Source organism: Corylus avellana, chromosome 10 (assembly GCF_965113065.1).
Source record: "Corylus avellana chromosome 10, dhCorAvel1.hap1.2, whole genome shotgun sequence".
NCBI lineage: Eukaryota > Viridiplantae > Streptophyta > Magnoliopsida > Fagales > Betulaceae > Corylus > Corylus avellana.
The window spans coordinates 8,792,258-8,936,436 of NC_142499.1; the positions used below are offsets into that span (position 1 = coordinate 8,792,258).

The 144,179-nt window shown below is 36.9% G+C and overlaps 8 protein-coding genes and 1 pseudogene across 11 annotated transcripts in view; 4 read left to right on the plus strand and 5 right to left on the minus strand.

The window, feature by feature from the left end:
* The window catches only part of CIP111 (Cam interacting protein 111), a 13,962-nt gene extending 1,094 nt beyond the window's left edge, over nucleotides 1–12,868 (plus strand). Inside the window, exons 2-11 of one of the 3 annotated variants that reach the window (XM_059607182.2) lie at nucleotides 361–519; nucleotides 1,461–2,353; nucleotides 3,994–4,198; nucleotides 8,055–8,262; nucleotides 8,548–9,044; nucleotides 9,820–10,246; nucleotides 10,462–10,542; nucleotides 10,705–10,895; nucleotides 10,975–11,162; nucleotides 12,298–12,868. In XM_059607182.2, the coding sequence (XP_059463165.2) occupies nucleotides 361–519; nucleotides 1,461–2,353; nucleotides 3,994–4,198; nucleotides 8,055–8,262; nucleotides 8,548–9,044; nucleotides 9,820–10,246; nucleotides 10,462–10,542; nucleotides 10,705–10,895; nucleotides 10,975–11,162; nucleotides 12,298–12,379 (2,931 nt within the window). In that variant the 3' untranslated portion in view covers nucleotides 12,380–12,868. Of the gene's footprint in view, nucleotides 1–360; nucleotides 528–1,460; nucleotides 2,354–3,993; nucleotides 4,199–8,054; nucleotides 8,263–8,547; nucleotides 9,045–9,819; nucleotides 10,247–10,461; nucleotides 10,543–10,704; nucleotides 10,896–10,974; nucleotides 11,163–12,297 lie in introns of those variants that run through there. The other 2 variants (XM_059607183.2, XM_088511259.1) reach the window with 2 other exon arrangements.
* A 4,512-nt stretch (nucleotides 12,869–17,380) lies between these two features.
* LOC132161952 (transcription factor MYBC1) lies at nucleotides 17,381–19,676 on the plus strand. The gene has a single exon (XM_059572181.2). It carries the CDS (start codon nucleotides 17,817–17,819, stop codon nucleotides 18,759–18,761), a length of 945 nt encoding a protein of 314 aa, XP_059428164.1. The 5' UTR covers nucleotides 17,381–17,816; the 3' UTR covers nucleotides 18,762–19,676.
* A 3,190-nt stretch (nucleotides 19,677–22,866) lies between these two features.
* LOC132192269 (uncharacterized) lies at nucleotides 22,867–34,100 on the minus strand. The gene is made up of 4 exons (XM_059607546.2): nucleotides 33,757–34,100; nucleotides 24,904–25,528; nucleotides 24,033–24,309; nucleotides 22,867–23,185 (listed from the first exon to the last, which is right to left on the minus strand). Exons 1-4 carry the CDS (start codon nucleotides 33,863–33,865, stop codon nucleotides 23,135–23,137), a joined length of 1,062 nt encoding a protein of 353 aa, XP_059463529.1. The 5' UTR covers nucleotides 33,866–34,100; the 3' UTR covers nucleotides 22,867–23,134.
* A 10,191-nt stretch (nucleotides 34,101–44,291) lies between these two features.
* On the minus strand, nucleotides 44,292–47,894 carry BZIP17 (Basic-leucine zipper (bZIP) transcription factor family protein). The gene is made up of 2 exons (XM_059606614.2): nucleotides 45,942–47,894; nucleotides 44,292–45,056 (listed from the first exon to the last, which is right to left on the minus strand). The coding sequence occupies exons 1-2, from the start codon at nucleotides 47,824–47,826 to the stop codon at nucleotides 44,608–44,610; spliced, it is 2,334 nt and encodes a 777-aa protein (XP_059462597.1). The 5' UTR covers nucleotides 47,827–47,894; the 3' UTR covers nucleotides 44,292–44,607.
* A 12,133-nt stretch (nucleotides 47,895–60,027) lies between these two features.
* SEC15A (exocyst complex component sec15A) lies at nucleotides 60,028–63,359 on the plus strand. The gene is made up of 2 exons (XM_059572278.2): nucleotides 60,028–60,239; nucleotides 60,816–63,359. The coding sequence occupies exon 2, from the start codon at nucleotides 60,820–60,822 to the stop codon at nucleotides 63,187–63,189; it is 2,370 nt and encodes a 789-aa protein (XP_059428261.1). The 5' UTR covers nucleotides 60,028–60,239; nucleotides 60,816–60,819; the 3' UTR covers nucleotides 63,190–63,359.
* A 33,421-nt stretch (nucleotides 63,360–96,780) lies between these two features.
* UBP5 (ubiquitin-specific protease 5) lies at nucleotides 96,781–115,069 on the plus strand. 2 transcript variants are annotated; one of them, XM_059572213.2, is made up of 15 exons: nucleotides 96,781–97,128; nucleotides 98,101–98,355; nucleotides 104,833–104,977; nucleotides 105,095–105,154; nucleotides 105,263–105,358; nucleotides 107,486–107,516; nucleotides 107,625–107,905; nucleotides 109,440–109,580; nucleotides 109,665–109,835; nucleotides 111,411–111,668; nucleotides 111,762–111,910; nucleotides 112,429–112,998; nucleotides 113,660–113,945; nucleotides 114,230–114,450; nucleotides 114,796–115,069. In XM_059572213.2, exons 1-14 carry the CDS (start codon nucleotides 96,989–96,991, stop codon nucleotides 114,410–114,412), a joined length of 2,766 nt encoding a protein of 921 aa, XP_059428196.1. In that variant the 5' UTR covers nucleotides 96,781–96,988; the 3' UTR covers nucleotides 114,413–114,450; nucleotides 114,796–115,069. The 2 variants fall into 2 exon arrangements, with proteins under 2 accessions (XP_059428196.1, XP_059428194.1); XM_059572211.2 differs by having other exon boundaries at nucleotides 107,486–107,905.
* A 4,251-nt stretch (nucleotides 115,070–119,320) lies between these two features.
* On the minus strand, nucleotides 119,321–121,723 carry LOC132161981 (cytochrome P450 CYP94D108). Its single transcript, XM_059572214.2, has 2 exons — nucleotides 120,978–121,723; nucleotides 119,321–120,249 (listed from the first exon to the last, which is right to left on the minus strand). The coding sequence occupies exons 1-2, from the start codon at nucleotides 121,688–121,690 to the stop codon at nucleotides 119,433–119,435; spliced, it is 1,530 nt and encodes a 509-aa protein (XP_059428197.2). The 5' UTR covers nucleotides 121,691–121,723; the 3' UTR covers nucleotides 119,321–119,432.
* Nucleotides 121,724–125,402: 3,679 nt separating this feature from the next.
* Nucleotides 125,403–128,929, minus strand: LOC148583314 (uncharacterized; annotated as a pseudogene).
* A 6,738-nt stretch (nucleotides 128,930–135,667) lies between these two features.
* LOC132191964 (cytochrome P450 CYP94D108-like) lies at nucleotides 135,668–138,027 on the minus strand. Its single transcript, XM_059607116.2, has 2 exons — nucleotides 137,296–138,027; nucleotides 135,668–136,589 (listed from the first exon to the last, which is right to left on the minus strand). Exons 1-2 carry the CDS (start codon nucleotides 138,006–138,008, stop codon nucleotides 135,773–135,775), a joined length of 1,530 nt encoding a protein of 509 aa, XP_059463099.2. The 5' UTR covers nucleotides 138,009–138,027; the 3' UTR covers nucleotides 135,668–135,772.
* Between the last annotated feature and the right edge of the window lie 6,152 nt (nucleotides 138,028–144,179).

Below are 144,179 nucleotides of genomic sequence, written 5' to 3' on the forward strand. Positions count from 1 at the left end.
GTTGCCCTTTTCTTTTGTGATGTCCAGTTCTCAAGAAGTTGCTTCTTCATTGTTTAGCTTTACTTATAACAAGTACATCAGTTTGACACCCTTCATGGATATTGTTTGCTTGAATGCTTTTAATTGTCACTTTTTTTTCTTTTTTTTTTTTCACATTCCGTTTCTTTTTCTCTTGTTACCATAATAACATTTCAGTTGTTGTAGAAACTTATAAGCCTCTATAAATCAAACAAGTTAAGTTGTATGTTTCGTTGGATTTGTCATATTATAATCCTAAAGTAACTTGTAATAGAGAGTCCCACAAAAGGGCATGTGTGATTGCATACTTATCCTCTTTTTTATCTTAATCCTGTTTGTCAGGTGTCACTTGCTTCTTCAACAAAGAACTTTTCATCAAGCTTTCCACTTAGCTCATTAGCAGATGAATGTGCTGCATCTTTTGGGATTGATACAGTAGAGAAAACGGCTAATGAAGTGGGGAGCTACTTTGCTCTTGCGACAGTTTATCCTTCTAGTAAGGTTTGATGGTAATTTAGTTGTTTTGATTTTGTCACCATTTTTTATATGAAAACCAGAAAAATAGTTCAAGAGAAAAAGGGAAGTAAATGGATTGATAAATAGGATACATTTGGGAACATTTGGTATTTGTGTTCCTAAACACTCTCCTTGCACAAACTCTGTATTCTGCAGAATAGCTGTGTGAGATTGATTTTTTTTTTTCACTTCCGTCATGCCATTGTTAAATGCTTCAAGTCTTCGATTGTTGTACTGGTTGAAACCTTCAATAGCATTCTTGCAATTGGGATTTGCACAATCTAACCCATCACGTTTGGCATTAATAATTTACTGTAGCATCGAATTGGTAAGTTGAAAGCAGGTTGGCAGCCTTTGGGAGGTTGGAATTTTAGGTTTCAGATGCAAAAACATCCATCAAGGATAAATGCAGCTGATATTCTTAGCAATAGGATTCACTGTTGCTACATCCAGAAGATTTAAAGTTGTTTTTAATTTGAGGAAATTTGTTAAATAAGGAGTGCATTGCCTCAAAAGCTTGGGTTGCTGTTTTTTCTTGGGCTGTTTCTTTAAAAGGTTAGGGAAGGGCTTTTGGCTTAATGATGTTATAATTTAAGAAAATTCCATTAGACATTGTACGTTTGATATGCCCCATGAGGGTTGGCATGCCTTCTAGAAATAGAATGGACCATTTGAATCTGGTCCAAAGCAGCTGTTAGAACATAAAGAGATGCAATGTATGTGTTTTAAAAAATGTTTTTTCATTCTCCCCATGTCATCAATTCATGTTTTTGTTTGTCTTGGTTTATTGGTAAATTTTAGAGTTGCTGGTGTACCTGATTTTGCATCTAGTATGTCATTGGATCTTGATACATCATATTAAACAGAGATTGGGGTCTATCTTATTACTAAGACTTCTTTTTTCTTCATTTTTTAAACTTTTCCAGGTTTTGAAGAATGAAGTGCGATTGTCTTCCAACCTTTCCTACACCATGGGTTGTCCTACTTTAGGCAGTGTTGTGTTTGTTTACCCTATAGAAAGCCAATTTCCATCCAGTCCTGTAAATGGACATGACACACCAAATGGCACCAGAGTTGGCTCTTTTGCTCTATACAACTGTAAGGAATTGCATCTAGAGCTGGTTCCTTCGAAGAATGAGTCAACATTGCCAAGTAATATGTTGTCTTCCATGAACTTCCCTGCAGAAAAACCTCATGATCCATTTGAAATTGGAATGGTTTCATCCCCTAAAACTCCATTGCATCAGTCAAAACTTAGCTCTTCTAGTACTAGTCACACAACATCACCAATACGCGGAAATTCAGTATCATGTTTACCAAATCCAAGCAGTTCATCTATGGATTCATTTGATATTAAGGAGGTAATAGGGTATAAAAGTGCTAAGAAAGCTCTGCATGCATATTTTCGTTTGTGGTTGTTTTCTCGTAATCTGTTCTGTGGAAATTTTGTCACCATCCCGATGTTTCCCGAGCTTTCTATTTTTCGCGTGATAGGTGCTAAACAATTGTCAGCAAAGAGTAGCAGCCATAATTATACGAATGAGAAAAGTCAACATTTGCTCTTTGAAGATCCTGAGCTGGTGGACCATGTGAACCATGCTTTTGTTGTAAACCAAGATACAGAAGTCTGTCTGCATTTTCCATCCAATGTGGTGTCTGAAACTTCTCAAAAAGGAGGTTTCTCAGGTGTTGAACTTGAATATAAGGATGTTAAAGCTAATGTGGTGGACAATACTTTGAAGTTGGGTGGTCTTTCTAAAGAATATGCAATTTTGAAAGATATAATAGTCTCCTCATCAGTGAAGGACACTTTGTCGAGGTATGCCATATAAAATATTTTCTCTTGTTTATTTTGTTCAGTTATTTTGCATTGATCAACTTAAATAAAATGTTCTCTAGAGATGGATACATGGGGACATATCAGATTGCATAGATAGTGCTGTATAAAAGGTCAAATTACAAAATATACTATTTTGTAGTTATTAAAAGAGTTGTAAGCACTTATGTCCAAAACAATTATACATGCATATAGGTCTAGTAATATGCTTTTCCTCCCTTTTAAGTTTTTAACAAAGATATGTGCCTCGACTTGGTTAGTTAGTCAATTCCAGTTCAACCTGGATACCACTGCAGGAAATATCAAGAATTTGTTAACAATATACCAGCATCTCCAAGTATCTTCAGATGGATATACCAATGAGTGACCTCAAAAGTTTGTCTGTGTGCCTGTGACACATACCAATTATTACACAGGTGTATTATCAAGCCTTACTACCTAGCCAAAAAAGTCTGCCCCCCCCCCCCATAAGTTAGTTAATAAACTGTTTGATTAACAGTTGACATGAATTTGAAACATTAGTCTAAGGGAACATCTGTGAGAGGAAAGCTAATAAAAGAGTGTAGTGAGACAGAAGAACATCATGATGGCCTATATTTTTTTCAATGAGTGGCCTTAGATATGGCTGAATGGCAAATTGGTCATTATCCTCTACTACAAGGCTTGGTTAAGAAAATATTTTTTTTATCGCCCATATATTTTATAAATTTATTTCCTTAAGTGGCAACTAAATTTAATACGAGAAGGCAGGTATACCATTTAAGGATTTCTAGAGCCTTTTTGTTCTAAGTGGCAGCTAAATTTAATATGAGAAGTCGGGCTTACAGTTGGATAGTCCATAGAAGTTTCACTGTCTCATGAAGCGTCTTCTTAAGTTGCAGATAGAAGTCCATCTCCACTATTTTGATCATTCCCTTGCCCATGATAATCTTCCAGCGATCATATTATTGAATTTGTTAATATTGTAACCTTGTCTTTTATAATTAATTGAGTTAATGACCTAAATCTCAAATGGCATAGATTGCTTGTACTTTCTACATCCAAGCTTGTTGTTAACCTTTGTACAGATTCTAATATGGAGTACATATTTCATAATACCAATGTACATCGTTTAGCTGAACTATGGGCAATCTTAGGTATAGTCGGATATGTAATTGCTTTTTTCTAGTAAATATGGAGATCAACACATTGTTGCCTTTTGTGTTGTCTTTAGAAGGAAATGAATAATAGAAGTTCTGAGGACCGTGAGAGGACTTTGGAAAAAATTAAGTCTTTATTTTTCAATACCTTGTATCTTTGGACAGCTGCTTTTGTTTTTCTTTGGTGATTAGTTTTCATGATTTTCTTGTTCTTTTTGTTCTTCCTAGTTAGGTGGCTTCTCCTATATACTCTGTTTACCTGGGGGCACCTTATGCTTTTAATGATATTTCGATTACGTGTAAAACAAAATGGAGATCAACACATTGCCCATAATTGTTGCCGATGGTCTCTTCCTATGTCTATGAACTATTCAATTCTATGTTTTGAAGTTCTTGTCATCCTTTAGTTGCATACTTAATGCAGCTGTTTTAATGGTCCACATATTCGGTGTTAAATGCTGATCACTGATGTTACTGTTTTAGTTTTGGTTTACGAACTACAAAGGGAGTGCTTCTGCATGGCCCTCCTGGCACGGGAAAGACTTCTTTAGCTCGGCTGTGTGCCCGTGATGCTGGTGTCAGACTTTTCTCTGTGAATGGACCTGAAATTGTGAGTAAATTTTATGGAGAAAGTGAGAAAGCTTTGCTTGAAGTTTTTGAGTCAGCAAGCCAAGCAGCACCTGCCATGGTTAGAATTCTTCACCCCAAAATGTTAAATTTCTCTTTCAGATCTATGCCTTATTTTTTGAGGGATTATTGCTGTTCTGTGGTTGAAGTACTGATGGATACAGTGTTGAACTTAGTTATTTAAACCACAAAAACAATTAAGTGTAGAGCGTAGCAATTTAATACAGTTTCAAGTTATTTATGTGTGAAGTGTAACCACAAGCATTTTATTTCCAGTGAAATCTAATCAGATGGATCATAGAACTATAGCTTAAGAGCTGTTTTATGTCAAGACAATAATTTAAGTGTCGACCGTAAACAACCTCCTCATCCTTTGTGAGTTTACTAGCGACATCTGGCGCTTGTTTCTCATCTTATTTGGAGTCTTGTAGGTCATGCCTAGCAATATCCTAGAGATGCCTCACTGTTGGAAGACTCTAGAACAGGGACATTCAAAAGAGGCCATCTGAAAATTTATCTCTACTTTACTAATGTGGAGCATTTGGAGAGAGAAATTGGCGCCTTCTTTAGGATTGCAAGTCTAATGTGCTACAATTAAAATCCTCCTTCTTGAGATCTCTTTTAGATTAGGTTGTAACTTATGTTCCTAATTTTTCTTCCTCTAATCTTGTTGATCTTGCTAACTTCTTAGATTTTTTACTCTAATAGGTTGGTTGCTTCTCTTGTATACCTTTCATGTGCGAGAGCTTTGCTTATTATTCATTAAAAAAAAAAAAAAGTATCGACTATAAGTTATGACTCATCCTTTATTAACACGCCTTTTTGGTTGAGAGTCAGAGACTATGCTTTTTTTCTATGAGTTGATTTAGAGAAAAATTTACGGTTAAGTTGAAAAAAGAAGAAAAATGAAAAACGTATTACATTATCTTGATTGTATATTTTGAAGGTGTTAAAAGATTTAGTGTAAAATGAACCTACAACATCTATGGTTTTGGTTGATTCATTTTTTGATAATTAATCGTAATATCATTAAAAGCGTAAGGCACTTCATGTACATAAGGAGTATATAAGAGAAGCCACCTAGGTAATAAGGGTAAAAAGAACAAGAAAACCATGATAACTAATCACTAAATGAGAAACTTAAGCAGCTGTCTAAAAATACGAAGTGTTTGAAGAAAAAAGAATTCAACTACTCTAAAGTCTTCTCACAGTCTTCAAAACACCTATCATTCTTTTCTCTCCAAAGACACCACAACAGGCACAAAGGCACCATCTTTCTAACAACAGCACTTTGAGAGACAAGTCGACTACTTGTCTAGGCATAACACAACACAACCCGAATTGATTGAAGGAATCATTTCAAATGGTGCAAGCAACTTCACAATGAAGAAGATGGTGGTCTATAGACTTCCCATTCTCTTTGCACAAAACACACCAATCAACCACAATATTTGCCGCTTTTGAAGATTGTCTTTGGTAAGAATCTTCCCTAGGCTGCTGACCACACAAAAAAGGCCACCTGCAGAGGAACCTTAGTCATCCAAATACTTTTCCAAGGGAAGCGGAAACCATCAATTCATGACACTTAGACGAATTTAACACCAAACAACTCTCTTTTGGAAGGGAGGCACCAGGACCTGTCTTCCCCTTCCTTTCTCATTCTTACTAAATACATCAAGCTGTAGAACGAGGCAAAGACTTTCACCTCCCAATCCTAAGCCACTCTAGCAAAGGTCATGATCCACTAAATGGCACCTCCAAAAACTTCTATGTGAGCCTCAACAAGAGCATCCTTTGTATGAGCAAATACCAAATAAAACTGGAAAAAAGCATCTTTAAGGGCCATATCCCCACACCAAAGGTCATGCCAAAACCAAACCTTGGAACTTTTTGGCTAATTCTAATAACACCTCCTTGGCTTTGTTTTTTTTCTAGTCATGCTCTCTCTATTTTTCCAATTGCTCTAATCCAATAATCCCATCTCTCTGTTAAATTTAGTAAAGGGATTGTTAATTGGGTTCAAGCCACTTACCAAACAAGTGTGTGCCCATTCAGCTGTCAGTTCCTGCCGAAGACTTGTGGAGACTCCCATGCCAACTAAAGGTGTCTCTTATGTCCAAGTCACAAATCCCTCTTTGTTCATAGAAGTCCAAGCCCAAACCAAATGCCCAATCCAACCAACTAATTCCCCCACCTAGATTCTCTAGGTCGAGGAGCTCCTCCACAACATTGAGGACGGCCAAGCCCTCTTGTTCCGCCTCTCCGAGTTGCTTGCTCCCGCCTCTCTTTCGCCTATGTCTTGCAATCTTGGAGCGTGGTGCTCAGCAAGTTCACTCAATGGACTTTAGCTAGGACTTGTGCAATTTCACACATATTTCACCAATCGTAGTAACCATGGTTGTGGCTAGTTCCTACCAAGTCACAACTGCTCGTCACTATCCATTGTCATACATCACTATTCTGTCATTGCTCTTGTCACAACTTTGCCACATCATATTTGTTGCCTTGAATTCATGCGGACCTTGCCATACAACTAGCTACAAGGAGTGGGATTAGAAAAATTGAAAACTGAGAGGATGTCATTAAATTCAACTCAAACCACATGGGTGGGAGGTGCATTTTACCTAAAGATTTATTCTTTAGAGTATGGTACAAATAGATAACTATCATTGACAGTTTTCCTTCGTCACCTCTTTTGGATTTTCTTGATTTGTTAAACGTTAAGAGGTAAGCTTTTGGTGGTCCTCTTCTATACTTGATGCGTACTTGAGATTGCCTTTTCATCAATAAAAGTAATCATTACTTATAAAAAAGCAAGATCATGATCATAGAGATTTTCCTTGGTACTTTCTTAAGACTATTTCACATGAGAACTATAATGACGGACTCATTGATGTTTTGGAAGTGACCAAACTGTTTAAACCATATTAAAGTGGGGATATATGTGAGTGACTTTAAACAGCTAAAAATCTTTTCCAATAAATTATTATTCATTAAAAAAAACAAATAAAAATCTTCAGCACATTACAGAAATTGGTGAAACTGATTCAGACTCTTCCCCCCCCTCCCCCCTATTCAACCACAACAGGTTGCTAAGGCTGTAAATGAACAGAGTTGCTCGCGAACAGATTTGGGCTCGACTTGGGATTGGTTCATTTATTAAACGAACAGAGCTTGGACAAATATTAAAGCTTGTTTAATACTCGTATAAACTCGTCTGGACTCGTGTAAGCTTGTGTAACTTCATTTTTATTATTTTTATAGGCATCTTAGTATTGAAGAGACTCCTAAGTAGGTTTTGCCTAGCAACCTTACTAATAAAGGAGTAAGGTTAAATGCTCATTATCTCTTTGTGGTGTAAGGACTTTATTTTTGCTCATCTCAGTTTCAATTTGTATCGTAGATGGTACTTTGCTTATGGCTAAAAACGGAGATGGTATTTGCGTCCAAAATCCGCCCATAAAATTGATGGAAGTCCACGTCCACGTCAACCCAATAAGAAACTAACACGTGGCCATGTCATATTAAAAATTAAAAAGAACTATATAAAAAACTAAAAATATAAAAAAATAATTAAAAAACATTTTAAAAAAATAGAAGGCCTTTGGGAAAAATGGGGGGGCCATTTTGGCCAAGAGCCACCCCCAAGGCCCTTGAGGGTGGCTCGGCCACCCCCATTTGGCTAGAAGTGGTTTTGGCCAACCCCCTTTGGCCCATTTGGTGGTGGTCGAAACCACCTCCAAGGCTCGGTTACCCCCAAAAAGCAAAATGGTTTAGCCACCCCTATAGGCCTTGGGGTGGCTCGGCCAAGTGTATCAAGTTGATTGCATTCAATCAAAGTTATCAAGATTTTGCCTTATAGAGTGATATTGTTGACTTTGTGTTTCAAATGGCTAACTGGGATTTTCTTATTATAGGTATTCATCGATGAGTTGGATGCCATTGCCCCTGCTCGGAAAGATGGAGGTGAAGAGCTATCTCAAAGAATGGTTGCTACGTTGTTAAATTTGATGGATGGGATTAACAGAACTGATGGATTGATTGTAATTGCTGCAACCAATAGGCCTGATAGTATTGAGCCTGCACTGAGACGACCTGGAAGACTAGACAGGGAAATTGAAATAGGTATTATGAATTATTTGTGATTATGATATGTTTAGCTTGATTTGTCCGTGATCAGTCAAAATGTGCAGGTTATGCACAACGGCGGACACTGAATAGAAATTACTCAGGGAATAGGAATCAATATCAAGTATTTAGTGACTTAGTGGATGAACTTGGAATAGGAGTTCAAACAAAGATTTTTCTGTTGTCCATTTTACTGGTTCAAATGCTTGATGGATTCATAGAGTTTATCACCTTTTGCTGGATATGTTATTAATTTTGTTTCTCTTGAAAATTCGTATGTAGGTGTGCCATCTCCAAAGCAGCGGTTAGATATATTGCTTACTCTTCTTGGTGAAATGGAACACTCTCTTTTAGACATGCAAGTTGAACATCTTGCTATGGTCACACATGGATATGTGGGTGCTGATCTAGCTTCCCTATGCAATGAGGCAGCATTGGTTTGTCTCAGGCGTTATGTTAAATTTAAATATTCTTGTCATGATTTGGTCTCCAGTTCAGCATCTGTTGCATGTGAAGGTTGTTCCGATGTTATAACCGATGGATCTGATTGCTTAGAAGTTACAAGAGATATTTCAAGGGATTATGCAGATTCAGCAACTTCTTCTGTTTCAAATTTGTCTGTTTCCTCAGAGATTCGACCACCCTTTCCCTTGAAGGGCTCTGTTCCAGAACATGTAGATCACATCATAGATGGCTTTGAAGAAGAGTGTATGTTAAGAGTAGCTTTTGAAGATTTTGAAAAGGCCAGGATCAAAGTGAGGCCCAGTGCCATGCGGGAGGTATTGTTTATGTGTTCACATTGCTTAGAGAATCATTTTTGTTTAAAATATATTTGAGGAAGTGAGGTCTGCCATCTAGAATGACACTTTATGTGAGTCCTATAGTCTCATTATTCTTTTATATAAGCCAATCATATGATGGCAATTATTAGACCCATAACCATCACCTATTATATCTTGGGTCCAACTTAAATACTTTCATTCTGAAACTCAATTCACGTGCTTAGCAAATTATATTCTCTCCCCCCATGGAAGAATATTTCCTGGGTTCTATTTTTCTGAGTTGAATATGTGAATTTCTCTGATATAAGGAAGTCAAAAGAGGGAGAACAAGTAAAAAACAAATGGGAAAGAAAGAATTCTAATATGAGTATTTCACTAGTTCCGAAATGATGAGCAAGTATATAAGTATCATGGAACTAGATAAAATTAGGGGACTATGGAACTGTATGTAGATTTTTCCTACATTTGCATCTTTTACCCTTGCTGCCATCATTCATACTATGCTGGAAAAATAGAAGTGTAATCACTTATGCTTTAAGTTGCCAGATCTTAAGCACAATTGATCAAGCTAACTAAGTGGTTGCTTCAGTTGGAGTCCAATTCCCATAATTGTTCATATTTTAACCTTTTATTGCAGCCTTCAATGCCTCACATTTAGCCAAAATGTGAAAACCTTATAAATTTTAATTTTGGGAGAAATTTTTTGACAACTAGCATAGAATATGCTACTTGATCTAATTTACCAACTCTCATCTTATATATTCATTTCTAGGTAATACTTGAGGTTCCAAAGGTCAATTGGGAAGATGTTGGCGGCCAAAGTGAGGTTAAAACTCAATTAATGGAAGCTGTGGAGTGGCCTCAAAAACACCAGGATGCATTCAAGCGAATTGGAACTCGTCCCCCAACAGGGATCTTGATGTTTGGTCCTCCTGGTTGCAGCAAAACCCTCATGGCACGTGCAGTAGCCTCTGAAGCAGGATTGAATTTCCTTTCCGTGAAGGGTCCAGAACTTTTCAGTAAATGGGTTGGTGAATCTGAGAAGGCTGTAAGATCACTATTCGCAAAAGCAAGGGCGAATGCCCCATCAATTATCTTTTTTGACGAAATTGATGGTCTTGCTGTCATCCGTGGCAAGGAAAGTGATGGGGTTTCAGTTTCTGATAGGGTTATGAGTCAGCTTCTTGTTGAACTGGATGGTTAGTGATGAATTTGGAGTATTACACTCTACCAATAGAAGTTTTCTTTTCATATGGCTTATGTTTTAGACATGGTACTTTATTTCTTAAGATGAAAGTAACTAAAAGTTTGGGAAATTTAATCTTGAATATATTTTAGATGTTAACATTTATTGTTTTCTAAAACTAAACCAAGCTCTCTCTCTCTCTTAAAACAAATATTTTGTTGAATTCAGGTTTGCATCAAAGAGTTGATGTTACTGTTATTGCTGCTACAAACCGACCAGACAAGATTGATCCTGCCCTTTTAAGACCAGGTTCTCCCCCACTCTCTCTCTCTCTCTCTCTCACACGTCCACACCTGACACCTCCCCAACCCACACCCATACACCTGGTAGTTGAGTTGTTTCCAATCTCTTACCACTCCCTCTCCTAGAAACTTGGTAACGTTCCTAACAATTCACAAGAGACTTGTACAGGACGCTTTGACCGGCTGCTATATGTGGGGCCTCCAAATAACGCTGACCGAGAAGAGATATTCCACATCCATTTACGCAAAATTTCATGTAGTTCTGACATCAGCATAATGGAGCTGGCTAGTCTCACAGAAGGCTTCACTGGGGCTGATATATCATTGATCTGCCGGGAGGCAGCTGTTGCAGCTATTGAGGTTTCTTGAGTTCATTTCATGATTAGATGGCTTTGTCTTTTGAAATTGTTGATTGATTGATAATTTTTTTCCCAACCAGGAGTGCCTTGATGCTTCAGAAGTAACAATGCAACATTTAAAGACTGCAATTAGACAAGTACAGCCATCAGAAATTCACTCTTGTGAAGAGCTATCTGCAAAATTTCAAAGGCTTGTTTGTTCTACTGCAACAGAACATGAATTAGTATTTCAGCAGTATTCTAGTAAATCAAACTGGCTTCCCATCTGGTAAAGTATTTCTTCTCATGCTACTTTATTTTTCTCAATTAATATTGCTATTTTGAGCTAAAGTCTCTCTCTCTCTCTCTCCCTACATGTTTTAAGACTTGGTGCTGGGGCCTAACAGCCCAAGGGAACAAGTCTGTTGTAGCCAACAATAGTTCAGCAATATGTTCTTATGTTCCAAAACTATCTTTTACGATAGGTGTACTAGTCCAGATATTATCAAATGTTTCTAAAGATGGCTTTATCATGAGAACCGTGTGATCATTTTGCCAAATCTAGCTGGTTTGGTTACATGGGAATAAAAAATGCCAATTATCAATCTGGTCTCCAAGGCTATAGTCATTTGATAAATGTTTGAATAACTAAAGTCCTTACCCGTATGAATCAGTGCGTTGGTCACATATTTGACTGATTTGTCAAAATCGTTCAGATAAGTTGGATTGAGGAAATGATAGTCCAATAAAAATGGTATGCCTTTGTTGCTGAGGTCAGTGGATAAGCAGTTCTTCATGGTTTATTGTTTTGCATCAGTAAAATATTTGAATTTGGTGGAATTAGGATTTTGTGATTCTTTTAATAAAACCTAGGGTTATGAAATATTATATGTATGCAAGACATGAATGAGAATTTTCAATTACTGGAAGCATGATTCACTTGATAGCTTATGAAATATAAGTATGCTAGAGTCTAGACATGATCAAGAGTTTCAATTACTAGAAAACCCTGTTATCATTATTGACAAGTGGCAGACAGACACCTAATCAAATTAGATTTTAGGATTATTATTTAGAATAGGTTAGGACCATATGCCTAAAAAGTACATATTTCTTTATTGTTCTCTCATAATCTTCCCAGATCTTCCATGTATTATTGCCTTTCCTGTTGTTCAATGTCTTGTAATGTGTCAATGCTACATAGGCAGACTTCACCTTGCGTTTGAAGCTCATCTGTTTTGCATGTATACTTTATTTCTCTTAAACCTTTTCGTTTAATTTTTCCTTTCAGGTATTTTGTTACATGATGTGATTATTGTCCTCTCTCTCTCTCAAAGACATGTCCTTCCCTGAATAAATATTTGCATTTTCATACTAATTGATCATTCTTTTCTTTCTTTTTTCTTTTAACTTTGATGAAGCAGGAACCTTATAAAATCTGTTGCACTCTTCCTTTATCAATTCCCAGCAGCCCTTCTACTCTCAAAGTCTGCTTCAAGTGTTTAGCCCAACTTTTCTGCAGCTCAGTCATCTGAAAGCACAAAGGAAGAGAAGACTACACATTGTCCGATTTCAATCCATAGGGTTTTTGAGGTGGTTAAGGCTAGGGATTGTTTGGGGCTTCAAAAGGAAAAATGACTAATACAATTACAACGTACGCATCATTTTGATGAGGCTGGGAAGCTCCAATTGCAGTCCGACTCAGCTTTCTGATGGACCCCAGATATCCCCTTATGATAATTTTGCAATTGAGGGGGGGTTGTGGATTACACGTGTCGTTAGAGCATGAGGGGGCACCCCGTTGACCGGCTGTGGAAACCATGACGGCAGAAAAGCACTTGGCAGAGGCATATCCTCAGACTTGAATCTCCATCGCCAGAATTTCCAAATTATGACCTATGTACATATATAATAGGAAATTTTTTGTGCATGAAATTGACCTTCAACAGGATGGAAAAATGGGTTGGATAAATGAAGTCTCCTCATATTCTCCTAGACTTCCATTTTTGTCATTATTTTGTTTGATGCAGCATTAATGCATTATGATTGGATCTTGAAACCAAGTGTTGGGTGAAGTAAAGTGGTCAAAAATAACTGCGGCTCTCATATCAAATCTGAATGAATTGAGTACTCGTAGAATTCATCCGTTGGTTGGTGCCAGATCAGCGTGATTAACGTCCACCAACAGTTTTGCTCTTTCTACATTTTATGAGATTTTAATTTCAACTATGAGGTTCTTAGGTTTTTCTTTGTTTTCAAACAAGTTATTGCCAACCTATCGTGCTATTATTAGTTAACGGTATATTACATCAGACTAATTAATTAATGTCTTGTAACTCTTGTTTCTTATGTTATGTATCAACTGCACTTGTTATGAGTTATAATTATTTTAAATTATAAATATATCTTAAATTAAAAAAAAATAAAAAATAAATTCAAACTGTTGGGGAGGGCTATAGCTCCCTTCCTGCTTAAGAAAATACTATAAATTCGATTAAATAAAATAATAAATATAAAATGTATTGTGGTGTAAATAGATAGAGCATGGTGAGGCTTGGAGGCATTTCATCAAAAGAATATTTAAATTTTAGATTTTAAGTTTTTATTTTTTCAATCGAGAGAAGTGCATTTGGGTGTGTAAGAATGGTGTGGCAGTGTAATGTTGAGTTGGGAGGATAAAGTGTGGTGAAAATTAAGGTTTTCATGATGTCTTTGGGTTTTGGTAAGTTGAAATCAGGACTTGATGGATCGAAAGTATCACAAAATGCCTCAATCAAAGCTCAATCAATCGTGCATATCCCAAGAAGCCTTTATCGAACTCTTGATTGAAGCCCATTCGAATGCAACTAGGTAAATGAGCCTCGATCAAACCCTCGGTCGAAGTTTGTTCATCTGAGATTTCCCAAAGACAAAAAATAAGGGTTTTCCTAAGGAGAAAAAAGTGTGCAGGGTCATATATGTTGTTTTAGGAAAATTTAGAGACGATTAAATGTAAAGTAAAACCTAAGAATTCATCATTTAAACCACAACTAAAGTCACAGTATGTTATGAGTCTAATAGTAGAGGTATTATTTTAGGATTAAAATACCTTGGGGATAATAAGTTATCTTTATTGACACCTTTATAATTAGGTTTAGAATTTAAATATTAGAGATAATACTTATCATGAGAGATAACATGTTATTATTAAGAAGTAGTTTATTTATGTTAGTATTAAGTCTTTATTTAAAGAGGCCAATTTAATTAATGAAATTAAGCAAAGATTAATAGTATTCAGCCTTAAGTTGATTTGGGAAGTATTAGGGCTCCTCAAACTACCCTTAATCTATCTATTACGTGCTTGAGCAATTAAGCCTATAACACGGTATAAATTGCAGTAGATGATTGTGCCAAAGTGACATAAAGAGCAAATCAGCTTTGTAGACTCCTAGGAATGATTATGCAAGGACTAAGTATAGGAGTGAATCTATACCAAAGCATAGGTTATGATGAATTTAGGGAAAGGAAGAGTTCAATAGGAGAGTCATGTAATAGGATGTAGGTCTTGAGTGAGCATTTGAGAAACTCATTAGGTTGGAAGCTAATAGCTACTTTTGTACTACTTTTGTAGCACCCAGAAAATAAAAAATATAAGCTAAAAGAAATTTTTTTTTTTTTTTTAGAAAAAAAAAAAAAAAAAAAAAGAGAGAAAATATAACAAGTTCATAGAACTAGGGATGTTCTGACAAAATAGGGGATAATGAGTAAGGACTTAGAAGAAGTAGAGAAGAAATAACCATGAATAGGGGAATAAGTATTCCCAGAAAATGGCAGAGGATAACTTGAAATGGTGTAAGCCTAAACTACATCTTTATTGCTATGAGCTGTTTTAAGCCATGAAGATATTAAGATTGTTTATGAGAGTATGTTTATGAAGAACATTTTTTAATCAAGATACTTAATGTGATTAATTATGGTTCTTTGTACGAGGATTATGTTTCCCTATATTAGGGTTGCAACACAAGCTCATAGTTACCCATTCATAGGATATTATATGGTTCCAAATAGTTCTAGTACGAATTATGGTTACCTTATGATAGGATATGAAATAAACGAAAGTTGTTTTGTTTTAACTAGGGCTCACTACATACATTTTCTCATGAATTATGTTTACTTAATGAGTCGTGAACTCATAGTCTCACCTGTAAAAAGAGATGGATTTAGGGGGAATCGGCAGTGGCCCTGGCACTCCCCCCCCCCCCCCCCCCCCCCCCCAAAAAAATGACAAGAAAAAAATAATAAGGTAAAAAAAAAAAAAATTTAAGCTATTTTTTTTTGCCAATTGGTCCCTCCCCAAAAAACTTTTGGCCCTAGGTGCCCTCCAAATTTAAAACTGGCTCCGTCCCTGCGCTGTAAAACACTGTTTTACAAAAATCGAGCATGTGGATGCAGAGGACAAGCAACTAAAGTAGTCAATAAGAGAGAGCTTCAATGGTGTTTGATTAACTAGAGGTATAACCTAAGATATAGACATAAGTTAACCAATCCAGTTATTAGATGGGTTATGGTGTTTAATTAAAGTTGTAAATGGAACACTTGATATAATTATGTGATTTTGAATGTATGTAGTATGTTTATGCTTACTACTATGGTAAAATATTGTCTATGTGATCTTATGTTTGCAAAAAAAAAAAAAAAAAAAAAGAAATTTATTTGCCGCCAATTATTATTGAAGAATAGTAGTAGTGCCTCAAAATTATTACATAAATTGCATAATTATTGAGAGGCATGGTTGAGGCCGCCCCTCATTTGGTGAGAGGGTCGCTCCGTACCGATGGGGGATGGTGGCACCCCTGTCTCATAGAGGGGTGGTCTCATCCCTCTCTTAATGGTAACACGACAAAGGTTTACCACTCTTTTCTACTTTTCCTCACTAAAGTGTGGTCATCTCTGTCTAAGGTGCAACCTACTCTCATAGAGGGTTGGAAGGCCATTCCTCTCTATGAGTAGTCATCCTTCTTTTTGAGGGGTAGCCTCTTCTTGCCCCTTACTAGTTAGGGGTGGTCGTCCACCTCTTTTTCTCTAGTTTTTGTTTTGTTTTTTATTTGTATTTATGGTATATTTGTAATTTAAAGTAAATGTTATCACATGACATGTATAGTTGGTATAAGATGTATCAAACGAAAGTAACGTGATATAAATTGATTGGTCTAATATGACATTTAATTTATTGGACGATAGGATGACAAATATATCTATCGTTTTAAATTGGAAGAAAATCTACAAATCTAAATCTCAAAATTTAAAACCGATACGCTAAATTAAAATGGCACGAAAACCTAGTAACTAAATTTGACATTTCTCATACAATTAATGCCTCTCATAAGCTTGATATTCAGCAACAAAAAGTGGTGTGACTTACTCGGAGGAATATCCAAAAGTAGAATAGAAGACAAGAATGAACATCCAAGAGCCAAAAATGGTGGGGTTCAACTCAAAAGAGCCACATGGTGATCACGTGATCCATCAACTCTTTTCAAAGTTGATTGATTTTTATCGGTATCTCTCCCTCTGTGGGATGGAAGAGGCATGCCAATTCCATGGCTAAATATAGAAGAAACACACTCATCCCCTCATTAAATGCCTTATCTTCCCATTAAATTTATTGGGTACATCTCTTTTGGACCCAACAAGCAAACAAATGCCAAACGGTCGTGTTCGTTCTATCTATGTTCATGTTTCATTTCAACCTGTGGAAGAGGAATTAAGATACAAACTTTTGTCCCCTTTTCACTTTGGAATTTTTTATTTGTCAACTTGTCTGCTCATCATACCACAAAAACATTTCAAAATCAGATTTACATTACATATAAAAGTTGGTAATCCCTAATTTGGGGTCAACCCCAAATTATTATTATTTTTTTTTAAAAAAAAAAAACCCAATTAAATATTGTAGAATTGTGATAAGATTTTATTGGCACAAAACACATTATTATTCGTCCATGGCAAGAGAGAGGGACTACCACCAAAAGCAAAAAAAAAAAAAAAACTTATCTTCACAACCAAACACCAACTCAAACAACAATTGATGATTCCCCCCATCAGCAACCTAAAACAAAATCTCCCACAAAGTCACCAAACTTTGCATCCCTATCATCTCTCTCTCTCTCTCTTTCTTTTTCCTAATCCCAACCCATTCCCCATTCCCCATTCCCGTACAAACCAATCTTTTGCTGTAATAATGAACGAGCCGTATCCACTCTCTCTCCGACGAGCGTGATGTGCACGCGCCAGCGACTTCAATTGCAAAAGTACGATTGCTGTCCTGGTTTAGTAAGCAGTGGCAGAGCTATTAATAGACACGCACGCGCGCAGAGAGTACGCACTTCTACTGCCACAATATCTGGCTCAGTGAGCACATACACACGCGCTGCCAAAACCAAAAACAAATTAAAAAGGAAAAAAAAAAAAAAAAAAAAAAGGGAAAATCTTCGGATCTTGTAACACTCACTCTCAAGTATAAGACCCCCAAATCCCGGAAAAATGTAAAGCCCATAAAAATCATAAGAAAAGCATCAGCAAACAGTACTCATTAATAAAAGCTGAAAAGAAGAAAACAAGATCCACCTCGAACCTCTCTCCACTCTCCTCCTCCTCCTCCTCTACCTCCTCCGCCCACCACTCTTCTCCCTCTCCTATCTCTCTTGGGTTGGAGCCAATTCTGGAGAGGGAAGGGGGGAAAGCAAAGATCTCATCAAACAGACCAAACCCATCTTAGATTCTTAGTATTTGCATGTGTGTGTGTGAGGAGGGGGTTGTCTTTCCCTTTTGTTTCTTCAACTGTTGTTGTTGTTGTTGTTGTCTCTTGTCGTATAATTTTTCTCCCAAAAAGCCTTGAATCCTTCCCAGGAATAGGAATTAGCTCAGGACAAAAGAAGAGAGGAGAAACAGTTGAGAAAGTAATATGAGGGAAGAGGACTCCAATTGGTTCTCCAGATGGGAAGAAGAGCTGCCGTCCCCTGAAGAGTTGATGCCCCTCTCCCAAACCCTAATCACCCCTGATCTTGCTTTGGCCTTTGACATCCCAAACCCCACCAACAACACCCACAACCACAACAATAATACCCCAACACAGCAACAAGCGCCGCCGCCGACCCCGCCTCCTCCTTCCAATCCTTTGCCCACTTCCGCCGCCACTCCTCCCCACCCCAACTCTGCCGAGTTCGGTGCCGATTCGGCGGACTTGGGTTCTGGGGCCGCCGGCGAGGAGCCCGCGCGGACCCTCAAGCGGCCGCGCCTCGTTTGGACGCCGCAGCTCCACAAGCGGTTTGTGGACGCCGTGGCGCACTTGGGGATCAAGAATGCGGTCCCCAAGACCATAATGCAGCTGATGAGTGTGGATGGGCTTACTAGGGAGAACGTGGCCAGTCATTTGCAGAAGTACCGCCTCTATCTCAAGCGAATGCAGGGGCTTTCTGGCGGCAGCGGGGGCGCCGGTGGCGGTGGTGGCGCCGGTGGATTGACTGCAGCCCCTGATCCTGCCACTGACCATTTGTTCGCGAGCTCGCCAGTGCCGCCACATTTCCTGCATCCGGGTCGATCCAATTCGGAGCATTTCTTGCCGTTCGTGCCGGTGGCTGCTCTGCAGCAGCAGCAGCAGATGGCGGCGGTAGCAGCAGCGGCCGCGCATCCACAGCTGCAGACTCAGTATCACAGGCAGGTGGGGCATTTTGGGTCGCCGCCGAATGGGCAGTTTGAGCATCCATTTCTGAGTAGGCAGTCGCAGACAGTGCATAGGATGGGGGCGCCAGTGCACAATCCGGTACCAGGGTATGTGGAGGACTTGGAATCGGCTAATGGGAGAGGAGGGAGGAAGGTTCTTACACTTTTTCCAACTGGGGATGATTGAATTTGGGTAATTGTTAATGCCTCTTTAAACGTCTTAGTTTTTCTTATTATTCGGTTTCTGGGTATTTGTGATATTTGGTGTCTGGTGGTACTTGTCAGATTTTGGTTCTGCTTAGACATTTTATTACTTATTTGTTGTATTAGTTGTTCTTAGTAAACTTGGTGATACTTAGTGGTCTTGGCCTTCCGTTGAAATCCAAACATCTCTGGGTCCAATAATTTCGGTTCATTAAGCTTCAGCTGCCAATTGGGTTGTCTTTGACCATCCTTTATGAAGTTAGCATTGGTGGGTAGTGTCAGTTCTGGTGTCCTTCAGTTCTGTGGACTTCTACATGTATAATTCACATTGTTTCTGGTGGTCTCTGTGAGCTTCTGGTGACGGATATTGATCATGATGTCACTTTGGGCGGCAATTACATTTCTGAGCTCGTCAGTGGCTGCAACTATTATGGTGTCATGGTAATGAGTCAATCTGGATGTCTTAGAGGTTGATATATCCCATAGAAGTGTGGGAATCGGTTGGTTTTCTACATTTCAGAGTCTTCTCACTGGTGAAGGGTTCTTATAGGCATTAATGGCGGGCATGGCTGAAGCATCAAATGGACTAAACATTGAGCTTGCGGGTGAGGATAAATAATGCTGGCAAGTTGTATTATGTTTCTCTTGAAATCCAAAAATGGGGTTGGTAACCGTAGTTGGCACATCTGGAACTGAGTTTATAGGAAATATCCAGGAATATCTTATGTGTAAGAATTGTCTGATGTTTCGTAGTCTAATTTTATGTAGAGGTGAGTTCTACTTGTTGTACATTATGTGACTCTATAGAAGACTTAAAACCCCTGATGCCAAGGGGGCCCTGATTTTTATTACATCTTTGGACTTATTTTAATGTTCCAAGAACGTGAAATTAGCTTAATTTTCTTGAAATGTCTTCGTTACCCATTAATAACACATGTATCTTGCATCAAATTGCTACTGTTTTCACTCATGTAGCATAGAATGGAAAATTTTCACTATCTAAGCGTTCATTTGAGTATGAACCAGGATCTGTTTTTATTGTGCTATGTTCAACATTGTGTTTTACTTGCTGTTGCTGGTACACATGAAATTCTAAGGCAACAGGGAGATGTTCAAACTTTATCTTCATTTTAATTCTGTCTGTCTAGTTTTTCTTTTTCTTTTTCCTGGGCTATTCTGTATGTCTAGTTAGTAGTTGAATTGTTGCTACATCATAGGCATGAGGTAAATCAAAAAAGTATCTGTTAGGAGATATTAGTCAAGAGCGAGGAGCACCCTAAAGGTTGGGGAGCACATAAGCCATTATGTTACCCTTATAATGTATTAAACTTGTTCAAGTGGATTTTGTCTTCATGATGTTGGTTCTGATTTCTAATCAATAAAATGTGGATAATCCCTATCTAATTTGGAAATGGTAACTATGAATAAACTTAACACCTTACTATAAAGGGCTCAATCTGGAATAAAGTACTATTTCAGTTATCAATTCTGCATGAGGCTTGGGTGATTGTCATAAGATTTCAAAGAGTACATACTTTCCTTAAATTCTTGTACGTTGAATGAATCATAAAAGCTGTCTACTTGTCGTTGGTCTGTGAAAAACTCTGAAATTTTTGACATAGCCATGCATCTTCATCAAAATTTTCTTCATGTTTTAAAATTTTGAAAGTGCATCAATCACATTGTTCATTTTGCTTATGAGATTGCAAAACTGGCTTAAGTCATTCAGCTTCCCAGTGAGAATCAGAGTTGCTTGGGTAGTGCTGTCATTAATTTTCAGCTAACTTACCTACTAACATATGAAAACATCCTTTCTGGTTCAATTCAATCTATTTTTTGCTTCTTTACACCAAGTTTCTCAACTCAGTATACTGCAATTCCTTGGGTGCCTTACTGTTCACTCTTGTGCTTGAATTTTTTTTAATCTTATGCTAAACATCAGCTTCTTTCATGAGAGAACCATCATGAACAATACCTGTTAAATGATCCATTCAGGGACTGATTTACTGATTTACCTTTAGGAGAATTTGCTCTGGGTGAGAAGATCCTCTACTATGCATAAAGGACTTGATATTTGATTGTATACTTATGTGAATCAATATTTCAGGCTCAGACAATAAAAAATTGATATTGTAGTTGAGATGAGTAATTTGTGTGCTCTTATTGTGGAGAACAAGTGTGGGAATAGACATACATGTTGAGTAAGTGTGACAGAACATGAATCTACATGATAAATCTTCAAGTCTCTTGATGAAACCTCAACTCTTGAAGGTTCTATTCTGATGAACTAGTTTGGTTTTTAACTGTAGAGGAAAATATTGAAGTGGCACTTAAGCTACTTCCTCTCGTATCTTATACACAGGGATTATGTCAAACATTAGGCTGAACAGTTCAAAAAATTGGACAAATTGTTCACCTTCATTCTTTAACTTGCTTGGCCTTCTTTGTGGACAATATATATATATATATATATATATATATATATATAAGAAACCTTACTTGATGATCCTACTTACAATTTTGACAAACAACACTTTATGTTGATTTTTTCTTTCCAACTTGACCTTTTCTTGGAGCAAAATTTACCGTGTCTTATGGAAAGTTAAGATTTCTAGGTTTCCTTTCAGGTGCCATCAGGTTTAAGAATTTTCTTTGATCATCATCACCTGGCTCATCCCAAGTATTGGATTTCTAAACCTAGCATGAGAATGAAAGGCAACCTGTGCATCTGTAATGGTTGTGTTATCATCATATATTAATGGATAAAGCTTGGGAAAGGGTTTCTTTGAGTTTACCCCCTTAAATTTACTTATATATCAGGAGTGTGGAGTCCAAATTGTTGGCAATTTCTTAATCTGTTGGGTATTATTTATTTGTTCTGCATCTCAACATAAAATGGCAAGAAACACTAGAGCAGAAACTTGGCCTGAAATTGCATTATGTTGAACCTATTTGTTTGGTTAACGTGATCCTGATGATTGGATTGGATTGGATGTCTTTAAATAGAGATTATCTACCCGGGGGTTTTCAGTCTTTTTATCCAACGCTCTTTAAGCAGCAGATTACATTGTTTGGTGTATGCGAAGCAGTAGCTCTTTTTTCCTTTGTGTTAAATAATAATATTATGCACTGGCTTTGACCAAATTACACCTGCTATTCTTGGGATAAAATTTTGACTTGAGACCTTTCATTCGATGGAGTTCTGTTTTGTCTTGGGATGCCTTCTTCAAGTGTAGCTTTTTCTTCTTCTTTTTTTCACATGCACCCCCCATCAAAAAGTAGTGCACTTGTGACTGAGCCTTGAAATCCCCAAGGCTCCCCAACCCCACCCCCACCCAAATAATAATAATAATAATATTAAGAATATTAATGCCTCGAGCAGAGACATGTAAGATACCAAAGATTCCCAGCACTTCGAAAGTTGCAGGCAGGTGGAAGACACTCTGGATCTCACCTAATAATTGCTTACTGTAATAAATTAATCACAATGGTATGAAAGGCCAAAGTCCCACTCCCTGTTATCTTCAAGAATTTTTGTTTTACTTAAGAAACCATGTCAGCTCCAAAGTTCCAAACCGGAGAAAAACCAACCAAATTGCTTTTGTTTGTGTTTTGTACACTAGGACAGATTAGGTACACGACAGGACAAAAGCTGTCCCTAGCTATCCCTTTGGGACATCACACATTATCACAAGAAGTAGACCTAATATTTTAAAATTCCAAATCCATCATCCATCATACACTAACAATTATTATTAAAAAAAAAAAAAAAGAGAGAGAGAGAGAGAGAGATTACTTTTCACTAATTTATAATGCAGAATCAAATTATCAGAGTTGGCAATTACGCATTCCAGTCATGTGAATTTTTTATACCCCCGCCCATGTGAGATGATTGCCTTCATTTTAGGAGTCAACGAATTCAAAAGGAGATCTGTTGAGGATAATACTTAAAAAGCATAAGCAAGCATGATTACAATACGGTCACTCCCTAACCAATTAGGCAAGCTGGGCATATAATTTAAACATAACCTGATGAGCTAAGCAATGCCTCTTGACAAATAAGAAAGCCAGCAGAAAATTCATAGAAGAGCACGAACTAAAAAGTATGATTCCACTACAAAAAGTATTAGTCTGATGAAGAGTAAAATCATTACACTCCATTACTAATATAATATCCAAAATGAAAAAGAAACAAACTATTTTTTTTAAGACAAAAAAAAAAAAAAATAGAGAAACAAACTAATACTGCAACAGAGATCTGTAACAGTCCCAAGGTAAACCTAGTCGCACAAAACTCTAAAGGTATAATGAGGCACTGCATGTAAATCAGTTGTGCAATCCCCAGATAATGGGCATTTAATGATTCTGTGAATAATCAAAGGTCAGTGGCTGCTGAGAGAATGGAGCCTGCACAGTTAGAAAAGAGTAAATCAGATGTTTATTTAGCAATAAGCATATAATTATTTATAAAAGCATCCCCATGAAGAGGCAAGGAAATTTTAAGAAATTTGTGAAGTAAATGAGAAAAATGGCCAGCCAGCCTAATCAGAATCCCTTAAAAGTCGTCTAAAAAATATTTGAATTTGAGACATAGTATCGAGCCCTCAACAGCATTCTCAAGATAGATAAGCAAGACAAGAGAGGGGTAAGCAGAACTTTTAGAATATAATAATCAATTACCATCAATATCCTGCTGTCAGCCCCTATGTTTTTTGTGAGCAATGCCATTAATATTATTATCATCTACTCAGAAAGCCACGAGTACTATCTTGAATTCCATTTCCATTTGTGTGATAAAAGACCACTTACAGGAGAAAGCAAAACAAATGATGTTCATGCCAAGGCAGCTGCTACGTTACTACTCCTAATAATTAATATCATTTTTATGTACTAAATTACTAAGACAGTTTTAGTTCAAAAGAAATTATTTCAATAACAAAGCCATGATATGGTGGAATTGGAAATTGCATGATGAAGACAACAAAATAATGTATTAATTAATCTATCTAAAGGCAGAAGAAGAAGGCCTTGTGACTGTTATTTGCAAACCAGATATAAAAAGTCAACAAAAAGACATGCAATGTGCCACCAACCACCTGTCATCTGGTCTTACTCATAAACCATCAGCCAGGAAATACAGAACTCAATACAGTTGAGTACTACAAAGTACAAATAATACAACCTCTTTATATTCATAAAAGCATTAGCCACGGCAGATTTTTCACTTTGGACAGAATAAGAATATGTGGTCTACCTGGAAAACAGCATGTCTAAATGGCTCATATGAATGTGCATACATCATTGCAGCACTTGGCCACTGCATGTATCCAGCATCAGTAGATGTCTGATTCAATCCCATGGCACAAAAAGGGCTCATGGCAGGGCTCGAAGGAGGCCTGTAGCTAAGTGTTCCTGGCATCTGACCCAACTGAGAAAAACCAGTATCATACTGCAGAAACGGAGGTTGTACCTTTTGCATATTGAAAGGCACCAAGCTATAATTTTGATTAGCTGGAAGGCTCCTAACATACCTGTACCAGCAAAGTAATTCAAGTTTATCAATAAACAGAACTTATTTCATAATAGAGGACTATATGTTGGATGACGAATACTGAAAGAAAGCACTGAAATAGGTTTCACAGAAGCAAGGATCAGACCAAAAGAAGACAATAGGTGCCATAAGAGAACAGTGTCAATGTCCAATGACAAGTGAGGAAATTAATTCCTTATCAATCTTTGTGTGTTTTTTTCTTGAGCACTTAATTATCCAACCACCCTCAAAACAAACCCCAACACCCAAAGAACAGCGAGGATAGAGAGAGTAGAGCCCCAACATCACAAGACAAAAAGGGCAGAAAAAATTAAACATAGAAAAGGATATAAGGCATTTATTCTTGAAAAGGCAGAGACAGCAAATTTCAAAACAGCCATCGAGGCCCAGTGCTTGAATTGCAGCAAGTGTGTTTGTCAGAAGTACAACACAGCCAAAAAACACTAAAACTGAAGTGTCCTTCCTACATAAACATCCACAATCTGGATAGCTCCATAATCCCAAACCCAATACACAAAAAAAAAAAAAAAAAAAAAAAAAAGAAAAAGAAAAAGAAAAAGAAACTGAATATTACCTCTCATAACTGCGATCATAATCTGGGTCAGTACGATCCTTTTCCCTGTCTCTGAAAATGGCAACTCGAGATGAACTACCAACATCCTTGAAGCTAATATTCTTTTCTTGATCAATCATAGAATTCCTGCATCCTTCATTCTCATCCCTGCTCAAACAAATATTTTTCCCTTCAGTTGGGACCTGAGAAAATGAATCATCTGAATCAGGACTGCCAGGGCTACTAAAGATGCGAGCCCGTGCCCTGTCATACTCCTCCTTCCTCTCTTCCACACTTCTCACATGACTTCGTCGGATCCCTGCATCATTAGCTTCATTTACAAATGTTCTGTTTGGCCTAGGCCTGATGGCAATTTTAACATTCTCAGGTTTATCCTTGTCTGTCTGATTTGCAGGCATTTCAGATAAACAGACAGCAGGGTATCTGCTTTCTCCTATTTTCCTCACCACAATTCTATTTCCCTGGCCATCTAAGCCAATATCCTGAACCATAGTTTGGAGGCCATAGTGTTGAGCAACACGATGAGCAGCAAGTCGAAGATAGGAAGTGGGAAAATGTTGGAACTCAAATTGCTGCTGATCAGGCATGTGCAAAAATCTCTGAATATCGAGTTCCATTCGTAGAACTGAAACAAAAAGATATATCGAAACTGAGAACTAGTGTAATTTAAAAAATAAAACAAAACAAAATTCGAAGAAGCAGCAGCAGAAAGAAAATTAAATTATTATGAAAAAACACACAGAAGCAACTAAATAAGTTGCTCTCAATGAAAGTCTCTTGAAGAGAGCACTAAACACCACCAATGAAACAGTATACAGCGGAATATTAAGCTAACTTAAAGACCAATAAATACACACCTTAAAATTAGAGGAAAAGGAAAACTAAGGCCAGAGAATAACACATTCCGTTCCTCAAAGACCCAAAAACATCAGTCTACCTCTTGCTGTGTACCACCTTATTCACAATTATGACAAATAAAAATCCTACAAAAGCAGAAACGCTATAGCTCCAGTCCACAACATACTAGAATCTCTAAGAATCACGATATATATGTGAGCGGCACCCAATCAAGAGCAGCATGGATTTATCACTCTGTAAGTGAAATGACTGGCCTAGTCAGACCTCTACTTGGGACCTATCTGTAGCCTAGGTGAAGTTTAGCCACATCAGAGCTGAAATCTAATACTCACACCACTTCCAGTCACCAGGCATGTGCAACTGCATTAAAGGGGATGACAACATGGCTTCAATCAAGTGTTAGGAGAAAATTAACTAGACAAGTTAAAAGCATACCACCCTCTGAAGCAACTACTGCCAGCAGTCAAAAGGCCAGCAATGAAGTGCCAGACAACTCCTCACAATGAACCATATGTTTGGTAGAAGGGAAAGTAGGAGGGATGGAGAGGGGAAGGGGGAAGGGGTAAGGAATAGGAGTCCACCTCTGCCTAATGATTTTTGGGTGAAGAGGGGAGTAGAAAGGACGCCACCCTCTTAATGTCAAATTGTCAATTTGACTGTATGTTGTGCATCATAAGAGAGTAAAATTGTAAAATGCTGGAAGGAATAGAGAGTCCCAATCCAACCACTTGTAGGTAGATTGGTTTCAGTGTACCGTGGAAGGTTTCATGGTTGCCTACCACTCCCCATCCCTCCAAATAACCGTAGTGTTAAAAGTTCTCATGCAATAATGATCACCAAGTAAATTCAATTTTCACATTGACTTTTACGAGCCTGCTGTAACTATTGCTCAGTGAACATTTCTTTGAAGCGCAAACCCAATAGTGAAGGCTAATTTGCATTTTGCGTGGACATAGAGTAACATATATACTCAAATTCTGTGTTAGAGGCTTAAAGCCAAAGGAAACCATTTCCTGTGGACAACATAGCCCCTATTGTCTTTCCAATGATTAGGGAACTGATCTAATTATTGTTTAGGATCAACAATCAGCTATACAAACAACCAAACAATGAATACATAGATGCCTAACAAATAATACTTTTTGGAAATAAGTTGAAACAGCAGAAACAATAGAATTAAAGATGAAAAAATAAAGCAACATGTAAGAGTACACATAAAACAGAACTTATAAACTGAAAGTTACTCAGTTTAAGGAGAAAAAAATGATGGGATTGTGAAATACAGGCACAGCTTTTGTGTTCTGAAACAAGCACAAGGACTCCAACACGGAAACTCCATAAGCCCAGTTATGAGGACACAGTAGATATGCTTGCATTTTTTTTTTTTGTGAAGACATGATATTAAACATATCTATCGACTTCTCAAAAATATATTAAATATATCCATTTATCAGCGTTTGACTGTCTTATGATTTTTTTTTGTGAAGACATGATATTAATCTTATGATTTTCTTTTGTGAAGACATGATATTAAACATATCTATTGACTTCTCAAAAATATACTAAATATATCCATGTATCAGCATTTGACTGTCTTATGCATTAGAAAAATAATAACATTGTAAAACTAGCAATCATCATAACTTTCTAGACAAAAGCACATTAACCTTCATAATTCCAAGTTGTCTTCATCTATATGGAGCTTCATTTTTTACAAGTGTCCCAATACATGTTAACAAGGTGGACATCAAAATCCTGTCCTTAAGTTTTTGATAAGTGTCCAACACAACAAATTTTCAACATGAGAAGCGTCCTACAAATCATAGAAAATTATGTTTCTTCATTGCTCTCATCCCAAAGAAACCAGGGGCTGTCCATATCAAGGATTTGTGGCCTATTAGTCTAGTGGAGTTTATAAGATTATTGATAAAGTCCTAGCAAATACGTTGAAAAGGGATGTAAAGAAGATTGTTTCAAAGCTCCACAAGGCGTTTGTCAAAGGTAGGCAAATACTAGACTCCATTCTTATAGCTAACAAATGCCTAGATAGTAGGATCAGAGTGGGCGAACCAAGTGTGCTTTGCAAATTGGACATAAAAAAGGCCTACGATCATGTCAATTGGAGTTCTTATTATACCTGCGGAAGAGGTGTGGTTTTGGGGTGAAACGGGGTTCTTAGATAGGGCATTGTATTTCTTCAGTGCGCTTCTCTGTTTTGATGAATGGCAGTCCTTTCAGATTCTTCAGTGGCTCCCGCAGTTTGAGACAAGGAGAGATCCTTTATCTCATTTGTTGTTTGTCATTGTCATGGAGTCTCTAAGTAAAATGCTATCTGCTACTGTAGATAGGGTCTTCTTTCAAGCTTTTTTGTGAAGCCTGGGAACAGGGGAAGCACTTCACATCTCCCACCTCCTATTTACAAATGACACCTCGATATTTTGCGACGCAAACTCAGACCACCTAGGCTATCTCCATGCCTTATTTTTATGCTTCAAAGCTACATCCAGTTTGAAAATAAATTTGGTCAAGTCAGAATTGGTTCTTGTGGGTAATGTTAATAATGTTGATGGAATGGCCAATATTCTCGGCTGTTGGGTTTCTTCTTTGCCTATGAAATATCTTGGTCCCCCATTGGAAACTTCTTTTAAGGCCAAATCTATTTGCGATGGTGTTATTGAGATGATTGAGCACCGATTGGCTGGTTGGAAGAGGATATACTTGTCTAAGGGTGGAAGGATCACCTCACTCAAGCGTACCCTATCCAATTTGCTGACATATTTTGTCTCTTTTTCCATTACCTACTGGTATTTTCATTTGCATAGAGAAGTTCAGCAAGACCTTTTGTGGGGTGGGTTAGGCGAAGAGTTCAAATTTCACCAGGTAAGCTGGTCTAAGGCTTGTTCTCCGATTTCTAAGGGAGGGTTGGGGATCCAAAACTTGCTTTTGTTCTACCATGCTCTTTTGGAGAAGTGGCTTTGCCGCTATTTGCATGAGAGAGAGGCCTTGTGAAGAGTCGTAATGGATTCTAAATATGGCAATGTGTAGGGCGGGTGGTGTTCAAATGAGGTCTCTGGATCGTATGGGGTAGGGTTATGAAAAAATATCAAGAGGGGTTGGGGAATTCTCTAGTCATATCATATTTGATGCGAGAGATGGCTCTAAGATTAGATTCTAGCATGACATATGGTGCAAAATCATACCCTTAAGAAAGCTTTTTCAGATTTGTATAGTATTGCTTCCGTGGCAGATTACTTTGAGTTATCTAGTGATTCTCTTTAGTAGAATGTAAGCTTTATAATAGCGGCTAATGATTCGGAGGTGGATTCCTTTGTTTTGTTCTTTAACTTGTTATACTCCCTTAGATTGAGACAACGAAGGGAAGACAAGCTTCAATGGGCCCCTTCCAAGAGAGGGATGTTTACCATTAGATAGCACTCCCTTCCCCTAAAAGTGTATTTGCCAGAATAAGGACCCATTAAGAGCGGCATTCTTTACTTGGACAACCACCCTAGGGAAAATCCTCACCATGGATAACCATAGAACATGATATATCATTGTAGTTGATGGGTGTTATTTGTATAAGAGGATTGGGGCGTTAATGGATCATCTTCTAATCCATTGTGAGATTGTCAGTACCTTATGTGATATGGATAGAAATGATTTGTGATAAATGGTGATTTGTTTACCTTAATTTAAGAGATTTGTTTATATTTCAAATTATTCGAATAACTTGTAAAGCTACATAAATAGAGCCTTGTACACAATCAAATCAATCAAGAAAAGAAGTAACCTCTAAGGCTTTCACAAGTGGATAAAGTCCTATGGCCGAACCAAGTAATTTATGTCTCTCTTTCTCTATTTCCGTCTCTTTACTTTATTATGAATCTCTGCATGGTAGCAAATCTCAAAAACTTGTGTGAGTAACATCAATCCTATGCGTTTCTTTTTTCTTCGGATTTTTCATCCTTTATGCATCTTCAACCACATCCAAAATCAACAGCCTCACATAATCAAATCCACAAATAGAACCAAGCCTCAATCATCCTCCATGACCAAAATTCCCCATCAACTCCAATACTCAACAAAAACCACTAACCCTCAACCTTGCCAATGTCCAAGTCTAGACCATAGGAACCGATGCCGGCTAGAGTCGCTAATGTCTAAATTCCAGCCTCAATCATCCTCCATGACCAAAATCTTGTGTACTTGGGTTGTGCCTCTCACGCTTTTCAATGATATCCCGTTTACTTATCAAAAAAATATTATGTTTACACATGCACCAACTCTCAAATTCAGGACTTTAACCCTCCACCCCATTCTTACAAGGGAGAGGTTCCATTTGAACACAGCAGTCTCATACAAATTGCATTCAAATGTAATGAACTAAAAAGATTTTTTTTTTTTTTTTTTTTGTGGATAAGTAATGTTGATATAAAACAAAAGCGCAGAGGGGCGCAACCCAATTACACGGGAAGTATAAAGAGCGCCTAAGAGCTAAGAGGGAGAAAAATGAAAAAGAAAGTAAAAAAAACTAATCACTAATGGAGCTAACCAAGCGGTCGTCCAAGAATAAAGAGTAAAAAGGAAACAATGATTAAGTTCCTCTAAAGTCCTAGTGGAATTTTCAAAGCATCTAGCATTTCTTTCGCTCCATATACACCACATAAGACAAAGAGGAATCATCTTCCACACAACCACACTTCGAGAACGCCCTCCCGTCCACCAGCAATTAGGGGTGTCAAAAAAAACCGGGACCGGAAAACCGGGAAACCGGGAAACCGGAAACCGGAAACCGGAAAACCGGGACCCGGTTCCGGTTCCGGTTCCAAAAAAAAAAAAAAACCGGGACCCCGGTTCCGGTCCCGGTTTTTGGCACCCGGTCAAAACCGGGAAAACCGGAACCGGGTATTATTTTATTAAATTATATATATATATATATATATATATATATATTTTATTATTTTAATTCTTTTATTTTTTTGGGTTTTGAATTGTTGTAGTAAGGGGTATTTATTTCTTGTGCATGTTGGTTTGTTTACATATTTGTTTTTACTTTTTATTGTTTTAATGTTTTCTTTATGTATCTAATTTAAAATTATGTTTAGGGTATTTTAAAAAATTTGAATTTTTATTTCTAAGGCTCATATAGGCAAAAACATTGATTATTTAGGATTTTTATGCTTTTTTAGGTTTATTTTTTAATTATTTGAAACAATCACAATCAAGCCTCTTTAATTTAGACAAAAAGATTAATAGTTTTTTTTTTTTAAATGAGCTAACTTATGAAAAAAATAATGGGCTTATTTTAAGCCCAATACCTAAAATAAGCCCCAAACACTAATTATTTTCAAAAACCGGGTACCGGACCGGGTAAAACCGGAACCGGCCGGGAACCGGGACCCCGGTTAACCGGGGTCCCGGTTCCGGTTCCGGTTTCCCAAAACCAAGAACCGGGGTACCTCGGTTCCGGTTCCGGTTTTGGCCAAAAACCGGGAAACCGGACCGGGTTGACACCCCTACCAGCAATCAAACAAGTCCCTTACCCTGCAATATGAGCAAGCGCCCACTTGCACTTATTTATGAATTGATATTACCTATCAAAAAAAATATATGAGCATGTAGCTTCTGACTAGGCTTTCAGGGGACAAAATTCAGCATCTGTTCAATTTTTATTAATCAAGTGTACAAAGAAATCAATACAAATTAGTCTAATTACTGTAATCCAACCAGAACCACTTGTATCTCTAGTATGAAACTTCTTGAAATAAGCTTGTTTTGAAAATACAAAAAGGGTGTGGGTTGGTTCCTGTCAACCTCAAGTTTTGAAAATATAATCATACCCTTCCAAAAATTAAGATTATGACACAAGTTTTTGCTAAAAAGAACCTGCATACTTTTTTTATTAGAAATTCAATTGGTAAAATTTCAAACTTTTACAAGCCTACTTAATCCTACTTTTCCTTCCGTAAATTTATTTCTCCCTTCTTTTCTGGTTAATGGTCAAATATTCATGTAACATGAAGATGGGACCTGAACCATGCCTTTGGTAACATATAAATGCAAGTTTCACTAAACATGTTCCTACAAGGTTCGACTTGGGCAATGCGAAAAATGGGCCAGAGGACCCACCAACTTGAATCACTACTCTAGGAAAAAACACTAAGGAGTTACTAGTCTAGTTACTACAAGGTGCCACAAGGCTAGAAATATAATTTCTTGCATCGTACTACGGAAAGACATAAATGAATTTCTAAAGATGACGTCCATATATTCGGAACTTGATTCAACTTTTTCTTCTTTTTTTTTTGACATGTCCACACAAGGGAAAGGGGGGGGGGGGGGAGGGGGATTCAAACTAGTGACCTCCATTTCATGAGGCGTGGTCCATTGCCGATTGAGCTACCCCTTGGGATGATTCAACTTTTTTTAATTACATAACAAGTGGTTTAGGGGAAAAATTACATAACAGCTTAACAAAGCATAGCTCATTTAAGGAATACTACCAGCCTTCACTTACTACAAAGGCGTGGTCCATTGCTGATTGAGCTACCCCTTGGGATGATTCAACTTTTTTTAATTACATAACAAGTGGCTTAGGGGAAAAATTACATAACAGCTTAACAAAGCATAGCTGATTTAAGGAATACTACCGGCCTTCACTTACTACAGTGATCTAAAAATCACAAAAGACAGGTGGATAAACATCTATTTGGAAGAATAGGAATTTCGTTTTTTTATAAGCAATTGAAATACCATTGAAAAATGCAAAAGACGCAACACAAGTACACAAGAAGTATACAAAAGATACACCTAATTAGAAAGAGAAAACAAGTCCAAAAAATCATGAAACTAAGTAGATTAATATCCAGTGGTAAAGAGTTTTGGAAAAGAAAGAGTTCAATTTCACCACTATCCTCTCATGGTTTTCAAAATTTCTATCATTTCTTTCCACCACAAAAGGTCTAATACTCTTCTAGGCATGACCCAATTCAAGAAAAAAAGAACCATCTTCCACATTGCTGCTCTCCGAAGACTATTGCCCAACCCTCTCCAACAAGGGAAAAGGTCTAATACTCTTCTAGGCATGACCCAAGCAACCCTAACATAACAAAATATAACACTTCACAAGGCACTGACAATCTCACAATGGAGTAGAAGATAATTAACAGACTCCCCACTCCTCTTACACATACAACACTAGTCAACCACAATGACATGTTTCCTCAGGTTATCTGTAGTGTGGCACTACATCTAGGCGGCTGTCCAAGCAAAAATTGTCGTTCGGGACCATATTCCGTCATATACTCTTCCAAGGGAAGGGAATTAACATCCCATATGCAGTGAGTCAAGGAAGAAAATACTCAATAAAATTACATTTGCTCAACAAAACATAATTGGTTGAAGAAATGCTAGCAGCCTTCACATGCAACAACAATGTTAAACAGCACAAGACAGTAAGATAAACAGCTATTTGAAAGAAATAGGAATTAACATCATATACGAGGGGAGTCCAGGACAATAATAACCTGAAAAACAAAATAAAAAATAAAGTTTCTCATCATTCTGGATACAAATCCCAACCGAATTGAGCCTCATTGGCCACTTATTTCCTTCAATGAGGTCAAACTTTCAATTCCCACAAACCAATTAAGCATAGATAAATAAATTTATAGTCTTACTCTCTATCCTTTTCATCAAATTTCCCAGCTACCAAACAAAAGTTAAACCCCAAATCGAACCCAGATCTGACAAATCACAACCCCCACGTAAACAAACCCCAATCTAGCCACTCAACAAACCCTAAACCCAATCCAAGCCAATCCAAACAAAACAACCCAAACCCAAAAACCCTAAAACTAATCAGACCCAGAAATTATAGAACACAAAGCAATTAATCCCATATCCCATAAGCACCAGATCAAAATTGGGGCTTCGTACACGAGATTTAAGGCTAAGAAAGTAAACAAATTTGAAGAAAAAAATATATATACTTACTTGTGAGACGGTGACGAGGGTTTTGGAGAGCCTCAACCAGGAAGGGGTCCACCATCGACTCCTTATCTTTGAGCCCAACGACACCACCGTTGGTAGCAGAGGTGTCCATGGCCTTAAGCTCTCTCTGCTTCTCTCCTCGAAAATTCTCCCAGAAGATTATTCTTCTTCTTCTTCTTAGTCAAGAAGAAGAAGGAAAGGGTTATTGCCTTCGGAGCATTTAGGCAGATAGGAAGGCACCCTTTCCCTTCTTATCCCACCAGAGGAGAGAGAGAGAGAAGGAAAGAAGGGAAAGGTTAAGATTTTATATTACGCCCTCAAAATCTTCTTCTTCCTCAATGTGAAGACCCAAAACGACAAGAGAAGTCTACCAATATCATCTCTCTATCTATTAATATCGTTTTCTTCTTTCTTTCTTTCTTTCTTTTAATATATATTTTTGTTTTATGTTCCGGTGCAGTTCGCCTACTACGGTTCTCCTACGGTTGACCGGATAAAAATGGGAAACCCATCTACCTCCGGTTCATTTTTCTTCCTTTTTTCCCTATTCATCATCTAAAATATTTCACATAATTTTAAATTAGTGTTAAATTATTGAATTAATCTTTAAGGTTTGAATTTTTATCAAATCAATTTCTATGGTATAAAAGTGATCATAAAAATACTTGTGGCCAAAGGGGTGGCTCAACTACTTTCTAATTATTTTTTTTTTTTAAAAAAAAAAAATATATAATTTTAAATAATATTAATGTAACTTACTTTACCCGCGGCAGTTGCTTACAAGTTTGACACGGCAAGTTGTTAAGTTTTTTGACGAAAAATTGACGAAAGTATGAAATGCATTTATATGATGTTCAAAAGTACTATTTGTGATACTTTTGCAAATCAGTGTTGCTTTATGTTAACGAGTCAAAATATAAGTACTAAACATGTCTATGCAAGGAAAGGGGAAGAGAAGATTCGAACTAGTGATTTCTGCTTTATGAGGCGTGATCCATTACCGATTGAGCTACCCTAGAAAAATATTTAACCACTTCTCTAAAAATGTGAAAAAGATTGTCATTTAATAGTTTTGGGTACTTACCCTCCATACATTTCTATTTTAGGAAAGTTTCTATTTGAAGAAACTTTCCATATAAAAAAGGTTGTATGAGGAGAGGGAATGTACGGTATCGTAGGATAAATGAAAGTTCAAAGGAAAGAAAAGAATAAGCATGTGTTGAGGTGGGATAAGCTTTAAATTTTATTTGGCCTAAAAGAATATTATACCATGGTACCCAGGTTAATTGGGATGGAATGCAACCACTAATCATGGAATATTAAAGGACTATACAATGATAATTTGGGATTCATCTGAAAACAGATTGGGAAGAACAAAATTTTCAGAAAATCATGTGGGAAATTCGTACTAGAGTGCTGGGAATGGGTAGATTCAAAAGAGGCCAAGAGAATGCAGACCTTTGTCGGAACTAGAATCTTAAGGAAGACATTTTGGTATAAGGGATGTTTTCTGGTTTTTTCTAGTTTAGTTTATGCAGTAGGTGGAAACTTTTGTTTTGGGGTGTTTGGTGTTTGTTTTAGAAAGTGTTGTTGGATTGAGTTTTTTTATTTATTTATTTATTTATTTTTGTGTGTGTGTTTATTAGTGTTTGATTTTTGTTTCTTGATATTGTTGGTTGTATCTTTGTTGTTCAGCGTTTGCTGGATAGTTTGTAATGTGTTTGGGTGCTAATAAAGTTCCTATTCATTAAAAAAAAAAAAAAAATCAATTGACTACAAGATTATTTTATAGTTAGTCAGGACTTGAAAAATAATTATATACTAACCAAATGCATAATCAATCATGTAAGAAGAGATTGTATACTATACTGTGCATATCAAATGCTGCTATTGTGTACTTAGTTAGACGCGACTCTTGCAAACGCTCTCTTCTCTCTCCTAAGAGAAAACCCTAACTCACTTTTGAGTTTTCAATAGGAGTGAAAATGCGGATAATAGTTTTTGATATCCACGTTCGCATTATGCAATTACTATCCACATCCGCAGTTAATGCGGATATTATCCGCATTTAAGGTAATGAGCGTTTTGAACCTTGAAGTTGTCATTCACTAATTATTGCTTCTAGTAAAAACCTAAAAAAAAAAAAAAAACATTATTTATACTTGAACACTATATATATATATATATATAAAGAAATGCAAATGCGGATATTATCCGCATCTGCGTACCCTAAAACCGCTATCAGTATCCGCATTTGTTGATATTAGTTTTTCCTACCTACATCCGCATATGCGGATAGCAGATAGTGGAATGCGGATAAGTGCGAATAGCGGATGCGGACAGTTATTATCTGCCCGCATTTTCAGCCCTAGTCTCCAGCAGCCAGAGGAGGAGGGGGTTGAAACCCCTTCCTCCCCCACCTTTCCCCTCTTTTCCCCACTTTCTCTTTCCCCCACCCCTTCTACCCTCTTTGGAGGAGCTATCCACCTCATCGGAGGCCTATCCATCGCCTTTGGCGATCTCTCCCGGTCCAGCAACTCCGCCGGCATTTCCCCCACCATAGACAGTCCAATTCCAGCCCCGATCCACCATCCTCAACCTTGGCTTCGCATTCTCCTTGAAGTTTTTCGATTGATTTTTTTTTTTCTTTTCAAAATTAGATCTATGAACTTCAGGACGCTCCATCCCACCATGATCCCGAGCCTTTTTGCGTCATCTCACCATCAACCATGTCGCTGTCCGGCCAGCAGGCGCCAGCGCTTGAGCTACACGCGCCAACACGTGGGAAGCCCCACGCTGAGTTTAACAACCCCCACCGCCTCTTGCCGCTGTCTCCAGTCTCTTGCGGTGCTGCTCAACCTCCCAGCTCCCATTGCCAGCGCGTGGTTTTCACGCTCCGGTGAGTGGCTTACACGCGCCGATCATCCACCCTGTCCCCACTGCCTTCCTCCACCTTACCATCCAATGGATCTACTGTTCTGGGATTTATTTTATTGTCTTTTTAAATTTCTCTGTAATTTTCTATTCCTTTTTTTCTTTTTCTGGCTAGTTGGTTGTGCTGGCTTGTTTTTTCTTTTGACAAAGTTTTCCCTCTTTCTTTTAACCACTGATGGTCTTGCTTGGTTTTCCAGCCAACTACTAAAGTTTGCGCGGCAAACCCTTTGGGGTTTTGTTTCGCTTGCGGAACTTTGCCTTATATTACAGCATCTTTTGGCAGTTTAAGTTCGTTTGATGGGCTGGGTCATTTATTTGACCCATTCTTGACGGTTCTCTGGAAAACTCTGTCGCATTTGTGTTTTATTTTCATGTAATTTCCCTTTCCCCTTCCCCGACATTGAATAGAAAAAAAAAAAAAAATGTTGCTATTGTGATTGATTTCTAACCAAACAATTCATGGTAATAGAAACAACTATACTCTTTAGATAAATTAATTATCCAATGTTTTTCTATCATTTTTTCAATTATAATGTTTCTCTTATATATATGCTAATGATACTTGAGATTTAGTTCTTTGTAGAAAATATGCAACTCTACCAGTTCATCCTCCCACTAACTTGAAAAAAGACTCGAGTAGCAAACATATTGTCTGATAGTTACTGCCAACCCAAATGTGTAAATGTTACGTGAATGCATAACCAATCTCGTAACTCGCCTATGGTTCGGAAGAGAAGCCGGGTCTAGCTTCTTAGATATGGCCGCCACTTGTGAACTGCAGTGACAAGGGCTATCATCTCCCTTTCATATGTAGAGCGGGATAGGTTTCTCCCCTTCAACGCCTTACTAAAGAATGCAATGGGCCTTGAGTCTTGCATAAGAACCGCCCCAATCCCTGATCCTGAGGCATCACACTCTACCACGAAGGATTTAGTTAAATCTGGTAGTGCTAACACAAGGTCCGGTAGTCATGGCCTGTTTTAGGAGTGAAAAAGCCTTGTCAACTTGATCAGTCCATGCAAAAGCATCTTTCTTGAGTAACTACGTAAGTGGGCCAACAATTGAACCGTATCCTTGAATGAATTTCCTGTAATACCTGGTTAGAACCAAGAACCCTCTCAAGGCCTTAACAGATGACGGTTAGGGCCATTGGACCATTGCTGCAATTTTCTCTGGATCCATAGATAATCCTTGTCGTGAGATCAAATGACCTAGATATCTTATGGAATTTTGCCCAAATTGACATTTAGTGCCCCATACAAACAAATGGTTAGCTCTTAAGATTTCCAAAACTTCCCTTAGGTGCACCAAATGGTCAGCCCAAGTCTGACTATATATCAAAATATCATTAAAAATAAATTTTTTTAAAAAAAACAAGGACATACCTCCGTAATCGTTCTTTGAAAATCTCATTCATGAGTGATTGAAAGGTAGAAGGCGCATTGGTTAAACTGAATGGCATCATCAAAAATTCATAGTGCTCGTGGTGAGTCCAAAATGCTATTTTGTCTGTATCTTCTTTTGCTATTCTAATTTGATGATAACCTGACCTCAGATCTAATTTGGAGAAGACATGGGCCCCGTTCAATTCATTAATTACTGGGATTGGGAATTTATCTTTGACTGTCACGTGGTTGAGTGCTCAATAATCTATGCACAGCCACCATGACACACCATGCTTCTTGACTAATAGTATTGGGGAAGAATAAGGGCTGGTACTTGGTCTGACTACCCCCGATTGCAGCAACCCTGTGACAATCTTCTCAATTTCACTCTTTTGGTAATGAGGGTATCGGTATGGTCGTACGTTGACAAGGCCACTTCCGGCCTTGAGTGGAACCTTGTATCATGAGGCCTGCTCGGTGGAAGTCCTTGTGGCTCCTCAAAAATTCCAGAGAATTCTTCTAGCATTGAGACAATGTGTCTTTCTGCGAAACTTGGCCCACCTTTTTGAGCACCCAATACAATTGAGTTTAATTGTCCCCCATCAGTGGGCCACCCTCCATGTGTCATAATATGGCATACCCATCCTTCACCTTTCCTCTTTATTTCTCTTCCCATCACCTTTTCTTCTACTACACGGTTCAATGGTAGTCGTATGCCCCTCAACTCTACTTTTCTCCCTTTCCATGGGAATCGCATAAACAACTTCTCAAAATCCCACAAAATTGGCCCTAAGGTGCGTAACCATTGGGTTCCTAGAACTACATCACACGCACCAATGGGTAGCAGGAAAAAATCTATCACAAATGCTTCTCCTTGGATCCATAAAAGCATACATGTACAAAGGCTTGTACAACTTAGCCGATCTCCATTAGCCACCATGATTCGCAGCAGTCCCATTTGAGTGGGTTTTAAACCAAGCTATGCCGCTAATTCAAAGCTGAGAAAATTGTGGGTACTCCCAGAATCCATCAATACTGTCAAGTTGTGCCATCCCAAGGCCCCTTTCACACGCATGGTTTGGGATGTGGGTGATCACTGGCTCTTCTCCAATTTCTTCCCCAATTTCGTTTGGGTCCCTTTCCTCCCAAGGTTCTTCAATTTCATAAACTCCCTCAATCAAGAAAAGTTTCTTACATCTATGCCCGGGAACAAACTTTTCATCACAGTTGAAGCATAACCCGTGGCTCCTACAGTCTTGCATCTTTGCAGGGGCCAATCGTCGAACAGGTGGTGGCTTGGTTCGCGTCAAATTTGAATATGGTAACAGCGGTGCTGGTTCCCTCTAGATCGTGTGTCTGTCCTCTGGAATTTGAGGTTTTTTTAGGCTACAATTTTTTATTCATACTTGGCTTCATACAATCGGGCCAACCCAATGGCCTCCATCACGGTGGTGGGTCGTGCAACTTGTACCTCTATTCTTAAGTTCCCTTTTAATCCACTTACAAAATAACCCAATTGGTGTTGAGTTGATAACTTACAGACCCGACTGAGTAAATGTTCGAATTGGAGCTGGTACTCCCTCACCGGCCCTGTTTGTTGCAATTTGGTGAGGTCACCGAAGTGGTCGTCAAAAACTGTTGATCCATAGCGGATATGGAGAGCCGCCTTTAGGGATTTCCAGGTCACAACCTCTTCACTTTCCTTGAATAGTTGATACCACATCTGCGCTTCTAATTCTAGATGATAAGCTGCCAGAAGTAATTTCTCCTCCTCTTCGATTTGTTTAAATTCGAAGAATTGCTCAACCCTGCAGATCCAGTTCGTGGGGTCCTTCTCCCCATGATATTTAGGAAAATCCAGTTTAGCACTATAAAAATCAGGGACTTTATTGATGTAGCAAACAGTAACTCATGTTTGCCACGTCAATAATTTTTGACGTATTATTTTTAACGCATCAAAAATTTTTGATGTGCCATTATTCCACACGTCAATAATTATAATTAATTATAATTATAATTAAGTAGTAAATTAATTATACAATATGTATTAAAAAAAATTAGGTAGTAAATTAATTTTAGTTGGTATGATAAATTAATTTTATCATATTGGTATATACGTATTGTATACCTATTAATATTATCATGCATAAATCAAACATTTCATTAATATTAATATGAAATGATAGCCATATTAATATGATATGATATTATCATGCATAAATCATTCTAGAAATATTAATATGATAGCCATATTAATTTTTAAAAAATAGGACATACAAAATAAATTTATTTTATAAGACCCGCAAACCCCACATGAACCCGGCCAACACAAAATATGTGTTCAGCGAGTCCTTCACTTATCTCATTTGTTCATTAATCCTACGGTGGAAATACTTGGAAGCTTGATCTGATTCTCGGTGAGTGGATTATTGAGCCCTCACGAAAAAAGTGAATTTTATTATCTGTACATCTAGAATATTAATTTATTTTTTCTCTAATTAGTTTTAAGTATATTATATTTATAATGTGTTATATAAGAGAAAAAAATGACTATGTTGACTTGGACTAAGCACATGGTTTCTCATCGCTGTTTGTTAAGTTTTATATATATTTTATTACTGTTTGTTGATGTATATAGTTAGATCAAACTATATATTTGTTGAAACTAGTTGAAACTTCTATGTGTTGTATATTTGTCTTTGATTGTATATTTGTAGCAAATAGAACAGAGATTGTTTGATTGTTTGTGTTGTGTTGGAACATATTTTCGATGTAGATATTTGTAGTGTTGGAATGTATTTTCAATGTAGATATTTGTTTTGTTTTGTGTTGTGTTGGAATGTAGTAGATGTGTTGAAATTTTGTTTAATTAATTTGTGTTGGAATTTCATATGTATTGGATGTATATGCAAATTGAATTGGAATTTCATATGTGTATTGGGTTGGATGTATTGGATATGCTTGATGTATTGGATTAATTGGATGTATTGGAGATGTTTGATGTATTGGATATGTTTGATGTATTGGATTAATTGGATGAATTGGATATGTTTAATGTATTGGATTAATTAGATGTATTGGATTAATTGGATGTATTGAAAATGTTTGATGTATTGGATTTGTTTGATGTATTGGATATGTTTGATGTATTGGATTAATTGGATGTATTGGAGATGTTTTATGTATTGGATTAATTGGATGTATTGGATTAATTGGATATTGGATGTAAATGTAGATATTGGATTGAATTGAATTGAATGTATTGGATAATGTAAATGTAGATATTAGATTGAATTGAATTGAATGTATTGGATATTGGATATTGGATATTGAATGTATTATATTAGATATTGAATGTATTATATTGGATATTAGGTTAATACGAAAATCTGGGTATAAACCCGAATAATTCAGAAAATATATAAAAGAAAAAAATATTTTTGACGTGCCAAACGGTGTGACACGTCAAAAAATTTTGACGTGTCAGTTTTAACATATCAAAAATATTATTGACGTGGTGAAAATCACCACGTAAAAAAAAAAAAATTGACGTGGCATTTTCACGTGTTAATGTCAAAAACTTGGATTTTTTGACACCCGCCCTTTTAACGGTTGAGACACGTTAAAAATGACATGTCAAATAGGGTTTTCTGACGTGTTAGTACTATTGACACGTCAGAAATGGTTGGTAAAAAAAAAAAAGATTTTTGTAGTGTAGCTATCTTCGACACAATTGAGCTAAAATAGGAATTTCCGTGGTTTTTGGCTGTGGAATTTTCTCCACAGTTTCTGGCTGTAGAATTTTCTCCTGACTCATCTTTTTCTTTGCTCCGCATATCGCCTAATTTTTCCGCCAACTTCTTTGTCTACTCTGTCGAGGATTTCATGAAACCTTCGAACATCTTCTGCAAGTTGAAAATTTGCTGCTCCACACGTTCCATTCTTTGGTCCACCATTGGAAGGGAATTTGGCTCTGATACCAAATTGTTACGTGAATGCGTAACCGATCTCATAACTCTCTTATGGTCCGGAAGAGAAGCCGGGTCTAGCTTCTTATCTTTTCCTATGGCTACTAACTGATGAAAAGTAACAATAAGAATTTAGAAGATTCCTGGGCCTCTTTGTCAAACCTAAGTTTGGGGATAAAATTCTGTATGCTCTTTATTCAAGGTTCATCTCCTTTTATAGAGATAACTATTACGACTTAATAAAAGACTCACTCATATTCTAACTTGGAGAATAATTCCTGCAAGTAATAAACGACTCACTCCTATTCTAACTTGGAGAACAATTCCTGCAAGTAATAAACGACTCACTCCTATTCTAACTTGGAGAACAATTCCTGCAAGTAATAAACGACTCACTCCTATTCTAACTTGGTGAACAACTCCTGCAAGTAAATAAAGACTTAAAGATAAACCTAGTGCTATTAAAATAGCTGACCTACGAATCTGGAATCTTTCCAGATTCTAATTGGCCCTTAATGCATACAATATTCCCCTACTACTCATTATCATAACAACAAAGCCTTGGGTGGAGGTGAAATTTGAAGATGAGAAACATGGAAAAGTCCAGATAGTGGCTGCACCTATGATACGTCTCCCCCATAAACTCAATGCATCTATGGAAGAAATTGGGAGCCCTAATAATAAGCTAATTGCTCTTCTTGGCCCTTTTGTTATTGGAAATACTTATAATCCAGATGACCTCTTTGAGACACAAGTTAAAAAGCTTGGTGATCAAATGGTATACTATTATTTTTACAATATTGTTTACCAAATGATTTATAGTCTTATTTCTCGTTGTATGTTAGACTCATGTGCTTGTCCTTTTCTTTTTGCTTATAAGAAGAAGAAAAAAAAAACTAGAAATAGGATTCACAGTGACAATATAGACGATTTAGTTGTGTGAATTCCATATGGAATAAAAGTTAATTGAGGAATTAAATTGGCCAGTTTATGTTAGATTTTGATGAAATTCCTTAAAGTAGGGAAATAGACACAAAACTGTCCAAATATTATATCAGATGAGTGGAATAACACTGCTAGTATTTCTCCATATTCTTATCTCTAAGAAGTTTTCTTATGCATGAATTGGACTTTGACATCACATATATTTAGGAAGGATGTAAACATTTGTATCTCATTTTTTTTTTTTCCTTTTAAAAGAAGTTAAAGGTGAACATAAATTTTATCTGTGGGCAATAATCATAAACTTTTCTTGTCTTGATGTTTACAGTATTACAAATATGTGCTTGATGCTAGTCTCCAATCTGAATATTAATAATGGAGATAAAACTTTTTAATTATGTTTATGTGGATGATTGAGTTATATATAAATAAGCCATTTTCATATCATTGTAATCATCCAGCCAGTAAGCATCCAACATAAAAAAACTAACCTATTTTCTTCCTTGAATCCTCTGGTGAATAGCGTGTGGTCACTATGTTAATCGCTTAACAGTCGGCATAAAGAACTTTTTTTATTTTTGGAAATCAACATAAAAAAACTAACCACCGACTGCAATTGTATGTTTTATCTGTCTTTGTTAAAGGCTCCAATTGGTCACAGCTTTCAAAATTCCTAGAAGCACGATTTTGCTCCTAAAACCTAAAGCCTAATAGACCGCTTTTTCTCACTTTTCAGGAAGCACTCCAATTCCATCTCAACCCCTACTAAATCTCTAACTTGACAGCTGAAAAACCTCTTTGCAATCTTTTTTTCTTGGTCTTATACCATTTTCAGCAGCTTTCTTGTCATTTTTCTGGCAAATTCTCAAACTTAAGATTGAGATGGTGAATAAAAGTCCTAGCTGCGAAAGAGCGAGAGATCCAAGAGATTGGTGTCCAGATGAAGAAGAATAGACGAAGAAGAAGAAAAAGGAAGAGCGCATTCCCTTCCACGTAATAAAATTATTGAATACATTAAATTGGTAACCTTTTATTTTCGAAAGGTAAACCACCCAGTTTTTTCTTTCTTTTTTTTTCTAGGTTTTTTAGAAAACCAACCAATATGAAAAGAAGAATAATGCTACTGTACAACTAAAATTACGTAACAATAAAAACAATTCTTAAATTATTATTTATTTTTTTACAAGTGCTAATTTAGAGACTGATTTTCTCTATCGCATCATCAAGTTATATTATAATCTTGCAACTCTTATAAGGTATCAAGATTGACCAGCAAAGCAATGATCCACACAATTCACCAACAACTTCATTGTAAGAATACCAAATAACTTGCCCCATATATATATTTAGTAAAATGGCCGTAATCAGTGCAACACTTCATCTCAATGAGAATCGTACATCTATAGCAAGAACAACAGCAACAGATCCATTTCAAAAGAAAAGAGCTAATGTTCTACATCTTAACCTAACAAGTTTAAGTTATCAAAGTAGAGGGAGGACATTCAGAGAGTACATTTTGGAGGCTAAAATTGCTGATAATTATTATGTTATATACAAAACTGAGGAGCCGGGGTTGGGTTGGATTGGATTAGTATTCCGTTATCTCCAAAAACTACTATCAACCTTCAAGTCGTCACCAGATGAGGACCAGAAGAACGCGGAAGCACACATGAGTAAGTCACATACTTTACGCTGTCCAAAAGCACCACAACAAATATCCGAGAAAGTGATTTTGGTTTGATCATCCCATCAACTTCACTGTCGCCACCCTCTCTGGGATCAACAAGCACAGAAACAATTATTGGAGAAGATTTATTACCTTGAAAGCTTTCCTTCTGTGAATTTTTCCGCACATGTTCTTCAGTAATGTTATAGTTAGATCCGGGCAAGGGAACGGGAAGACCGTGGAGGATCCTTCTATTCCTCCCCTTGTTAAGACGAGTAGCGTTGTTCCGACGGTGTCCTGCTGGAACATTGGAAACTGTGGATGCCGGAATTATAGCTCCTGGAGAAGAAGCTGGCGAGACATCAAACTGGAACGCCTCGGTGCACATGCCAGAACTCAACATTGGCCCTTTGAAAGAAAAGAAAAAAAACAATCACAAGTGTTTAATAAAGTATTCAATGTGACAAGCACAAATAGACTGCCAATTTCCAAATTTGGTTTTAATCAGAAGAACATGTATGGACATCAAAACATGAGATCAACTGTCACCCGTCAACCCAACGCAAAACCACCATATAAAAACAAAAAAATAAAGTTCTACATTACTTATCAAAAAAAAAAAAAAATGTTCCCAGCATTTAAAAGGAGAGTAGACTATGCCAGAACAAAATGATAAGAGAAGTGCTAGAGAGCCAAACAAATGAACCCAGAAAAATTTTCAAATTGACATGGCAAGGCAATTCTCTCTTCCTAGTCTGCCTGCCACTCACAGTCTACTACGTCAGTTTGAAAATTTTTCTGGATTCATTTGTTTGGTTCCCTAGCACTTCTCGAATGATAATATAAAGAGGAAGCAACAAACAAGGGGAGTAAATGCTATTACATACAAAACCCGGGGCATCAATCTAGAGAAATTTAATAACCTAAATAGATGATGGACCATGATAATGAAGAGAAACCCTCCAACGCAGGGCCATTTTTTGTACCCATCTATGTTGGATAAACTTCAGACCGATGCAAAGTGCCCCATCTACATGGATTGAATAGACCATGATTCATGGAGAGTGCCAATAATTCTCTCTTTAGAGGCCATGTCATAAAAAAATTTGGCTCAGACAGTGACCAAGACACAACTGAGAAGTCTACTTTAACTACGATAGAATTGTTAGCTAATTATAACTTGTGTCATGAAACCATTTTCAAGGCATACAATATATTAGCCACGCACTAGATCCCTAAATACATACATAAAGAATCTAGGATAATATGCAAAACTTAGAGCACAAGTATTACCTGCAAGGCCTTCACGGAACCATTGTTGCAGTTTACCATCTGCTGCAGTCGACTTCGAATGGTCCTTCATAGCGTCCGCAGAGCCAGAGGCAAGAGCCTTGTGTCCTCCAGTAGGATTTCCGTACAAGTGAGAATGTCTCCCTCTATTCCCTCCAACATCAGGAATGGCCAAAGCCGGAGCCAAATCTCTAGGTATTGCTAAACCAGTTTTTGTATTATCTTCCTTTCCAGGAGTAGCCTGAGATGCCATAGCTTTCTCACTGGCCAGAATAGAATGAATTATCAAGTTACCGTCAATCTTCACAAGTTTATCATTCCTCGGCACATACAAAGAAGCAACAAGACGCTCACTAGCGTTGCCCAAATTAACAAATTCATCTGAACCCGGTAAAGGCTGTGATCCTTGATCTTTTCCTTCAAATTTCGACGCTTCCCCTCGTATGCAACCTCTCTCATAATTTATTCTATTAGAAATATCAAATTGCCCTCTAGAAAATCCAACTCCCACACTTCCACCAGATCCATTCAAATAGCCATTAACACCCAAAACCTTACCACGCTGCTGATCATAGAACCTATCACTAACATAACCGTATCCCCCGGTAACTTTGTCCCCAATTCCTCCATATCTAACATTCACAAAAGGAGCCAGCCCACCACAAAGCAAGACGAAAAACAACAAACCCAGAAAACTAACACTCGTAACCTTCTTAGTTTTCCCCTCCTTCTTACTCAACGACTTCTTCACCTTTGGGGCAGATGCAGGCTGCTGTGATTTCAGTCTGGGTATCGGTATCAACGGAACCTGGGACCCTTGCGGTTTTACCACATAGGGGGCACACGGCACCCACGGATAAGCCATGGGCGCCATAGCGGGATGCGGGTACATCCCCGAATGCGGAGCACACATGCCACCAGCGGCACCGCCACTCGCACTCAGTTGCTGGCGCAGAGTGGCGTTCTCGGCCATAATATACGATATCTTACTGTTCAAGTCGGAAATAGTGGAATGCATAGCCCTCACCTTATCCTCCAGCTCCTCCACGTAGTGCTTCTTCCTCTGCCTCGACAGCTGCGCGCTCTCGCGGTTCCTCATCAGCCTCGCCTTCCTCTTCTCTTCCTCTTCGCACACCTCTTCATTCTCCAACGACCTCCGGTACTTCGCGGTCCTCGAATCCGTGACGTTCCCTTCATCTTGCTCTTTCTTCCTCTTCGACACGCAATTTTTCAACCCCATTTCCGCCTCCTCCTTAATCGTCTGATCGACCACAATCACATTCGCTGAATCGGGAGATGGCGGCCGGTACCCTGAACCCTGCGACGAGACCGACCCGCCCGAGAACTCGCGGTCGCAACCACCCGATTCCGGCGACGACAAATTCATAATCCGAGCGACATCCCGGTCCCGATCGCCCGAATTCTCGGAAGAAGTCTGCGGGGAATATTCGCGGCCGTAGCTATCAGAGTCCGACACCGGGAGATTCAAGAACTTAGCAACGTCCGAGCCCCGATGGCTGGAAACTTCAGAAACACCCGATTCCTGCGACGACGAATTGGAGAGATGAACCGTTTGACCCGGTACCGCACCCGGCTGAACCGCATCGAGCCCGTCGGAAATGAGAAAGTCTTCGGCTTCGAAGGGGATTTCGAGATTTTCGAGGTCCTCGAATGTGAGCTCGAAATCTGCGCTCTCGTCGTACCCAAACCCCATCCCAAGATCCGAAATGTACGCCTCGGAGCTCATACTGTTGTTGTTAACACCATTACTGTTGTTTTCAGAGAAGTAAAGAAAATCGAGAGGCGGAATTGAGAGGGAATCGAATTCCGATGAGAAATTGTGAGGTTTCTGGTTAGGAGGTTGCTCGGCGACCAACGGGTCAGCCATTGCTAGGGTTTTTCGATGAAAGAGGGTTCCAAAGACCCTTTCCTTCCGTTATTTTGGTCCTCTCTTTACCTTAATCGCACCGGTACATAACCCGCAGACAATGGGCTTATAAAGAGCGAGAATTTGGGCCTTAACTTTTAACCGGTCCTCTTGGTAGTAAAATGTTTTTACCCAATCTTCCACATCGCGCGTGATTCCACTCTCCAAAGTCAGTCTCCGCCTTTCCTCCACGTGGCGAAAATTAAATTCTGAGCTCGGACCCCAATGGCTTGAGACTCGGTTTGTTTTGGAATCTGGATAAGAAAAGAAATAATTGCGACTTTCTGCACACGCCAGAATAATTCCTCCCTGTGGATGGCGCGTGAAGGTTTGAGACTTCTGTGCCACGTGTATTTTCTTAATTTAATTAATTAATTTATTTATTTATTTTAGTGCGCGAATTGGATCCTGGAAACTTCGGTATATTGATTTTGATTAACGTTACCGTTACGCATGTTTTTCACAGTTAGCCACGCTGGGAAGAGGCAGTTAATTAGCTGACGAGGTTGGGAGAGGTCGCTTTTCCTCTTATTCGTGCAATTACAGCGCTCTCTTGCACGTCACCATGTTTATGTTTTGGTGATCTTATTATCCAAAATCCTACAACACGATATCCATCCTAAGAGGTTCATTTATTATTAGTTTTTAATTATTTAATTACTTTACTGTCATATATATATATATATATATATATATATATTAATTATTAGGAATGAATATTAATTGCACGTATAATTGTTGTTGTCTACTCTAATCTATTTTAATCTAGTGTGTTAAAATACTCTCCAAAAGTAAATATACTTTTGATTTTCATTTGACTAAATGATTTGGTAATGAATGTTCTCACTTAAAACTACAGAAAAAATAATGGCATATTCAAGATAATATTTTTTAATTAATGATATATTAATATATGATAAAAAAAAAATTAACTAATTATCTTCTAGAGGGAAGAAAAAGGTCTAATTTTGATCCTCTCCGTTTCAAGTTAAATGGGGATGAACAATTTTGTGGGCAATTTTGTTGTATCTAATGATACATGTGATGCCAAGTTATTTAAAATTTTAAAATAGTGTGATTCACTACAAGAAATCATATATACAATTTGATGCAACAAAATAAAGTCTTAATTATGAAATAACTTATCATCATTTAAAATGAAAATTGAGAGGATTATTTGCCATAAAGATGACTTAATTACCTACTTATTGTTATTTATATGATATAATTATATAAATTAATTTTCAAACATTTCGCCAAATATATGGAGTATCACTCTATTCTTTTTTCTTTTTCTTTTTCTTTTTCCATATTTTCTTTGATGTCTAGATAATATACAACTTTATTTGATTTAAACTAAAAACATCTTATAAACGGGTGAATGATGCAATTTTTTTTTTTTTTGCGCATTAAAATATTAAAAAAAAAAAAAATTCCTTCACGGTGTGCTTAGCACGCCGTGTACTCTGAATCACGGCCCTCTTATAAACTAATTGGAGTTTAGGGCATATATAATCCCTAATACTTTTAGAACATGATTGACAATACCCATACCAGCTTATCTAATCTCAAAGCTTCCTTTTTCTTTCTTTTTTCCCTTTCATTTTCAACAATCCAATGGGTTAAACATTCCTCTCATTTTAGAATATTGTATTTCATTTCTTTCATGTTTATTTAAAAGCAAGACCATATAATATCACGTCAGTAACATTCTTTAATTTTATAACACCCAAAGCATTGTTAACATAGGTAATGGCGTAAAATTTTTGTCCGATGACAAAAGAGAAATGCTTTTTTTTTTTTTTTTTGATATGTCCGCACAAGAGAAGGGAAAGGGATTCGAACTAGTGACCTCCGCTTTATTAGGCATGATCCCAACCGATTGATCTATCTCTTGAAAAAAAAAAAAAAAAAAAAGGTAGTGTGAATGTTATGAATACTATCTACTGACATTTGTCAATAGAATGCTATTATGGAATGATGTAATTAATCTATTACATCGTTTTATCTTTGGCGGCCAATCCAATTTATTTTGGCATTTTTTTTTTTTTATTGTCAAATCAAAATTTTATCTAATCATTGGCAACTAGAATGTCAAATCAAATCCTAACTTGTAATTATGTCTGAAAAAAATTCTTAATATGTAATCATAGGCAATTACTCGTCTATGTTCTTTAAAAGGCCAATTATTAAACACAAACCTTCTATATATTTAAATGCTTTGAGCAATTGTGACCAATTCATCAAAGAATATATTTATTTTTTGTTCCATCAAAGGAATATTATTAAACATAAACTTTTTATATATTTAAATGCGGGTAGAGGCAGTTAATTAGAGTTAATCCAAAATCATACAACACACGATACCCATGCTAAGAGGTTTATTTATTACTATTTTTTAATTGTTTAATTACTTCACTACCTTACCAATTATATGTATATATGAATGATTAGGAATGGATGTTGCACGTATAATTGTTGTTGTCTAATTTCTCTTTAATCTAGTGTTTTAAATTACTCTACAAAAGTAAATATACTTTCGTTTTCATTTGACTAAATGATTAGGGGAATAGAGGCTCTCGCTTAGAACTACCGAAGAAATAATGGCCTCTTCAAGGTAGTATTTTTTAATTAATGATATATTGATATATGATTAAAAATAAATAATTATCTTCTAGAGGAAGGAATAAGGCCTAACAATTTTGTGGGCAATTTTGTTTTATCTAACGATACACATGATTGCCTTGCTATTTAAAATTTTAAAATTACATGGTTCACCGCACGACATTATATATACAATTAGATGCAACAAAATAAAGTCTTAACTATGAAATAGCTTATCTTCATTTCAAATGAAAATGGAAATGATTGTTTGCCATTAGATGACTTAATTACCTATAATGGATAATTAGAGTTTTTAAATGATGGTTTAGATTTACATGCATATGATAGGTTCTCAAGGTGCTGTGAATAATGTTAGAATAGGTCCTCGAGGTTCTTGTTATCCCAATTGTATGGCAATGTACAACAGTCTACTAAATAACATTACTATTTTGTTTTAGGCCTAAATTCATGTTGGGTTGCCTTGTCAAAGCTTATTTGGAAAAGTAATATTATTTAATAGGCTGCTATATAACTGTCATACAAATAGAAATTTAGGACGGGAAAAACAGGTCGACGGGTCAACCCTTAATGACCCGCCACCTGTTTAGGGTAAACCCAAATACGATCCGTTTAGCTAATGGGTCGACCCCACCAAACCCAGACACAACATGACTATTTCACGGGTTACCCGACACGACCCGCTTAACCTGTTTAAAATAATGGGTCTTGCTAGATTGACACAACCCGACACAGCCCATTTAACCCGTATAAAGTAATAAATCGTGTCGGGTGAACACGACCTATTGAACTGCTTAATCTGTTTAAAATAATGGGTTGTGTTGAGTTGATACAACCCGACACAACTCGTATAAATTAATGGGTTGTGTCGGGTTAACACGACCCATTTAACCCGACACGACCCATTTAGCTTAGAAAGTTACATGATAATATCATTGGCATTCACAAATCATAATAGTTTTAGGTTTAAAATAATGGGTCGTGTTGGGTTGACCTGACTCATATAATCAGTATAAAGTAATGGGTCTTGTTGGGTTTACACGACCCATTTAACCCGACACAACCCGTTTTAGATACACTTTAAAAAAAAAAAAAAAAAAAAAAATTATAAACGTGTCTGGCGGGTAAGCCGTGGGTTGACCCGCCAGACACAAAATAAACGGGTCAACCCGTTTATGATCCAAACTCGGTAATTTCATGTCGAGTTCGTGGGTCGTGTCAAAATTGCTAGCCCTAACTAGAATGACGTGACAATGAGAATTAATTTTTTTTTTTTTTCAAGTACTTATCCAAAAGTTGATTTCACTACACATTACTCAATTAAAAAATGCAACTGGTTAGTGACCATTAATTCTTCTCATATTATTTTTCAGTAGATATATTTACTGAAATCCTTAAAAAATAACTCTCTATTTTTTTTTTTTTTAAAATAAACTTTTATCTAATCTCAAAGTTTCCATTTTTTTCCCTTTAATTTTCAACAATCAAAATGGGTTAGACCTTCCTCTCATTTTATAACATTTTCTTTCGTTTCTTTCATGTTTATTCAGAAGCAAGACAAGTGAGTGAGACAAGTGTCGAATAAAAAATCAAGTTCATATAATATCACATCATTAAAATTCTTTTTTAACTCCTAGAGCATTGTTAACTTAGGTAATTTCATAAATTTCAGTCTGATGACAAGAGACAAAAGGTTAAGACCAAGAGTATAGCAACAAAAATTAAGGTAATGTGAATGTTATCTTTGGTGGCCAATCTACTATATTTTGCCGCATACTTACATTCCTTATTGTCAAATCAAATTTTTATGTAATCATTGGCAACTAGAATGTCAAATCAAATCTCACTTGTAATTATGTTTTTAAAAAAATCTTAATATATATAATCATAGGCAATTATTCGTTTATGTTCTTTAAAAGGCCAATTACTAATCACAAACCTTTCACATAAGCAATTGTGGCCAATTCATCGAAGAAATATTATTAAATACAAACCTTTTATGCATTTAAATACTTTAAGCAATTGTGACCAATTGATTTGAGGAATATTACTAAATACAAACGTTTTATATATTGTAGTGTTTAAGCAATTGTGGCCAATCTAATTTATTTTGCCACGTTGTTTACATACACTCTCACTACCATTGAATGAGATATTTACATATCACTATATGTAATCATTAGCAACCGGGATCTTTCTCTGAAAAATACCTAAGTGACAAAATTTTGCTTTTATTTTATGTTTTTAAGAAGGCCAAGTCATATTAATTACTCAGCCTAATATTATATACTTTCAAACAATAAGCTTAATAATAGTGTAAATGACTCAAGGAGAATGATATGTTATTATTAGCATTTATTTTTTATAAATAAAAATGATGTTATTGTTGGTTTTCTTTTCTTATTCTATTTTCTTTTAAAAGATGAGATTCATGACGTTTCGCTTAAAACAAAAGAGGTGGTGTAAAATTAGGACCACCAACGATTAAACTTAAGAGAAATGCTACACGAAATCTTATTTTCATATTCTCAAATGTACTCTCTGACATGATATTAAAAATTATAATTAGATCCAAAATTTATTAATGATACATCCAACATCTAATAGCAATTTTAGTGCCACATCATAGTGTTGGAGTAGGAGTAAGAGTGTTTGTTGCAATTTTATAAACTTTAATCATATATCGAGCAACTCTTTTTTTTTCTTACCCCTCTCCTCCCTTTATTTATGTGTAGATGATCTTTATTATATGAGTATACTTATAATTGACTCACTCTTTGTAGATTATTCATCTTTCTAATTTGTGATTAAAGTGTTATAATCTCCCCATTTTAAATTCATGACGTACTCATGAGGGCTACGTCATATAATGCTCAAGTATCACATGATGCTACTAGGTTGCCATGATATGATTTATAACAACCCAAGAAAATCGTTAGTCACATTGAGGCTATCATTTCAAAATAACTAGTTAATTTGGAGTTTTCCTATAATCTTTTATAAAGCATAGTCTCACCTAGGGATGTCAATTTTTGACACAATTCACGAACTCGACATGAACCTACAAGATATTAGCGAATTAAGGTTGAGGAGTCTGATACGTTTAATTAAATTAGTTAGGTTATGGTTGACTTATATAGTCTCATACCCATATCTTGACACAACTAGAATTTGACACATGACTAAAAGACTTACAACTTTTGACACGATTCGCGAACCTGATATGAACCTCACACAAAATTAATAGGTTAAAGTTGAGAAGTTTGACCTATAATTAAATGGATCAGGTTATGATTGATCTATATAGTCTTATACCACGCATCGACATGACCCAAACCCGATACACAAACACAAATTAGTCTCACCTCGTAAGAAACTAATATGCGACTTAACTAACACTCATGAGTACATTTATAATTTAACTACTATATGTTGATAATTCGTCTTTTCAATATATGATTGGGGTATTACATAATCTGGTTTGTTCATGCTTACCAATTTTCTTCTCTCTTTTTTCCTTCTTTTATTTATTTTTTATTAAAAAAAAAAAAAAACAATCCAAATGGGTTATACTTTCCTCTCATTTTATAACATTTTCTTTCATTTCTTTCATGTTTATTTAGAAGCAAGACAAGTGTCAAAAAAAAAAAAATTCATATAATATCACGTCATTAAAATTCCTTTTTAACCACTAGAGCATTGTTAACTTAGGTAATTTCATAAATTTCTGTCTAATGACAAGAGAAAAAAGGTTAAAACCTAGGGCTGGCAAAATTTCACAAAGTGACAAAATTTTGCTTATATATCCACTTATAAAGCATAGTCTCTTACCTAAGGCTGTAAATTTTTGACAAGATTCACGAACTTGACATAAACCCACATGAAATTAGCGAGTTAGGGTTGAAGAGTCTGACACGTTTAATTAAATTAATCAGGTTAGGGTTGACCTATATAATCTTATACAAATATCTCGACACAACTAGAACCTGACACACGATATAAGGACTGACAACTTTTGACACAACTTGCGAATCCGACATGAACCTAACATGAAATTAATAGGTTATAGTTGAGAAGTCTGAACTATAATTATATTGATCAGGTTAGGATTTATCTATATAATATTATACCACGCTTGGATATGACCCGAACCCAACACACAAACACAAATTAGTCTAACCTAGTAAGAAATCAATATGAGACTTAATACTCATGAGTGCATTTATAATGTAACCGCTATATGTTGATAATTTGTCTTCTCAATATATGGTTGGTGTATGACATAATCCGGTTTGTTCATGCTTACCAATTTCTTTCTCTCTTTTTTTTCAACAATCCAAATGGGTTAGATTTTCCCCTCGTTTTATATCATTTCTTTCATTTTCTTTCATGTTTATTTAGAAGCAAGACAAGTGAGTGAGACAAGTGTCAAGTAAAAAATAAAGTTCATATGGTACCACGTCATTAAAATTCTTTTTTAGTTCATATGACATTGTTAACTTAGATAATTTCATAAATGTCTGTCTCATGACAAGAGTCAAAAGGTTAAGACCAAGATTATTGCAACAAAAATTAAGGTAGTTTGACTATCATCTTTGCTGGCCAATCTAATTTATTTTGCCACATACTTACATATATGTTCCTTATTGTCAAATCAAATTTGTATATAATCATTGACAACTAAAATGTCAAATCAAATCTTCATTGGTAATTATGTATAAAAAAAATCTTAATATATAATCATAGGCAATTAATCATTTACGTTCTTTAAAAGGCCAATTACTAATCACAGAGCTTTTACATAAGCAATTGTGGCCAATTACTCAAAGAAATATTCTTAAATACAAAAATTTTATGCATTTAAATGCTTTAAGCAATTGTGACCAATTGATTTGAGGATGTATCCGTCGAATGAAAAACATTGAATATCCAACGTTGGCATAGATAATACTCGAAACAATCAATTAAAAGGAATCAACCAAATAATTGAATGGAAATAGAACAACAAATACATTAAATATTGGAATTGTACGAACATACATGAGAAATATAGAACTAATCAATGGTGAGATTTCATCTTCAATCTTAGTTTAAAGTTTTAGCCTCTCATTACTACAAACATTCGATTAAAATGAATTGAAATCATGAAAACTAATACACTTACAAAGGGAATCGAGTTTAGAGCTAAACAAATGTCAAAAAGTCGAAAACTAGGCTGAACGGCGCCCCTTGGTGCATTTACAATGAAAAATATGGTACTTATACTAAAAAACTAGGGCTTTGGCGCTGCCAGGTCAGCCTGAGTGTGCTCGAGCGTACTCAGGCATTCTTCAAGACTCTTGTGGTGCAGCATTTGGCCGCTGCTTGCTTAGGCTTAGGGGGGCTTGTGCTCGAGCGTGCCTTTTTGGGCTTGAGCGCAGGTGTGCTCAAGCGTGGGTGCCATGCGCTCAATACCAACTTCCAGAATCCCACTTTTTCCCGCTTTGCAATTTTCACATTAAGACCGCAATTTTCTCTCAACATCCTGCAAAACATTAAGACACTAAAACTAACCAAAACATTAGAAAATAATAAAGCTAAAAGCTTAGCAACTGTAAATTAAGGGCCTTGGCCCAAATATGCAATATTTGGCACTCATCAATCGGCGTTGTATTACAGGTCTCTTGGGACAGCGCCAACCCTACTAAGAAGGCATAATATCTCGTGTAGACCATACAAGATATTTATGTCCTATTAGAGCATTAGTTTTTTACATTAAAACTCTTAGGCAATTGCCACTGGAAACAATGTCTCTTTTAAATTCGTATCAAAATTGCATGTTTATTTCTGCTCATTAATAATTGGCTCATTTCATACCCAACTATGAGGTTTACTTAATAAGTCTTTAGACTTACGCAGTTATTATATCTTGTAAGAAACCGTTTTCTAAGAAGACGATAGTGGTGAGATCGCCACTTTAGGTTGTTAAGATGAGACGGAAACCTACCTTGTATAATCAAGTTTGATTAGATTATTTGCATTTCAATTAGTGGCTCCATGTCTATGATCGAGGATAATGTATACTATCATTATAATTTTTAAATTCCTCATATTTATTTCACCTCCCTATTCATTTACTCTGACTATCCTAAGAGGGGCGATTCCCTAGTTAGTTACCAATTAGCAGAATTTGGGTAATTGTGAGTAACCCTACCAGGCTGGTCAAGGCCAGATTTGGGGGCGTGATAGATGCTAAATGTTCAAGCTAATATGTTCGAATGTTTGATGGTTAGGCAAGAACTCAATTTTGAACATGTTTAGCTCTATGACTCGTTTTAGCTCAGATTTAGGACTAACGTTAGGTCTTTTCATAAATTTTGAGAATGTGGAACATTTGGAGGAAATTGTGGAGGAACTTTATGATCCAGGCGAGTATAAACTCACGTTAATACTTGTCATCATTTTTTCCGCATTGCACAATTTTTTTATATGTACAAAATATGCATATTTACAACTCTCATGAAATACATTTTTATCTACTATGAACTCTATTTTGTGAAAATACGTGTTGCCTAAGCAATATAATGAACATTGTGAGATTTGTAGAAGCCTGCATGTAAAAGACGGATAAGACTAATTGCATCGTATGATATGGTATACAGGTACGTGGAGTATAACGGCCATGGGTTTACTATACATGTTAACTCTATACTCAAATGTGTATGTTATATGGGTCTTAGATCCAGTGGTTGTTTTGTGACCGGCGTAGCCATGTTTGATTGACTGGTCATTAAAAAAAATACATCATTAGTAGCATGGGCCACCCAAGGTCGAACTCATTCGAGCTGCTAGTATTATGAATAGTATCGTATAATGGTTGGGATACCGACATTGTATTACAGGTTCTTTGGGACAATGTCAACCCTGCTGAGAAGTGATAATATCTCGGGTAGACCATACAATATGAACTATGATTTGATTCTCATAATTACATCATATACCATATCTATATTGCATCAATAATAATAATAAACTGTCACATCATAGTGTTGAATGAGATTTATTACCAACTGAGTTTATCATTCAAATGATATGTAAATCGTGTGCATTTTTACTCACTAAGCCATCAGACTTACCCTTGTATTATTTCTCCTCCATTATGTATAACTGCATTGTTTAGCTAGCTTAGATGAGGAAGGACTCGAGGAGACTAAAGGATTTGCTCAGGATCATTTTTTAGGACTAGGACCCTATATGGCTCAAATCGATGTGGGATACTGACAAATCCATTCGTCTGGAGTTGCTCGAGATCATCTTTATGTTTTATTTAGTTAAACGTAGGCCTTAGTTCATTCAGAACAGTTTTTGTTAGTATGATGTATTATATTTTGATGACCAGTTCCTGACCGATACATTTGGAGATCTATCTATGTTATGATGCTTTTAGTTTTACTTTGGTTATTATAATTGTGATTTAAGTTATTGATATCTTTGTCCTTTAGTTAAAGTCTTCCACTGCACGTCTTGTTCCAAGAGAAATAAGGCTGAGAGGCGAACCATGAAGTCAATTGATTTCCTTAAGGCGTTACAGTATTGCACCGGATCCAAATCCGTAGTTAACATTTTTGATTGCCATATCACTTATAGTGTTTCAAATCTCAATTATATCTTTAAAAATTATAAAAGAAGAAAAAAGAAAAAGAGAGAATATGAGTGAAGGGGATGGTCAGAACATCCTTCATGGTTTTAAAAGGGTAGTTGAACCACTTCTTTGATGTTGAGGGATAATCGAAGCATCTACTGAAGGTTGACATCAAAGCCTGTTTTGGGTGGCCAAACCACCCGTAAAAATTGTGTGGAGAATTGTCTAACCAACTCCTCAGCTTTGAGGGGTGATTCGACAATCCCTTAACCCTTTCCTTTTTCTTTTCATTTCTATACTTATAATTTATTTATTCTTTATAATTATTTAGAACCATATTAAAATTTCACAAGTTTAATTGAGTGACAACTTAATATAATGACCTTTGAACGCAATGCTATCTATTGGTTTCGAATATAAAATAGGTTCTTTATCTTTGCACATAACATCAAGTTCAAGGAATTAATTGGAAAAAAAAATTAATATTTTTTCAAACCATTAACAAATAATTTAAAATACAAAATTTTTTTCAAGACACAACATTTTTAAGAAATAATTTCATGCTTTTTTATAAGAATATTTTGAGAAAAAAAGGTGTTTAATTTTTGTAGGTGGATGTTCTAACTTATTATTTTTTTTAAAAAAAAGTGGTCGTGTTGCCAGTTGCCACCCTCAAGGGAACATAAGGTAGTCGCGTATTCACTCTTTAAGCATGGCCGCATGACCACTTTTTTATTTTTTATTTTATTATAAATAAGAATTCAACTCTAATATTTTCTCAAAATTAGTAGGTAAACCGTACCAAAAAAAAAAAAAAAAACATATTTTCAAATACAGATCCCACTAAAAAAATTCTTCAATAATTTATTTTATATCAAAAACTTTTTGAGCCTCCGTTCGTTTTAGCGTCAAATGATTTATGAAAAATATTTTTCGTATTTTTTGGTGTTTGGTTCAATGGAATAGTCAACATAAAATATTTTTGGTTTGTCTGAAAAAGGTTATTTAATTTGCGTAATATGATTTATATTTTTCAAAACCGTAAACAATTTTTCGAGTTTGAGCTTTTCATTTTCAAATCGACGAATCTAGTTGAGATGTCACCGGGACTTTGTATGGATATCGTCGGGACCCGCTCGGAACCTGCCCTAATTCTTTGTTTTCTGCTAAAAATATTTTCGAATGGAAAACATTTTATAGCAAAACAAATAATAAAAAAAAATATATATAAACAGTTTTCAGAACTTCATCGAACATTTTTGAGCAACCCGAATTATAATATGTTTGTGATTGCGTTAGAGAAGCTTAAAAAGTACTTTTAGTATCTAAAAATTTGTGTCAAGCAAAAGCCAACATATTTGATAAAAAATTACAAAAGTACTTCTTTGGCTTTTTTACTCTAAAAATGGCAAAAATATACTTTTGACAAAATCTTAAAAATAAAACTTTTTTCAAAAAATGTTTTTTTTTTTACTTAAAAACTCTATTTGTCAAAAACAATCTCAAACATGCTCTTAATCAATCGTGAAATGACTGGCCGTATAAGAGTAATTTTAGAAGTTACTTTTGTATCACTTTTATGTCTGTCTAAAAATGATGCCCCTTTTAAAATTACTATTTGATCAAAATTCAATAATAATTAATAACAAAGTCAGTAATAATTTTAAGAGCCACATTATTATTGGAAGAATACAAAAGTGACTTGTATCATTATTCATACTCAATTGAGAGACTGTAGCTGGGCTTTAACTATTTCTAAAATACCCCTGAACCTTGTTTGGTCACTGACAAACAAAAAAAAGAAAACGGTAATTTGCTAACCCCTTGTTACAGCCGGCTTCCAATATTCCGCTGGCTCAACCAACACAACAAACTACTAGCAGGCCCAAACTGGCCCACTTATTTAAATACCCATTACAGAATTCCTCAGTGTGAGATGTCCCGTGGTAATTATCAGATCCGATAAAAGCGAGAAGGTAGAGGCGCAATGGCGGAGGTGTCGATGTGCAGCAGCGCAAGCAGCACGGAGCTGACGCCGGAGGAAGAGAGGATTATGATCTGAGATACTATTGCTTTGGCTGCCGAAGCTAATAGCAAGGAGGGCGACAACTTTTATTTAATCACACTAGAGGTTCTCTTCGAAATTCTTGATTTCGTTTCATAATTGTTTCAATCTTTACGGGAAAGTGCTTTTGTATGTAAATTCGAGATCCTCGAGTGTAGGAGAGCGATGTTTTGGTATAGCTAAAACGATTGTGGAAAGGTGAGGGCTGAGGAATGCACAGTTTCAGTGTATTTGCAAATGCATTCCAGTGTCGTTTTCACTTGATAAGCGTTATTAAGGGAAGTTTTTGAAAATTCGGAAACTTCTTTCTCTACACACTTTTTTGTTTCTAATGGTCGACTCTGGTATGAATGGGTGAGTTGAGAGTTTGCTAATTAAATTGCATTATATCTGAGATAAAATGTGTTGATCTTAACCTGAGCTGCTCTTTCTAATGATCTTATGAGTTGCATCCTAATCTACAAGAGAAAAGAACAAAAGTTTATATCTTTCATTCTTCAAGTGAAAAAATTGCTTGTAACTTTCGAAAATTTGTGCCAACAATGTATGCAGGACGTAAACAGAAATGGAAAATAAAGTGATATTCTTTGATATATTTTGCAATTTTAATTATTTGTATATTTTGTTTTCTGGTTTGATCAGAAAAATGGATGCAAAACCAAAGAGGAGAACAATCACAGAAAATGGGGATGCAGGAGAGGACTTGGTCCTCACAACTTTGATTGGGAATGGCGATGATCTAGGTCCTGTTGTCAGGCATGCATTTGAGATAGGGCGGCCGGAAGCGCTCCTTCACCAGCTAAAGACTGTTGTGAAGAAAAAGGAAGTTGAAATTGAGGAGCTCTGCAAGACCCACTATGAGGAATTCATTCTTGCTGTTGATGAACTTCGAGGAGTGCTTGTTGATGCCGAAGAGCTGAAAGGTGAGCTCTCAACTGATAATTTTAAACTGCAAGAGGTTGGCAGTGTTCTTTTGATCAAACTTGAGGAGCTTCTTGAATCTTATGCCATCAAGAAGAATGTGACTGAAGCTATCAAAATGTCTCAGATCTGTGTACAAGTGTTGGATCTTTGTGTCGAATGTAACAATCATATTTCTGAAGGCCAGTTTTACCCTGCATTAAAAACCATAGATTTGATTGAAAAGAATTACTTGTGGAGTATTCCTCTCAAGGCACTAAGAATGGTGATAGAGAAAAGAGTTCCAGTGATAAAATTGCACATTAAAAAGAAAGTATGTAGTCAATTTAATGAATGGTTAGTTCATGTTAGGAGTTCTGCGAAGAATATTGGACAGACAGCAATAGGTCATGCTGCATCAGTTCGCCAGAGGGATGAGGAAATGCTTGAACGCCAGAGGAAAGCAGAAGAACAGAATGTTTTTGGTTTAGGAGATTTTGCATATATGTTGGATGTTGAAGAAATTGATGAAGATTCTGTTTTGAAGTTTGATATGACCCCTCTATATCGAGCATATCACATCCACACTTGCCTGGGAATCCAAGAGCAGTTTCGTGAATATTACTATAAGAATCGAGTATTGCAGCTCAGTTCAGACTTGCAAATATCCTCCACACAACCTTTTGTTGAATCTTATCAGACATTTTTGGCTCAAATTGCTGGTTATTTTATAGTGGAGGATCGGGTCCTGAGAACTGCTGGGGGGCTATTGTCAGCTGATCAGGTCGAGACAATGTGGGAAATTGCTATGACTAAAATGACATCAGTGTTGGAGGAACAGTTCTCCCATATGGGTTCTGCAACCCACCTTCTCTTGGTGAAGGATTATCTCACACTTCTTGGGTCTACTCTTAGACAATATGGTTATGAAGTACGCCCACTTCTTGAGGTGCTTGACAGGAGCCGGGACAAGTACCATGAGCTTCTTTTGCAAGAGTGTCAGCAACAAATTGTTAATATTCTTGCCAATGACACCTATGAGCAGATGCTAATGAAAAAGGATACCGACTATGAGAATAATGTTTTGTCATTTAATCTACAGACCACAGATATAATGCCGGCTTTTCCATTTATTGCATCATTCTCCTCCATGGTACCCAATGCATGCCGCATTGTCAGATCATTCATTAAAGGATCTGTTGATTTCCTGTCACATGGAGTGCATTCTAATTTTTATGAGCTTGTGAAGAAATATCTTGACAAACTTCTGATTGATGTTCTAAATGAGGCAATACTTAATACAATTAGTAGTGGCACCATTGGTGTGTCTCAGGCCATGCAGATCGCTGCAAACATATCTGTTCTTGAAAGAGCTTGTGATTTTTTTCTTCGACATGCAGCCCAACTATGTGGGATCCCTGTCCGGTCAGTTGAGAGGCCTCAAGCTAGTTTAACTGCCAAGGTGGTTCTGGAAACTTCAAGGGATGAAGCCTATTTTTCTCTGCTGAATTTGGTGAACACCAAGTTAGATGAGTTTATGACACTAACAGAAAGTATCAATTGGACTTCGGAGGAAATGGCGCAGAATGGGAACGAGAGTATGAGTGAAGTGATCTTTTACCTTGACACTCTTTTGTCCACAGCACAACAAATTTTACCTGAGGAAGCACTCTATAAGGTTGGTAGTGGAGCTCTTGATCATATATCCAACTCAATAGTGGCAGCTTTTCTTAGTGATAGTGTCAAGAGGTTCAATGCTAATGCCGTTATGGTTATCAACAATGACCTAAAGATGCTGGAGTCTTTTGCAGATGAGAGGTTCCATAGCACTAAGTTGAGTGAAAAGTTCAAGGAATGTAGTTTTAGAGACTGTTTAATAGAAGCACGGCAATTGATAAACCTTTTGTTGAGTAGTCAACCAGAGACCTTTATGAATCCAGTGATAAGGGAGAAAAACTATAATGCTCTGGATTATAAGAAGGTGGCCTGTATCTGTGAGAAATTCAAGGATTCTTCTGATGGGATCTTTGGAAGCCTTTCAAGCAGGCATACAAAGCAAAGTACTCGGAAGAAATCAATGGACATGCTGAAGAAAAGACTGAAAGACTTCAACTAATAAAGCTTGAATTATGTATTTGCATCAGGATTAGGATCAATTTTTTTTTTTTCATCTTTGAACATATACTTTTTTATTATTCTTGCTGATGTTAAAAAATTAGTAGGATTCTTTAATTTGCCTTGTGACTTATATTCATGTTATAAAATTTGCTTTTGCTTTGCCTGATCAATGTCATGTTAAAGCCATCTTTTATGTTAGCCTTTGGTAGAAGATAAGTTACTAGAGTGTTGTGAAAGAACTTCTGAGTGCTTTGCTTCTTGTACTTTGGTTGCTTTCGTAGTTTCAAAACTTGTTTGAGATTGTGTTTGAGAAATAGACCTTTTAAGTCAAAAAGCGCTTTTTGGCAAAAGCTTCATTTTTAAGCTTTTGCAAAAAATGCGTTTTGGCTATTTTTAAGTTTTTTAGACATTTAAAAGTGTTTTTATTTATTTTTTCAAAAACAATTATTTTTTTTCTTTAAACGGACTTTTTGAGTGTTAAACACACTTTTAGGCCTTTTAAATGCAATTCCAAACAAGCCCTAAGTAGTTGTGGTGCCAGACGTTTGTTCCTCTTAACTTTGCACTTATTTTCTCTGAAGAAATGACATGAATGCTTAGGGGTGTAAACGAGCCGAGCTTGAGCGAGTTTTCCTTGTTTGGGCTCTGCTTGTTTAAATTTTACTTGAACTCAAGCTCGAGCCGAGCTTAAAGACGAGCCAAAAAATCAAGCTCGAGTTCGAGCTCATAATAAATCGAGCCAAGCCGAGCCAGTTCACGAGCTGGCTCTTATATTTAATTTAATTAATTTAATTTATTTTTTTATTATAAATTTAAACTTCAAGTACTCTTAAACGGCTCAAGAAGCCAGCTTGCATATGAGCATTTGCTTAGTCTAGCTAGCGAAGTATGGAGCTCGAGTCAATACAACAAGGCACTTGGTTTCGAAGAGTAATGATATGCATCATTTTATAATAAAATGATGCTATTAGAAAAAAAAAATCATCAATTTTTAATATTAATATGAGGAATTATGTGAATAACTACCAATTCGAGCCTTATACGAGATGCTCACGAGCTTAGCCGAGTCAAGCCGAGCTAGCTTCATTTAATATTCGAGACAGGATTCGTGTTCACGAAATGCTCCATTTAATATTCGAGTCGAGCACGAGCCGAGCTTATGCGAGCCGAGCTCGAGCTTGCTCGCGAGACGCTTCGCTCACTTAACAGCCCTATGAATGCTTCATCAAGGGTCGTAAGAATTCTTCAAAATGGATTTATTACAGCTCTATGTTGAGGCTTCCAGAGTATGCATTTGATACTTCATTTCTTGCTATTTATTACTCTCTGAGCTTTACAACAGTTTCGATTTCGTCTCAAACTATGTTTACCCGAGTTTTTGTCAAAGAATCTTTGAATTTGGCCAATGAGGTCCTGCTCAAATGCCAACTCCTGGCCCTGATATAAACAAGGTGAACAGTGAAATAGTGGATTCAAGACCCATTGATTGTGTGTGTAATTTACAAATTGAAAAAAGAATTAATGAATCTGGTTGGGATCTTTTATCAATCCGGTTAAATGGGCTGATGAGCTTTAGCTCAAGTGGTACTTCCACCTTTTGTAACAGGGTGAAAGGTGAGAGACTTGTTGAAGATGGAAACTATTTTATTCTCTACCTGATTTATTTTGATTTTATTTACTCGATTATTCTGATTGTAATCTCCTTATATTTGCTTTCCATAATAAGCTTTATATTCAATCCCAAAGGGTTGGTTCAAGTGCTAAGGACTTCGGTTTTAGTGGCATTTTCAGTAGGTCTAAGATTTGAATCTCCTTGGGTTCAAGGTTTACTCGACAAGTGTGAGAACACAAACCGGCCTTACATTAAAAGGGTTTCTCGTCATAAAATTTTTTTTTTTTTAAAAAAAACCTTTATATTCTCTCCTATTTAACCCTATGTAATTTGTATGAAGGATCATTATCAAATAATACTATGTTCTCTTCCTCTACTCCTTCGTTCTTCTTTTTTACTTGGTATTAGAACGATTCGGTTTTTTTTTTTTCCTTTATTTATTTATTTTATGAATTGTTACTTTTTCTCACTCATGGTTGTGTGACTTGTGCACCATTGTCTATGTGGTAGTATGACTAGATGTTGCTCAGCTTCATCTAGGTTGCACAACTCACAGAAGATGTCGCCGACGTCGTCGGAGTTTAGGGTTGGCAAAACAGGTTGAAGTGTCGAGTTCGTTCAACCCAATTGACCCGCCAAACCGTCTATGTCAATCCGAACACGACACGTTGAATTAACGGGTAACACGACACATATAACCCATTTAGCTAAAGTGTCAGGTTAACCCAACTCGACCAGCGAGACACGTTTAGTTAACATGTCGTGCTGGGTTGATATGACCTTATTGAACCGGAAACTTTTTTTTTTTTTTTTTTTTTTTCTGTTCAATAATTTCAAAATTTTATAAAAAATTTTCCAGTCCAACTCAAGATGAGACTCTGTTGTGGTACTAATGCCCTCTGCAAAGTGTTCAATGTGTTGAAATTGTTACACCCCTCTCTCTCTTTAGGTACCTCCACTACCACTCCGTAACACAGGTCACACACTCCCTCCCTCTCTCTCTCTCTCTCTCTCAAAGTCTATTTCTCACTTTGGAGGTTTCTCTCCCTACTGTATTGTGTCTTCTTGGAGCAAACCCAGTCCACCTTTAAACAGACCAAACACACTGTTGAAGCGGTTTTCCGAATGATGACGTGGTAAAGGATCAGCACTATATTTGATAACCGAGTGTTGGGCTGAAAATAAAAGATAAGAAAAAAGGGATCAAAGCCGCTGGCGTTGTCTGGCCAGAGGAAGCTCCGATGCCTAAGTTAGTCACAGTGTTTAAGGGAAAAAATAAACTTGAAGATTATTGGATCAGAGAAAGATAAGCAAAGTATATCGTTTCAAAGGGTGAAAAGAAGTTATCGAAATAATGAGAGGGGCTTTATAGGCATCGAATTGTTCCTGTTCATCTAACACTGTGGACTCACCGAGTGCCCACGTGTTGATAGTATACTAACACAAGATATTTATTATCAACATTCTAATATTTCGAGAATAACACTCGGCACCTGCCTCATGCTCGGTTAGCCGAGCATGATGGCCGAGTGTCAATAATACAACCAAATATAAAGCTGCCCTGCCGAACATGAGTTCGTTTTGAACAGTAAATAAATGACCGAGTATGGGGAATGGGCCGATTTATTTCAGAACTGGGCCCAAGTAAGCCGAAATTTGACCCAACAGTTACCCCCCCAATTTCCTTTTCTTTTTAACAGAATAAGGAAATTATATGTAGGAAACCGAACATAGGTCAGTTTCTACGAGCTCGGTTTGGTCGTTCGGTAAAACGATGCGAGTTGGCTTTTAAATTCCAAATTTTTAAATTTTGAATTTCAAAATTAAACTGAAACGTTTGAGATATTTTACCTGCGCCTTTCGAGAACCACGTGTAGGCTTCTGGGTGGTTTTGCGTCTCCCGTCATGGCCACGCGTCGGCTTTTGAACCGAGCGAGAAACGTAAAGGCGTCGCTTCCCGCTATTTGAGGACTACGTGTCGGCTTCTACACCGAGTGAGAAGATGTAAAGCCGTCGCTTCGCCGAACCCTAGCTCCTAGGGTATTCAATGCGTCGTTCGGTCTTCTTTCTCAGGTCTCTATAAAACCTTCCCTTCTCTTCGCTCATACTTCACTTTCATTTTACAGACGCCATTGTTACTTTCTGAGCTTCGTCAATCCCCTCTTTTCTTTTGCTTATAACCCTTCGTCCTCGTCTTCCCTCTTTGCACCTTTTTCATACTCCTTTGACATTGATATCCAATGGATTCCAAGGTCCAAAGCATTCCTAAAGAATTGGGTGAATTTCATCCAATTACTTGGAGATCCAATCTGTCCACAAAGGATGAACCACAGGTCCGTGAAATTGGTCGCATTCCTAACTCAGTTCAGTTGAGGTTTGACGACGACCAGGTTGGGGCGGTAGTGGACGTCGACAGCCAAGAGGCCTGTGTTTATATGGACATGTTCCATATTGGCCTAAGGCTGCCTTTCCTGAGGGTAGTTCGGGAGCTGCTAAGCTACGTTCAGATAGCTCCATATCAACTGGCCCCCAACGCCTGGAGGGTGTTCTTTGCCTCAATGATCGCCTGGCCTCTAATACTCGGGAAAGGCCATCCACTCACGGTGCCTGAATTCCTCACAGTTTATAGGCTGACAAAGTGTTCTAGAACCGAGTTCTTGTATACTTTTCAGCTTAGGAAGAAAAAGAAGCTGTTCACCTTCAGGCGTACTTATTCAAGCAACGATGGGTGGAAGAAAGAGTTCTTCTTTGTCCAAGGTGAATGGGAATTCTCACCTTCAGAGGTAATCAGGGATCCAAGCATCCCTCGGGAAACTACCTCCCCATCAAACCGAGGTAAACCGAGTTTCGTTTTGTTCTTTTACTCTTTCTTTGCTGTGAAACTGATGTTGATATCTGTCTTCTAGGTCAACAAGAACCTCTCCTAACCCGTAAGGAGCACAAGCACGTGAAAGACGTTCTGGATCACGCCGAGAGTCGTCCTCTGGAGATGGACTATGATCTTATCATGTCTGAAGCGAACAAAGCTCGGTACATATGGAACCCGGCGCCTGCAAGGCTTGTAAAAGCTATTGCACCGAGAGCTCCAACCGCTGAAGTTCCAGGGAAACCGACCGTGGGGGTCGCCGAGCCCTCTAAGAGAAAAAACAAGAGGAAAGCCGAAGATGTTCCTTTGAAGGAACACTCGGTGAAGCCACCAGTTGGTGCAAGGGTCTCACTGTCAACCGTTGAGGATCCTGAGAGTTCCAAAATTCCCTCTTCAAAGAAGAGTAAGAAGATAAAGACCACTGCAGGAAGAAGTAAGAGAATCAGGGCTGCCGAGGATAGCTCGAAGACAGCCCAACTTATGGCTGAACCTGTAGTGGGAGAAGTGATAAGACACTCGGCGGCTATGACTGAAGAAGTGAGAAGTGGGGCCGTCACAGATCCGAGCGCCCCTGAGCCTGAAGTGACTGCTCCCCACATCAGGGCATACTCCAACGTTCGTAGTGGAGTCAGGGAGTTCCTGAGTAGACAGGATAAGTCAACTCAGAATGTCTTTTCTACCGAGAGGACTTCCCCATCCTCCTCCTTCACACCTGCAGGAGTTGAAGCTCCGATACGTGAAGCTTTAAAAACCACTCTTCACTCGGTTACTCCCCATATCCCGACCCCTACCGAGACTGTACACATAAGCTCCTCTGACTCGGAGGAACAAGAACCAGCAGAAGCTGGTGAATTCTTCGCCTTCCTAGACAACAGGACAATTGCTGCGACACCCCTGGTTGTTATCCAACCAGAACAAACAGAAGGGGAACCCTTACTTCCGCACACCATTTTTGACCAAACCGAGCCTTTGGTTGGGGAAGCTACAACCGAGCCTTTTGTTGACCCCATGTACACCGAGCAAGCTTTTGTTGAAGAAGCTTTTGAAGTGCCTGAAGATGAAAGGCGATTGGGTGCAGATCTTACAGCAACTATGGGTGGAGTTGCTGAAGAAGAAATGGGTTTCAAACTCCCAGCTAGTGGAATATCACCGCAACTCGGGGAATCATCTCGGCCCGTGAATAATGCACTGCCGAACACGGCTATGGAGAGTCCCTTCGAGTCTCCAACAAATACCTTCATGGAGAACCTGGCCAAGTCTTTGAGGGCAGCTGAATTCTCGGCTGGGCATACACCAGAATCACTTCTCTGGACGTTCGGGGAGCCCCTCACTCAGCTAGGTGAGAAATGGCTAGCCAACCCTTTCGTTCTCCTGGCTGGTGCAATCCCGGGAAATAGCCCGTTGGAAGTTGATACCCAGCTCCCGAAGGAGGTGATGGAGCACATGCTATACCATCAGCTTTAGGTAATCATATTCCCATACACTTGATTTCTAATGGTAGTATTTCTGTTCTAATAAATTTCTTTCCATTTTGTAGGGTTCGATGAACAGCATGAACTATTATCTTGACTACAGAAAATTTGCTGAGAACCAAGCTCGGGAAGCTGAGTGTGCTAAAAGGAGACTTGAAGAGGCCGAGGCTGAGATACTTCGGTTGAAAGCTCAAGGCACCGAGGCTGTTTCTCGGTCGAGCCAGTTGGAATCTGAGCTTGCTGTGGAACGAACCATGCATGCCAGCCTAAAAGCTGACTTCTCGACCCTTCAGGAGGGAGCAACCCTTCTGAAGAAAAGCCTCGATGATCTCTCGGCTTTGGAGCCCGAATGTACTCAAAGGAAGCTTGAGGAGGCCGAGCGAAAAATTGCCGACCTGGAGGCTCAGTGCTTTCATAACCTTTCCAGGATTCGGAAGCAGGAAGTCCAAGGGATTGCTGAGAGATCCCGAGTCAGGCAGCTGCTTCTTGATATCGTGGCCTTGGGGAATAAGGTCAATTCTTACAAGAAGAAACACGCTGAGGCTGCGCTTGAGCGCCGTGCTGCCGAGGGTCGAGTTAGGCGACTTTCTGAAGAGTTGGAAGCAGCTCAGAAAGAAACGGCCTTTCAAAGCTCCAGGGTCGAGGTGGCTGAAGAGAGAGTGGTGGCCATCGAGGGGCAGCTTCTGGCCTTGGAGAAAAAATGAAGGTCAGACAAGAAGAAGGCCAAGGCTGCTGCCAAGAGGGCTGAGGGCTTTAAAGGGAAATCCCTGTGAGCGAAGGATCAAGTGTTCAAATACAAGAACAAAGCTCGGGATTTCTACAAGCAGCTCTCCTTTGCTTCCTGGGCCCGAGATTACAGCTGGGGCACGGGCTTCATCTCGGGTTTTGAAACTTTCCAAAGATGGTCGAGAAATCCTCCCGAAGGTGTCAATCTTAATACAATAAAACCTGAAGATGTTCCTCCCACCGAAGAAGACATTTCAAAAATCTCCATACTCGGCAAAGAGCAAATGCCTGATTGCAAAGGCATCTCAATTTTTGGTTTTGACCCGTTTGCTCGGCGTCAAGTTGGAGAGTCTTCTACTGCAGCCGAGCGTGCCGATGCTCAGGATGACTCGGAGAAGTCGGTGGCTGCATCTGACGATGAATGGGATTGCACCTCTCCTTGAGTCTCCTAACTGTAAATACCGAGAGAACATCTCTCTTCTTGTATCTAATTTATACAAACTTTGTAAATAAAAGAAATTTTTCACAATTATAATGAGAAAATCTCATGCTCGGTTTGTTCTGTTCAGTTTATATTCAAACTTGTACATTAGTATTTGCAAACATACTACGTATACCCCCCTGATTCCCATAGTTTATAAATGTAATTTATACCGATGGGAATCTTAACGAGGCGTAAAAGAATTTGAACCAAATGTAAAACTTGTATTAATATCACAATACGCCGTGTATTTAACCGAGGATGCGCTGTTTGTGAGCAAGTTATGTTAAACCATGATAAGCGTACGTTTGCTTAAGGAAAATGCTCGGTATGTTCGGTAGGTGCATGCTCGGTATGAAGGCTTAATGCTCGGCGAATTTTGTAGTTTGTAAGGACATATGCACTTCATCATCGGGAAAGTGCCTTAGTGAAGTTTACCGAAATACGTTCGGGAACTTCTCTGGCTATATTTCTTCGTTGAGGAACCTTTGAATAAAGGTTAAGTTCGGAAAGCGCTTTGTTCAGCTATATTTCCGAACTCTTCTTTGGGAAAGCGCCTTAGCGACGTATCGCCGAGTTACGCTCGAGAAAGTCTCAGGCTATATCTCGCCAAAGGGTTGGAAAGTGTTATAAATACTTTCCAAAGGATGATCCTCGAAAGAGCGCTTAGTGCAGCTATATCTTTCGAAGCGTGGAATCGCAAGTTTGTTAGTTTTGAGATCGGCATACTTTAAGACATTCTTCTTCCTCGGAAAAGCGCTTTAGCGAAATTCGGACCGAACGAAAGTCGGTGATTTCTCCAGCTATGTTTCACCAAGCTTAAATCTTTTTTAATAAAAGATTTGCGTTTGATTTAATGAAAATGCCTTGGTAAGAACAAATCGAGTGATGCTTGATAATTCTAGGGCAGTTTTTCATCAAATGCATGGTCTGCCACATACTTAAGATTTTTGCATGATTATAATCTCAGAGGACCCTTCAATGATATATCTAGATTGACTATAAAAAGAATATAACAAAAGTGATGCTCTGAGAATCATAATTTTATACAAAATACTTCTTAAGATGTTCGGCATTCCATGGTCGTTGAAGTTGTTTTCCTTCGGAGTTTGCAAGGTGGTAAGCTCTTGCTTTGCCACACTTGATCACCTGATATGGTCCTTCCCAATTTGGTGCGAGCTTTCCCTCGGTTGCGTCTTTGGTTGCCAAGGTGACCTTTTTCAAAACCAAATCTCTGACTTTGAAACTTCGATGCTTCACTCGTCGGTTAAAATACCGAGCTACCCTTTGTTGATATGCTGCCATTGTAACCTGGGCCTGATCTTGTTTTTCTTGCAGCAAATCTAAATGTAACTTTAGACCTTCGTCGTTGAAATTAGGGTTGAATGTATCCACTCGAAAACTTCCTGATCCGACCTCGGCAGGAATGACAGCCTCGGTTCCGTAGGCTAAAGCGAAAGGAGTCTCCTCGGTTGGAGTCCTTCTGGTTGTGCGGTATGCCCATAGAACTTTGGGAAGATTTTCTGACCATTCACCCTTATGCTGGCCGAGCTTCTTCTTTAGAATCTTGAATATGGTTTTGTTCGTTGCTTCTACCTGTCCATTCGCTTGAGGATGTCCCGGAGATGAGAAGTATTGCCGAACATGAAGTCCGGCACACCAGCTTCGAAAGCACTCACAGTCAAACTGCTTACCATTGTCAGTGACGAATGCGTGAGGAATCCCATATCGACAAATGACACTTCTCCAAAGAAATTTCTCGATGTTCTTAGCGATAATATTCACCAGAGCTTCGGCTTCTGCCCATTTGGTGAAATAGTCTACAGCGACCACCACGAACTGAACTCCTCCTTTTCCTGTAGGTAATGGCCCTACTATATCTACCCCCCATTGTGAAAATGGCCATGGTGATGAAACCGAGCTCAGTTCTTTTGGGGGTTGTTTGATAGCATTGGCAAAACGCTGACAGCTATTACAAGTTTTGACAATATTTATGGAGTCCTGGTTCATGCTTGGGCAGAAGAATCCTGCTCTTACCGCTTTGTGAGCCAAGATGCGGGGTCCTGAGTGACTGCCACAGACTCCTTCATGAATCTCTCGAAGAACATAATTTTCCTCTTCCTTTGAGACACATTTAAGGAGTAGTAACATGAAGCCTCGCTTGAAAAGAGCTCCATTGACCAGTGTGAACCGAGCAGCCTTTTGTTTCAACCGTACAGCCTTTCTCCTCTCCCCCGACAAAATTCCTCTTTGAAGGAAACCAACAATTTCTTCAGCCCAAGCAGGCACAACCTCGATGGTTAGAATAAAAACCTTCTCGGCGATAGAAGGCTGTTGCTGAACTTGTATTATCTGTTCGGATTCTCCTACCTCAGACTCGGTCGAAGAGCCTAAACGGGCCAAATGGTCGGCCTTCTCGTTCTCTTCCCTTGGGATTTTGACAATGCAAAACTTCTTAAAAGATTTCAGCATACCCTGAATTTTGGACAAGTAGAGTTTCATATTGGTACCTTTAGCCTCAAACTCGCCGCGAATATGGCCGACTATAACTTGTGAATCACTCCGAACTTCCACCAATTCTGCTTCTAGCTCTTGAGCTAAACCGAGCCCAGCTATTACAGCTTCATACTCGGCTTCATTGTTGGTAGTTTTGAATTCCAACCTCAATGAGCTTTTCAACTCTCTACCATCTGGCGTAATTATTACGACCCCGGCTCCACCGTTTCTTTTGGTAGACGAACCATCCACATAAATTACCCATGTGCTCTCTTTCAGCCAATCTTCTTGGTCCTGAATGTTGGTGAATTCTACCACAAAGTCTGCCAAGGCTTGACCTTTGATAGCATTACGTGGGACAAAGTGAATGTCGAATTCACTAATTTCGATTGCCCAGTTGACCAGCCGACCAGACAAATCCAGCTTCCGAAGTACTTTCTTTAATGGATACTCGGTTAGGACATTGATTGTATGAGCTTGGAAGTACGGTCGGAGCTTCCTGGAGGCAATTACTAAGGCGAAAGCGAGTTTCTCCATTTGTACGTATCTTTCCTCAGCGCCATGCAGTGCTCGGCTGATGAAGTAGACTGGCTTTTGAACTCCTTCTTCCTCCCGGATCAAGGCCGCACTGACAGCAGTAGGTGATACTGCCAAGTATAGATACAATATTTCACCAGGAACAGCTCGGCTGAGGAGAGGCGGACTGACCAGATACCTTTTAAGCTGTTCGAATGCCTGTTCGCACTCTTCAGACCATTCGAAAGCCTTGCGTAAAATCTTAAAAAATGGAAGGCACTTATCTGTTGACCGAGAGATGAACCTATTCAAGGCTGCAATTCTTCCTGTCAATTGCTGTACCTGCTTCACATTCTTCAGAGACTACATATCCAATACCGCCTGGATCTTCTCTGGATTAGCTTCAATCCCTCGGCTAGACACCATATAACCGAGGAACTTCCCAGATGAAACTCCGAATGCACACTTTGTAGGGTTCAACTTCATCTTAAAACGTTCCAATGTTTTGAACACCTCTTGCAAGTCGGTAACATGGTCCATCTGCAGCTTGCTTTTGACCAGCATGTCATCAACATAAACCTCCATATTCTTCCCAATCTGTTCCTGAAACATTCGGTTTACTAGCCTTTGGTAAGTTGCACCGGCATTCTTTAGATCGAATGGCATGACCTTGTAGCAATACAAGCCTCGGTCGGTAATGATGGCTGTCTTCTCTTGATCAGATGGATGCATGAAAATCTGATTATAGCCTGAAAAGGCGTCCATGAAGCTCAGCAACTCATACCCTGCTGTTGCATCAACTAAGGAGCTAATATAGGGTAATGGAAAGCTGTCCTTCGGGCAAGCTTTGTTGAGATCGGTAAAATCTACGTACATCCTCCACTTCCCAGATGACTTCTTAACCATTACTACGTTGGATAGCCAATCGGGGTAATGAGCCTCTTCAATGAACTGCTCCTTCAGTAGTTTGCCCACTTCCTCGGCTATCGCCATGTTTCTGTCGGGGGCAAACTTCCTTCGCTTCTGCTTTACTGGTTTGACCTTTGGATCAATGTTCAAGTGATGAACAATATCCTTGGGGTCAATCCCAGGCATGTCTTCAGGAGACCATGCAAAAACTTCAAGGTTCTGCTGGAGAAACCGAACAAGGGCTTCTTTAATTCTAGGAGCCAGCTGCGAACCAATCTCGACAACCTTTCCTTCAGCTATAGGTATATCAATTAATGGCTCGGCTGGCTCCTTCCTCAACTGCATCTTCCGCTCATCAGCCAAACTACCGATCATTAATAGTGTTGACTCTGGGCACTTCTTCAAAGATGTATTGTAACACCTTCTAGCAACAACTTGGTCTCCCCTAACTTCTCCGACCCCTTCAATGGTCGGAAACTTCATTTTCAAGTGATAGGTCGAAGTGACCGCCCTCAGTTGATTCAAAGCCGGGCGACCAATGATCATATTGTATGCTCATGGTCGGTCAATGACCAAAAAGTCCACCATGATAGTGGATTGTCTAGGAGCAGTCCCTGCTGTAACCGGAAGATAAATTAACCCAATAGGTTGGACATGCTCACCTGCAAATCCTATCAATGGTGACAAGAAAGGCTTCAACTTTTCTCGGCCAACACCCAATTGTTGAACAACTGTCCAATAAATAATATCAGCCGAGCTTCCATTATCTACCAAGACTAGGTGAATGGCGTGGTTAGCCACCGTCAAAATTATCACCAACGCATCATCATGTGGCATTGAGACCTCTTTCGTATCTTCCTTCGAGAATGTTAGTACACTCGGTTCCTTCTTCTGAATCTTGGAGGGTTTTTCTAGTGCGAAGATTTCTTCCATTCTAGCTTGCTTGGCGTAAGCCTTCCTTGCCGAGCTTGATTCTCCTCTGCTAGCCAGACCTCCTGAGATAGTGTGAATTTCGCCAATAATAGCTTGATTATGAGGATTTTGCTGCTGATTCTGCGTAATCCTCGGCCCATCTCGCCTTTGCCTCTGGTTACGTGATTGGTCGTTACCCTGACCCGAATGCTGTCCCTGTATATCCTGAACATTCTTTCCTTTGCTGTTTTCCTCGGCCAAGAAATTCAATAACTTCTCATTTCTCAGAAATTTTTCGATCTCAAACCGAAGACTGATACAATCCTCGGTTTGATGCCCATGATCGTTATGATACTCGCAAAACTTCTGAGTGCTGCGGTGCTGGGGAAGAGACTTCATCCTTCCTGGCCATCGAAAACTTGGGTCCTTCTTAACTTCCATGAACACCCTATAAACAGATGTATTCAAGGGCGTCCATCCCACATATTGTTGATGCTGGACTGGATGAGGCAAAAGACCGACCTTTTTATCTTGAACCTTAAGACTTTGACTGTCTTTTTTCTTCTTCTCGAGTATAACTCTCAGTTTTGTCATAATCGGATCAGCAGCAAACTTACCCTCGGCAGCTTTAGATTTTAGCAATGCTGAGATAGTTTCTTCTTGATTGATGAATTCCTCGGCCTTGCTGTTGAACTGTCGCAAAGTTCCTGTTTTCGGCCTTTTTGACAACTCGGCCATCAGAGGCCCTTCGGTCTGTATACCATGCATCAATGCTGAGAGGATGGTTTGCTCGTCAGTACTCTCTACTGTTAGCTTTTCCCGATTAAACCGCGACAAATATTCTTTCAAGGACTCGTCTTTTCCCTGCATGAGGGACAATAAATATGCCGAGTTCTTCTTCCTTCTTCTAGTGGCAAGAAATTGACCCAGGAACTGTTGCCCAAGGTAATCAAAGCCATCAACCGATTTAGGTTTCAAACTTCCGAACCATTCCTTTGCGACTCTCCTTAAAGTTAAAAGGAAGGCTCGACAAGCGATTTCATCAGGAGTTTCATGAAGGATGATATGAGCTCGGAAACTCTCCATATGATCGGAAGGATCTCCACTTCCATCATATTCGCCAACTCGAGGAACCTTAAAATTACCCGGCATGGGGAATCTCATTACTCGGTTGGTGAAAGGTAAGTTGGTGTATTGCATTAGATCTTCAGTAGCAGAGTAATTTTCCCCATTCTCAATTAAGAAAGCCATCTTTTCAAACTTCTGCTGGAGATCTTTTACATCTTTGTGTACAGCAGTCTCTGCAGGTTTATCAAGATACGACCGAACATGACGGGAATGGCTACACCGAGAGTTACCGTGGTGGGTTTTGGCATGGCTGGACTCGCCATGGCGTGACCTGCCACCCGATTGTGAATTTTTGGTAAGCTCTTGTCGGCTAGTGTTTGCTTTAGGCCGAACAATGTGAGGATTACCATGTATTGAGCTTCCAGTGTCTGGTTGGGTTGACTGTCGTCGAGCTGATGGTGGTTGATTCCTGTGGGACTCTTCTCGTCTTCTCTTCTGTGCCGAGTCTTCTCTAGGAGGTAGCCTAGAGACGATCTCTTCATTCTGCTTCCTCATAGCCTCAACAGATTCGGCTATTTGTTTGATAAAATTCACCATGACAGCTGTTTGGAGATTTGGATCATGTGAGGTTCTGGGTACGTCTGTTTGGATGTTTGGAATGATATAAGGAGATGTGCCAGGGTGTGGAGGTGTGTTCACCATATCGGAATATATGAGATTAGTAAGAACCGACAAAATATCGATTCCCACAGACGGCACCAAATTGTTGAAGCGGTTTTCCGAATGATGACGTGGTAAAGGATCAGCACTATATTTGATAACCGAGTGTTGGGCTGAAAATAAGAGATAAGAAAAAAGGGATCAAAGCTGCTGGCGTTGTCCGGCCAGAGGAAGCTCCGATGTCTAAGTTAGTCACAGTGTTTAAGGGAAAAAATAAACTTGAAGATTATTGGATCAGAGAAAAGATAAGCAAAGTATATCGTTTCAGAGGGTGAAAAGAAGTTACTCAAATAATGAGAGGGGACCCCCCTTTATAGGTATCGAATTGTTCCTGTTCATCTAACACTGTGGACTCACCGAGTGCCCACGTGTTGATAGTATACTAGCATAAGATATTTATTCTCAACATTCTAATATTTCGAGAATAACACTCGGCACCTGTCTCATGCTCGGTTAGCCGAGCATGATGGCCGAGTGTCAATAATACAACCAAATATAAAGCTGCCCTGCCGAACATGAGTTCGTTTTGAACAGTAAATAAATGACCGAGTATGGGGAATGGGCCGATTTATTCCAGAACTGGGCCCAAGTAAGCCGAAATTTGACCCAACACACACAAAAAGGAAAAATGGATTGCTAGCATCAGCACTTTAACCTAGAACCAACCTAAGCTGCGACTAGGCCACCTGCTTCACAGTCGCTGTTGTGATCGCTTTCAGCGATATTTTGTCTGCTTTTGTCCTGCCTAACTATTTTGCTCAACTTGTGTTCAACTTTTACCTTTTTTAATTTTTTTAAAAAAAAATTAAAAAAAAAATGTTGAAGCAATAATATCCAATTTTAAAAAATGTCATTATTATGAAAAAAAATACCATTTTTTATTATTATTTTTAAATATGAAATAAAAGAATGAACAAAAATAGATATTATTGCTTCAAACATGTTTTTCATTTTCGATTTTGTTTTTTTTTTTTTAAAAAAAAAAAAAAAATTTAAAAGAAGGCAAAAGTTAGACACAAGTTGGGCAAAATAGTTGGGTTTCTATCATCCCTCTTTTGACTGGATCTTGTGTTGTCTTGTGCTTGGTGACCAAATCAAAGGCCTTGGGGTGATCGGCCAAAATTGGGGTGGTCAAGCCACCCATGTCCTTTTTTTTTTTTTAATATTTTAACATTTGTAATAAATTTAATTAAATTTTCAATGAGCCACACTACCATGTGTCAATTTTTGATTGGTTTGACATGGATTTTTGTTAATTTTTTTGGATGGAAGGTAGAAGGAGGGATCATTTTCGTTTCTAACCATATGCAAGGTACTCTCTTGAAATCGAGGTGGGCAAAAATAATGTTGTTAAACTACATGTACTAAAAAAGCATTTAACCAACAAAAAAATAAAATAAAATAAAAAAGAAACTGATTGCACATGCCAATTGAAGATTGTCAATATTTGTTTGTGATGTCGTTTTGGTATTACTATTGAGTTTCAATATCCCCTTTTAATTGTTTTTGTAATTTCACTTGAGCCCACTGATTGTATGTTGGATCAATTTATTTAAATTTAAACATGTCGGAGACAAACTAGTCTGGAGAAATTCCCAAGAAAGGGGTACAGAGTAATGTGACATCCCATAGTGAAAATTCGACTCTCCAAATCACAATTGTGAACTTCGATGGGCTCAATTATCTCTCATGGTCACAATTTGCTCTATTGTATATTAAGAGCAAAAGAAAAATGGGCCACTTAAATGTATAACTTCAAGAACAAAAGTCAAATGATTTGACTTATGCCTAATGGGAAGCATAAAAGTCTACCATTATGTCATGGTTGTCCCATTCAATGCAACTGGAAATTAGTTAGGAATACTTGTTTCTTCACACGACAAAAGAAGTTCAGGATGTAGCTGATCCAACATATTCAAAAATGGAGAATGCATCAAAAAGTTATGAATTGAAGTGACGGATACATGGAGCTACCTAAGGTGACTGGTTAGTAGCTACTTATTTTCATGAACTTTGTGGTTTATGGCAAGATTGGATCATTATCAGAATATGCAGACTGAGTATGCGGCAGATGCTGTCAAACTAAAAAGATGATCAAAGATGAATATGCTTTTGAGTTCTTAGATGGTTTGAAATTAGAGTATGATCCTATGCAAATTTAGATTTTGGGAAATGTACCTCTTCCATTTCTGTAGGAGGTATTATCATACGTCCAAAGTAAGGAGAGTTATCACGACACAATGTTTCATCCCAATTCACTATCTCAATCTGACATAATAAATGCATCTCAACGCAATTTGAAAGGTAATTTTATAAGTCGAGATGGTTGCAAAATAGCAGATGTGACCACTCTAATAGATCAAGACATACTCAGGAGAATTTTTGGAGACTTCATGGCCGTCCTACCCGAGGTTGTAGGGATCACAAAAGTGGAGGAACCAGACTTCGAGTCAATCATACTTCCAAAGTAGAGATGGTTGTTTCCACACCAGATACTAATCCTCTTTTTGATAATACGGGAGACCGTAGCAAAGATGAGTTAGAAACACTGTCGCCGAATGTCTCGATTAGACACACCTGTTACTGCATCATTTTCCTTCGCTCATACATGTAATTTAGCCATTGCTCTAAATGCATCCTCTACTCACTTCGATGATCCTTGGGTCATTGAATTTGGTGCCTTGGTCATATGATTTGTATATCTCCTATATTTTCGTCACATAATCTTTGTTATGGTAAAGAAAAAGTTAGAATAAGTAATGGTTCTCTGTCTCCAATGTTGGGTAAAGAATCTATTTTTGTTACACCCTTTATGACCTTATCTTATGTCATTCATGTACCTGATTTTGTAGCTAATTTATTATCCATTACACGTATTAACCTTGAGTTGAATTGTCGAGTCAATTTTTACTCTCATTATTGCTTCTTTAAGGACCTAGTCACGAGGAGGATGATTGTCAATGGTAGCTGGAAGGATGATTTGTACTACCTGGATTCTCAACCTAGGATACAAGGTTGGCTCACACATGCTTAACATATTGTTTAGGTTGATGACTCTGTAGCAAGAATCTGGCTTTGGCATCAGCTATTAGGGCATCATTACTTTTTATTATTACAACACATGTTTTATTATGGCAACCTTCCTTTATCAAGCACATTTTATAATATAAAGTTATGTAATGTTAAAAGGTATGTAGATGAGATTTACGATGACCCTGAATAGGGAGTTAGTATGAGATATACGATTATTCAATGAAGGTTCTAGTACGGTTACCCAATTAGGGTTTCAGTATGAGTTAATTAACGCCTCCGTGAAATTAATTAACTACTAATTAACTTCATGGTTTGCCTCTTAGTCTCATTCTACAAGAAATATGACTTAGGGTTCTCACACTTTTTGAAGAGAGAGTCTGTAGGGGAAGACTTTTCACTTTTACATAGAGATAGCTACTAATTAAACCCACGATCCATAAACAAACATAGCAAATTTAATGCATCATAACATAGATAATGAAAATCACCAAATGTTATCGTCAAGGACCTGTCATTAAAACATAATAGGAATAATACAAGCCAAATCTAAGACTCTTATCTAAGGAAACAATCTCGATCATCCTTGGTTATAGTGTCTCCATTCTAGCCCCACATGTTCTTCAACCACTCGGAGTCTAGCTTCTCAAAATAATCCTAACTATGTCCTCTAAAAGAACCTGATGCCTCACGAGGTCCATCATCTACTACATTATCTATAAAACAATACATGTTTTACATGTGGAAAAGATTCAAGTGTAAGTTCACAACTTAGTGAGTATAAATACACATGAGTTACTGGTTATCATATGGTGAACTCAAATGTTTATAAATCACATGCATCAATGTAAAGTTGTAGTTGAACAGTTGACAAGGATATCATGAATGCCATATAGATATAATATATGTTGTAATAAGAGAATCATGTCATAGTTCAACTCCATATGATCTATCTTAGCCCTTAAGCCCTTATTGTTAGGATTGGCATTGGCCCAATGGACCCAGAGTAGAATATTGGTGCCGCATACTGTCACAAACTAGCAGCCCGATCGAGTTCGAATTTGGGTGGCCCACACTACTAGCCCAACCGCTTTGCAACCTTAAAATCTATGAAAAGATTCCTAAATCTAAATGAAATCACACTAATGTGTAAACTAGAGGTAAAATGGTTCTTCTATCTGTTTTGAACATTTGTTTATCATGTTGAACATTTTTTGAAAAAAAATTTAGCAGAACGAGAAAACATTCGTTGGAAAAGCAAAAAGTCAAACTTACACAAAATTCTTAACTTGACTAATCTAACATGACCTAAGGTTTTTATATGAAACTTAAAACCGCCTTGAGTTGTATTAACACCTCCATGGATAATAAAATACATTAAACATCATTAAACGGCTAGCCCATTACTAATCTTACTTAAAACTTTATTATATCCTCATATGTCTATATTAAGCTCTTATCAAGGAGTATCCATCCCATATTTAATATTGCAACATGCTTAAACCTTAAATGTAAAATACCCTTGTACAAATCTAACCTCCAACTAGATTAACCAACCTAGATATTATAAAAAAACAAGTTAAAGAGACTAAGTTACGAAAATGAAGTAGAACATAACCATGAAGATTATAGTCTAACAATACCATTTTAAAACAAGGTTAAGAGTGAGGAGGTTAATTCATTGGAGAATAAACATATTTTCTTTCCTAACTCTCTATATATATCTCTCTCTCCCTCTTTCTCACTCTAGCCTTTCTCACACCAAAAATAGCATAAATAAGGCTCAAGGGGTCCTATTTATAGGCGTGCATAGGCTGAAAATAGGGTTGATGAGTCCAAAATCTATAAACCCTAGTGTTAGCATCAAAAATTCTGATGTACTGTCAAACGTTCGTTGGCGATCATTCGAAGGAAACTTCGAACATTCCTATATGATCATGCGAAAGAAACTTCGAACGTTCACCAAAGATCGTTTGAATGAAACTTAGAACATTCACTAACGATCGTTCGAATGAAACTTCGAACGTTCACTCAGGCAAAAATCCCAACGATCACTACTAAACACAACCTCCCCCAAACTTTATTGAAACTATGATATGATTAACCATAATCATATCTAGGCTATTACAGAGTTGATATGCATTACAAATAATTCGGTCATGGGTTTTCCAATATAAGCTATGGCTACCTTGTAATGGGGTGTCGATATGTTTTGATGGTATAGTTGGTATTTTTATAGTGCCTTGTGATGAGGTATCGATATGGTATGCATTACCTATATAGAGATCTGGTATGACATGTTAACCTCCGGTGTGCAATAGTTAATGTATAGGTATGTTACGATGCCTCATGTACTGGTATGTTACGGATCACCTATCACAGGCATGCTCAACTTTTCTAAACCTATAAATACCCCCTCCCACGCCCTTCTAAACCTCATTCTGCCTTCTGAGCCCTAGAGAAACTCTGCTTGAGTGGTTGTGAGTTTGAGAGAAGGATGAAAGCTCTTGCTCAAGAGAGGTAACCTTCTTGCCCTAACTCATGTTTTACTTGGTTAATATTCTATTTAGACAGTATTCCATAAGCTTGGTTGTAGTTTTTGAGATTATATTCTCCTTCTAGGTTTTAATCTCGATTCTAGCAAGATTTAATGTTTCGTTATTATTTAGTGTATTTTATTTTGCATGGTGAAGTTATTTTGACCTAGAGTATGTTAGGAATCATTTTTGTAACCTCAGAACCTATTTAGAACTCTTTAGAAGTTTGTTTGGTTGAGATGAGATTTTTGCCCTACAAGAAAGTTTTGGTCGAACGTTCGCCTAATTAGATCGAATGTTCGCTGGCTAGGCAAAACCCATGTTTTTGAAGTTTTAGGGCTAGGGTTTGTTTTAGCTCGAACGTAGAATTGATAATAGGCATTTTCACAGATTTGAAGAGTGTGGACCATTCGGAGGACTTTTTGGAAGGAGAATACGACTCGGGTGAGTAAAAACTCACAATTATACTTGCCGTTATTTTTTCGGCATTAGACGATTATTTTATGTACCAAACATTCTTTTTTACAACTCTCATGAAACACATTTTGATATGCTATGAACTCTTCTTTTGTGAAAATATCTTGCTTAAATAAGGTAATGAACATGGTGAGATTTGTTAAAGCATGCATGTAAAAAACAGATAAGATTAATTGTATCGTATGACATAGTATACTGGTATGTGTGAGATAACAGCCATGGGTTTACTATACATGTTAACTTTATGGTCAAAAGTGTGGGTGTGTTATATGGGCCTTGGATCCAATGATTTTTTTTTTTTTGTGACCGGCGTAGCCGTAATTGGCGGGTTACTACAGGATGTACATCATTAGTAGTGTGAGCCACTCGAGGTCGAACTTGGTTGGGCTGCTAGTGTTATGAACGGTAGCTTACAATGGTTGTGGCATCGACATTGTATTACAGATCCCTCAGAACAGCGCCAACCTTACTGAGAAGGGATAATATTTACTTTCACATAATTCTCATAATTATAGCATATATTATATCTCTATTGCATCCATGAATAACTGTCATGTCACAATGCTACATAGATTTATCAACAACTAAGTTCATCACTTAAATTACATAAGCATCATGTGCATTTTTACTCACTAAGTCTTTAGACTTACCCTTGTAGTCTTTCCTCTACATTATGTATAATTATGCGGTTTAGCTAGCCTAGCCGAGGATGGATTTGGGGAGGCATTTAGTGGTTATAAAGACTTACTCCGAATAATTTTTGAAGACTTGGACCCTATTTGGCTCAAGTCAATGTGGGATGCACATGGGTCTATTCGTGGGGAGTTGCTAAAGATCGTTTTTATGCTTTACTTAGTTAAATGTAGATCTTAGTATTTCAGAACAATTATCTTGGCATGTATAATTATTTGGGTGACCAATCTATGACTAATACAATTGGAGATCTAGTTATGTTATGATACTTTATGTTTACTCTAGTTATTGTTCTTATAATTTAAATTTATTGCTATCTTTGTCCCTTAGTTAAAAGTCTTCTGTAGTTTCTCTTTGAAGAAGATGTGAGCCCTTCATCTTGTTTCAAGAGGAATAAGATTGAGAGGCAAACCACGGAGTCAATTACCAGTTAATCAATTTTTATGGGGCGTTACACTACTAGAAGCTCTCTAGGTTAATTATTGTTATTAATTAAATATATGGGCGTTACACGGTCGCCCCAATAAACACCCACACCGCCTTTCATTTTTTTTTCTTTTTCTTTTCACTCTTGTCATCATCTAGACTTTTTCAATTTAAATGAACGGTCCACAAAAGAAAAAAAATAAAAATAAAAATAAAAATTTGCATCCTATGTAATACCTAGATATTGCATTGGATCCAAATCCATAGTTAAGATTTTAGATTGCCACATCACTTATAGTGTTTCAAATCTCTATTATATCTTTAAAAGTTATTAAAAACAAAACCAAAAAGAAAAAAGAAAAAAGTAAAAGGAAAAAGGAAAAAGAGAGAATAGGAGTAAAAGGGAAGGATCAAAACATCTTTTAAGGTTTTGAAGGGTAGTTGAACCACTTCTTTGATGCTAAGGGATAGCCGAAGCATCTACTCAAGGTTGAGGGGTGGTCAATTACCCCTTAAAACCTGTTTTGAGTGGCCATACTACTTGTAAAAATTGTGTTGAAAATTGTCTGACCAACTCCTCAGGTATGGTGGGTGATGCAAAAATCCCTTAGCCCTTTCATTTTTCTTTTCATTTTTATACTTATTATTTATTGATTATTTATAAGTATTTATAACCATAATTAAAATTTAACAAGTTTAATTGAGTGACAACTTAACATAGTGACCTTTGTACGCAATGCTTTATATTGGTTTCGAGTATAAAATAGGCTCTTTATCTTTGCACATGACATCAAGTTCAAGGAATTAATTGGAAAAAAAAAAAATTGTTTCTTTCAAACCATTAACAAACAATTCAAAATACAAAAAATATTTTTCAAGACGCAAAACATCTTTAAGAAATTTTTTCACACTTTTTTGTAAGGATATTTTGAGAAAAAGGTGTATAATTTTTGTTGGTGTCTGTGCTAACTTATTAGTTAAAATAAATTAAAAAAATTTAAAAGCAAAAAAAGAAGTGCACACAACAAATTTTTTATTTTTAATTCAACTCTAATATTTTCTCAAAATTAGTAGGTGTATGTTACGAGTCTAGTAATAGAGGTATTTTATGATTAAAATACTTAGAGATAATAAGTTATCTTTATAGAATTAGATTTATAATTTTAATATTAGAGATTATACGTTATCATTAAAGATAATATATTATCATTAAAAGTAGTTTATTTCTATTAGTCTTTTATATCAATTATGTTTTGTAAGTCTCTATTTAAAGAGACCAAGTTTATTAATAGAATGAAGCAAAGATTAATATTATCCACCCTTGAGCTGATTTGGGAGGCATTAAGATTCCTCGAACTACCCTTATTTATTAGTTACGTGCTTGAGAAATTTAGCCTATAACAGTGTACGATACAAAAAAAATATATATATTTTCGAATACGGACCCCACTAAAAAAATTCTTCACACATTTATTTTATGTCAGAATACTTTTTTAGTTTCTTTTATGGAAAATATTTTTCGGTGTTTGACGCGACGGAAAAATAATAGTCAACGAAGAATATATCGGTTTGATCGAAAAAGCTTCTTTAATTTCCCTAAAATGGTTTCAATTTTTAAAATCGTAAACAATTTTTCGAGTTTGAACTTTTCATTCTCAAATCGATCGACCCAGTCGAGACGTTGCTTGGACACCATCGAGGCCCTGTTGTTACCTAGCCGGGACCTAATCGAGACCTCGTCGAACTTGGTTAGGACCTACCTGGACTCAACACGGGCCACCGCTGGAACCCAATCGAACCATCGCTGAGACTTGACTGAACCACCGTCAGAAGATCGTCAAGACTCGCCTAGACTACTGTCAAGACCCGTTATACATTACCATAATTTAAAGTTTAATATAATTCAATGAAAAAATATATCAAAATATAAATATTTGTGATTTTTTGTACACGCCTAATGCTGGAAACTGTTTTCAAGGAAATTATTTTTCAAGAAAGTATTTTATGTGAAAAACATTTTTCGACAAAAAACATTTTATGTCGAAATGAATAATAAAAAATAAAAAAATAGTTTTCAAAACATCATAAAAAATACCCTAATTCTTCTTATGACAAACGCAAATTGAGACAGTTTTTCTTTATTTTTAGGGTTAATTACTTTTTTAGTACTTTAGTTTTCACTTTTTAATTTCTTTTTCCACCTAGCTTTCAAATCATATCACAAATAGAGTTGGCAAAACGGGTTTGCGGGTTGATCCATTTACGACCCGCGGCGACCTGCGACCCGTTTAAGGTGCACCCAAACATGACCTGTTTAGTTAACGGGTCGCACTAGACACGACATGACACGGCAATTTTCATGGGTTGCCCGACACGACCCGTTTAAAATAATGGGTCATGTGTTGACCTGACACGACCCGTTTGACTCGTTTAACTTAAAAGGTAATTTTTTTTTTTTTTTATAAATGAAATAATAATAGTTTTAGCAATTATCTCTTGAAATTAAATTCTTAGCAGGCTATCACCAAATCACTTAATAGTTAATAGGCATAATTGTCTAATCAAATAACAAAAAAAAAAAAAAAAAACTACATCATCATTACAATTTACAAATTTACAAATACAAATTGGGTTCCCATTTTGCCCAATTTACAAAGTACATCATTTAGATATGTACAAGGAAGTTCATCAAAATTGATCCAAACTGTTGAGGTCTTCACGCTTCTTCTAGACCTTTTTTTTCGTCATCGGATTCGTATGAATAGAAGGATCTTCTATTGTATTTATTTCAACCACATCATCATCAAATACAATCGAATCTTCGTTAATCACCTACACATAATCGTTAGTAAGTTAGTTATAGATAGGTTCAAGACTTCAAGTAAGAATCAGATTAGATACTATCTCTCACATTTGGTTTCTACCCAAAAGAACAAAAAAAAAAAAAAAAGTTATAGTTTTAGGAGTTGTTGTGAAAGTCCTAAATGTCTCTCCCTTGTTTGTTTGTTTGCAGGAAAATGGCTCTCGTTGGGTTTTTCTCTGTTCTTTCTTTATGAGGTTCTCATTTCTCAATCAAACACATATAATGCAAGAAAATAGAAAACAACCCAAGATTTGTGTGGTCCAAATCATATTTCACTTAGGCCACCATGCAGAAAAGATTTCACTAAATGAAATCTGCATTATTTAGTTTGCTCCACATTTTTTCCAGAGAATAATTATATTAAATTACTAACCCAAACATTTTCTATAAGTAAAATGATTTTATTACGAAAAAGGAAGACACTCATTTACATAGGGAGCATATTGAAGATACTCCTAAAAATTAAAATCTTAAATTCAGAAGATTAAAAAATTCAAAAGACATGGAATGAAATTACTAACCTAAACATGAAACCATAAAATGCAACAAATTGTCAACATCTTCATAGTTGATACATATTAGAAAGAACTTGAAGAACAAAACCCAAATGCACATAGGATAAATGTAAAAGGTGCATTTAGGTTTGTGTTTCATTGTTTTTTCAAGTTAAAAAAAAAAAAAAAAAAAAAAAAAAAAAAAAAAAACCCCGAGTCTAGCGGGTCACCTGCGACACGACCCGTTAAGAGCAACATAAACGGGTCGACCTATTTACAACCCAAACCCACTTATTTCGTGGTCGGGTTGTCGGGTCGTGTCAAAATTGCCAGCCCTAATCACATATGGTACTTTTTTTTTTTAATAATAAATTCTGCTTTCATTTCATAAAAGAAAGAGATAACATTTAGAGTCCAAAGACTCTAAACAAAAAGAGCAAATTGCTATAGTAACAATATCATAAATACACAATGGGACTTCCTCCATCCAAACTATATTAATAATATCTCTCACGGCTACCTTTACGAGTGCATGAGCTGCCGAATTGGCTTCTCTCTTCATGTGACCAATGGTCCAATGCCTCAAAGAATTAAGAACCCATCTTGTATCACCCGTTATATGCCCATAGGAATTCCATTTTGTGCCAAGATCTCTAATTGCTTGGACCACTTGTAAAGAATCACCTTCCATTTCTATTTCATGGATACCCAAATCCCTACTAAACTCAGCCGCAAGAAGAGCTCCCATTGCCTCGGCCACAACCGGTTCTTGCATTGAATGGATAGTCTTGTTGGAAGTTGCATTAACTTGGCCTATATGATTCCTCACTATAATTCCAATACCCATAATTCTCAATGTTGAATTAATTACCACAGCCCAATTAACCTTATACCTACTAAAAGAAGGGGATTTCCACGTTGCTGTTATCTCCCTAACTGGGCCACGTGTATTCATTCCTTGAGCTTGCTGGAACTGCTACAAGGATGCCTCCCCTTCTTGGACAATTTGGTTGGGATGTGTGAACTCCCCCCCCCCCCCCCCCTCGTGCAGTACCTCATTATGTCTGGTCCAAATTCTTTTTGCTATAACCCCAAATAATAAAACATCATCTCTCTTGCAACGATCGATAATACCTTCAAAGATCTCATAAAAATTCAAACCAACGCCATTACTTTTTTGGAGCCTTCTCCCACACACCCCCATACATCAATGGAAGATGGGAAATCCCACAATATATGAGCAATTGTCTCCATTTCTTTGTAGTAGCGAAAACACAAGTCATCTTGCACTATCTTCCTCCTCTTCAAGTTGTCTTTTGTGGGTAGTATACTTTTACAAGCTCACCAAAGGAAAACTTTAGTAGAATTGGGAACCTGCATATTCCACAAATACTTCCAAACCATGTTCCCCAGGGCAGGCCATGAACCTTCTCCCTGCTTCCTTTCCTTTCTTTCCATATCTAAGTGGTAAGAACTCTTCACACTAAATTCACCCGAGGTTGTAGATCTCTAAATCATGCTATTAGATTGTCTGTAACGGCTCAAAGGGATATTACAAATAATATCCACCTCGTGCTCATTAAAAATACCACGAACTAAAATTCCACCCCCCTTGTGCACTCATCAACAAGCTTATCTAGAGTTGCATCCTCAGCTAGATTTCGGCAAGGCGACTGAATATAATATGAAGTAGGACCACAAATCCATTTATCTCCCCAAATCCAGACAGATGCCCCATTTCCTATCCTTCAAATCAAACCATCCATAAGCAATTCCCTTGCTGCCAACAAACTCCTCCATGCATAGGATGGTCTACTTCCAAACTTAGCCTCCAATAGTGTCCTGTTAGAAAATATTTAGCTTTGATTATACTCCCAACCAAGCGATTGGGTTCCTGTACCAACCTCCAGCATTGCTTAGCAAGTAATGCCTTGTTAAAAGAAACAAGATCCCTAAAGCCCATTCCACCTTTTGTTTTGGAGATTCCCATTTTTTCCCAACTCATCCACATTATCTTCTTGTCATTCTCCTTATGTCCCCACCATAATTTCTGCATAAGAGAATTCAACTCCTTGCATAGTTCTTTAGGTAACAGGAAAATGCTCATACTATAGGTTGGAAGGCTTGAAGCACCGCCTTTATCACCACCTCCTTACCCACTTGTGACAGATATTTGACCTCCAAGCAACGATCCTTTTCCTCACTGTGTTCGTTATATTCTGAAATTCACGAATTCGGGATCTACCCACAAGAGACTGTTTTCCTAAATATTTGTCATACCGCTATGTAGCCGGAATCCCAGACAGTTGTAGTATACACTCCTTAGCTATCTATGAGGCATTTCGACTAAAAAAGATTGAAGTCTTGTCTTTATTCAACATTTGGCCCGATGCTCGTTCATGGCTAGTCAAGATCACTGTCAACCTATTCCAATCTTCCGGTTGAGCCTTGTAGAAAATTAGGCTATCATCCGCGAAAAATAAATGATTTAACCGAGGCCCTCCTGGAGAAGTAGGCACCCCACTCAGCATCCTTGTTTGATCCGCATGTTAGAGATGAGAACTTAACACCTCAGCACATAATAAGAAAATATATGGAGATATGGGATCCCCTTGCCTAATGCTCCTCTGTAACACCCCCGAAATTAGCATTGGCTAACCTAGTAGGATTAGTGAAAATTTCCCCAGTTAAACCAACTTGTGGCCAAATGGGAAATCGCCCATCTAAGCATTTTCAAAGTTAATGCATAGGAATGTAAAATAAATCTGAAAAATTATTAATGATTACAGGAATAAGTAAAATCCTCGACAATAAAGACATGGAGCATCTAACAATAATCAAAGGCAAACATGATAACATTATGGAGATCTTAAAGCAAAGTCTACAGTGGCAACCGCACAACTCTTGGGTTCTTGAAGTAAGTTTTCTATAAGGGTAATAACATCGTATGTCTAACAATTTAGTAAGTAAATCTCATAATTAGGTATAACATGAGCTCATTATTAAGCAAAAATAAACGTGCAGTTTTTGTAAACATTTAAAAGAGGTGTTGTCTTTATTAATACACCTTGAAAATATTGTTTGGTTCGATAAAAGGTGGTGTACTCCCGGTGGTAAGTGCCTAAGTATTTTAATGCATAAAAACTAATGTTTTATAGGTCATAACTCCCATGTATGGTCTACTCGAGATATTACCTCTTCTCAACAGGGTTGACACTATCCCGAAGGACCTATAATACAATGTCGGTGTCCTGACCATTGTACGCTACCATCCACCACTAGTGGCACAACCAAGTCCAACCTCGGGTGGCCCACACCACTAATGATGTCCGTCATGTAGTGACCAACTATTAGGGAATGGTTGCGCCGGCCACGAAAACCATTAGATCCAAAGCCCATATAACATACACACACATCTGACTATAGAATGAAGTCTATATAGTAAGTCTATGGCCATTATTCCACACGTATCGGTACCCATGTCATATGATACATCTTATCAACTAGTTATTAAAGGAGTTACCAAATTATTACAAAAAGTAGACATGCACATATCATACGCGTGGTCAGTCAACTGGCATACACCACGTTTTTAAGGAAAGTGTTTGTAAGTGTTTACTTACCTCGTTCGCTCACTTAAATCCTCCGACATCACAAATCCCTGTTATAACGAAACACGACTCATCGTTATAAGTAGTACTAGAGAACTCTACGAGGTTCCATCTAACTAAAAAGGGCTGTTAAAACCTTTGGATCAAATTCTAGGCTAAGGGGCGTGTGACTTGCTTTCTGGGCAAGCGCTCGTTCCCTAGGGCGAGCGTACGTCCAGGGAGCTAGGGTTTGGCCAGAAGACCTTAAAATGGGTCCTAGGCTTCTATCTAAAGCTATGGGCTAGTATTTCTCTTCCTATGCTTTAAAATAAACATGCACATCACAAGAAAACACAACACAAAGGATCAAAGAGGTGTTTAAAAGCCTTCGAAAACATTTATCTTTCTTTTTAAGAAATAGGCACATCCAACTGCAAAACATATTATCAAGCAACTTTAAAAGGAAACAAAGGTGGTTTGAAAAACATTTTCAAAATCATTCTTGTTTCATGAAGAAAGGCACAAAGACTTGTTATAGCATTTTAAAACTTGAAACTTTACAGAGAATGATCATAACACTTAGAAAAGCTTAGAACTTCTAGATATTAATAATTAAGCTATTGAAAATCAAGAAGCTACCAACAACATACAAAGAGGGTGTAGGGGTTACCTTAACAAGCAAGATTTCCAAGAATTCCTCCTCCTTCTCCAAGGATACTCACAAAACTAATTTGACAGAGTTTCTCTAGGCTTCTGAGGTGAGAAAACTTGAATGGGGTGGGGGGTATTTATAGGGGAAGGAAGTTAGGGGCAAAATGGGAAAACCTCTAAAAAGGGGTGAGTGCTCATGTGTACTATGGTGTCGAGCGCTCATGTACTGTAGCTCAGAGGGGTTAGAGTTGCAGGTGGCACGCGCAGGTAAAAACCAGCAGTCTAAAAATGGTCAACGAGTGCTCATGTGGTCCTCGGTCGAGCGCTCATGTACTGTTCACAAAATGCCAAAAGTGTTTAGAGTACAGTTTCACGAGGGTGGCGTGAGGTTTAGATGAGCGCTCGGTGTGGTCCACGAGCGAGCGTTCAACAAGAGAAAGTGGACTTTGGCTTTTGTTTGCTAAAAGGCTTTAAGGGTTTGGGACCATTAAGGAAGGTTTTGGGGTTTATTGTTTGGACTTGTTTAGAAGGCTAATAACTTGTTGAGTGAGGTGTTAAAACTCTTTTTTAAATGATTTAAAAAGTTGGAGTATTACACCCTCGAAGGCCTTATATCTCCCACAGCGATACCATTCACTATCACCAAATATTGAAATGTAGTGATACACTGCATGATCCACCTTATCCACTTCAAATTAAAACCCAACTTCTCCATGACTATCTCAAGAAAACTCCATTCCACCCTGTCATAGGCCTTACTCATGTCGAGCTTAAGCGCCATATATCCTACCTTACCCCACATCCTAGAATGCATTGTATGTAAGGCTTCAAATGTCACCAAAATATTATTCGAAATCAGCCTCCCTGGAATAAAAACACTTTTGATTCTTGGATATTATACATGGTAGAACAGCTTTCAGACGATTTGCTAAAACTTTAGACGTGATCTTGTACAGCACATTACAAAGACTACTCAGATGAAATTCCATAACCTTAGTCGAAGTTTGAGTTTTCGGAATCAATGCAATATGAATTCTATTGACACTAGTATCAAAGCTTCCTAAATTAAAAAAAGCTATTAAAAGCAGCATATACTCCTCTTTAAGGACTTCCCAATTATCTGGGTAAAAGCTTGTGGGAAAACCATCAGGTTGAGTGAACTTCAAAGGAGCCATTGCCTGAATTGTTGTACTTATTTCCTCCACCTCAAATTCCCGGATCAAATTATCATTCATCTCCCTTGTTACCCTCCTCGGAAGATCCCCTTGGCATTCTTCCAGTCCAACTAGCGTAGAAGATGTAAAAAGGTGAGTAAACTATCGAAAAAAGCATCCTCAAGACCCTTCGGGGTAGTACATGCAATCCCACCCTCATCAATTATGGAATTAATGGTATTCCTTCGTCGCCTCTAAGTTGCACAAGCATGGAAAAACTTAGTGTTCTTATCACCTGATTTCAACCAATGTTCTTTTGCCCTTATCCTCCATTTTAGATCAACTTACTCCAGTGCCCTATTAACCTCTTGTTGCACCTCCCGAATAGCCTCCAAGTCCATAAGACCTTCCATCCCTTGCAATGTCTGGAGCTTAATAGTTTTCATTTTGATAGTTTCTTCTATTGGGCTCACGTTCACACTCCTCCATTGTACTAGGTCTAATCTACTCTTAGCAAGCTTCCTTTTAACTGTTTGCCAAGAATCACTTGAAGGTTCCCTTACTTTCCACACTTGCTTGATCACCTCACAGGTCTCCTTATTTTTGTGTCAGCTTGCGTCATAGCGAAACCAAGATTTCCTCCCACATTGCCTCAACTTCATGTGACTAAACGAAACAATAAGTGGCGCATGATCCGAGCTTCTTGCCGCCAACACTTCTACTTGAATAGCCGGATAAAGTTCACACTAACTTGAATTAGCAAGAACTCTGTCCAGCCTCTCATTCACAAAACCCAACCCCTCCCTTCGGTTACACCATGTAAACTTAGACCTAGAAAAACCCATATCATGCAACTGACAAAACTCTAGGGTGCTCCTAAAGTTCTCTATTTGCCACCTAGGTCTCCTTGCTACCCCAAACTTTTCTGAACCCTTCACTATCTCATTAAAATCACCCATACAAATCCAATCCAAAGGAGACAATGTCTTAAGATGCCGAAGTAAACTCCAAGATTCTTGATGGTTCGTAGCCTCTGGATTACCATAAAAACTAGTAAATTTCCAATATGGCCCATTCTCTTCTCTTCTAACTACCGTATTAATATTGTGCCAACTGAAATTTTAAATTTCCACCAAAGACTCGTCATTCCACATAAAAGCCAGACCTCCACTTCTACCCACACATTCCACCCCAAAAGCATTACCAAAACCTGTTCGAACTCTTATACTTTCCAACCTCTAGTTTGATAGAATGGTTTCCATCAAGACAACCATATCGGGCTTCTTCTCCTTTATCAACTAGCAAAGGTCGCGAATTGTCTGGGGGTGCCCAAGCCAGCTCAAAATAATCATTGTGATTGGTGGGGCTGTGAAATAGCTGCCGCCTTATCTTCATTCCCTGCATGAATTCCATCCACATTCATATATACAATCATCTTTTTTCCTTCTCCCTAAGACATTGGTTCTTTGATTCTCCTCTTGCTTCTCCACATTCTCACGCCTACCCCTTCTTGGTGATTATAGCTTTAGGGGATAAACTTTTACATGGTAAAACTTGTAAAGCTTCCTGGAGCAGTGTTGCAATTTCAGAAACAATATGCCCCTTCTCCACATTGCTAGGTGGCTCTTCAGCTCGTGAATTTGCGATGTACTACACACTTGTCCCATTCGGGTCCTTCAAATTAAGTGGTTGGGTCTCCTCAACCTGTATAGGATCAGGTATAATAACCATCCTCATGCTACTCTTATTGCAATTCACCTCATCCCCCTTATCCTTCGCCATCTAGACACTATCCCCAACAAAATCTGCCACCTCACTCCTATTTTTCGCCTTATTCTTGAAATGGGCAGCACCCTATGCATGGCCAAAATCTAGATGTTGCGAAATACACGTAACTGAATCCCCATTGGTTCCGCTCATAATATCTTCCCCAGCTTTGCGCCCACTTTCCACCCCCTTGCTCCGATCTTTTCTCAACCAATCCTCACTCGCCCCCTTATCGTACACCATCACTTGAACCCCTCCGATCACCATCCTTATGCCCCGCTGCCCTTGTCCGACCACTGTCGTGGAGAGTGAACTCTCAGCCAAGGACCAAACTCCTTGACCGTATGATCTACATGATTAAGCCTTACTCCTCTAACCAAACAACCGGATTTACCATCAAATATTATCCCACAATTAAAGCAAAATTTTGGTACCATTTAATACTGGAAAGCAATCTAAAGCGAACGGCCTCTGAGTTTTAACATTTGCCCTCGTGCCAGCGACTTCTGCAAATTGACCTTAATACAGACTCGTAAATATTTTACCCATCCCACACCATCCACATCAGTATCCACTTCTTCCAAAACCCCCATTGTGCCTCCAAGTTTGCTTCCAACTTACTTTCCCATGCACGCTAGTGGAAGATTATACACCCTGACCCAAAAAGTAGTAGTTTCAAATTCCATTTGAGACAGAGGTGTGAGTCCATCAAAATCCTTAATCGAGAATAGATTTCTTTCAAACACCCATGGTCTCCCTTCAAGCACCCTCAACTTATCCCACTCATGTTCAAAATCCAAGAGAAATAAATTATCTCCCAACAGCTTGAACGAAAGAGAACTAGACGGTTTCCAGCCCCTAATCAAAGTAGCTCTAATGGTGTTCTTCCCTATGACTCGATTTGATAACAACTTCCCCACCAAACAAACTTCTCAATGAAATCTCTTCCAACTCATCCTCCTGCACCTCCACTCTTGAAATCGCCTCCTTGGACAACGAGAATTTCCCCAGAGTGTTGATAAATCTTCATCCATTCTCCCTTCAATTCTCTCAACAACAAAATCCACCAAGTTTACGAGAGCTACCTTCGCAATCCTTGCAGATTTGGAGAAAAACTGCCTCCTCCTCTAGGTTTCACGGAAGAACACCAAAGAGAAAAAACGGTTACTTATTTTCATTGAGTATTATATATGTCAATCACAGATTATACTTGACTTATGAAAAAAGACCAACTTAGTAAGTCTGTCATATGTGTTGTCACATACAAATGCCATGTGTCTTAAAAAAAAAAAAAAAGCCTAAAAATATAATTTGGAAAAACTATAGGGTGGCCCGGACATCCCATTTTGACTAGCCACCTACATTGTGGCCTTAAGGGTGGTTTGGCTCCCTAAACCAGCCGCATGGGGTGGTTCGGCCACTCCTAGATCAGCCTTGGGGTTGGCCAGTCACCCCTAATAGCCAAAATGGGGTGGCCCATAATTTTTTTTTTTTTATTATTATTATTATTTGGGTTTAGTTTTTTTAATTGTTCAATTATTTTTATTTTGTTTTAGAACATGTGACATTTGTATGTGGCAAGGGCTGACATAATGTGATGAATGTATTACATTGATCTTTTCTCATAAGCTATGTAGTATGTACCATCTATAATAGGATTTGAAACCTAGGTGATTAAAAATAAAAAAAAAAGGGAAAAAATGCATTTTACCCCTTGAACTATTTACTCATTTGCACTTTTAACCACAATGTTTAAAAAGTGACAATTTATCGCCTAAAGTATCTGACATTGACACTTGACCCCTATGATGTAGTGATGTACACTTTACTCCTGAAGTATTTTGAATTGACAATTTACCCCCTTGAGTTGACACTTTACCTCTCTAAACTTAGTTACTTTGGAGGGTAAAGTGTCAATTTAAAATATTTTATGGGACTAAAATGTATTTCATGGGGGGTCAAGTATCAATGTCAGATACTTTGAAGGATAAAATATCACTTTTTAAACATTGAGTTTAAAAGTACAAATATAATTAGGAGTAAAGTGTATTTTCCACTTAAAAAAAATAAAAAATAAAAACCTATGCCACAAAAAGATAATTTATTTTTGTTTTTCTGAGCGACCGGAATTAATCAAACGTTGAAGCGACCGGCCGTATAATGATCAATCGAGAAACTTTAGCCGGGTTTTAACCATTTCTAAAAAACCCCTCCTCCTTGTTTGGTCACAGAGAAACAGAAAAAGAAAACGGTAAAGAAAAATTTAACCAATTCCTCAGTCTGAGATTTCCCGTGGTAATATCAGATCCGAGAAAACGCGAGAGCGTAGAGGGCGCAATGGCGGAGGTTTCGATGTGCAGCAGCGCAAGCAGCACGGAGCTGACGCCGGAGGAAGAGAGGATTATGATCCGAGATATTGCTTTGGCTTCCGAAGCTAATAGCAAGGAGGGCGACAACTTTTATTTAATCACTCAGAGGTTCTTTTCTACTCTTTTTCTTTTCGAAATTCTTGATTTCGTTTCATAATTGTTTCAATCTTACGGAAAGTGCTTTTGCGTGTAAATTCGAGATCCTGGAGTGTAGTAGAGGGATGTTTTTGGTATTGTGGAAAGGTGAGGGTTGAGGGATGCTCAGTTTCAATGTATTTGCTAATGCATTCTAGTGTCGTTTTCACTTTGCGCCTACTAAACAGTCGTGAGGGTTTCACTTGATAAGCATGTAGGGAAGTTTTTGAAAATTCAGGAACTTCTTTCTCTACACACTTTGTTGTTTCTAATGGTCGACTCTGGTATGAATTGGTGAATTGAGAGAGTTTGCTAATTAAAGGGCTTAGGTGGTGATTTTTACTCTTTTTATTGGGGGGCTTAAATTGCATTATATCTGAGTTAAAACGTGTTGAAGTTACAGCACTCAGTTCCTTCCTTTCTTCATATTTCATGTTATGTGTGGGGTAAGTAAGGTGTTTGGGGGATTCATGGTGGTGATAGCTCTCTCTTCTCATGAAGCCATCATATCCGATCTCTTTTACCAATTTCTCTTGGGTCCATTTTGGAATTGGCCTCTGATGATGAGAAGGTGTTGTATTGAAATGAAAAACCTCTCCTATGATTAAAGCCTTAACATGAGCTGCTCTTTCTAATCATCTTAAGAGTTGAAACCTAATCTACAAGAGAAAAGAACAAAAGGTTTTAGCTTTCTTTCTTCAACTGCTGGCAAATGGCGCAGGAGTTTATTTTCTTCACCATTCAGTTGCTAATATCTGGTGACACTGATTGCTGTTTCTAGTCTGAAATGTTGTGTGTGCTGCACCCAGTTTTCTTTGTCCTTTTGTTTTTTTGGGTAATACCGCTTTTAATGATATTTGTTGATTACTTATCTCAAAAAAAAAAAAAAAAAAAATGAAAAATGAAAAATTTGTTATCTAATGCGTTTCTTATTGGTTTTTACAGATGGTGGCAACATTGGATTGAATATGCAAATCAAGACCAACCAAATAATGCTAATGATGGATCTTCCTTGTCAGAGCATGGTGATTTGGTTGGTTCAAGTTCTCTAAAGAGGCCTGCTGGTATTGATAATTCTGATTTGATATATGATTCAGCGTCTGATGATTCTACTGTGGGTATTGAGATTCACGATACTCTACTAGAAGGCCGTGACTATGTATTGCTTCCACAAGAAGTTTGGAATCAATTATATTCGTGGTATGTTATGCGTAAATTTACAAGATTTTGGATGTGAGAATGTCCATTCATTTTCTTTGGCTTCATATTTTCTTTGCACTTGTAGCATTATGCAAACTCATATTAAATTAAAGATACTAATATCACGAGTAGAGAATATCAGTAGTTTAGTTTTAGACCATCAGGTTTGTGTCATTTTATCACAGTTTATAAAAGAATCTGGAAAAGTTTTGCAGCATGCCTTTCTGGTGTATTAGAAAAGCTAGAACAAGAAAATAGTTTCTTGGGATTCAATTCTTATACATTAATTTGAATGATCTGATCCACCATTGCGATAAGTATCAATCATGCTCTGGAAAATGTTATTGTTTCGTTCCCTGTTATGTCACTAAGTGATTGTTAACTTAAACATCAAAAGATCAATCTCTCTGGGTGCTTCGTATAAGAATACATTTATATGAAATGGTATTGTTGAAAATGGAACGCTGATTAACATGTTGAAAGAGGCTTTATTTGTCGAAAGGAGGTAGGTTGGCTTAGATTAAAAGTACTCTTTCCAATTTGCCTAATTATTTTTCCCTTTTCCCAATTGCTGTAGGCGTGGTTAAATGGATTGAAAAACTTCAAATAGACTTTTTGTGGGGTGGAATTGGTGACAAGTTTAAGTTCCATTTAGTTAATTGGTTGAAGATTTGTTGTCCGATGTTTTTAGGTGGTTTAGGGGCTAGAAATCTAATTCGGTTTAATCAAGCTCTCTTGGGAAAAAGGTTATGGTGTTATGCTTCGAAGAGTGAGGCTTTGTAGAGATTGGTGGTGGAAACCAAATGTGATAGCACGAGAGGAAGTTGGTGTGCCAAGGAGGAGGTAGTGGGCCCTACAGAGTGGGAGTGTGAAAACATATAAGGAGGGGCTGGGAGTTCTTTTTTTTTTTTTTTTGGATATGAGTTGGGAGAGGGGTCCAAGATCAGGTTTTGGTATGATTTGTGGTGTGGGGACCAACCTTTGAAGACAACTTTTTCAGAACTTTTTTGTATTGCATGATGTAAGAAGGCGTGTATGGCGGATCATATGCAGTTCTTTAATGAAAATCATTAATTTAATATATCTTTTACTAGACTAGTGCAAGATTGGGAGGTAGACTTGGTTATTTCTTTCTTCAATCCTGTGTACTATATCAAATTGAGACAAGGTGGTGTAACACCCCCTTCCCGTAGGAAGAGGATGTTACGTATTGCTCAATAAGAAACATAAGGATATGAGAATTCCATAAGCTAAAAATCAAAGCAAACCAAACGACTCATAACAATTTAAACTTAAGTCGTCGTATTACTGTTATTACAACTCAATCCCTTAAAAGTTAACCTTTAAACCCTTAATTCTTTTTGATATGTAATATCAAGAAAGCTTTATAAAAAAGCGTAGGCGCCCCAAACATACAAGAAGTATACAAAAGGACACAGAAAGCAAAAAGAAAAAAGAGAAACAAAAAACAGGAAAGAACAAGGAGAGAAACCTGCGGAACCCAACACCCATAAGAACACAGCAACTGCCAAACTGACCCAAAAAAACCCACCACCCCACAAGGACTAAACCAGAAACCCTCCCACCCAAAACCCGAAAAGGAATCCAGAGCTACCGCTCGCAACCCTTTAAACCCTTATTCTTAACATAGGAAGTATGCTGAAACAAAACAAACTAATGTGCTAGGTGCATCTATTCAATTCCTCTTCTATGTTAGGGCTTCTTTATCTATTTCCCTGCCTTGTAGAACCATCTACGATATCATCTAGATTGTTTTAAAACATAAAAACTAGATAGTTAGTAGAATTCAACATACAGTAAAACATAAAAAATTCAAATAAAACATTCACACACATCATAAATCTTCTATTTCCTTTAAATTCTTGAGTAACCGCCAAACGATTATGCCCTGTGTGTAAGGGTTGGCTATCACTAGGATCTCTTTTGGGAAAATGGTTGTGGCGGTATGCTACGGAGAGAGAGGCTTTATGGAGATTGGTGATTGTTGCTAAATATGAGAGTACGAGGGGTGGTTGAAGTTCAAAAGAGGTATTGGGAACCGGTGGAGTGGGTGTGTGGAAACATATTAGAAGAGGGTGGGATAAGTTTTCCAATTTTGTTCACTTTGATATGGGGATTGGGGTCCAAAGTAAGTTTCTGGCATGACATTGGGTGTGGGGACATCCCGTTGAAGCTATGTTATCCGGCTTTGTTTAGTATTGCTTGGCATAAAGACGCATGGGTGGTGGATACCATGCACCTTCAAGATGGAGTTATATAGTGGAACATCATCTTTATGCGTTTAGTCTAGGATTGGGAGATGGAGATGATTCTCTCCTTGTTCGGGAGGTTGTATTCTTTCCAAGTTCGACATGGACAGGTTAATTTGGAGTCCTTCGTAGAGGGGTCAATTTGAAGTAAAGTCGTTCTATAAAGCGTTAAATAGCCGGCTAGACATTCATTTCCATGGAAGAGTATATGGCGTGTAAAGGCTCCGTCGAGGGTGGCATTTTTTGTATGGACAGCAGTCTTGGGGAAAATTTTGACGCATGATAATCTACGTAAAAGGAATATTGTGTGGTTGAATGGTGTTGTACGTGTAAGAAGAATGAGGAGTCCATTAACCACCTTTTAGTTCATTGCGAAGTCCCACGAGAATTATGGAGTTACATTCTTTCTCTGTTTGGGGTAGAGTTGGTTATGCCGAGACGGGTGCTGGATTTGTTGACTAGTTGGGGCGCTGTGCGTGGAGGCGGTCCAGTCAAGGAAGTTTGGAGGATGGTTTTGTTGTGTATAATGTGGTGTATTTGGCTTGAGAGGAATGCTCAGCACTTTGAAGCTGTAGAGACTTCGATGTTCGAATTGCGGAAGCTTCTGCTTAACACAATATATATATGGATAGTGATTCATCATGGCTTGCATGTTTTTACTTTTGCAGATTTTCTAAATTTATGTATTTCTTTTTCTTCTTATTAGGGGTTTTCTTGTATACTCCTTATGTGCTAGGGTTGCGCTCCTCTGCGCTTTATTTATGATATGACATTACTTATAAAAAAAAAAAAAAAATCAGTAGGAGCTCAACTTCGTTCCTGTGGCCACAGGTGGAGCCATGTTTAGCATATAGACATCACTCAATAAACAATGGTGCACTCGAGTGAGCCATTCTTAGTAGACCATACACGATGGCTTCCCCTGTCTATTAGCTCCGGTACAATTTCACATCATTTTATATGGCTATGAAAACATTTTAAAATGTTCCATGCATCCCTACAATCACTTCCTTTTTCTTTCCTTTCCTTTCATTCACCTTTCATCAAGTATCATAGTGTATTTATAACATATTTTGTATACTTTCTGTGTACTTAGGGGCGCCTTACGCTTTTAATGATATTTGTCAATTAATTATAAAAAAATAATGTATTTATAACATATTCGTTACATAATTCATAAAAAAAAAAAATTCATTACATAGCAGAAGCATATGCATTAACTCAATTACATCCCTTTATCAAACATATAGTATTGGATCCTTAAAAAGGGGCTACCAAATAAAGGCTAACATTAGATTATATACCTTGAAAACTATTTTAAGAAAGCATTGCATTGACATTTCAAAAGAAATAAAGGAATGATCAAAGCTACTTACCTCGCTCTTTAGCTTAAAAAGTTCTACACACTTCACTTAGCAGCCTAAGCAAACATTCACAACAATTACTATTGTTAACACTCTTGTATACCATTCGTTCTTTTGCATTGTTTGATCCTCTTAAACATTGCTTTCCACACTAAGGGGCTGATCTGATTTCTCCTCTTTATGACACTTATTTCGTATTTCTAGTTCAATTCTTTTATTTGAATGATCATACTATACATTTATGTTCAATTTACTACACATGGATTATGCAACGTGAGCCTTTTTAGATTGTAGGTCTTAACACAAGTTATATCTAGTCTTTAGAGGGTTCTTAGATCACCTTAAGGTCCCCTAGACAGATCTGGTTTTGGGTCAAAAAGATAGGCTTAAGGCCTCAAGGTTCAACTAGCGTGTTTGTGTGTGTGCGCTATAATTCCAGCTACATGTCAGCAAATGGTACGTTGCAATACACCCTACATGTGTCCAATGATCACATGATTTGGACCCTTAGAAAGACAATTCAAAGAGGGTTTATTCGAGGGTCACTTTATTGCAAAATATCGTATTGTAAAAGTCCCTACACAATAGTGGTTCAAACTCATCTCTCTCTCTTTCTCTCTCTCTCTCTCTCCCACACACACACACACACCTTTTTCTGAACACCACCTAAGTCCTCCATAATTTCGACTTAGGGATGAGCCTGAGAAGATAAGGTTGGTGTTGGGAAGATAGACACTTTGGAAGTCTTCGAGTGACTCACTTAACCCTATAAATTTGGCCCAATTATGCTATACTAACCTCTTACACTTGTGACATATTTCTAATGTGAGATTCAACATTTATGCTAAAAAATCTCATTCTCACTTGTGTGTCCATCACTATATCGCTAAAAAATCTTTTTTTTTTTTTTTTTGTTTTTGTTTTTGTTTTTGTTTTTTGTTTTTGTTTTTTTGTTTTTTTGTTCTTTTGTATCAATCTGATGGACCGACTCAAGGATCACTAGTGTGCTATGTGGGTTTGTTTGTGCCACACACCTTTACTCCTACTCTAAGGACCTTCGTCTATACCCATGCCATGCACCTTTGCGCCTTATTCTAGGGACTTTCGTCCGTGCCTGCGCCTTGCACCTTTCTTCTCACTCTAGGGACCCTTGTTTGTACTCACGTTATGCACCTTTGCTCCAAACTTGAAGGACCCTTTGGCTTGCGCTATGCACCTTTCTCCTCACTCTAGAGAAAAAAAAAAGGAAAGTAAAAATGAAGTGAAGAAAATAAAGGACAAAAGAGAATCGGAGGGAATTGGAGAGATCTGGCAGCAAACTAGAAAAATAAATAACAATGCAACAGGGCAATATGGAGGAGTAGAAAAAACAAAAAAAGAAAAAATTGGAAAACATTTCTTGACTGTTTCTTCTTCTTTGGAATCTGTATTTTCTATTTGTTTGAATTCTTCTAATCTGGTTGGAAAGGAGAGATTCAATCTGAGAAATGAGTAGATGCAAATGTGGGTTTGGATTTCATAGATCCGTTTTAAGAAAACAGTTATCACTAATCCATTACACTTTGAATTTCATCCAAATAAGCAAATGTTGAGAGAGAAGAAAAAGTGGCAAGTCTTAGATGTGTGGTGACACAACACTGAACAACATGGTGGCTATTTTTTTTTTAGTCACATGATATCTTGTGCCATTGGTGTGGGGGTTTTATAGGAGTGTTGCTATGGAAGTTGTGACGGTAGGGGAGGGGAGAGGAGATTAGGATCTAGTGGCAATAAAGACGGGAAGGGGTGAGGAGAAGAGAGAATAGGGAGAGGAGGGATGTGAGATGTAGGATAGGTAATGTTTTACATGATTCGTGAACTTGACTTGAACATAATACAAAATTAAAGGGTTATGGTGTAGTGTAATAGGGTGTGAGTCAAAACGAGTCTACCTGGTTAGGCACTATTAATAAATGGGTCAAATTCATGTCAACCCGCAATTAACTCGTATAATTAAATTGCGTTTTTTCCCTAACCCTAAGCATATAACCACATTTCCAGAAGTTTATTTAGATGAATTTGGATATCCTCTGAGAAGTTGGATTATGTTTATTAATTATGGGTATGAATATTGATTGTCAAGTTGATTTTGTTATGAATCTAGTTGTGAATGTCTATAATTGATATAGGCTTAAGTGATATGAAGTTGTGTTAATCAGGCCAGATCAAGTATTTGTGTCAACTTAATCCATTTATATTAAACAAGTTAAAATGGGTTGTGTACGAGTTAACTCAACATGATTTGTTTTAAACACGTTAGGCGAGTCGTGTCGTATAGCCCATTTATTTAAATAGGTTGTGAGGGCTGAGAGGTTTGGCACGATTAATTAATGGGTCGTCTTTATGGTTACAAATATAGTCGTATATTTATGACTCAACACAATATGAATCCGACCCATGAACCCGAATTGCCAACCCCAACGTGAGCAAGGTGCTGAAAGTTGGGCAGGGGTTTGCTGAATGATTGTCTGATGTGTGTGCCATGTTGGTCTTCTGCGAGCGCCATATTGGCTAAGGTTGTGTGCTACATCATAAAAGACCACAATCCAAGAAGGTTTTGTAATGTGACTGGAGTTTCCCTCACAATTTTGGACCCACTGTTATGAGTTATATAATTGAAAAATTTGATTGAAAAAATAAAATTGTAGGGATCAAATTGGAAGTACGAAAAAACCATAGGGACCAATAGTGTGTATCCATTGAAATTACATGTTATACTTTCTATGTTGTCATTTAAATGAAGTGTTATGCAATCAATTATAATCTTTTGCTCTATTTATCAAAAAAATCTTTGCTTGTCTTAGGTATGGAGGTGGTCCAACACTGGCACGGAAAGTAATCAGTTCAGGTCTTTCCCAGACAGAGTTGGCTGTTGAGGTGTATCCTCTGCGCCTCCAGTTACATGTGATGCCAAAAGTTGACCGCTCTACTATTAGAATAAGCAAGAAGGTATAATACTCAGACTTGGTTATTTATGCTGCTTTCTTTAGTCCCCTTTGCACCTATCTCATTAGTAGGAATAAGTATATTGAATTCGCTTATCTTAAGATTCTAACATTTTGGCAGGAAACAATTGGAGAGCTGCATAGGAAAGCCTGTGAATTGTTTGAGCTTAACTTGGAACAAGTAAGGATTTCATGTATCCTACCTTCATCTTTAAATTCGATTCTGTTTTTGTGAAATGTTCTTCAGCAATCTTTTACGTTTAGTTTTAAGAGTATTCATCTGTTGCAGGTGTGCATCTGGGATTACTATGCTCGTCGGAAGCATGCTTTGATGAATGACATGGACAAAACACTTGATGATGCCAACATACAGATGGATCAGGATGTGGGTTTACATTAAACCGATTACTTTCCTTTAAAGTTTCTATAAAGAAGTCACTTTTGCGTTTGAAATCTGATTTTGCATTTGGTGTACTTGCTTGAATACCCAGCTATTATGTGAATGTGAAAGAATTTTTAAAATATATAAATATTAAAATGTGTTATTGAATGTCTGAAGTCGTCTTCTATCACATCTTTTAGAAGTACATAGTGTAGAGTTCTCTAAAGAATTGAAAATATGGAAAAAGCGGTTGCTCTTTATCTCTCTCTCTCTCTCTCTCTTGGAATCCAACCAGTGAATATCTGACCCATAATTTCATTTGGTCATAGAGTTTCTCTTATGAGAGGGAGAGTTGATGGGGGAAGATCATTGTTGCGTGGTACATAGTGAAGAAGAATATTAGGTGTCTGTGCAGTGTGGCTTGTGGACTGTGGAGGGCCATTTTAATGGCTTTTCAGGCCTTTCGAAAATGGGGCTACTTCATTGAGATTTGAGTAAAAGTTGTGACGTGGTACTTATACCTTCAATGTGTTTGAATCTCTATTCTCTGGTGAAAAATAAGGAGGCATGGACGACTACTTCTCTTTCTTGTTCAGAAGATGGGAATGTCTTGTTAGCTGCACTTTGTGTAAACTTGGAAGATAAAGGGTGGGGCTAGGAGGTTGCAACAAAAGGTGGTCTTTTAATGCATCTATTGTGCATGAGTACTTAAATTGTGGTTTTATGATCTCTTGGAATTATAGAAACATAGTGGTTTTTGATAGGGTGAGGATAGATGTTGAAGTGATATGGGAGATGGTTGTTAGACCCCGTGGCTATTTGGTGTACATGCATTCCTTAAAGTAGAGGACATTTTGCTTAGATACTAATGTGGCTTGGTCATTCTTTACTTTTTATTTTTTTATAAATAAGTGATTCTTTATTGTTTGTGTAATTCTTTTTTATTACTTTCTATTTGTATGCCTTGTATGTCCTGTAATAGTACATGCTGGTTCTTTTAAGTTCTGTGTTGAATCCTCCCAGCCCCCTTGATAGAGAAAAAGGACATAACTGACAATATTCGATCTGCGTTTATTCATTATTGCTACTCTTAAAACTGACATTCCTATGAAATGATAATCCTAAGACAATGCTTAAAGAACCTCTAAAAGAAGTCTCGTGTGCTTTTGTTTTGTTCTCTTATTTGATAATTAGATAAATTTAATAAGAGAAAAAGGGCAAAGGCCATGTACACTGGAAGTACACAAGTAGCCCTAAAATCCCCCTGAAGAAAAGGAAATGACTATAAATAAATGCTTAGAGATGGCTTTGATAGTCATGTTAGTGTAGCAGGTGCATAGCTGGTGTAAGGCTTAGTTGCCACCTCTGATCTATCACTGTCTGGTACTCATCAACTGTGATATTCAGAAAACTCTTTGTTTGGTTAGCACGGCATCCTTTATTCAAAGTATGTTTGAGATTGTGTTTGAGAAATAGAGCTTTTAAGTCAAATAGAGCTTTTTAGCAAAAGTTTCATTTTTAAGTTTTTGCCAAAAATGTGTTTTGTCAATTTTTAGAGTAAAAAAGTAATATATATATTTTGAAGTTTTTAACCAAACATGCAAGCTTTTTGTTAGGCACAACTTTTTAGGTACTAAAAGTACTTTTTAAACTCTAACGCAATTCCAAAGATGCTCCCTCATTCACAACATCCGAACACTTATTTTGTTAAATGAGGTGTAGAAAGTATATATGATGCCTTTTTGGTGCACTTAATGTAAAGTTACCAATTTATTGTGATTGGTAATTAATGATGCATTTATGCCCAAATGTCTTGTTAATTGTGTTATGTTTGACATTTTTACTACTGAAGACATCTATGTAGTTTCATCTTTTGGACATGCGTGCACACACACATACATTGGCTTAGGCACTCCAAAACATTGACCTTCATGTAATACAGGTATGCATGCATAGTTGAGAAAGTCACATACATTAAAAGATGAAATGGCCTTCGTCCTTGTATGTATCTATTGTCTAGTTTCCTTCTGGCTTCTGTTATGTGATGATGGCCTCATCTTAAATATTACCTGATACTTTTTCTGGTTTTAACATTTCATTTTTCTTTTGTTCTTTAATCAATTAAAACAGATTCTGGTGGAGGTCCTTAACCATGTGAATGGTACTGCACCGGCTGGTTCCATTAATTCTGTTCAGGACAATGGATCTTCACCGAGGGAAGCTACTTCTTTTCTTATAGAGCCTTCTAAGTCAAGCTTATCAATTGCAGGAGGCTGGTCTGCAAGTAAGGGTGCGTCTAGAAGCCACATTGTGGAGCTGCCACAAAGTCACAACCTGACATCTCCAGCCAGAGAGTTGGATAACACATATGGAATCAGCAGCATTAGTACAAGGGGTGCTACTGGTGGGTTGACTGGGTTGCTGAACCTTGGGAACACTTGTTTTATGAACAGTGCAATACAATGCCTTGTTCATACACCGGAGTTTGCTAGATATTTTCGGGAAGATTATCATCAAGAGATCAATTGGCAGAACCCTTTGGGCATGGTTGTAAGTACCGAAGACAATTCTAAAATGTGAAATAATCGACCTTTTTGTCGATGCATGATTTTAAGCCATTTGAGGTTTTATATGAAAACTAGAATTTGGTGTCTAATATGCCATGTCCTCAATTTATTGGATCAGTTTTGTAGTTCTTGTATTTTTATTTTGGGAAAATATGCTATGACCCCACTATACTTTGCACTATTTTGACATTAGGACTGCATTTTCTAATTTTGCAAATTTGAGACCTGAGTTTATAAAGATCTTAAATTTAAGACCTCAATTCATTTTTCTCTCAAATAAATAACAACAATGACCTAAAAGTTATAATTACGCCCTTCCTATTAGAAATTAAAAAATTAGAAAAGAACATCTCCACAGTGCAGTGGCCCCTGTTTTTCTTTTTTACTTTTTAAATTTTTAATGGGAAGGGCACAGTTTTATTTCATGTCATTTTTGTTATTTATTTGAGAGAAAAATGAATTGAGGTCATAGATTTAAAATCTATATAAACTTGGGTCTCAAATTTTCAAAATTGGAAATTGGGGTGTTAATGTCAAAATCGCACAAAGTGCGGATGATGTTCTAGCATATTTTCCCCTAATTTTTTATTTTGCTTTTCTGATTTGTTTGTGAATACATATAGTCTTTAAGGTTCCTTTATTGTTGTTTGCTAAATTATATTTCCATTCAAGTTCCATTTTATGTGTCACTTTAGTGAATTTTTGTTGTTGGAGTAATTCTTCTATGCATCTTTCATAACCATATCCTCTTTTCTTGTTATTTGTTTTCACCATTATGTTCTCTCTGTTGAATGAAACTAGATCGTGGGTGCTGGTTATGCTATTGAGCTCCATTATCTTGTGTCCACCCTTTTGAATCTGATTTATCCCTTTGACTCTTTTAATACTGATCCCATACAGCACCTGAACAATGAGTAAATTTCAGGTTGCTTGGTTCTACTTCATGAAGCAAAAGGACTATGGGTTGCTTCCAAATTTGAGGTTCATTCTGTGTAATGATTATGGGTGGTAATGGAAAGCAACTTGTGTGCTTTTTGTATTCAAGCATTTGATATACCATCTGCAATAGAGTTCAACTACAAAAATTCCTCTTCCTTGCTACTTTACCATGGTTCTGTCTTTTCTATGTATGGGCCATTTTGCCGGGCACTTCAACCCACATTCTTGTGGTCTTCCTCTTCTCTTTGTACTGCCTTCAGCTTTATTTAAATAATTCCTTGCCCATTCAATATCTTTGTTGTGCCATCTTTAGATGACTTGGTTTTATTGTTGCCATCTCTAGCTTCTCTAATATATATTTCTTAATGTTCGCTTATATATATATATATATTTCTTAATGTTATACTTACGTGATTGCCAGACACTCATGTTAATATTTGTGTTATGTCACAATTGTTTCTGGTAGATATTTTCTTTTTATTCAAAGATATTTATTTCTGGAAAATTTTATAATGAGTATAACATAATATTAGTTCTATTATGCTGTTATTTTAGTGATTGAAGTGGTAATTATGTAGGGTGAGCTAGCACTAGCATTTGGTGAGTTACTTCGAAAGCTATGGGCACCTGGACGAATGCCAGTAGCTCCTCGATCCTTTAAAGCGAAGCTTGCTCGCTTTGCACCTCAATTTAGTGGCTACAATCAGCACGATTCCCAGGTTCGGTGCTTGACATGTACCTTTTATTCATTCTATGGTTTCCATGCAATTTGCATCAGTAAAAGTGGGGTGTTATTTTGCCAGGAGCTTTTAGCATTTCTGCTAGATGGTCTTCATGAAGATCTGAATCGCGTCAAACACAAACCTTACATAAAGTCCAGGGATGCGGATGGCCGACCTGATGAAGAAGTTGCAGACGAGTATTGGGCTAATCATATTGCTCGTAATGATTCTATAATTGTTGATGTGTGCCAAGTGAGTATAATAATGTTCATGATATTTTAAATCTAAATCTGGAGTGTGGTTGATGGTTTCATACTCTTTTTCCTGTATGCAAGCTTCTTCTTTCTGGAATCAATCATTCCTGTGCGTCTTTTGCTTTATTGTATGGCTTTGTTGGAATCCAGGTCAAGCTTTGAGGGTGAAATTCTTGGTCATAGCTCTCAGGCAGAGTCTTCCTCTTTTTAAATATTGTTTTCATCTTTGAAGGTATTTGCATATGATGTAAAGAGCGGTACATCATGGGTATCACTGATAATCGGATCCATGTTTTATTTCTTAAGTCAGGAGGTTGGATAATAAAGATTGTTGATAAACGGGTGATGTCCTTAGGTCAAATTTTATTCTTCAGTAATAGTGAGACACCATCACTAATAGTGACTACACAGCCACCCCTGACCTGTTGGGGTGGTAGCGCGGCCACCCTTTACCTTTTGGGTGACTGCGCGGCCATCTCTCTATGTTTTTAATATTTTTATAAATAATAAGTCTACCCCTGCACCAGAAAATTTTTTGCACTTGTTTTCTCTTTATGATTGAACAGTGGCTACTGTGTCACACACTTTTCTGAATTTTCTGGAGTTCCTTGATCTTGTAAATTTTAGATGGTAGAATTGCTTTTGGGTGTGATTGAAATGCGGCTACTGCATCACACATTTTTTTGAATTTGCTGGAGTTCTTATATCTTTTGAATTTTAGATGAATTGCTTTTGGATGTTTCTGTTGTATACATCCCATGTATTAGGATTGATCCCCTTAAAGTTTTATAATGAAATTTATAACTTATAAAAGAAAAGAAAGAAAATCTGAGTTGAAATTGCCTTGTTATAAGAGCCTTGTTTAGTCTTGCTATTGAGGCATCATAACCTTAGTTGGTTTGACGTATTCACCCTATCAAGCAATTTATTATGATATAGGAAATGAAAGAAGGCATTCAAATCTAGGTTTCAAATGCTTATTCTTTGAGTGAGAACGTCCAAGAAGATGATTAATTATCAAATTATTTTTTGTACTAAAAATAACTGTTTTCGCTATATGAGCTACCTGGATTATAGAGGCATTTGTCAGCCAAAGTTTCATTGGTATTTTAGTTAATCAGATCTTATAGTTTGCATTTGAATGATATTAGTTTTAAAACCTATGCTGGCAATATGTACAAATAACATTTTAATTTGAATTACAAGGATAAACAAACTTTTTGCTGTCAATGTGATTGTTGTTCATATGGAAATTGAAATTTAGAAAAGCTAGAAACTGAACAAATATGATCTTTTATTATCAAAAGAATTTTTTCATTATAAAATCCTGATTTAATCTATAGCTATAATTATGGTTCAAATTCTGATGCATTCAGGTTTCTCACCCTAATAAATGTAGAAGGCTTGGACGAGATTTACATTTATGCCTCACTTTTTTTTCACTCTAGGATAAATATCTTAATCACATCCTGACACAAGATGTCATTGATTTTCATTACTTTCTTTTTTTAATCGAGTTAACCTGCCTATTAATGTGTCTGAACTTACGGATCTTAAGTGTTCTTTTTCACAGGGCCAGTACAAGTCAACATTGGTTTGTCCAGTGTGCAATAAAGTTTCCATCACATTTGATCCCTTCATGTATCTCTCCTTGCCACTCCAGCTGACCATTACCCGCACTATGACAGTAACAGTTTTCACTTGTGATGGAAGTTCCCTTCCATCTGCTTACACTGTGACTGTCCCAAAGCAGGGACGTTGCAGGGACTTAATCCAGGCACTTAGCAGTGCATGTTCCTTGAAGCACAGTGAGAAGCTTTTGCTTGTGGAGGTTTGCAGCAGTGAACTTTCTGGATGTTGGGTTTTTAGGATTACTTTTGTGCATGTTTAATTGGATTGAATAATTCAAATGTTTTGTTCACAGATACGGAACCATTTGATTCAGAAATTTCTAGAAGATCCTTTAATAATGTTGTCCACCATCAAAGATGATGACCACCTTGCTGCCTACAAGATGCCAAAGCTAGTGAAGAGCACAAAATATCTTCAGTTAATACATCGCCGTAGAGAGCAGTATGTATAATTTCATGTATGCTACATTAATCAGAGCTATAAAGAAAGTGGGCTGCTTATTATTTTTTCTATCTTTTTCCATTAGGCATGGCCCCCAGAAATCTGGCCCTGGTTGTTATATCCTTCGCCACTATTATTTATGTTCATTGCTTTAATTAGTATGTCGACTGTTTCAACTATTATCATAGGTATCCTGAACAAGAAGATAGTTCCATTGTTAGTTCTGAAAAGAGCTCTCTTTCTCTCTCTCTCTCTCTCTCTCTCTCTGTGAAATTGGTCCTTCTGTAAAATGGCATCATACTCCAATTTTTACATGCCCCCCCCAAAAAAAAAACCGTTGACCAAAAAGATGAAAAATGGTGAATGGTGTTCGTTGATTGATAACATGCCATTATCACTTCAAAAAAAAAGATGCTTATGTCACTTTGGAAAAATATCAATTTCCCTTGTTACTTTTATTCTTTATAGTGGTTTCTTGTGTGCCACTTTCTAAGTTCTTGAATAATTTTGTGTCTTAGGGAAAATGCTCAAACCACGTCGGGATGGAAACCCTATGGAACACCTCTTGTCTCATCAATCTCATGTGACGATGTAATTACAAGAGGGGATATACAGCTACTGGTTCACAAAATGCTTTCTCCAATTGCAAGAACTGAAAGCCTAGGACAAAGTAATATTTCTGATACTAACATGTCTATAGCAGCATCAGACCAGTGCCGTGATATCAGTTCTGGTGAAGCATGTACAGACTCCTCAATATCAAATTCACAAAATAAGGATGACACTAATTCTGAAGCAGTAACATTACTGAGACTGCCTCTTCAGTTGGTTGATGAAAGTAATGCTTGCATTGATCTGTCAGTGGGAGAGGACAAACCCATTAGACTATCCTCATCGTCAACATCAATTCTAGTGTATGTAGACTGGTCACTGAAGCTTCTAGACAAGTATGATACACACTATCTAGAGAACTTGCCAGAAGTGTTTAATGGGCCACCTAACAAGAAAGCTCGTACTGAACCTCTCTCCTTGTACACCTGCCTAGAAGCTTTTCTGCGTGAAGAACCACTGGTGCCTGAAGACATGTGGTTAGTTTCTTCTTCTTCTTCTTCATTTTTGCTTTCCTTGTCATCTTTGTTGTGTGCTTGCATCTGTTAATGATGAATGTTAAATAAATTGGTGGCGGTCCTCCTACCTAAGGTGTCAAGAATAGTCCAAGATTGATTCATTAGCTGGCGATTCGCCAAAGTTGTACTTTTTACGGTTGGTTTATTGTATTATAGGCCAAAACAGTTTGTCATAAGGATGGAACACTTTATTCCCTTTTGTGAATCATGTTTACTGTCGTGAGACCAAAAATGGTTACGATCAAGGGTTTCAGTCTTGCTACCTTTTTGGCTCACAACTTCCCATTTCACTAGTCCCTTGTGATTGTTGTAATAGGGAAGACGGGTGGCTATTACCTTCTGTTGATTAATGGAACTGCTCTTAGTTTGCATTCTCAGATTTTATTCTTTTTCCCAATTTATTTTTGGTGAGGACATCTTTGTACTTTACTAAGCATCCTTAAAATGAAGAATGTCGAATCTCTTCTGCTACTTTGTATTTGCCATTGACACTCCTAGTCTAAAGTTCTTGTAGTGATTGAAACTATATAAACTGTGTGGTTGATGTAAAAATCCATGTGAGGATGTGAGTGAATGGCTACTTGCTTAACAACTTCCATGATTTACTGTGTATCTGATGAAGGTACTGTCCTCAATGCAAAGAGCGGCGACAAGCAAGTAAAAAGCTTGATCTATGGAGGCTTCCAGAAGTATTGGTCATCCATCTAAAGAGATTCTCATACAGCAGGTCCATGAAGCATAAGGATCTGCTGAAGCTAGAAACCTTTGTCAACTTCCCCATTCATGACTTTGACCTAACAAATTATGTAGGGAACAAAAATAATTCCCGGCGTCAACTCTATGAACTATATGCCTTAACTAATCATTATGGCGGCATGGGTGGTGGGCACTACACTGCACATATCAAGGTGAGTGAGAAAGCTATCTACCTCTTCCTCCTTTTTTTTTTTTTTTTTTTTTTCCAACTTAAGCTGCACGTCAAGTTGGTGCAAAATTTAACATTTTAAAACTTAAAACGTTTTGTTGGACACTAATTTGGGTGTTATTTTGCTGTTAATTGTTGATGTATAGTGTCTTGATTTGACACTGAAACATTATGGCAAACCATTGTTTTTGCAATTTTACCATGCAGATGCATATTTGGGTGGCAAACAATATTTACCTGAAAAAAGATTGTTTTTGTTAAGTGCAGCTTCTAGATGAGAATAGGTGGTACAACTTTGATGACAACCACATATCACACATAAATGAGGAAGAAGTAAAAACAGCTGCCGCATACGTCCTCTTTTATCGGAGGGTGAAGACTGATGATGCCTCTGCTAGCAATGGAGCGCAGTCCTGTGCAGGTGACAACAATGTTAGCTCTCAAAAGTGACATGAACATTTCTCGATCAGCTAGAGAAAAATACACAGGTATGCCTGCTTTATTCTGGGAGTTGTGTCTGAAATGTGGACTGCAGTTATAGAGGGTAGACATGTGGGCCTCTCCTAGGGTGTACCCAGCTTTTGTATATGCTTGATGAAAAATTCATGTTTGAGAAATAATTGGGTGTGTTTATGAAAAATGTTATATGCACTTTCAAGTGGTTATTCCCTCTGACGTGGTAGTGAAAATCACTAGTGATATATTATCTACAAATTAACTTGACCAAAATTTAATATTAATTTTCAATGCCACGTTAGGAAGTAAGCACTTGTAGGATCCGTTGGTTGCCAATGATATTTTAGTAAGATTCACTCGTGTTTGGCATATTGCAGATCCCTAGGCATGTTAAAATTGAGGATGAAGAAAACTAGTCCCGTGCGGATTAAGATGATTTTATGGATTCATAGCTGCAAGTGCTGCTCAAGGAGTTGTGCAAAACATCACGCCCTATTTCAATTTCGCAGGATAATTTGAGGGTGAAGAGATGTTTTTGTATCCCATTCCCAATGCTCCGAGGATATTTATTATTTTTGAATTGTAAAATCATAGAGGCAGCTGCTTCCAAACAAAAGTTATTTAGGATAGTCCAACACCCGAGTTATTTTCGATTTAGAGTTCTTTTTTTTTTTTTTTTTTTTTGGATTAAATATACTTTAGCCACCTCAACTAACAGCCTTTTTTTATAAAGCTTCGGGAACTAACAGTTATGACACTTGGGTTTATCAAACTACCAATTTGCTGTAATTAAGCCCCATCTGTTAGGGTTGACCTTCTGTTTGGATAGAAAAGACAGTTCGCCAAAGTCTTTCGAAAATTCCCTTGTTTTGACGCTTAAAAATCAAATTTATCTCTTATAATTGTTAAACAATAAAATAGATTAAAAAAAAATGGAAAACAAGGGTGGTGAGCAACCACCCCCTAGTGGGTTGGGGGTGGCATGGATAGGGGTGGTTGAGGAAGCATTGGACTTGGGTTTTATCTGTAGTCCATGGCAAGATGAACTACGATTAAACCTTAGTCCTAGTCGTGGCCTAGCACTAGGCCACGACTAGGTAGAAAATCAACTCTTCTAGCCTAAAGATAAAATAATTAAGTATGAGGAAAAATAAAATATATATTGAACATGGGTTAATAAAAATTTGATTTGAATATGTTACAATAAATTAAGCATTGAATATATCTTCGATTCTTAATAAGTTTGTAACGCCCTACCCTAATGACACACAATATTGTTTGCTTTGGGTTCTCTCGAATTAGACTTCACAGGAAGTTACCCATCTTTGTACTGCTCTTGCATAAGCTCGTTTAATTGCAGAATTTTGATGGGTTCATGACCATCATGGCTTTAAAACATGTTAATGTCAAGAAGGGTGCGAGTATACATATAAGATAATTCATATAAGCCATTGCCCATTCATAAAGGGGAGAAGATGGTTGAAATTCTGCTAAAATCTAAGATGCCCTTTGGTTTTTTGCTGAAATTCTGCTATATGAATAATGGAAGAAGGATGATTGCTCCGCTGGGTTTGCTGGTGTGGTTTTTCTTTTTTAGGAAAAGTTCACATACCTTCTCAAATTACTTTTCCATTGACAATATTTGTAACTAGGGGTGTAAACGAGCTAAGTTTGAGCGAGCTTCTCTTGTTTAGGCTCGGCTTGTTTAAATTTTATTCGAGCTCGAGCCGAGCTTAAGAACGAGCCAAAAAATCGAGCTCGAGCTCATAATAAGTCAAGCCAAGCTGAGCCAGTTCACGAGCTGGCTCTTATATTTAATTTAATTTATTAATTTATTTTTTTATTATAAATTTATATTTCAAGTACTCATAAACGGCTTAAGAAGCCAACTTGCATATGAACATTTGCATAATCTGACTAGCAGAGTATGGAGCCCGAGTCAATACAGTAAGACACTTTGTTTTGAAGAGAGAGGATATGCATCATTTTATAATAAAATGATGCTATTAAAAAAAAAAATCATTAATTTTAATATTAATATGAGGAATTATGTGAATAACTTCCAATTCGAGCTTTATACGAACTGCTCACGAGCTTAGCCGAGTCGAGCGGAGTTAGCATCATTTAATATTCGAGCCAAGATTCGTGTTCATGAAACGCTTCATTTAATATTCGAGTCGAGCACGAGCCAAGCTTATGCGAGCCAAGCCCAAGCTCGCGAGCGAGCGGCTTGCTCTCTTAACAGCCCTATTTGTAACAAACTTTCAATTGTGATAATGTCTCTTAAACTATAAAAAAAAAAAAATTGACAATGACCACAATGACGAAAATGCCCTTAATAAAAAACAATAAAAAAAAATAAAACAATTTTTTTAAAAAAAAAAAAAATAAAAAAAAACTAGGGTGTGAATTTTATTTTATTTTTTTTTTGAATTTATTTGAGTAATTTTATCTTATTGAATAAAAGTTTGGATCATTTTTATTTTTTTGCTAGCCTTGAGAGGGATATGAGTAATGCTAGAAGTCCTTCGGGTGTCACACAAAAAATGATGTGACTTTTAAAATCATAATTCGATCAAAATTCAATAGTGATCAATCACAAGTTCAATGATGATTTTAAAAGTCACATCATTTTTGGAGTGATACAAGAGAGACTCTTAGGATTACTTGAGAAAAAATTGTGAATTTTTTAATAATATATGAAAAACATTGTCGCAATTGAAAGTTTGTAGGTGACATGGTCAATTGAATAGTAATTTGAGGAAGATATGTAGACTTTTTCCTTTCTTATTTATTTATTTCTAAGCGATATAAATGAGCGAGGCAGCAGAGATGCCCAATTTTACCACCTATTGCCAACCCAAAAAAACTGCTACCCATAGTGTGGTGTTTGCTCTCTCGTCTCGTAAAGAGAAATATGAGAGAGAGGGGAAGATAATGGTATGAATTTAACTTCAATACAGTCATGGCACAAAAATGGTCTTTTGTAGCCCCCAATAGGAGATTGACACATCACAAAACTATCATACAGCCTAAAACACTAGATTTTTCCTTATTTCTTTCTCCTTCCTTCCATTTCTTCTTCTCTACCATTTCTTCCTTCCTGCCAACCATTCCTCTCCTATTTCTTCTTCTTCCTTTTTCTTCCTTATCCTTGTCATTTAACAGAGAAAGAGAGATTCAGTGAATCCCTTTAGGGTGGTAAAATCCCTAAAGGGTTAACCTTCCCTTATAGGATTTAGTTTTGAATCAAGAAAAAAGTTTTGAGGCATTAGAATCAATTTTTTAAGCATTAAAATCGATTTTTGAGGCATTAGAATATGGTTTTGAGGTTGGGTTTGCGTTTGCGTTTGGCCGGCGATGAAGAAGAAAGGGGCTACTGTTTTGAAAACGTCGGAAGAAGAAGGGGCTGCAAAATAATCCTGTGTTTTCAATCTTATTATTTAAGATGAGTTTAGCTTAGGTGTCAAAAATGTATTGAGGGCTGTAAAATGGGCACTTTATGCACCAACCGCATGGTAAGGGCTCTCTAATGGTATATTAAAAATAAAATAAAATAATATTGAGAAATAATAGGTAAAAAAAAATTAGAGTGTAATAAATAATCTATTAAAATTTGTATTAAAAAATTAGTAGCTAATATATATATGAATAAAAAAAACTAGGGGTGGACAAAAAATTAACTGTACACCGATTACCGACTGCGTACCGATTACGACTGAACTGAAATTAACCATATCCGACTTATGCGAGCCGAAATCGGTATGGATTTTTTATACCAACGTCGGTTCGGTTCGGTTAATCGATATAAAATTTTTGTTATCAGTTAACTGAACCGAACCAAACTAAAATATGCATAACCAAACCGAACCAAACCGTCAAATTTGACACAGATTAAGGCTTTGACGGATGGAATTTGTGGAGTGTTGTTTTGTTGAAAGTATTTAGTAAGTTTTTTTTCCATCTTATATTCTTATTATTTGCATCTTATGTTCAATAAATTATTTTAGCGAAAAAATAATAATTTAGGCCTCCAAAATAACTAATTTTTGGCCCATTTAAAAATAGCATTGGCCTAATTAAAAAAGCCCATGGTTAACCGAAATTAACCAAAAATTTTGAAATAATTTGTTATCGAAATAAAATTGGTGAATTAATCGATTTAACCGACAATTTCGATTAACCGACTGATATTGATTTTACCTGACTGAATTGAAGTGATACCAACCCTTAAAAACAACATTTTAAAACTATAATAGTAGTTTTACTCGAGCCTCATTTTAGGCTTTTAGCTAAGAGAAGTGATAAAAAGCCAAACAAATGAATCTAAAAAAATGTTTAAATTGACGTGACAATAATTTTTAAATTAAAAAAATGTAATTCTCTTTTTATTATCTACGACTCACGATCTACTATTTCAATTTGAAAATTTTTCTTAACTCTCTAGCACTTCTCTTTAGCTAAAGCCAACCAGAAAAAAGATGTGAGCAAAAGTACAAGGTACCCTTTTATAGATACATGAGGTGGAGAAATCTTTGTTCCTTTTCGTAGAGAACAAATAGAGGACAGATATTCGGCATAAATCAATTAAATGTTCCCTTTGTTTTTTTCTATCCATTAAATGATTATGTTCCCTTTTTGATCTACTATGAATAATGGTACGTATCTTTTTATCTTTTTAAAATTTTCTTAAAATTTATGTGAGTTTTAAAATTATTATTGAATTAAAATTCAAATATGATTCATCTAAAATTTAATAATAATTTTAAAAGTCACATCAACTTTAAAAAATTTTTAAAAAGATAAAAAGATGGTAAATAACATTGCTCATCTACTATTAGCTATTATTTTCTATGGCACTAAATATTTAAAAATATAAAAATTATTTTGCACAAAATCGAATTAAAACAACAATTAAAGCATTAATATATTACAACATGCAAGATTGAACATTATTTTATATTACATATGATTTCTATATTATTTATTAAAAAAAAAAAAAAAAACATGTAGATTAATTAGCGGGTGTGGCATCGACACATCTCTTCCTCAGCTTCACGGGTAACCCACCATTGATCCTCAAAGTCAACGACAACAAATGCTGTGGGCCCTTCTCCTTCTTCTCCACCACCTCAATCTCAAACCTCTCTATCACTGAAGCTACAATCGACTTCATCTGAATATACGCCATGTCTTTTCCCAGGCAAAATCTCGGCCCGCCATGGAAAACCGGAAACCGAAACGGGCTCTCCTGCCGACACACTCCGTTTTCCATCCATCTTTCCGGCAAAAACTCCCGGCAATTCTTCCCCCAGATGCTCTCCATTCTCCCCATCGCATACGTGTGATACGTCACAAGCCAACCCTTCCCCACAAACGTCCCGTCCGGCATTATATCGTCCTTCAGGCACGCTTTGCTATCCAACGGTACCGGCGGGTACAGCCTCATCGCTTCTGATATCGCCGCATGCAGATAATGCATCTCTCGGAGCTCGTCAAAACTAAATGCATCGCTCGTATTTTTCCCGTTACGGACTCGGATGTTTTCCAGCTCCGTCAATATGTTTCGCTCCGCCTCCGGTTTCGACGATAAGAGCCAAAAGAACCAGCTCAAAGCCGACGAGGTCGTGTCCCGTCCAGCAAGAATGAAGCTTATCACGATATCTCGGAGAAATTCGGGCGAGTTTTCTTCCTTTGCCATAAACCGGGACAGCAGGTCTTCTTCTTTTTCTGTCTTTTGTTTCCTTCTAGACCGTATCATCTCATCCGCGAACTCGTGGACGGTTCTGATTGCTTCTTTTAGCTTTCGCTCTGATCCAACGTTGAGAAACCTGTTATAATATAAATCAACAACATTAAATTAATTTGTCATTATAATATAATTTAATGACAAATAATTATTAATTTGTGTCCATATATATATATATATATATATATATATATTTTCTGCTTTTCATCTTATTTTACAAATTAATCATTAGATTCATGGGTTTATGCAGGAACATGATCTTCTCCAGTTCATTTAAACTAATATTAGAAAAATATTTTGTCTTTTTATTTTTTAAGAGATAAAAATACACTTTTAATATAACTAACTGAATTATTGATCTCACAAATTAAATAATTTATTTATTAAATTTGTAAGAGAATGTTAAAAAAAAGAAAAATTAGTTCATTTGAATCGGATAATATCTAATTAGTTTTAGTGAAATGGTATTTTTGTCATTTTACTTTTTAAAGAGACAAAAAGTGAATTAATACTTGAGAGATCAAAAACACACCTCCAATATAAGTAATTAGATTATAGGACTCACAAATTTAATAATTAATTTATTAAATTTCTAAGAGAATTAAAAAAAAAAAAAAGAACAAGATCATTTCTAATGCATTTTAACGGGATAATATCTAATTGGTTATAATGAAATGATATTTTTATCTTTTTACTTTTTAAGGGGACAAAAATACTCATTTACTATAACTAATTAGATATTATCTTTACTGATTAAAACAATATAAACAAATTATTAACCCCGATATTTTTGAAAATTAAATTAATTACCTTTTAAGCGTTCCCCAAATGGGGATGGCGTACATGAATCTCCCGGAGCTAAGCGTGGCGGCGTTCTCGAAAGCCCGCATGAAGTCGGCCCCAGCGGTGCCGTCACCGCCAAGACAACCCGGGTCGACGTCGAAAGCCAATTTGCAAACGTTGTCAAACGCGAAGCGCTCCAGGATGTCCTGCAAATCCAACACGCGCGCCGTCTCCGACGCTCTTTCCAAAATGGGAACCAGTCTCGCGTCGATCTCAACGGTGACGTTTTGCATGACAAAGCTCCGGAGCGACTTGGTGTTGAACTCGTGGCTGGCGGTCTTTCTTTGGACCTTCCAGAGCTCCCCGTCGGAGTTGAAGATTCCTCGGCCGAGAAAGTCTTCGAGAAGCGCTATGAACCGCTCGCCTTTGGGGTAGTTCTCGAAGTTGGTCTTCAGCATGTGCTCAACGTTGGACGGGTTGGCGGTGATGACGCCCTGGAGCTTCCCGGGACGCCGGTATACGGCGGTGTTAGTGGCGGTGTTGGTGAGAATTTCGGTTGTCCAGTCAAGGAAACGGTGCCGGTTCATCAAGAACTCCGGTAGTGTTCCGAGTAGAGGGTAGACTTTGAAGCCTTTGCCGTTGATGGGTTTCTTTGGGGAAGTGTTAAAACGGAGGTAGACATAGAGAGAAAGAAGAAAGAAGAAGAGGAAGGATTGGAAAGACAAGAGCTCCATAGCCATAGGCGACAAGAGAGACAGAGAGAGAGAGAGAGAGAGTGAGAGATAGCAGTGAATTATTTGTTGGCGTTATATATATATATATATATATAAGAAATGAATTTGGAGTATGTGGAGAGGGCGCAGTGATATATATTATACTGGCGTACATGTTCGTCTACGCCCATGTGATTAAATTATAAAATATAATTAAAATATTATATTTTAATATTTTAATTGAAAAAATATAAATAATTAAACACCGGGTGCATAACTGTATAATGTATATCACTGCTCATGGAGAGGATAGAAGTTAAGGGTTTCTTGGTTAGTAGATAGCAGTAAGGGTTAACTACAATGAGACAATACAGTATGAATACAAGTTGATGAATTTCATGTTTTGATAAATGAAAATGGAGTTTTGTGATCGGAATGTTCTAGGTTGTCACTTTTTAGCGAAGGAACACTTGGAGAAACAATATATGTGTCCCACTTGTATAATATAGCTACATAGATTCTCCGACTGTCTTTGGCAATCCAACTTCACTACAAAAATGGAGATATTTTTTGACATTTGATGCATCATTTTTGACGTTCATCAACAGTCAAAAGGGTAGGTGTCAAAAAACCCATATTTTTTACGTGTCTACAATGACACGTTTCGATACGTCAAAATTTTTTTGACGTGTAAAAAAGGTTTTTGACGTGGCATTTTCACACGTCAAAAACATTTTTGACGTGTTAAAAATTGCCACGTCAAAAATGTGTACGCGTCGTTTTTGACGTGTCACGCAGTTTGACACGTCAATTTTTTTTTTTTTTTTTTAATAATTTGAATATTCCTGATATTCCAATATTCCTGATTTCAATTACAATTACAATAATTTCAATATTCAAATATTTCTAATCCACATACAATCCATAATCCACATACATAATCTATAATCCAATCCATAATACAATCCACAATCCACCTACATAATCCATAATCCACAATCCCCTTACATAATCCAAAATTCACCTACATAATCCATAATCTACATCCATAATATATAATACACATCCATAATACAATCCAATACACATCCATAATATAATCCATTAATCCACATCCATAATCCAATCCAATCCACATCCATAATACAATCCAATCCACATCCACAATCCAATCCACATCCATAATACAATCCAATCCAATCCAATCCACATCCATAATACAATACAATCCAATCCACATCCACAATACAATCCAATCCACATCAATAATACAATCCAATACAATCCAATACATAATCCAATCCACATACATAATCCATAATCCAATCCAATCTATAATCCACATATATAATCCACAATCCATAATCCATGTTCATCAGCAATTACAATAATATATATATTCAATACAACTTAATTAAACAAAATCCAATATCCAATATATATATCCAACACAACTTCATTAAACAAAATCCAATATCCAATATATATATCCAACACAACTTCATTAAACAAAATTCAATATCCAATATATATATCCAACACAACACAACTTCATTAATAAATTAATATCAAATCTCGAATAATATATATCCAACACAACAGAACTTCATTAATAATATATATCCAATATCCAACAAATATATATCCAACACATACTTCATTAAATAAAATTCCAACACACATACTACATTTCAACACAACACATAACAAAACATATATATACATAAAAAAAATGTTCTAACACAAGGCAAAACAAATATACAATAAAACATTTCTGGATTATCTACTAGAAATAAGTTTCAATTAATCTCAACAAACATATAGTTTGATCTATCTATATACAAAACAATAAACAGTAGTATGTATATAGAACTTAACAAACAGTGATGATCAGCCCTGTGGCGCCCAACTCAACACAATCATTCCCCAACTCCTAATTTCCATTACCTGCAAATGAGCTGTGAACCAATAATAATCAATACAAAATTTAAAAATTACTCTATAATATGATGCAAATATACGTAAGTTCTAAAATGGACCGCTGTAACTAGGGGTTTCTAACAGTTATTTCTAACAGTTAACAATTGTTAGAAAAACAAAATAAAATATATAATTACTTCTGGGGGGAGCAGATCCAGACGTCGACCCGAACATTACCTCGATCTGGCGGAAACGAGCCTCAATCGGAGCATCTTTCTCTGCTATCTGGGCTTTTTGTGCTTCAATCTGCCTCGCCATCTCATCCATTGCACTTTTTGTGTTGCCCGCTCCTCTTCAAGTTCTCTAATCCTATCTGTCATCTGTGAGAACGAGGAGCTCCAAGAATTTTGAGACCGTGTCTGGGACGGTGTATAATATGAATGTATGCTGCCCCGCACCGGCAGCACATTCGGACCCAGCTGGCGGACCCTGCCAGCATACTCCGGCTTATTTTCATGCGCCTGAGCATACACGTCATTAGGTGTCCACCGTACCGTCCCTTCCGTCACGGTATTAGTATTTGCCGGGTCAGTGGGCATCAATTCATTCATCCTCTCCTGTACATTAAAAAACAAGTTAGTATCTTGTATAAGGAACGTTAATCATAAATAATTTATCAAAATATATATGCTTGAGTACTTACACATCTATCCCTGACCACGTCATTCGGATAACCACCTTCCTTGTATGTGTGAGTCTTGATGTAACTTTCCGCTCGAGTTGGAGGAGTGCCCCCGCGGATACAGTCTGCATAGAAAATATATCAATACAACAACAAAAAAACAAAAAAAAAATTAAGAAAATGATCGACCTAAACAACCGATTATATATATATATATATATATATATATATATATATATATATATATATATGCAATAAAGATATATAAATACCTCTTGATATGTCGCTCTAGCGAAGCTCATCGACCCGGTGCAGTGAGGCGTGTTGTTTTTCGCTTGCAATTCCTTCATCTTGGCAGCATACTCCTACATGTATATCACTCTTAAAATGTCAGGCTTAACCCAATTACAATTAATGAAACTAAACACTTACAATTAATTCCACTAGTCAATTGCTCCTTTTGTCTTCTTATTCAAATATATTCATGTTGTTTCAAAACACAAATTAGATTGGTCATTGGGATGGTTCATGGCTCAAATTTATCTACCTTAATTGGTATAGTTTTTTTTTTCCCCATTTTTCCATGTTCTGTTTTTGGTTCCTAAAAGTTGTTTTTTGGGGAATAATAACTTAAAAATAAGAAGCATGAATATTTTTCTTTTTCTTCCTAATTTTTCTTTAAAAAATAACTTCTATATATGTCATTCATAAAATATTTTGAAGCTTGTAATTGCTGAAAACACTCCGGACCTACCTGATTTTTCGGGTCGCACCATCTCGCCAACAAGACATTCAAGTCCTCGACATCGTATTTCCTGACGGCAGCTTCACCCATTCTCGCCTTCACTGAGTCTGGAGTATCGCCCGCTTGGATTTTTAATGAGCGTTTTACAGAGTGTCTCCAACTCTTCAGCTTCGTGCCCATATCTTTGAAGGCGTCCCTTTTAATCGCCTCAAGATCGTACTCAGGCGGCATGTAGAACTAAGTCTGCATATATAAGTCGAACAAATTAGGCGTATAATTGCACACATTAACGTTTATAATATTGAAATACATGTGCGAAAATATGATAAAAAATTTAACCATACCATCAGGGTGTCCCATACATCTTCCTTCGCACGGGGATGTACATGCTCTCATTCATCCCGGAGTCTAACATAAGTCCCGGCCCTTATGACGTTGTCAGCCTCCCTTCTAAATTTCATCCTGCTAAATCCTACGGGCTGCCACGCCTTATTGTACTCGCAGACGATTTTTTGGCCAGGGGGACCTCCCACTTCTTGTTCGATTCTGGGATGTCCACCACCTGAAATTGGGTGCTCCCGTCTCCCCTGATACCTAACACATTAATAATTGCAAATGTTAATTATTTGAAATTTAATAGTAACTACATAAATTTTATATATATTCAAAATGAGTTTTTTAAGCATATATACTTACTTATTGTCCGGAGTTGTCGAACACCCAACACTTCTAGAGGATCATCGGCCTCCAAGTCACCTGAGCCATCATCCACATGCTCCCCATAGTATTATGTCTCGCTGTCATGTGGCTGCGATGGCTCACTGTATGGGATACCCGTGTTCAACTCGGGGGGAAACATCCTCTCTACCTCACCATGTGCATATACACCCAGCTCGCTCATAGTAGGATATGGAGTACCAAGATTATATGCGGCCTCCGTGTGATAGGGAACCGGCTGAGACCCTTCCCCATGCTCAAGAAGTAAGGGTCTATACCCCTGGTCGTCTATCTGTACGGACCCCCGTCGTCTACTCTTCCCCTGCGTACTCATGTCAACCTGCAAAACACATAATATACTCAATTAATTATGTATATAATAGATAAAAAATTCACCATAATAACCAATCAATGTAGAAAGAATAACATTAAATACGTCAAAATAATGTGAACGATATATATTATTAAAGTTTTAAATTTTTTTAAATCACATACGGATCTAAGTCTTGTCGGATGTAGTCAATGTCATCCTGCGGATCCACGGCATTGTTGCTGGTCAATAGGAGCGGCTCACACTCGTGGTAGTTGACACTTTCATCATCAGAACCTTCACGTTGGCCAACGTCGTATACATTTCTAGGTTTAGTTCTTACAACACAAGCCCAATCAGGTTCCCTTTTATCTTGGACGTAAAAGACTTGGTCAACTTGTGACGTTAGCACATACGGCTCATCAATAATTTTCAGGCCCCGGTGGACAAGGTTTTTGAAGTTGACAAGCAGTATGCCATACTCGTCTACTTTGTACCCCCTGTCCCTTGTGTTGTCCGCCCAATCGTACTTGAACAAAACATACTTGGTCCTGTCAAAGTACTCCACCTCAATTATTTCCGTCAACTTCCCATAGTACGTTTCGCCATCAACTGTTGGCACACACACCCCGCTGTTCTGGGTCCTCTTTCCAGCATCGAATGCAATAGTCCGAAACAGCTTTCCGTTAACCACATATCTGTTATATCTGGTCGTTGTGGCCTTCGGCCCTCTATAATGCATTACCAGTTTGTCACCTAATTCCTTCATTTGTCGATCGTCCAATCGATCAACCTGTTAGCACATACGTACAATTGACCATAAGAAAGTTAGTTTTGTTAGTTGTTATGAACCAATAACTAAATATTATGAGTCTGTAATAGTTAAACATCACGGTAGCCTTACGTAGTCACGATACCAATCGAAGAACAGCGCATGATGTTGGGTTTCCAACTAATCCTCCATCGTTCGCCCCCTATCGCATGATTGCCTAAGTATATCCATGTGCACCCTACAATACAATGTTTAAATTATATTATAATTCACAACTACTAACACAACTTACGTTCGTAGTTGAAGGAACTCATTCGAGTTAAACATAATGTATCGGTGAATTTGTGTCAATGTGACACGGTCAAGCATGACTCGTGTTCCCGCCCCCTTTGAACCATCCGGGTTTCTTACAGTCCTATTGTGAAATGTTGGTGCGTGATCTAGATACCTTGAGCAGAACACCACCAACTCCGTTGCTATGTAGCCCTCCGCAATGCAGCCCTCTGGAGCCGCTTTATTGCGGACATTAGATTTGAACACCCCAAGGCTTCTACATATGATCATAATTCATTCATTACAGGTAGTGACGGGTTTATATCGGATAAAAAATAATAAATATGAATATTGGTAAAGTTATTTTACCTCTCTGCCGGATACATCTACCTATATTGTACCGGTCCACCAAGTCGGCATTCACGGACAAGATGCACGACCAAGTGAACCATCACAGTAAAAAAACTTGGGGGGAAGACCCTTTCCATCTGGCACAAAGTAATATAAATGTCACCCTCTAATCGGTCCATATCATCTTGTGTCAATGAAGTTGAACATATGCCCCTGAAGAATGCAGACATCCCGATAAGTGGTCTAACCACGTTTCCTGGCAATGATCCACGCAATGCAATAGGAAGAAGTTGTTGCATAATTACGTGACTATCATGGCTCTTCAAACCGAATATCATACGATCACTAAGTCGTACACATCGAGAGATATTCGAAGCATATCCGTCCGGCACCCTTACATTTCGAAGCACTTTCAAAAAATGTGTTTTCTCGTCCTTAGACATCGTGTGACAAGCTGCGGGCATATATGTTTGACCATCCTCGCCCGTGTACGGATGAAACGTATGTCTCAACCCCATTTCTTGCAAGTCTGTGCGGGTTTTGATGTTGTCCTTCGTTTTGTCTGGAATGTCTAGTATTGTGCCAAGAATGTTGTTCATCACATTTTTCTCAATGTGCATGACATCAAGGTTGTGCCGCAATAGATTATCTTTCCAATACGGCAACCTAAAGAAAACACTTTTTTTCTTCCACAATACGTTAGCAGTATCGCCTTCTCTTTCTGTCGGCCCACTCTTCTTCCGTTTCTTGTCTTTTTTCTTCTTATCTGCCCTTGCCTTACCAGCATTCTCATCTCCATATGCCATATCTTGTAATTGTCTAAGAATTTCATCTCCACTTGACACATCTGGGGCACATTCAAATTCTTGTTTGCCGTCAAATGTTATTCTATTCCTCATCCACGGATGATCAATGGGCAAGTATCGCCTGTACCCCATATAACAAAATTTCCTACCGTATTTTAACCGCCTGGACTTCGTCGAGTACATACAGCAGGGACATGCCTTCTCACCCCTGTTAGGCCACCCAGACAAATCTGCGTATGCCGGGAAGTCATTAATTGTCCACATCAACTGGGCTCGTAGCACAAAGTTCTTTTTTTAGGACACGTCAAATGTGCGTACACCTACAGTCCATAATTCCTGTAACTCCTCAATTAAGGGTCGTAGGTAGACATCTAGATCTATTCCAGGTGACTTTGGGCCCGGGATTATCAGGGATAGTATAAATGAAGTTTGTTTCATGCACGTCCAAGGAGGCAAGTTATACGGTACAAGCATTACAGGCCAAGTGCTATGGGATGTGGTCATGTTCCCGAATGGATTAAATCCATCCGAGGTTAGTCCAAGCCTGACGTTCTTGCTGTCTGCCAAAAAGTCTGGATGCAAATTATCGAATGCCCTCCATGCTTCACCATCGGCCGGATGCCTCAATACACCGTCCTTAGTCCGGCCTTCTGCATGCCACCTCATATAAGGAGCAGTATGCTCTGACATAAACAATCTCTGTAGTCGTGGTATGGGTGGAAACCACCGCAACACCTTGACCGGGCGTTTCTTACTCGATGAGATGGGTTGCCCATCCTCATCCAACTGAATTTCATCCTTTCACTTAGATACTCCACAAACAGTACATGTATCCAAATCTTATTGTTCTTCCAGAATAACATACAATTGTTAGGACACGCCAGGATCTTCTCATACCCGAGGCCCATGTCCCTTAGAAACTTTTTTGCCTCATATATATTAACCGGCAAAGCTTCATCACTAGGAGGCAGCAAATGATTGATGAACTCAAGAAAATATGAAAATATTGCGTTACTAAGTCCGCCAACACACTTCAAGTTGTACAGATGTACAATAGCACTAAGCTTGCTATGTTTGGTACCATCATGAAGTGGCTTCTCTGCCTTCTTAAGCAAGTTAGTGTACTTTAGTACGTCACCATCATCGGCTTCTTCATTCACAGTTTCTTCATTCCCCTACACCGCAACTTCAGGCTCACAATTATCTTCCATGACACCGTGCATGCCGAATAGATCACGCAAGATTTACTGCATGTTTTGACCCTGTGCTGTGCCTAAACCCTAATCTGTGTTCGTGGTAGTCGACGTAGAGACTGCAACAGGAGCCCGAACAGGCTTCTTCCCGTGATAATACTAGGTTCTGTATGCAATCATTATTCTCTTACCCCCTGTCAAGTGGTCAAATACCAAATCCGGCGGGTGGCGCTGCTTATTACGACACACCTTACAGGGGCAGTGAATTTTTCCATCAGGAATTGTACAGTTCCTAACTGCAAAGTCCACGAATGATCTACACTCGTCTCTGTATTCCCTCGTACCCCTAGACTTTGTCATCCAACTCTTGTCCATAGCTTTAGCTACTGGAACCCTAATTGAATAAAATAAATCTAAGTTACTTAATTAGATTTTTTTTTTTTTTTTTTTTTTGTGGTTCTTTAAGTACATCGTTTCAATTTTTTTATTTTCACTTTTAACAAACAAACACATACATTGAATTTTACTTATAACATCTACATAATCTAAATATGCAAAACCTAAAAAAAATTAAGGTTCAATTTTAAAAACATTTGACGTGGCACATGGGGATCCTTGATAAAATAAATGTAGCTATCTTATTTGCTGCAATTGTTTTGTTATCATTTTTTATGACATTTACATAATATAAATTTTTAAGAACTAAATTAATTTTTTTTACATATGGGCACCCTAAATAAATTACATATATATGGGGACCTTAAATAAATTACATATAGCTAATTAGGTTAAATGTTGGGTTTCCTTTTTTCGTTTATTATAGCATTTATGCATTTGTATGGGAAGTGTATATAAAATAAATTCAGCTTCTAATGTTAGTTGTTTTTTACTTTGTACTTACGCATCTTAGCATTTACATACTTAATTATTCTAAATTTTCAAAATATAAACATTAATTAACGATCGACCAAAATAGATATGCCCTTATTAATTATTGTAGATGTTTTTTTTTTTTTGGTTATGATAAGGTGCACAAGCAAAACCTACACAAAATATGGGTCTACATCCAAATGCAAAATTTCCCAAAAAAACATAATTTCAAACTATTAAGGTACGTAATTGTACATGCATGCATGGAAATACATTAAACAATATTCTCACCATATACAAACCAAACATGTGAAACAAGTAAATAAATGAATAAATTACTCACATACATATATATATATATATATATATATATATATATATATATATATATTAAATCAGGAATATATATATATATACCTGATTTTTGAGTCGGAGAACGAGTGAGAGTGTGAGAGGGCCTTTGGAGCTTGAGGTCGTGGTCGCCGGAGGGAGCAACGGCGGTGACGTGCGCCGGCGAGAGAGAGAACCACCGAGAGAGAGAAACACCATGTGAAAAAGCGAGAAAATGGCCGGGCTGGCTGAGAGGACGCGGGTGAGACAAATGCTGCGGAGGTGACCGGCCCGGCTGATGGAGAAAAAAAAAATGGCGGAAGAAAGTTGCAAGTGGAGGAGTTGGGCGGGGGAGAGAAAGAAATGGGAGGGAAGAAACATGCAGGAAAAAGCAGAAAGAAAAAGAAAAGAAAAGAAAAAAATTGTAGGTAGCAGGTAGGGGAAGGCGCAGCCAACTGCGCATGCGCCTTCCCGAGGGCAGGTCTTGACGTGCCACATGGCACGTCAAGAAGGTTCTTGACGTGCCACATGTGGCACGTCAGGAGCTTTTGACGTGCCATGTGGCACGTCAAAAACATATTTATTTTATCTTTTTTTTTTATTTTTTTTTATTTATCTATAAAATTTAAAATTATATTTATTTTAATTTTATTAAAATTATTTTTACTATATCATATAATTTCTATTAAAATTATCTTTGTTCTATTATATAATTTTTTCATCTTATACTTAAAACTAATTAGATAATAAATACAATAATATTATAGATGTATAGATAATTAAATATACTTTTTAATCAGGGCTCAATAATCTAATCACCGACCACATATCTTGTGTTGGCCAAGTTCATATGATGTTTGCAGGTCATATTAAATAAATGTATTCGATATGTCTTATATATTTTTTTAAAATTAATATTGCTATCATATATATTAATATTACTATACTGCATTATGCATGATAATATCATGTTCAAATTAATATTAATGTAATTGTTGATTATATGCATGCATGTGATAATTATATTAATTGGTATATATATAAAATGATTATGCATGCATAGGATAATTAATTTTTTTATTCCAATTAACATTAATTGTTTTTTAATACATATTTTTTTATATCAAAATTAAAATTACTTTTGATATATATATATATATATATATATATATACATATATATAAAATTTATATTTATATTTTTTTGACGTGCCATAGTGTAAATTGACGTGCCATGCATGACACGTCAAAACTTTTTGACGTGCCACACATTGCATGTCAAAAACTTATAATAAATAATTATATATATTATGTTATTTAAATTATTATAAATTATATTTATTTTAATTTTATTAAAATTATATTTACTCTATCCAATTACAATTAATTAGAAAATAAATAAATTAATATTCTAGATGTATAGATAATTAGATGTATCAACTGACCGACCACATATGTTGTGTTTGTCGAATTCATGTGAGGTTTGCGGATCTTATAAAATAAATGTATCAAGTATGTTTTATATATTTTTTTTAAAATAATATGGCTAGCTAGCATATTAATATTACTAGACTGATCGATTTATGTATGCATGATATATATATATGCACGCATACATATATACCAAGTAATTTATACTAATATGATAAACTATAATTTGCCTATCCAATCAAAATTAATTTTTTTATGCCAATTAACATTAATTGTTTTTTAATACATATTTTTTTATATCAAAATTAAAATTACTTTTGATATATATATATATATATATATATATACATATATATAAAATTAAAATTTATATTTTTTTGACGTGCCATGCATGACACGTCAAAAGTTTTTGACGTGCCACACATGGCACGTCAAAAACTTATAATAAATAATTATATATATTATGTTATTTAAATTATTATAAATTATATTTATTTTAATTTTATTAAAATTATATTTACTCTATCATATATTTACTCTATCCAATTACAATTAATTAGAGAATAAATAAATTAATATTCTAGATGTATAGATAATTAGATGTATTAACTGACCGACCACATATGTTGTGTTTGTCGAGTTCATGTGAGGTTTGAGAGTCTTATAAAATAAATGTATCAAGTATGTTTTATATATTCTTTTAAAAATAATATGGCTAGCTATCATATTAATATTACTAGACTGATCGATTTATGTATGCATGATATATAATACATATATATATATATATATATATATATATATATATATATATATGATCAAATTAATATTAATGAAATGGTTGAATTATATGCTTGCATGTAATAATTATATTAATTGGTACACAATATATATATAGAATGATTATGCATGCATATATTTATATATTAATTGGCACGCATGTGATATATATATATATACTATGTAATTTATACTAATGATAATAAACTATAATTTATACTAATGACAATAAAAATTAATTTTTTATGCCAATTAACATTAAGTGTTTTTTAATGCATATTTGTTTATATCAAAATTAATGTTAATTTTTTTTTAATAAAAAAAAAGTTTTTGACGTGTGGAATCGACACGTCAAAAACTTTTGACGTGTTAATTTGACACGTCAAAAAGTTTGACATGTGGAATTGACACGTCAAAACTTTTTGACGTGTTAAAAGAATACACGTCAACAATATTTTTTTTGACATGTCTAAAAGTTTTTGACGTGGCAAACATAAGTTACTGTTTGCCACGTCAAAAAACATCTATTTTTTTGTAGTGTTTTTTTTTTGAAACTTTTATAAAAAATAATAATTTTTCACCCATTGACGCTTATGTTAAATCTTTTTAGTTTTAAACTTGGGATATTTCTCGATCACGCTTTCGAAAGCAAAAGATAAATAAACTTATTTTTAAAAAACTAAGCACATAAACATGCGCACACACATAAAGAGATCTCTCTCTCTCTCTCTCTCTCTCTATATATATATATAGACACGTAGGTTTAGACTAACTACACAAATATATATAGAGAGATTATATATTATATATATCTAAGTGCTTATTTATTTAACCAAGTTCGGACTCCCTAAATAAAAAATCATGATTTTTCCTTACATCATGAATGGTGAGAGGCTGAGAAATGAGTTTGTGTACACACTAAAAAAAAAAAGGACTATTTTTGACGTGGCAAACAGTAATCCACCTTTTGCCATGTCAATAATTATTGACGTGTCAAAAGTGGCACGTCAATAATTATTTTCTTGACGTGTTGAATGTATCACGTCAATATTTAGTGATGTAGCACATTCTATATGTCAAAAAATAGCAACATGTCAAATAATTTAGCAATATTGCCACGTTGCTAAATTTAAATTCAATTTAATTTTAAAAAATTATATTTAAATAATTTAATATAGTGACGTGGTAAACTAATACACGTCAATAAATATCGACGTGTCATTTTAAAACGTCAATAAATATTGACGTGTCATTTTGACACGTCAATATGTATTGACGTGTCATTCTTTCACACGTTAAAAAATAATTAAAAAAATTATGTATTTTTTTTAAAAATTAACGATTAATAACAATTAATAACAAAAATTTGATAAAAAAAGTTTTAATAAAAATTAATGATTAATAACAATTGGACATGCAGATATTTAAATATCTTCCAACCGATATAAAATAGTGTCAAGTGTTTATAAACATTTAAAATGCACATTAAAAATAAAATAAAATAAAATAATATTGAGAAATAATAGGTAAAAAAAAATTTGAGTGTAGTAAATTATCTATTAAAATTTGTATTAAAAAATTAGTAGCTAATATATATATATATATAATAAAAAACAACCAGGGGTGGACAAATTAACCGTTTACCGACCGCGTACCGATTACGACCAAACTGAAATTAACCATATCCGACTTATGCGAGTCGAAATCGGTATGGATTTTTTATACCGACATCGGTTCGATTCGGTTAATTGATATAAAATTTTTGTTATCAGTTAATCGAACCGAACCAAACTGAAATATGCATAACCAAACTGAACCGAACTGTCAAATTTGACACAGATTAAGGCTTTGACGGATGGAATTTATGAAGTGATTTTGTTGAATGTATTTAGTAAGTTTTTTTCCATCTTATATTCTTATTATTTACATCTTATGTTCAATAAGTTATTTTAGCCAAAAAATAATAATTTGGGCCTCCAAAATAATGAATTTTTGGCCCATTTAAAAATAGCATTGGCCTAATTAAAAAAGCCCATGGTTAACCAAAGGAAATTAACCAAAAATTTTGAAATAATTTGTTATGGAAATAAAATTGGTGAATTAACCAATTTAACCGACAATTTCGATTAACCAACCAATAATGATTTTACCTAATCGAATTGAACTAATACCCACCCTTAAAAACAACATTTCAGAACTGTAATAATAGTTTTACTCGAGCCTCATTTTAAGTTTTTAGCTAAGAGAAGTAATAGAGAGCCAAACAAATGAGTCCAGAATTTAAAAAAATGCAATTCTCTTTCCATTATTTGCGACTGACCATCTACCATCTCAATTTGAAAATTTTCTAACTCTCTAGTACTTCTCTTTAGCTAAAGCCAACAATAAAAAGGATGTGAGCAAAAGTACAAGGTACCCTTTTATAGATACATGAGGTGGAGAAATCTTTGTTCCTTTTTCGTAGAGGACAAATATTCGGCATAAATCAATTAAATGTTCCCCCCCTTTCTTTTTTATTTTTTATTTTTTATTTTTTATTTTATTCATTAAATGTTTATATTCTCTACTATGAGTAATGGTAGGTATCATCTTTTTATCATCTTACAATTATCTTAAAGTTGATGTGCCTTTCAAAATTATTATTAGATTAAAATTCAAGTATGATTCATCTAAAATTTAATTGTGATTTTAAAAGTTACATCAACTTTAAAATTTTTTTAGAAAAATAAAAAGATAGAACATAACATTACTCATCTACTATTAATTATTATTTTCTATGGCACTAAATATTTAAAAATATAAAAATTATTTTGCACAAAATCGAATTAAAACAACAATTAAAGCATTAATATATTACAACATGCAAGATTGAACATTATTTTATGTTACATATGATTTCTGTATTATTTATTAAAAAAAACACATGTAGATTAATTAGTGGGTGTGGCATCGACACATCTCTTCCTCAGCTTCACGGGTAACCCACCATTCATCCTCAAAGTCAACGACAACAAGTGCTGTGGGCCCTTCTCCTTCTTCTCCACCACCTCAATCTCAAACCGCTCTATCACTGAAGCTACAATCGACTTCATCTGAATATACGCCATGTCTTTCCCCAGGCAAAATCTCGGCCCGCCATTGAAAACCGGAAACCGAAACGGGCTCTCCTGCCGACACAGTCCGTTTTCCATCCATCTTTCCGGCAAAAACTCCCGGCAATTCTTCCCCCAGATGCTCTCCATTCTCCCCATCGCATACGTGTGATACGTCACAAGCCAATCCTTCCCCACAAACGTCCCGTCCGGCATTATATCGTCCTTCAGGGACGCTTTGCTATCCACCGGTACTGGCGGGTACAGCCTTATCGCTTCCGATATCGCCGCATGCAGATAATGCATCTCTCGGAACTCGTCAAAACTAAATGCATCGCTCGTATTTTTCCCGTTACGGACTCGGATGTTTTCCAGCTCCGTCAATATGTTTCGCTCCGCCTCCGGTTTCGACGATAAGAGCCAAAAGAACCAGCTCAAAGCCGACGAGGTCGTGTCCCGTCCCGCGAGAATGAAGCTTATCACGATATCTCGGAGAAATTCGGGCGAGTTTTCTTCCTTTGCCATAAACCGGGACAGCAGGTCTTCTTCTTTTTCGGTCTTTTGCTTCCTTCTAGACCGTATCATCTCATCCGCGAATTCGTGGACGGTTCTGATTGCTTCTTTTAGCTTTCGCTCTGATCCAACGTTGAGAAACCTGTTATAATATAAATCAACAACATTAAATTAATTTGTCATTATAATATAATTTAATGACAAATAATTATTAATTTGTGTCCATATTTTTTCTCCTGCTTTTCATTTCATTTTATAAATTAATTATTAGATTCGTGTGTTTATGCGGAACATGATCATCTCCGGTTCATTTAAATTGATATTAAAAAAATATATTTGTCTTTTTACTTTTTAAAGGACAAAATATACCTCAAATATAACTAACTAAATTATTGGTCTCACAAATTTAATAATTAATTTATTAAATTTATAAGAGAACATAAAAAAAAAAAAAAAATAATAATTTTCAGTTCATTTGAATTAGATAATATCCAATTAGTTATAGTTAAATTGTATTTTTGTCTTTTCACTTTTTAAAGAGACAAAAAGTGAATTAACACGAGAGAAAAAAAATACACCTCTACTATAACTAACTAGATTATAAGTCTCACAAATTTAATAATTAATTTATTAAATTTTTAAGAGAATAATAATAATAAAAAGGAACAAGATTATTTTTAGTTCATTTTAATTGGATAATATCTTATTAGTTATAATAATTTTTGTCTTTTTACTTTTTAAAGAAACAAAAATACTCTTTCACTGGAACTAACTAGATATTATCCTTACTAATTAAAAAAATATAAACAAATTATTAACCCGATATTTTTGAAAATTAAATTAATTACCTTTTAAGCTTTCCCCAAATGGGGATGGCGTACATGAATCTCCCGGAGCTAAGCGTGGCGGCGTTCTCGAAAGCCCGCATGAAGTCGGCCCCAGCGGTGCCGTCACCGCCAAGACAACCCGGGTCGACGTCGAAAGCCAATTTGCAAACGTTGTCAAACGCGAAGCGCTCCAGGATGTCCTGCAAATCCAACACGCGCGCCGTCTCCGACGCTCTTTCCAAAATGGGAACCAGTCTCGTGTCGATCTCAACGGTGACGTTCTGCATGACAAAGCTCCGGAGCGACTTGGTGTTGAACTCGTGGCTGGCGGTCTTTCTTTGGACCTTCCAGAGCTCCCCGTCGGAGTTGAAGATTCCTCGGCCGAGAAAGTCTTCGAGAAGCGCTATGAACCGCTCGCCTTTGGGGTAGTTCTCGAAGTTGGTCTTCAGCATGTGCTCAACGTTGGACGGGTTGGCGGTGATGACGACCTGGAGCTTCCCGGGACGCCGGAATACGGCGGTGTTAGTGGCGGTGTTGGTGAGAATTTCGGTTGTCCAGTCAAGGAAACGGTGCCGGTTCATCAAGAACTCCGGTAGTGTTCCGAGTAGAGGGTAGACTTTGAAGCCTTTGCCGTTGATGGGTTTCTTTGGGGAAGTGTTAAAACGGAGGTAGACATAGAGAGAAAGAAGAAAGAAGAAGAGGAAGGATTGGAAAGACAAGAGCTCCATAGCCATTGGCGACAAGAGAGAGTGAGAGAGATAGCAGTGAAGTATTTGTTGGCGTTATATATGTATATATATAAGAAATGGATTTGGAGGATTTTAATATTTTAATATTTTTATAATTAAAATATTATATTTTAATTTTTTAATTTTTTAAAAAATATAAATAATTAAACACGGGATATATATCGGAGAGAATAGAAGGGTATCTTGGTTAGTAGATAGCAGTAAGGGTTAACTAGAATGAAACAATAAAATATGAATACAAGTTGATGAATTTCATGTTTTGATAAATGAAAATGGAGTTTTGTGATCGGAATGTTCTAGGTTGTGTAATTTTTTAGCGAAGGAACACTTGTAGAAACAATATATGTGTCCCATTTGTATAATATAACTACATAGATTCTCCGACTGTCTTTGACAATCCAATTTTTTTTGAAACTTTTATAAAAAATAATAATTTTTCACCCATGGACGCTTATGTTAAATCTTCTTAGTTTTAAACTTGGGATATGTCTCGATCACGCTTTCTGTTTGAAAGCAAAAGATATATAAACTTATTTTTAAAAAAGTAAGCACATAAACATGCGCACACACATAAAGATCTCTCTCTCTCTCTCTCTATATATATATAGACACACGTAGGTTTAGACTCACTCCACAAATATATATAGAGAGATTATATATTATATATATCTAAGTGCTTATTTATTTAACCAAGTTCGGACTCCCTAAATAAAAATCATGACTTTGCCTTACATCATGAATGGTGAGAGACTGAGAAATGAGTTTGTGTACGCACTACAAAAAAAGGGACTGTTTTTGACGTGGCAAACAGTAAGCCACCTTTTGCCACGTCAATAATTATTGACGTGTCAAAAGTGGCATGTCAATAATTATTTTCTTGACGTATTGAATGTGCCACGTCAATATTTAGTGACGTGGCACATTCCACACGTCAAAAAATAGCAACGTGTCAAATATTGCCACGTTGCTAAATTTAAATTTAATTTAATTTTTAAAAATTATATTTAAATAATTTAATATAGTGACGTGGTAAACTAATACACGTCAATAAATATTGACGTATCATTTTAACGCGTCTGTAAGTATTGACTTGTCATTTTGACATGTCAATATTTATCAACGTGCTATTTTGACACGTCAAGATTTATTGACGTGTCATTTTAACGCGTCAGTAAGTATTGACTTGTCATTTTGACATGTCAATATTTATTGACATGTCACTCTTTCAAACGTTAAAAAATAATAATAATAATTATGTATTTTTTAAAAAAATTAATGATTAATAAAAATTAATAACAAAATAATGATTAACGATTAATAACAATTAATAACAAAAATTTGATAAAAAAAGTTTTAATAAAAATTAACGATCAATAACGATTGGACATGCAGATATTTAAATATCTTCCAACCGACATAAAATAGTGTCAAGTGTTTATAAACATTTAAAAGACACATTAAATTTAATTTAAATTTCCTTCCTAACGGTTTTGAGAAAATTTCTATCCATAACAATTAATAATTAATAACAAAATTTAATTGCTATGTATATAATGATTATTGTAATTAATTTTATTGTTTCCTCCACATGCATTGATTATTTTTCCTTCGAAATTAATCCTTCTTGTTTAATTAGACCTTTCACATATATATATATATATATATATATATATATATATATAGCTAGCTCGGGTACGTATATATGTTAGTTGAAATAATTAGCGAGCTTTAGCTAGCTATATATATATATATATATATGGTAAATATACCTTTCATGGACTATCAAAATGTCAAGTGATATAAGAGGCACTTTTTATTTATTTCTTTTTAAAAATTAAATAGTTAATTAGTAGCTAGCTAGCCAGGTTTTATAAAACTCAACTAGCAATTAAATAATTAAGTACTTACCATATATAATTAGTTGTGTTTTAATTATGGTAATTACTATAATTAAAAATTGGACTAATTATGGTAAGTTAACTTACCGTAATTATAGTAGCTTACCATAATTAATTAGCTAGGTTAAAATTATATAGCTATTTATGGTAATTAAGTTAGGTAATTATTTTAATTAATCGGCCATTTTCTGACGTGCCACATGTGACATGTACGTCAGAACTTATTGACGTGTCACATGTGGCCCGTTAGCCTTTTTCTGACATGCCACATGTGGCATGTCAGCCTTGTTCTGACGTGTTACATGTGGCATGTCAGAAATTCTTGATGTGCCATGTGGCACGTCAGAAATTCTTGACGTGTCACATGTTGACACGTCAAGAATTCAGATCTGGCCACAGATCCCCATGCTAGCTCATTTTCTTTCCTTTTCCCTCTTCTTTCTTCCTCCCGCGCACAGCTCGCACAGCTTCTCCCTTCTCAACCATTTTTTCACCACCGGCCACCCATTCCTCCGTCGTCGCCGCACATATCCCCCGCTCCATCTCACAGTACTCACTCACTCACTCACCCGCTCCAGCTCGCCCTCTCTCTCTCTCTCTCTCTCTCTAACGGCTAGACGCCGTATGTCTCCATTCGTCCTCGCCATTGCTGTCTTCGTCTCCGGTGGTTCTCCGGCCTCAGTTTCTCCATCTCCGGCTGCAGCTTCTCCGCCGATTGGGTATATATATATATATATATATATATATATATATGGTTTATATGTTTTAAATTTATTTATGTGTTTCAAATTAGATGAAAACTAAAATGTTGACTCCCTCCATTGCATTGGATGGTGGCAATTTGAAGCAAGCAATCCTTCTTAAAACTTGTGTCCACATCTTTGATGGCTCATTCACTTACTTGTCTACTGCTTAGTTTGAGAATCAATGGCAATCTAGAAGACAGAATATTTTAGTACATAAACAAATCATTTATAGTTTCAAAAACTTGATTCAAGGATGTTGAATTACAATTTTACAAAGTTGATCAAACTGACCGAGTCTTGTACTGCACATATATGGTTGTACCAGGTTGCCATTTAGCATATATTTTGATTACAGTTGATATTGAAGTTGAAAGATCTTGTAGCTGGCATAACTTAAATGCCGGGCAACATAAATATTTCTTTACAAGAATCGTGGAGTTCACAATTGATTGCTGATTCGTAGAAGAAATAATAAAATAAGTATCACTAGAATAATAATAAAAAAAAAAAGCAACCCATGTCATTGTGGTTGTTGTTGATGATCATAGATTTATTTCTGGGTTTCAATCTGTAAGAAAGAAGCTAAGGTCTATGATAGAGATAAGAGTCATAAGACTAGACTTAGGTTTATTATTTGTGTGGTAACGTGTCAGATATTTCCTTACAAGAATCGTGGAGTTCACAATTGATTGTTGATTCGTCGAAGAAATAATAAAATAAGTATCACTAGAATAATAATAATAAAAAAAGCAACCCATGTCATTGTCGTTGTCGTTGACGATCATAGAATTATTTCTGGGTTTCAATCTGTAAGAAAGAAGCTAAGGTCTATGATAGAGATAAGAGTCATAAGACTAGACTTAGGTTTATTATTTGTGTGGTAACGTGTCAGATATTTCTGTACAAGAATCGTGGAGTTCACAATTGATTGCTGATTCGTCGAAGAAATAATAAAATAAGTATCACTAGAATAATAATAATAAAAAAAGCAACCCATGTCATTGTCGTTGTCGTTGACGCTCATCGATTTATTTCTGGGTGTAAGAAGAAGCTAAGGTCTATGATAGAGATAAGATTACACTTAGGTTTATTATTTGTGATTCTGACACATAACTAAAGTTGTCAGGAAATTATTTATTTATTATTATTTTTTTTTAATTTTTTTTGCTCGGCACCTAATATACGAGTTACATATAATGACAATTCAATAATTTAATCCAAAATCTAATAATCTATTAATCCAACATCAAATATATAATCACAATAATCTATCAATTCAACTATAATATAACCACAATCCAACTACAACAAATAATCTAACTATATATATATATCTATCAATTCAACTATAATATAACCACAATCCAACTACAACAAATAATCTAACTATATATATATCTATCAATTCAACTATAATATAACCACAATCCAACTACAACAAATAATCTAACTACATATATATATCAATGTAGGAAATAGTAAAGTACAATACAACTAACGTTATACGCAAATACAAAAAACAGAAGCCTTAAACAAACACTACTCCGACCAAAGCCGAGTGAACATCATCATGACCATTATCTCCCGACTTTTTCGCACTAACTGCAAATGATAAAACAAACAATCAATCAGCTAATTGACATTTGTGATATAATATTATCAACTCCTAATAAATGAGCAATGTACAAGTAAGTGAGAAAACAATCAAATAATTGTCACATAAACAACCTCGATATACATATTTGCACAACCTATGCATAAACACATATACATCTACATATACATTTATTTAATGAGATAGTTTCAACAAATATGGTAAGATTAACTATGCAAACCTCCAATCACAATCAAACCAACAAGGAACAACAAAGTAGATTATTTTGAGTTTATATATATATATATATATATGCTACTCGATTATATATATACTCACGGGGTGCTTGAACGACGGGTATAATGTCTTGACAAACGAGACTTCTGTCCAGCCAGCGTCTGGTGTTGGATTTCATTGTGATCGTCGTTCTTAGCTTCTACTCTTACGCCATCTACACATATTACATTGCAATTGTGTTATATACAATTGTGTTAGATACGAACAAAGTTTATTTACCAAACAAAATACTAGCCCTTAAAAATGATATTCATTTCGTATGATAATCGTGTTACTCAAATAGAAACAATAAGAATATATTGTTACCTAATTGGCTATCAATTGAGGATCTCACAATCACTCGGGCTGGGGACTCTGCATCTTGCAAATTCCTAATAGTCGTCACCTCTAGCTCAGACCCTATACGTCTGACCCCTCAAGGCTGCGAATCTGGGCCTTATACGCCGTCATCTGAGCAGCCATCTGCTGAGTCACCGGCGCGGTCACTGCTGCAATAATCTCTTCACTCTGCTACGCCAGCCTCGCATCCATTTGCTCCCTGTGCTTCTCCCTCTCAGCTTCAATGGCTCTTTCAAGTTCTTCACGCGAGACTATCGTCCTGCCATGGTTCTACGACTGTGCTTGGGACGGTGTATAGTATGAGTGGATGGTGCCGCGTGCAGGCAGAATATTCTTACTGACCCCTCGAACATGACCCGCATACTCAGGCTTATTGTCATGCGCCTGAACATAAGCATCATTCAGTGTCCACCTAATCGTCCCCTGGGGCCCATCTACCTGTTCCGTAGGGTTATTTTTCAATAACTCCTCCATCCGTGCCTGTACATGAGCATTGTTATATATATAATTGTTAAGACTCAATAAGTTAATACATAAATAAAAATTCATGACAAGGTGTCTGCCACTTACAATTCTCGCTGCGGCCACTAGATTTGGGCAGCTACCATATTTCTTTGTATGGGTCTTGATATAAGCCTTCACTCGCGTATGAGCCTTGCCTGAAATAATTACCTGCAATAAGTTCAAACAATAAGCCTACGATAAGCCTATTGTTTGATTACGTGCTCGTATGTGTGCACACAATAAGCTTACGAACACAACATGTAGACGTTATTAATAGCTAAGCCATCGAACAATTACACTTAACGAAACACAAATAGTTTGAACTGACCTACTTGATAAGCGGGATCACACCATTTCACCAACAATATTTTCACGTCTGCGGGGTTATACTTTGAAATGGTCTGGCCCATCCTTGCCGCCACTGTCGCAGGAGTGTCGTCGCTTTGAATCATGAGCTTTGATAAGCGCCGAATGTTGCACATTCAAGCCCCTTAATTTATATATGTTAATTCCTTAGCATTGTTATTTGTTTGATTTTGTTTTGTTTTTATGTTTCAGGTCTTATTTGACAAACCATTGGAAATTGGGCTTAAAAGGACAACAATTTGAGCATACTGGATCTAGGATCGATCGCAGCACCCCTGGGATCGAGCGCACCTGCGCTCGAGCGTCTGCGGCCAGGGATCGAGTACAATGCGCTAGTGTGCACAAAAGCCAAGGTCGAGCGCACATAATCTCGGATCGAGCGCACACGGGCGTACAGTGCACGACAACAATC

Bases quoted from the DNA above. Each gene is read 5' to 3' on its own strand.
- SEC15A (XM_059572278.2), top strand. From the start codon at position 60,820: ATGGATGCAAAACCAAAGAGGAGAACAATCACAGAAAATGGGGATGCA.
- LOC132161981 (XM_059572214.2), bottom strand. From the start codon at position 121,690: ATGGCTATGGAGCTCTTGTCTTTCCAATCCTTCCTCTTCTTCTTTCTT. The intron at 120,250-120,977 runs GTAATTAATTTA...ATATTATAACAG, and splicing joins ATTTGGGGAACGCTTAAAAG to GTTTCTCAACGTTGGATCAG.
- BZIP17 (XM_059606614.2), bottom strand. From the start codon at position 47,826: ATGGCTGACCCGTTGGTCGCCGAGCAACCTCCTAACCAGAAACCTCAC. The intron at 45,057-45,941 runs GTAATACTTGTG...TTTCTTTCAAAG, and splicing joins GTTCCGTGAAGGCCTTGCAG to GGCCAATGTTGAGTTCTGGC.
- UBP5 (XM_059572211.2), top strand. From the start codon at position 96,989: ATGGCGGAGGTTTCGATGTGCAGCAGCGCAAGCAGCACGGAGCTGACG. The intron at 98,356-104,832 runs GTATGTTATGCG...TGCTTGTCTTAG, and splicing joins TGGAATCAATTATATTCGTG to GTATGGAGGTGGTCCAACAC. The intron at 113,946-114,229 runs GTGAGTGAGAAA...TGTTAAGTGCAG, and splicing joins ACTACACTGCACATATCAAG to CTTCTAGATGAGAATAGGTG.
- LOC132192269 (XM_059607546.2), bottom strand. From the start codon at position 33,865: ATGGACACCTCTGCTACCAACGGTGGTGTCGTTGGGCTCAAAGATAAG. The intron at 24,310-24,903 runs GTAATATTCAGT...TTGCTGGTACAG, and splicing joins TATGATCGCAGTTATGAGAG to GTATGTTAGGAGCCTTCCAG. The intron at 23,186-24,032 runs GTAGACCACATA...CTAACTGTGCAG, and splicing joins TTAGACATGCTGTTTTCCAG to GCTCCATTCTCTCAGCAGCC.
- LOC132161952 (XM_059572181.2), top strand. From the start codon at position 17,817: ATGAGGGAAGAGGACTCCAATTGGTTCTCCAGATGGGAAGAAGAGCTG.
- LOC132191964 (XM_059607116.2), bottom strand. From the start codon at position 138,008: ATGGCTATGGAGCTCTTGTCTTTCCAATCCTTCCTCTTCTTCTTTCTT. The intron at 136,590-137,295 runs GTAATTAATTTA...ATATTATAACAG, and splicing joins ATTTGGGGAAAGCTTAAAAG to GTTTCTCAACGTTGGATCAG.